The sequence below is a fragment of the Idiotropiscis lumnitzeri genome, chromosome 8 (assembly GCF_059441095.1).
Source record: "Idiotropiscis lumnitzeri isolate Australia: NSW breed Sydney's pygmy pipehorse chromosome 8, RoL_Ilum_1.0, whole genome shotgun sequence".
Taxonomy (NCBI): Eukaryota; Metazoa; Chordata; class Actinopteri; order Syngnathiformes; family Syngnathidae; genus Idiotropiscis; species Idiotropiscis lumnitzeri.
Window position 1 is genome coordinate 17,981,367 of NC_142398.1, and position 118,876 is coordinate 18,100,242.

Below are 118,876 nucleotides of genomic sequence, written 5' to 3' on the forward strand. Positions count from 1 at the left end.
GCATTTTATTGTCTGAATTTGTATAATTGTGTATCTTTTTTAAACCTTTGGCGTGTTGGTTTTGTTTTGCTGGAGCCATTTTCCATCATCCATGCAGTCTCTACGGATTCAAGATCGACTGCTCCCACGAAATGAAACCCTAAAATCTTGTGCATCATCAGAATGGAAGACAAATTGACTTCATAAAACTGACTATAATGGACCCCCCCCAACCCACCCCTTTTATTGCTTCCTGTGAAATCTCACATTTTCATAAATGTCAATGACTTACATCATTCTCAAAGACCATCTCAGTGTTTTTCTGGGTTATTAGGCAACATTCATCATTGCCTCTCCCACCATCACCGAGCGAGAACGAGAGCAATATAAACAATACAAAGTTTGTGGAAACCGAGTAATATTTCAGAGAAGCGACTCCAATCTCTTCAGCACTCCAAAGTGACACACTTGTCCTCGCGGGGGATTTCTAAAGTGGCCATTCATAAAACTAACCTTTTTACAGCCGTGTTTTCCAGTGTGTTGGGCTTTTCAAAACAATACAAGCACCATTTTTTCCCTCCCATTCTCCTATTCGTTTTTTTTTTTTTTTTTTTTTTTTACCAAAGAGTAAACCCAAAGAATTTGTGGAATCAACTTTGAAATAATTTTGCAACTTTAATCCAATCAGCGGTGTGAAATAAATGTAACTTTCTTCACGGCAATTCCCAAAAGAGAATAGGTGGAGCTTCAGAGTTCTAAATCAACCTCTTTTGTTTTGCCCTCTCCCCTCTGTGTCTGCGTGGTGTCGCTAACAAGAGTCATGAAAGCAACACTCATCCTTAACCTCTCGCTCTTGTCCACATCTTTCTCATGCGGCACCGCATCTTGGTGGGAGGTCAAGCCTAAGCACACAAACACTGAATACGTGTCATGCCTGCTGTTGTTCCCTCTACAGGCCAATTATGTCATTCTTTGGCTTGCCACCAACCCAGCCAGGGCGGCTATTTGCCGTTTACACTCACAAATCCGGAGGCGCAATTGCTCCCAGCTGCAGCGCGATAGATGCTGCAGTCTTTTACTTACATTCTATTGACAGCGTGCAAACAGACGGCGAGCAAGCACAGGCGCTCGCGTCGTGCGCTCCCAACGCCGTGCATCAGGGCCGAGGGGAGGCTTATTCAAGGAAAATGACGAGGTGAGAGTGACAAAGTCGTGTCAGCCTCTTTAACTGACCTCAAATTGACACCGCTGCTGACACGACGGCCCGTTTCTTTTTTTCCCCAGGAGCTGTGATCTGTGTGGGTTCCCGCTTTGTCAGGGGTTTTCTAATGAAGATACTTATCGGTCTTCCATCAAGATCCCAGGCAGGTTTTGCTTTTGTTTGGGGGGGGGGATTCCTGGGTATTATCTGTATTCCAGGATATTCTCAACCCTTTCCTTGAGATACTGTCTCAAAACAGCACATTAGACAGCTCCACCCCACCTTATTCTTACCCAAATGCTGCTGATTCAACCACTGTTGCACAGCTCACTTCCCAACCCGATGCTCCATTTCTCGATAGTTCAGTCTGACTGTTGCTACAGACATTTGAAGCAGCTCCAACTTACTCCCAACCACTGTTGTACTGGCAGAAGTGGTGGAGTACCAGTGAGATGACAGACTGATGTCACCCCTCCCTAAGCAATTGCCCTTTGGCTCTCTGTGACCATTGTTCGCCTCGGTTCCCAGGCACTGACATCTGGTGACAATGGACGTGGCGGGAAAGAGGAAAAAAAAAAGAGCCTGCGACGGCACACATGCAGAAATGTACTCGAGCAGACAAAGGAAAAGGTGGCTGTACCCGATGATTGCACAAATAATCTTTCTAAAGGCACACCCGCAAGTGAACCACAAAGAGAACATGTTTACATGGATGTTAAAGTCGCAGCTGATCGAAGGTCAGTCTCTGTCGTTGGATTTTCACCTGTTGAGTTGCTTGCTCTTGCAACATTATACCGACCAAATATAACTTCGATGCCCCTTCAATCGTGCAGACCTCCAAGCCATTATGCGTCTGGAGTGGAATGGTTACGTTCCGAATTTCCATAATTTTATCAATCGCTTAGCCCATGTGGCAGCCCACTACGAAGTGATAATTAATTCATGCAAAGGTTGTCCAATGGATACAAATAAGCACCTGGCCTCAAATAGGACGGAAGGGGTGGCATCTATCGGCATTACCTCCGTTCATAGTCAAAGAGAACTGAAAGCATTTCATGTTGAATCCATTTGAAGTCTGTTGCTAACCAAAACAGCAGCACCCACAGAAACACATAACCAGTCCTACGAGCATATAATAATACAGATTTTTTTTTCACTCCAGTTCAACACTGCATACATGGTAATTTATTATAATAAAACACTTTTTTTCATTTTTTAAAGATAAAAACAACATAAGGTCATAAAAAGTGTGTTCCTACAAATAAATGCCGCTCTCTAGTATACTCCTTCGCCCTTTCAGGAGATGAGTAATAAACTAAATAAAATAAAATAAAATAAATAAAATAAATGCCTCATAATACTTGAGGAAATATCTGATTTTTTTTTTTTACCATGATCTTACTAACCCATCCCACAATATCATTCCAAGTGGTGTGAAAAAAATATTACAACCGCAGACGATAGACAAGGAAAACTGAGTTACTGAGCAGGAGAGTTCAAAGTCTTCTTCTGCTGTCACACAAATACAAGTGTGAATATTATTCGCTTCTTGTCCCACAAGCCTGTCATTAACTCTCATGAGCTTCCGACAAACTGTCCAGGGCATCTCACTTCCCTAAAACTGTAAAAACAAGCCCCCCACAATATGAGGTTGGATGCCGCCACATTCGCTAAGGGGCCTTGGGGCTGTTTTGCAAATTATAGAGGAGATGGAGCAGATGAAGAGCAGGGAAGGAGGGCGTGTGTGGGACGGATAGCAGGAGAAAGAGAGTGCAGGTTCAAAGGACCTATGTGGGAGGGGAAAAGAAATGGGGGTCGTGTGTGTGAGGTGGTGGGGTCTTTAATGGAAGGATGAAGAAAAGGGATAAGAAAAGACACGTGAGCACATGGTTGTTGCCTGTTCGGCTTGGTCGAACCAGAGAGTGCCACGAGACACTTCATTTGGACATCCTCGCAAAAAACTTTTGGCTTGCAGAGTGTAAGTTAGTGCAAAACGCGACGGCTATATTTGCGTGGAGATGATGAAGAATATAGATGAGGAAAATGTCTTAATCAATTCATTAATCAACCAAAGCCTGGTTCAGACTCCTAAATTGGGCTGTGAGTTTTAATCCTTCAATTTAGCACGATAGTTTGGACAAATCTTTAATCAGTGTCTGCCCCGAAGAAAGTTCCGCTGGATGAATCTTGTAGAAAGTCAATAAAAAATAAGGAACAACTAAGTCCATAATTTTTCAACTTCTACTATGTCGGGTGCCAGATGTCCCAATACCATTGCCCATATATAGTGCTGTAGAAAACTGTCCTCACACTTGAGCAATAGCTCTTAAACCTCAATTAAAAAATAAAAATAATTGTCATTGCCAAAATACTTCTGTGGAAAGGGGTAATTAAAGCACTCGTAGTGGTCGTCGCAGATATATTTTTATAACAGCCGAGTAAAAAAAAAAAGGATCTGTGACGTCTCTAGCCGTCAATGGTAGTAAATGATTTATAATTAAATTAATTAAAATTTATTAAATGAGAAAAAAATATTATTTGTCAAAATAATTGACGAGTAATTTTCCAAAGTCGGGTAAAATCACTGATCTATCGTCATTTTCTGCTTGCGAAGCCAACAATTACCCATCACTCTTTTCAACTAAAATTCTGTTTCTAAATGTTCCATTTTGTACATGAACTGTTTGTTTAAGGGGTCTGCGATCGTGATGAACACCTGACAGATCTGATCAAGCGTCGCGTCTCTTCTACAGTATTTTACAAAAGCCATGCTTTTTGTTTTATCGCTTACTTCTTCCTTTCCAACTCCCGCACCTTCCTCCACCTGGAGTCTGTCGGTAAATCTCCTAACCACCCCCCTCCTGTCCTCCCAGTGCTTTTCTGTCTGTGTTCTGATGTGGGAGGCAGTAATAGGGGGGGGGGGTCATTCAGTCTGGCCGGGGCTAGTCCCTGCATGAGCACCACAAACCTTTCTTTGAGTTCTTGCTGATTTAATTATTTGCATTATTGGGATACTTCCACCGTGGCTATCCCATTAGGATAAGACGGAGCCCAGCAGGGAGGAGTCGTGTTGCCTATGTCTGTTGGTGATGTGTGTGTGCGTGCGTGCGTGAGCGTGAGCGTGAGCGTGTCTTGGCTCCACGTACCCAGATGGTCAGGGGTTCAAATTCCAAATGTCTTCGTTTGGCTTCTTCAACTTTGTTCCATCTTGTCCCAATAAAACTTAAGTTGACATTTTTTGCTATCACACATTGCTATATTATGATTGCCATCATTTGAAAATTAAATTTATTTAAAAGTGCATAAGATAGCTTGGACTAAATTTATTAAAAAACTTGAATAAATAATTAATTAAATCTATACAATAATTAATTGGAAAATTAAATCATGTTCATGTTCCCTATAGTTTCATATATTTGGTCAGTTTTGTCGGAAAATGAGTGTGAGTGTGGAGTGGGAGATGATTCGATACCCAGAATAAATCAAAAGTCAAAACGGTATCGAGCAAGGGAAGAGTGCTATTCAGATAGTGGAGTTATTTTTTTCCCCCCGTGTGTATTCTGAGTAATACAATGACTCAACATGCATGAAAGGAGCTCCCACACTCCTGTACCTCCCACACTAGGGTTTAAATACTGTAAACTGTCTGACTTGGTGTTATCATGACAATTATTTCTGCAACATGTAATTACCAGCATAGCTCCGCCCATTATCCTCCTGACAGGCCTAATCAGTAAAGTTCCCGTGGGTGTGCAGGTTCTTGAGACACGCTCGTGCTGTGGAGGCCTTGCTTTCCCATTTAGCTGTGAAGCACCGGCAGTCATTTCAGTGGTTGAAACATTACTTGATGCTTTAAGAGGCTGTGGTGACGGCAGTCAGACTGGAGCCATCTCAAAACAAACCAATAGGCTCATCTCAGTCAAAGTCTCTTTGCGGGGGTAAACACGAACATTTAACGAGAATGCCGTTCAGGCCAGCGCAGACCTCCAACGCAAAAGTAAAATAGAATATCAGTAGATCGCTTCCTGGTTTATTGAGTACGGCGTAAGACAAAGTCCACTGCAAACTGGCCGGTGTTATAAAAGTTTGCCGACAACGTATTAAGACCACTAATGAAATAACTTGTTTAGTGTCAGATCTAACACTGATAAGTTGTTAAAATGGGGTGTCACTTGGATTCCGTCCTAATTGGTGTCTATTTGAAATGCTCTTGCGTAATGATTGAAGTTGACTGCTTCGAGTCGAAACTTGAAATATGGAATCAAACTTCCCTAAGATGGTATTTGTTGAAAAAAAAAAGCCTCATAACTTGGTCATAAAACAGATTGGCCAGTAGTTGTATTTCGTGTGATGTCACCTGGTCACATGGGCTACGTAGCCAATCAGGTTCATTAATACGGTATTTAAAATTTTATCTTATGCTTATTCTCAAATATTTAATATGTAAATGAGATGATATGAAAAGCAAAGTGCATTGACGTGTTTGTGTAAAAAGTTGATTTCCGCATTATCTTTGTCCATGGAATTGTCAAATATGTTATGCCTTGTGTTGCCACAACCTCCTCGGTGAAAAACTATGAAAAATACTGCCAGAATGGAATGTTTTTTTATTTGTGGCTACTGAAAAATTCTTAACATCTTCATGATGGCAAGGCATTTTTTTTTTTTACCTCAAATGGGCACTTCACCCTCTTTTGCTCGTCCGCCCCCCATCCGCGACCTGGGTACCCTTCCGAAAATAATCATCCAGCATCCCCATCCGTCATCGGCATTTTAAAGCGCGTCCATCTTTGCATTTCACTAGTCCATCAAAAAAAAAAAAAAAAAAAAAAAGCATTTCGAGCATGATGAGAGGCTAACGACAGTCTTTTCATTATTCATAAACATTATTTAAAGCTCATTAGCCTGCCAATTTCCTATTCACACCCGCTTCACCGTAATTTCCCGACTACAAAATGTACCCGAAGAAAGAGCGTCCAATCAACCTACCATGCATGTTCATCCAGGTACGGGGACAGCATGCAAACTTCACACACGAAGGCTCTAGCCGGAACCAAACCCTGACATTAAGACATCGACCTGTTGTTACTTCCAGGCTGGCATCACTAACCATCAAACAATGTTATAAAATCTCCACTTTCAGCATAAAAAAAAAAAAAAAACGTCAAGGAAAATAAGAGAGAATAATGGCGATGTCACCAGCGGCGATTTAAATCTCAGTGTCTTCTGTCCAGAGACTATTTTTTTTTTTTGTACATTCGGTCACATTTATAAAAACATACCAGTCTAGGTCACATTCTAGACAGCCACCCAACCCGATGATTTTCTTTGGCACAGTCTGCTCCCTGCCCCCTCGACTCATGACTGCAGCTGCTAAATCCTTATAAGTCTAATGCGTCCATGTTTCAGTCAACTAACGCACACTCCTGCCATGCACGCTGTTGTGCTGAACGCTTGGGATGATAGGAAGTGGACTGTATCGACAATGTTTGCCGATCTTCCAAATAGATCAGTCTTGAAAGAACATTCAAAATCGGGTAGTGAAGACGGGTGTGCCAGGAAGTGGCACTTTTATAGACGGATATATGCAAAAATGGGCGTCTGCGCCGCTGTGGGACTAAAAGCAGCTGAATTGGTTCCCAGCCAATTGAAGCGGTTCACCTCATCCCTTTTAAATTCAACGCTGGTGAGGTGCACGGTTGGAATGGCGGAAGCATAACCAGTTAGATGGAGCCACTGTGACACTTGGACATCGCTTTCAACCCCCAATCGTGCATCTGTATGTGTGTCCTAAACACACACACACACACACCAACCCACCCCATTCTGAAATACGATGACATCCACCACACATCTGAGCACCGCGCAGAATCTCCAGGATCAAATTGAGCAAAATTGCTTTACACTTCCTGCGAATCAATTTTTTTTACTTTCTGTACGGGGGAGTGTATTAAAAAAATGCCCTCAGCCCGCCAGGGGCTTCTGCAAAATTCCCAAACATCCTAAATTACACTTCTCCAGCACAAAAAGGAAGATAGGCCCGTTTTAAGTGCCATCACACATGCGAACACGCTCGGCAACAATTGTGAGTCAACCTCTGTACTTTCTGTGTGCTTCAGCCCAAAACAAGGCAGCAGAACACAACATGTAAAAATCACTTCTTAAATTCTCATCAAGTGGAATCCATGAAAAAAAAAAAAAAGATCAACAGCATCAATCTGGCAGACTTTATACAATCATGAGAATTGATGTTTGATTTTGCAAATTGTTCCGCTTTATGGCCGACATATTTGATGAATTATAATCAGCGTTGTTTCCAGCTTCAAATGCACTAGTCGCAACTTCCAAATCAAAATGTTTGTAATTAGACGGTCATTAAGGTAGTTTAAAAAGAAAGGCACTTCCATCGGGCTCTAAATGAAAGATAATATTATGCTTGCTTTCATTGCGTGGGCGGAGCCAATAGCCCATTAAATAATACAGAATGTCACTTCCAACTCAATAGATTCCGATGCTTTAGATATTGTCTGATCATTGACACTCACAAATGTTAACCACAAAGTCATCATGCTAACCTGAAAATCTGCTTTTTTTTTTTTTTTTTTTTTTTTTTTTTTTTCCAAATCCATTCAGGCTCCGAAACATGAGATAGTGAGTCGGTGACATAATGACCCCACTGATAAAGTGTGAAGTGTGAGTAGGACTAGTTGACGTTGAACAACACCCATTCTTGTCCAAAAAAAAAAAAAAAAAAAAACACATTACTCTCCATCCTTCCATTGACCTTCAGTGGTTGTAGGATAACCTCAGCAGTTTGCCGTTTGTGGGTAAGTAGGTCTAGGATGGGCCTCAAGCGAGGCAGAGGCCCAGCCAAACAATAGAGGCCAATGAGAAAAGAGTGGCAGAGCGGGTCCTCCAGACCTCGGCAGCTCAAACTAGGTCTTCCATTCACTGAGCCACCCTTCACAGACAATGGCGCTGGAGTGATAACATGCTCAATATTCTCAATTCACAAAAAAAAAAAAAAAAAAAAGAAGACAGAAGGAGCTGAGGCTCGTTTAGAAGTTGGATCCCTATTGGACATCTGTGCTTTATCCAATGCAAAGATCTCTTTTCTATTCACATACATTTACAGCGCCTCAATGGTTATTTGATGTGCTTTGTTCAAGCCTCCTGGCCATGAACCATGCTCGGAGAATTTCTGTCTGAATCCTCGCAAGATGCGCTTGATTTATTTCACTCAGCGCAAATTAACTATAAATGTAAGTAACACTTGAGAATTTATTTTTTTTTGCCCTGCATCAAATATAAATGAATATTCACATATTACGCTATTTTAGCGAGAGTGACTTTGGTAAGAAGTTATCAGTCTGCTGAGTTATTCAAGCGTGGTCCTGCAGGGAGGTGTCTACCCCCCCCCCGTCTGAAAACATAAAGGTCTGGACAGACACAATGAGCTATGTGAACAATTTCGGCAAGTCACTCGGCAACTCCCAAGCAAACACAGCCGCTCATTGTGTGACGGGAAAGAAAAAAGACGATGTAACGTTGATATTCCATACAGAGGGAGGGAGTGAATGAGTGAGAGGAGGGGCCCCGGCTAAACAGAATTCTTTCTTCTTGAGGAATATGCTTACCTCGATCGTTGCTCGTGTGAGTTCTGTGTGTGCGTATGTGTGGAGGGGTGCAGGGGTAGCAAATAGGGTGCGCTTTTCCCCCTCCTTAGACAAAGGGCGCAGATGGCTGGCCCTCCTTGGCTGTGGGCGGGGTGGTGCAAAGCAGACGCCTGCGATGTTGCGTTGTGCCCTCCCATGGAGTTCATTTCAGCTGCCCAAAGAAAGAGATGGTGGACAGGGGGGCTCTGCACACAACAAGAAAAGCTTAGAGCTGATGGACCCCCCCCCCATTCCAAAACCTTAACACCCCCTCAACACTGGCCCATGACCCTTGCTCCTCACTAGGTCACATGCACAGTTACGGAGGTGAAAAGAATTCTGGGGGGGGGGGGAGTCATTAAAAGTGCCATTTAAGAGTTTTGATGTAAAGCTTATTTTGGATGAGCAAAATCATTTTGATACACAAACAGTGAGTCATGCGCAATATGTCACACAGCAGCATCAAACATTCTTTCAGTTTCTGCAAGACCGTGACAAATGTTTAATCCAAAACAAAACAAACAAGCCAAACTGTAGAGAAATGAAACGATAAGATTACGCTGACCTAAAAGGAACAATCCCTTCCACTTGTCTCTAATATAATTTGATCTGTTAAGCCTTTATAGCTTTCATCAAAAATAACCAATGCATTAAAGGAACTTATTTTTTAGTACTTGCTAAACCAGAAAAATAAAACAAATACATGCATTTAACATACGGAAAAGCCGGTATTATTTCTTTCATGTAAACATAAAACTGAACACTTGTGGGATCAGCTATACGATTCAGGCTTGCGTGACCTTTGACATTTCCTAGTTGAGAGTGGAATGCCATCCCACAGCATTGTGGGACCAGCATGAGGAGGACATGCATCGCGGGTATGCTGGAGCCAGTCCCGGATGACTGAGCGAGACGCGGCGTGCTCGCTATACTGGTGGTCGGCAAATCACTGGGAAATAAACGGGGTTTCCCAACTACATAAATTGCAAGAAATATATATAATCTATAATAATCTACGAACACATTATTTTATTTAATGGAATTTTCATAATAATAATAATAATAATTATTATTATGGTTATTATTATTAGTGTTATATTAATAATATTAATTAAATAATAATAATAATAATAATAATAAATTATTCTTATGATTATAATTAAATAACAATAATAATAATAATTATTATTATTATTATTATGGTTATTATTATTATAATATTAATATTAAATAATAATAATAAATAATTATAATTATAATTATAATTAAATACTAACAATAATAATAATAATAATAATAATAATTGTTGATTCATTGACATCCAATTCCATTCATATGGTTCTGTCGCCTGTACTAAAGGTGGCTTGTTCATGCACACTCATCTGTATCATTTTAGTGAAATAAACATCCTTGTGCAACACAACCCGGAATATTCCTGTGGATATTGTTCATCCAGGTCATTTCATTCTTTAGGAATTGACTCGACCGCAACTGGACCGCTCTGGTTGTCTTACGAAGACAACCAGAGTAGCTGTTTGACTTGTTTTCCGATAGCTTGCCCTTGTTTGGAGAGGTGTGCTCGGATAACATGGTCACACTGTTTCCATGTGTGTGATTAGCGTTGAGCCCAGCCCAGCCGTGTTTAGGCTACACCATAACATGTCAACACGCCTCGTCTACTCTCCCTAAGCGCACTTTGATTAAGGCCGGCGTTCAGTGTTGGATAATCTGCAGGTGATTACGGCAGATATGCAAGATGAGAGGAGGCCGAGTCATAATTCCTATGTAATGCACGGCGGCGCTCTGTCCCTTTGCCCCATTAACCCATATCCTGTCTTGTAGGAGGGGGAGCATATATTGTGATATGGAAAAGGCTTACAATGGCTTATGAGGAGGGACCTCGGGCACAGTGAGGCGCTTGTCAGCCCACTTCAGATCCACAGGGATTTCACAACAATGTGCGTATTATAATGGGCAGTAGCGACGTACGTAGGCACTCTGGCAGATGTCCCGTGCACTGTACAGAAAGTATATAGCAAGTGTGTGCGTGCTTGTCGGGGAGAAAGAAAAGAGAGGGAGGGCTGTGTGCAATTCAAAGTGTGAAAATGGAGTGGAATATATTGCCAGTCAAAAGGAGGGAGTAATGTTGCAAATATGTGCCCCTTCGGGCATTTGAGGTTGCCTGAGTACGGTATGTGCGCACATTCATTTGTGTCAAATGTTCAATGCAGGCAAAAGTGATTCATGGGAGGATGTGTAAGAGCTCAGTGCGCCCGTATAGTGCGTTGGTATACACACTAGGCATGTCTGTATGACGCTTATATATAAAACAGTACCTGCTGATATTCATGTGTCTGCCGAGATAATTTTGAAACTGACCTTGCCCAAATTTATTAGTAAATTTAAAAAAAAAAATGCTGAAATGCTTCAGATTTGCGCATATGGTCCAATAAAAAGTGTGTAAATATCCACCATATTTGTTTTTCTTATTTTAAAGAAAAAACGAAAATTTTAAATTGATAAAGGGGACATTGTTGACATAGCAGCCCCAATTATAAAAACATGGCTTGTGAGTGTTGTGTGTGTGTGTGTGTGTGTTGTGCTGAAGTGGTACAGTGAGCTGTGTGTGGGTATCGTGGGGTGACAGAGCCCTCGTTAGTATGCGCTGAATAGCGGTCAGTGTGACTCCTGAGTGGGAGGGCAGAGGGAATGTCAATGTGACAATAAGAGGATGAAGCTCCAGCTACTTCTTGCGTCCCGCCTCCTTCCAGCCTCCTCCCCCATTTTCACTTGTCACCCTTTTCTTTCCTGCCATCAAATAACCACGTTTTGTTTTCTCAATTCAAATAATATTACGGACAATCCATAAATCTGCTTCAATTGTGGTGGACTTGACTGAAGTCATTTGTCGAAGCTTCGTGAGACTTTGGAGAAAATTCATTGATTTTTGAAAAATACAGTTCCTTCCAAAAAATACTGAAATGACAAGGTCAGATGAAAACCTCGCAAAAAGTTCCAGCTTTTCATCTAGATGTGCGACACAACTCAGGACAAAGCCCCTTTTGTCCGACGCCACCCCCTTTTCAAGTGAGAAAATTATTGAATTAATTTCAAGTGAATAACATTTAATATTTGGAGGTGTAACTCTTATTTGCAATACCCGCATCTAGTCTGTGACCCATTGACTTCACCAGACTGTTGGTTTCTTCATGCATCTCCAGGCCTTTCCCGCAACCTCCTTCTGTTCTTGTTTGTATTTGGCATAAATAGAGTTAAAGAGAAAATGCAGATTATTTTGATCCATCCATTATTCAAGCCGGTCATCCTCACGAGGGTCGTGGGCATGTCGGAGCCTATTGCAGCGGTCTTCGGGCAGTAGGCGGGGTTGCCGGACAATCGCGGGTCAATCACAGGGCACACTCAGACAAACCACCATTCACACTCACACCAAGGGACAAGTTAGAATGTCCAGTCAAGCTGCCATGCATGGTTTTGGAACGTGGGAGGAAAACCAGAGTACCCGGAGAAAAACCACACAGGCATGGGGAGAACTCTTAAACTCCACATGGGAAAGCTCAGATTCAAACACTTCACGTCTGGACTGTGAGGCAGATGTGCTAACCAGATGACCACCGTGCCGCCTATATGCGAAAAATAAATAAAATAAAATAAAAATAAGAAAAAAATATATGACTATTTTGTTAGACCATTTACTTACTACACACATTTCAATTCTTATATTTTATACTGCATATTGATATCAATAGAATTGAGCGTACGGGAGCATTTGCACCGTTGTGGTGCATATGAATAAATCCAAGTGGCATCCCTCATTTGCTTCCTTGCACGCTTGACCTAGTGGAAACGGAAATAGACTGAGTGGGGTCCATGATCAAGATCTCCCTTTTGCCGAGGATGTAGCCCGCAGAGCATGTGACATGGGCCACTGGAGACCACCACGCACCCCAGATTGTGCGTCTGTGTGTGACCCCTTTAGTTCCTCCTCCCGCCGTTTGTTGTTGTCACCCTCCAAATCTCTACAACCAACAGAGAAGAGGCTCACAGGAAGACATAGACAGTTGCAGCCCCCCACCCTCTGCCCCCCAACCTTTAGTCATCCCCAACCCCCACTGTTATTGTAGTTGCTGTCGCCCCTCTAAATCGCTGGTGCCCCCCCCCCCCCCCTCCAAGAAAGATTAATCAAGAAAAAGGGAAGGGAGGGAGTGAAGAGGAATGGTTCTCAGGATGGCAGGAATTTTTTTCCCCTCATCCGTTTTTTACATCACATTTTGGGAAGACGGGGTGGGAGACGATGAGTGTGAAAGGGAAGAGTGGGAGAAGCCAGTGACAAAAAAAAAGCGGGATCCAGGCCAGACTCCCAGGGGTGTGATATCGTGTCTGCGTGTACAGAACACACCTCCCAAGCAGTGCATATGATATGAATACAATTATGAGACTTGCACAATATGTTCTTCTGAAACAAATACGATTACATTCTTCCACGGTTTCAATTAAAAAGACCGCAACACTTCAAATCATGTCATAATTTACCTGAATACTTTATTTCTTTCAACTATTTTTTGGCCCCATCTTCATGCTCATAAAATAAAAATGTTGGCGTGGTTCTCACATGAGGACCAGAGGTTGTTGTTTGGTGCTTCCCCCCCCCAAAATCCCCGACTGCATAGATGAACATAAAGACTTCGGGAACATCTGGGCAAGTTTTATTGATATGTGTGGCTATGACACTATAATATAACCGAATAATACATTTTGAAGAATATAGAGATATCAGAAATATTCTTTGTGCACTATTCAATTTCCAGTGCCCATGCGCACCGGTGCACCACTTCAATGTTTGTGACCCATTCCAGTCGGATAGATGTCCAGTACTTTATTTTTCAACTTTTCTTGAATTTTTGTGGATCAAGTTTTTTTTTTTTTTTTTTATTGCAGCTTTCTGTCTGACTTCATTTTGTGAGAAATGTTCAATTTAGGTGATTTCTTGATTAAACAGGTTGGATGTGGTTCGTGAAAATGAACTGAAAATTGTGATTCAGGTAAATTATGGATTTAACGGGGCTAGTCATTTTCCAAATAGAGTCAGGTAGCTTTGAAACCCCCCCACCCCTTACTTAATAAATCAAATCATCATTCAAAAATTTAATTTTATGTTTACTTAAGCTATCTTTGCCTGATTTGTTTGATGATCTTAAACAAAGTATGCAAAAAAATAGAATTTTAAATCTGAAAAAAAAAAAGCTCTATAAAGAAAAATCTTTTGAGGGCTCACTTTCTGTCAGACTTAAAGGCATAATTAAATTCTTGCCCTGATAAGGGAAAGAAAGATCTGCCTTCATTATCATCATTAATCAGTGTCACTTCGGGAAATCCAAGTCCCCCATTAGTGGCTCACTGTAGACAAAGTGGCTGGCACAAAGAAGACGATCAGCCCACAAGACCCAACACACAGTAGCCCGGTTCGACCATATTGACCCCCTTTATGACACGAAGACCCTTTTTTCCCCAAAGTTCGGCGTTTGTCTTAGTCATCATACTTCTTTTCCCATCCCCCTCGCAGATAGAAAAAGGAAGACGGGAGAGACAGGAAGACGATACAGTGTCCTTGCTGAGGCATTGTCAGCAAACATCAGGAAGTCTTCTCTACATGTATGCAGCTCCACCTCGGGTAATGGATTCCTATTTATTGAATGACACTCTTCGAGTCTATTTGCCCCTCTCCTTAAAACACGTTTCTGGGAAAGTCTGGCCAAGTTCAAAGTGGAGGTCAAATTTCACACAGTCTAGTCCAATCAGTTCATCCAGCGAAGTCAGGGCCCAAGGCAATGAAGTGCTGTGCTATATGTCCTACTTAAGTCCACTGCTGTCCAAGTCCAGCCCAGCAGTCTGGCCCAGTTCACCCTCCAAACTTCTCATCAACTCAACTTGTGGAAAAGAAAAGGAAAAGCAGCCAGAATACAACTTAGTCAGCACATTTTCACCCCGTGCTTCGTTTCCTTCCTGCAACATGGTTTCTCGTGACAACGGGGTTAAAGGTCAACATGTGTGTGTGTAAAGATGCAATCATTGGACTATAGATCACAATGACAAAATGTGGGTGGGCTTCAGTTTTCTGCTGAGGACGCAAACACTCACACCGAGCAGCCATCCCATTTGTGTCATTGATCCTTACAACTGTTTATTACAACCGATAGTCAATGTCGCCCAGTGCGAGAAAAACTTTCAACCGCCGTTTCAGCCACTGGAAGTGCAAAAAAAAAAAAACATTTGAAAGCAAATATAGCCAAGAATTATTCTCAAATGGCTTCAGGTGCTTGGCGCTGGTGATTAAATCGGAGCACCACACTGCAATGAAGTCAATGTCAACGCTTTGATCGAACTAAAACTTCACATTGATCGAGGCCAAGTGCGGCAGTTCCTTCCAATCGCATTTATATAAATCCAAATCCTCCCCATGCGTCTTTACGCAAATGAAACGAGTTGATCAAACTTTGCGCAGTTTGTGTCAAATGAGTCCAACTAGACGTGCAGTCGAGAGCATGGCGGAATTCTATCGAGTCCTCGACAAGTGATGAGGAAATAGGAGTCTATCGATCGGGGTTGGAGGATGAGATTTCCGATAGAAAAAGGATACAATCTCATTGTACAATGGGAGGAGGGTGTGACAGAGTGGCCTATATATACGCCATAGCAGAGAGTCAATAGTCGGGACAAATGATTGTGTGGCCCCATAGGCAATCTATGCCACTAATTCCTGTGTGCAGTGGCCGCATTTGTCACAGGGATCTCTTGATTGTATGTTTTGAATAAAACTGCATAAAGCTGCTTTCCATCTGCTTCCACAGCTTAAGTGAGCGGCGGCATTGAGGCCAATTCAACTCTTTTAAAACACCAAAAAAAAAAAAAAAACACCCTCTGTGCCCCCTCCCTGAATTTGGGAGACTTCCACAATTGTTAATACTTACAGTAATTGTAGGGATAAGACTGGTTGGGTTGGAGTCATGGCCACCAAAGTTGCCTCTAAATCAGGCGTGGGCAAACTACGGCCCGGGGGCCACATGTGGCCCGTTAAACGTTTTAATCCGGCCCGTCAAACTTGAGAAAAAATTAAATGAATAAACCTTGTTAATGTTTTATTTTAAGATATTTTGCTGGAATGCTTCTGTTCACTCCCATTTAAAATTAAATTGATCTTTTTTCCATTTCAAATCATTTTTGATGAGGTGAGGTCCTGGTCCGGCCACTCTGTCAAATTTTGGAAGCCATTGTGGGCCCCCCCAATCAAAAAGTTTGACCACTTCTGCTCTAAATTGAGATTAACATCCCCAAATGCAACCTGCCTTTCAACAAGTCACTTTAACTCCCCCCCCCTCCAAAAAACGTGGCTTAAATCAGCGATATCTTCGAAAATATTGGAACATCCAAAAGAATCGTCAATGATGTTTTTGTTTGTGTATGGTGCTACTAATAGTTATGCTTTGTAGCAAAATTGTAGGGAGGTCTTTATTTTGGGACTTTATGTTATAACCCAGACATATTGTTTTATTTGTCGTGGGCAGAGCTTGACATGAATGTGTTGTGCTCAGCTGTGGCGAGTGTTTTCCCAGAGTTACTAGCCACTCAGCATTTTTCCGAGCCACAATTTTACTGTCGAATAATAGGGGTTAAGCGCAACCAACTTGCACATTTGGTCAAACAGGCTGAAGCACTTCAAAACAACTGCAGAAATAATAAACAAACTGTTTTTTTGTTCTACAGATGTCCTCAATGTTTAGGCGTTGTGTTGATTTACAGAATATTCTATCAGATGTAAAGAAAAGTCGATAAATTGGATGTATTAAAAGCGGATGTCATGTCAAGAATCCACTTTGCAGCAATATGTTCATCTAGATTTCAAATAAGATCAGGTAAATAAAAAGCGAAAATTCTGTGTTGAAATTAAGTGCTTAGATTCAGACAGAAAGAAAAAAAAAAAAACATTAACCGCTAACCATTAAATCACCATGCAGCCCATGTTTTAAATTAAAAATCTTTCATGCCAGCCCTAGAAAAAAAAAACTGTACTCATTCCACAGATCCATCATGTGACACCACCCTCGTACCACCAGATTTTTTTTTTTTTTTGCAGACTTTGAAAAAAATTGATTTATTATTAACAGCCGCAGAGCAGGATAGATTTGAGCCAGCAATCTCACCTACCAGATGTAGTGAATTACGATATGATGGACTACTTTTTTATTTTTTTTTCCCCAAGACAAGAAACTTTGAACGAATTCCCGTCGAAAAATGTCCAAGAAATTGACATGCATCTCAAATATATCATATTACAGGACATTGACGTTCTATACTGTATATTGCACTCTGTGTGAATGATCTAGAACTTTCGGAGGAAAATAAAGCCTCTGAGGATTTCATTACCTTTGCATTGTATTGCCCTGCGCAGAACATGAAGACTATAATCGATTGTTTCACAAATCCTGTGAAACCTACTTGTTTGCAAAACATCCGAGTCGGCGAGCATCTGTGCATGTCAAAGACGTATAGAGTTCAATTATTTCCTCATGTTGCTCCCTCTGAATGCAATCGGACTTTCCCAGCCAACTCAGGAGCTCACGCCACAGACCAATCCATCACCGGCTTTTTCCTTCCACCGTTGCACTTTTGTTCAGGACTTCATTGAGTCTCTGTCCCTGAATCCTAAAAAAAAAAAAAAAAAACGATTGGCAAGCGAGCGGGAAGAGGAATGATAAAACAACAACATCATGCGACGTGTGTTTTATTTCCTTCAAACAGGGGTGGGAACGAGTTCATCAATTATCTATAGAACTTGTCCGTATTGAGGTCGCGGGTGAGTTGGAGTCACCTAAACGACTTCGGGTGGGGGGGGGACTCGGAGATGGGCCATGTAATTTTTTCATCCTATTTAAAATTTATAGGCATTTCTTACATTTAAAAAAAAAATTAAAAATAAAATAAAAAACCATGCTATATTTTCTGGTTATTTTTTTTCAAGAAAACCTTAAATCAAAGGCATGGGATGAAAAAAAAAAACATTTAAAAAGTTTTTAACCAGGTTTCAAAGCATTTCCACCAAGTCGGTGCTTATTCTATGGGCGAGCAGCACACCAGCTAAATGCAGCTTCACCATGTTTACTTTGAACTCTGAACTCCACCGATTGACCCATGTCTGCGGATCATAGAGGCCCGCAATGTCAAGGTTTGCGTGGAGGTTGAAGAGGACCCAAATGCATGGAAGTTAGACAGGAGTAACTTAAAAGAGTATTTAATGTGACGAAAACAAAAAGGCAATCAAGGCACTAGGAACAAGTAAAACATCAAAAGTACAAAATAACACGGCTCAGAAACCCCACAAGGACTCACCTTCTCTTGACAAGGAGAGACAGGCGGGAGGACACCGGACAGCAAACAAGGAACTAAATACAAACAAAGTAACGAGACAACGAGGAACACCTGGACAAGACACGAAGGGTTGGAGGGAGCTGATTGGTTCACACTCGGGAATGGAAGCACAGGTGGACACAATCAGCTCTAACAAGAGACACACACCAAACACAAGGCAAAACAAGAAAGTATCAAATCAAAAACCACAAACACAAACCGTGACACACAGTCTTATATTCAATCAGAAATTCTTTAACGTATTCAGTACCGAAACCATCGAGTGATTTATAGACCAGTAGCACAATTTTAAAATGTATTCTACAGCTGATCGGGAGTCGTTATAAAGCTTTCTGGACGGATTCTGATCTCTTTGTTGTGGTCAGAATCCGACCTGCAACGTTCTGAATGAGCTGCAGCTGTTTGATGCTCTTTTGAGGGAGTCCAGTAAGAAGACCCTTACAATAATCATAAGATTCTCTGAGTCTGCTTGGAGCCAGCAACCCTTCAGTCTGCTTATTTATTTATTTTTTTAATTACTCTTTTAGTCATTAATAAGTTTGCCGAATGTCAGATCTGAGTCTATCAGCACCCTCTGACTTGAGTGATTGTTATTATTTTTATTAGTATGATGACAGTGATCATGATGATAATGATTATGTGTAGTTTTCACTAAAAAACTTAAATACTGCTGCACACTCCACCCACAATAGAAAGAAAACAATTTCTGAAAGCCCATTTGCGATGCAATCAAAGGCAAGAAAGCCGGCGTTGTGTGTGTGTGTGTGTTTTTTTAGTTTTTTTCTATGCCTCAGTTCTTCCGGATGGCATCTGTGCATGACTAGTCTGATAGCTGTGAGCCTTTCAGTCCTGTCGGGGGCGTCTGTGTGGGGATGTTTGGGTTGGGGTAAGGATGCTCGTGGGTGGGGGTTTGCCCTAAAAAGGTCTAGCATGTTTTCCACAAAGCGACGACAGCAGCACATGCATCAGGATGGAAGCGGGCTCATCGTTGTGACACTCACAGCATGGTGCTGTCGAGCTCCGAGACACAAATCACTCTACCCCCCCCCCAACTATCACAATCTATTCCATCTTAATAAGGCTCAATATGATGTATAGTGATAAATATATAAACGTTACACAGCGTTAGACTTGTTTATATGGCAATATCAGAACATTTTAATTTCAAATTTCAAACCAAAATGTAAAAGAATGTGTGAATTATTTCAGCCTTAACTCTATATAGCCACATGATTAGGTACACATGTGGAATTGAAAATCAGTCGGAATGCAAGAACTATATTTTAAAAATATAGGAATAGGAATCTGAACTTGTACTTGGCGTATATGTGATTGAATGTAAAAAGAGCGTGATAATTGAGACGCTCGATCAGTCCTTTTGTCACAATAAATGGCATCCACCGTGATGGATGTGATTGAAATTGCAGGTGTGCTCGCCCAATAGCATTTTTTTTTTCTGGAGCAAAAACAATAAACGGCCATTTTCCATCCTTTCAATTATGTTTTCCTGCCACAACAGCGCACTAATGTAATGAAGCATTATTGATCTGGAACCAATTTTCTCCAAAGGGGATCCATAGTTTAATCTCTTTTATTGCTGTGTTTCCATATGCTGCCGCGAGATAATGATCACAAATCAGGTGAGCGTCCTCTGGACGCACTGGAATCACCTTGATAGAAAGAGAAGAGCAGTGGACGTGTGTGTGTGTGTGTGTGTGTGCGTGTGACACGGTCAGCAGCCGCCATCGAGCTGACGCAACGAGTTGAAGTCATGACACTCACAAAATGCTGCTGAGTCATTGGATGAGTTTTTATTGTTTATATCAGGAGCTTTGCCAAATCAAGTGCTGAACTAGAGCGATCACATCCACTGGCTCACACTCCGGGCTGTAAATAATACACACAAGCTACAGCCGTGATTCTTCACAAAGTCGTGACGAGGAGAAATTGGGTCTGGTCCATTTCATCTTCTCATTCCCTCCTCGACGCCTTTCTATTAGGGCTGCAGTGGAGTTAAGTTTCTCTGTTAACTTTCAGCATGCTTCCTTCTTAAGAATAGCTTTTTTGGCTCGTGCTTGTGCAGGGTGATACGTTGTTTCTTTCTGTTTATACTTGATAGATATGAACCAGGAAAATGCAACATTAGGCAGTGCAACCTGCAATATTAAGTAGATGCCTCTAGGTGTGGGCAAAACTACGGCCCGGGGGCCACATGAGGCCCATTAAATGTTTTAAAACGGCCCGCTGAACTTGAAAAAATTAAATGAATAAATCTTGTTCATGTTTTTTTTTTCTAAATACTGTGGTTTTTCAAAGACATATATTGTTGTAATGTTTTTGTTCACTTTCATTTAAAATTCTCCGATGAGGTAAGGTTACCAAAACACTCCATCCATCTGCTCCTGGTCCGGCCCCACTGTCAAATTTTAGAACCCACTCAAAAGGTTTGCCCACCCCTGCTCTAAAATCACAAAAGTTGGATCTCGATCCAATATTTGGCATGACAACAGTTCAGTAGGCATTGAAAGTACAGGTGTGAAACTTCAGGTCATTTTATGTGGCTCGCAAAAGCTTGCCACATTTTGTTGATTTTTGTCAAAAACTAATTATCCATCTTAAAAAAAACAATACAAAAATGATTGGCTGTTATGAAAACAGAACTGGATAAAAGAACGTATTACGGGACAAGAAGTTGAACTGCCTTGCATTTTAGCCAACATTGTTAGAATCTAATCTCGTTGCACACTTGAGTACAATGACAATGAAGGGATTTCTAAAAAATTCTAATAGAACGTAAACAAACAATGCCGTTTAGCTTCTGGCTTGCAGATGTCATGGTTGCTGCCTAACAACATGCTTTTGGCAGATCATCAAAGTTATGAACTCATTAGAAACCCGGCATCCATCGCAAGAATGTAAATACCGACGAAGCATTAAATCCACAACTGGAACCGGCAAATAAACACTCAGCCTCACCTTGGCTCGTCAGACCAAAGCAAAGCCAGAACAGATTACATTATTGCACTATAATATGTATTGTTCATTTCCCAAAGAGAAGACAAACTCTTAGTTATGTCTTCCCTAAGGGCCACTAACCGAAGCGGTACATATGCCACTCGCATATATTTTAACTCTTTCATCCATTCAAGACATCACTTGGAAACACATTTTGAGCGTTAGCAGGCAGCAATGCGGTCAAGGCACACTGGCAGTGCAAAACAAAGTCGGAATGGAATTTCAGGGATGGCCATTCTTTGGAAGTATGGGAAAATGAAGCTTCAAATTTGCCTCATGAACCAGTTATTGTATTTTTCAGTCCTCTTGATGGAACTGTTGGTTTAAATAAAGGGTTTCAAAAAATGGCCAGTCAGTGTGATTTCAGCCCAATGTTCAACAGAGAGCGCCATCTACAGGAGTCCAAAAATATTACAACTGATTCATGAAGCCGATTTGAAGCTTCATTTACCCATCACTATCTGCAGGCATTTAAACGGCAAGGGAACATATTTGGTAACTTGCAGCAAACAAGATGGATGCCAAATGGTGCATTTTAGGTAGTAGAAGGACAAGACTTCTCATAGCCAATCAATGAAGAGTGCTAAGGATCGTTAGGAAAACAGTTTAAGAAGTCAATACCATTATACGGTACCTTTGAGACTCCCCCCCCCCCCCCCCCCGGCAAAAAAAAAATAATCTGAGCTTTTCCACTGAATTTGCCGTCTGTCTGACATGCCAAAAAAATGGCATAAAATAACGGAAACACTCAACTGTATGGATGCACGTTTGGCCTCTTAAGATATCATTTCATTTTTCTGCTATATTTTCATGATGATCGTGATTCTGTCATAGTGACATTGACCCGTGAAAGGATATGAAGCAGCACTCTATATATTTGGCGTAATGGGGTATTTTGCGAAAGTTATTTTGAGGGCAAAGAAGCTTGTGCATTTCTCTCATGATATTCTAAAGGCCTCTTCTCATGGCTTTGGTATTCCTGTCAAGAAGGTCCACATTTCCTGTGCCTCTCATTGTCCCATTGTTATTAGTCAAGACTCAACCAATGTCGTCAATGTGATTGAACATTCCACAGACACGCAGGTTGTATATCTTTTCCCATCCAAGGCAAATAAAAGGAACCCGTTACTTTCCATTCATAATAGACCTCGTCTCATTTGGAGTGCGACACCGCGACCAACAATCATCACGGGTGCAAAAATGGATGAGACTGCAAAAAAAAAACATGATTGTGTATGGATTAAATTCAAAATCAAAATTTTGATTGACATGAATGCAGAGAAGGATGAAAATGAGCTTTTATTTTGGTAAAATACAGTTTATTTGTGAATGTACACTGATTAGCAATACACCTAAAAGCAACTCCATAGATTAGCTTTTATATAATTGGGGGGGGCTGTTCACAGGTCAACAATTCGCTTGGCCTCATTGTGGCATGCCAAAGCAAATGTCTTTTTTTAAAATTTTTTTTTAAACAGAAAACATGGATTGGGAAGCATTAGTAGCGAAAGGTGCAAAGAAACCAAAAAAGTCAAAATGAAACAATGCACATCCATTTATGCCCATAAAATACTTAATGAACAAACAGAATAAATATAGCAACGGAGGATGACAAAGACGAGAGATGCAATGAAAGAAGCTGAAAGCATGCTGCTATTAGAATGTGTCGCATCACTTCCTCCCTTCTCCGTTTTACACTTTCACGCACCCCAGCCAGCTGCTGGCCAAAATCAAACATTGGACACAACTTAACATACACTGCTGGCTTTGATATCGGTCCATGGTGCATCCCGCCGGGGCGGGGGGGGGGGGGGATGGCGGGTAGTGCAGGTCAACTACGGGTCATCTGCCAAATATCACATTTGCCAAAAACGTTGCACGTGGGGAGTGAAACGGGCTTAGAGACGGATCGAATGTGCACTTGAAAAGCTGCGTTTGAAGGAGAGAAGCAGAGTGCTGTTATTGAGCCCGAGAGTAGGGGCCATGCAGTCATTAAGGGGATTAAACAAGAGGTCTTGTCGGGGTCAGTGAAGCCACATTTTGGATCACAACCCCTTGTCTAAAAACAATACAATATGGCTTTAATCACATAGTCTTTCAGCGAATATAGAATCAACACTGTACAAGAGTCATCCCTGCGCCGTACTTGAGTCGCTGCACTGGAGTATTAGGGCCAGACTGAAAAGTGGGGGGAAAAAAAAACATGACCGCTAAAAAAAATAAAATAAATAAATAAAAACAACTGTTGTTGTCCAAGAATAAAATCATATATATATGTATATATATATATATTTATTTATTTATGTATGAGGTTAATTTTAATTTTACAAAAAAAAACATTACACGAATGGTTAATTTTAATTTAACAAAAAAAAAAACAGATGAAAACAGATGAATAAAACAAACGCAAAATTACGAGATTAAACTTGCAATATTCCAAGAATAGTTATTCATTTTACAAGAACATAGTTGAGATGTTTTTTTTTTATTTTTAAAGAATAAAGTCAGAAAAGTATGAGGGGGAAAAAATGGTGACTTTACAAGAGCAGCAAAGTCATATTAGAATTATCCTAATTTTATTAGGAAAGAATTTAGACTCAACCAAAAAATTATTTACCAAAGTTTTGGTATTTTGAAAATGGAAGTGTTAAAAAAATATTTTAAAAAAATAATAAATTGTCTTCAATTTGTTGAAACATTCTGACAACCTGAAATGTTTTTAACAATCATTTAATACTATTCGCAGAGAATGAGTGCAATTCAATTTGCATGGAAATATTGGACACTGTATTTTTCTCACATTACAACTTTTTTATCCTGTAAAATTGCTCTCCCCTCCCCAGTGAGGCCCTAATACTTCTATTATTCTCATCTCAGCTGGCGACTGGTGATGTTAGACGCATTGGCACTACACACTTCCTGTTTCCCCCCCCCCCCAACTATTTTTTGCTGAGTGCAGACATCATTTTGCACATGAAAAAGCCTTTTTCTGTTTTTCCTTCTTCATACTGATTTCACTTTCTAGGTCTTCGCTTTGCTACTTGCTCAATTTTGACCACATACAACTTCACAGTCTCCTTCACTGGTGAAACCGTCCCACACCACAGTGGAAAGTGCAGCACAATAAAAATAAAAAAATATATAGTTACAAATCTATAGCCGACATATCCAGTTGTCAAATATATCTGCGTTATATTTATGTACTCTACTTTAAAATATAGCGTGAACAATCACTTCTCCTGCTGGCAAAAGACAAAATAGGCGCCGGGAAAAAGCTTAGAAATGAGTACAAAAGGATGCTGGCTATAAGCAAATGCTCAATTAAAAAAAAAAAAAAAGGTCAGATTTCAGGTGATGACTTCAACTACATGGAAAAAAAAAAAAATAAATTCGGGTTTGTCCCAAAATAAAGTAGGAGAATGCTACATAAATATACAGAGCCCTGCTGGCTCTTTTGAGATGTTAATGCCAAAAGGCGCACGACTCCAGTTTGGTGAGTAAACGTGTGTCGATGCTGTAGAAACGCAAAAACAAGAAAAGTGGTGCACGATAATAAGAAGTGCCCCGTAAACAAATGGACACATAGCTTGCGTCCACTGAGGGAGAGCAAGCTGTCCAGTGTGATGTCATCTGTCATGCAGCCTCTCAGTGACTCAATGCACGGGCAGAGGACCATCAGATGAGGATTTAAAAAAAAAAAAAATGTGCAGGATGCGCGCTTTTGACTTGAGAGATTCTTTTTTTTTTTTTAAGCATGATATTTTTTTAATTCTAATTTCAGCACCGTTGTGCAGCATGTCACTGAGCCAACTTCAAAGTACTGCATACGTGATTCACTTGAAAATGCCCGACCACATTCCATCTGCCTGGGAAACTTTTTTTTTTTTTTTTTTTTTGTTCCAAACCAATTCATTTTTTTTTCTCCAAATCATTTCTTCGTATCTAAAAACTCTGAAAAGGATTAAAAAAAAAAAAAATCAACAACATAAAAGACAAACGAGGAAAAAGATGCCCTCTCCGATGGATCGATCTTAACGGCGCTCAGGCCTCCATCTTCTCTTTCTTTTTGTTCTTCTTGAGGAAGGACGGCGTGCGGAACTTTTTCTTCTTCTTGGCGTTGGGCGACTTGGAGGGCGAGCTCTCCTGGGACAACACCTCCTCGATCTTGTCGCCCGAGCGCATCGTCAGCTCCACGCTCTCCGCGCTGGTGTTGAGCTGGCTGACCCGCTTGCACAACTCGTCGTCCGCGTCGCAATGGTTGTCCTTGCCGTTCATCAGGCCGGCGTGGTTGACTGCGGAGATGCCGGAAAGGTCAAACCACTGAACAAACGTGACAGAAATTACGTTTCATCCAAATAAATAATCTGAGAGACGACAGGAAACAATACAGAGCCAAAGCTAAAAATGTGTGCATTTCTTCACATGTCATCATTATTTTACGCTGAGACACAGATGTCAAACTCAAGGCCCGGGGGCCAGATCTGGCCCGCGACCTCATTTTATGTGGCCCGCAAAAGACAAATCATATGAGTCAACTTCTTTTTTTTCTTTTCTTCACTTTAACAACATTAATAGTACAGGATGCTCTAGGAAAATAATGAAACCACTAAAATTAACTTTTAGTATGATTGATAAAGGCCTTCACCCAGAGTGAAACTCATACTTGTCCTATTCACTCGCGGGCAGAATGGCGACGGGCTCGTCACTTGTTGTTGCGACACATTGTTGTATCGGTATGTGGGTCCACACAACAGACACTTGAAGGAAAGATTATTATTATTGAACACAGCGGCACACGTTATTCACCCTAAGGCGCAAACTACCAGACATACAACGTATTTGAGTGATAGATGACATTTAGTTGGGAATGTTTTCAGTGCATACAGCGTCCGACAGCTGGGAGGAGGTCTCTATTTTATACGATTCTGGAGCCTTATTTTAATTTTGGTTCAAACTTGCCAGAGTTGTTAACAACTCTCTTGTTTGTGGCGTGTCAAATTTATAAGGCATTTTACGTTCCCTTTACGGTGACAGGTGAATAATTCAAAAGTAAAATAGTTTTTTGCCTTTATGTGATCAGGGGTCATGCCCTGAGATGAGATGAGAGTCAACGAACCATTTTGCATAGCGTCAAGTACAAAATGTTAACTTTCTATATTTTTTCCAAACAAGAGTCTTTCAGATGAAAATCCTAGCCGTGATTCATGTGCATTTGTTAGTGGAGAGATTCAGACATCTTGTCATACCTCAGTCATTGTACTGTTTCAATCCACATAAATGCCATGCATTAATGACTAACGCATGTTGAACGGATTTTTTAATCTCATTTTCTTTGGCTCACTTAAATGTTAACTTCCAAGTAAAAAAAAAAAACGAAAAAAAAAACAAGAGCAATAATTTTGTCCTTGTTTTATTAGTTGTATAATCCAGTTTGATATCATATCCCGTTATAGTGCGACAACATACCTAGTGATGGGTAAATGAAGCTTCAAATGTGTTTCATGAACCAGTTGTAGTATTTTTGGGCTCCTGTAGATGGCACTCTCTGTTCAACATTGAGCTGACTTGCCATTTTTTAAACCCTTTATTTAAACAAACAGTGCCATCTAGAGGACACGAAAATATAACAACTGGTTCATGAAACATCTTGAAGTTTCATTTTCCCCATCACGAGGCAACACTACGCACTCTATTTGATTGTTTATAACTCAGCACTGACGCAAAATATTAAAATGAAATAAATACAAAACTATTTCCTGAGACTTTGGTTCTTTCATCAGGTACATATTTAGTTCATATATGAAGTATTGATTTCAAGAAATAAATAAAAGTGTAAAACGTGTGACATTATAATGTATCAATTTGGTTCTCTATAATTAATATAATTGTAATAACAATTTTTTTGTTCACTGTGATGGATGAAGAAACTGTCGTGGAATCATCCTCCTGAGTTGAAACTAGGACAGCGAGTACATTAAATTCGACTTCATTAGGATTTATCGCGCATGCTTTTAATGCCCTACACTGCACCCGTATAGTAAATGTGTCACTCGGTTGGGCACACAAACAGCATTTCAGGTGTGTGCTGCACTTCCGCTGCCCTCGTGCTCTACATATTTTATAACATGGCACTGTAAAACCTATTGACCTGAGAGCCAAAAGAGCCTGTCCTCCTCTCACCTTAAAAAAAAAATAAATAAAAATAAATAAATAAAAAAGGCTGGGCGGGGGCTCGCTTTGGACCAGCGGACTATATCCTCTGTTCACGTAACAGCCTGCGAGTGTCACATCTGCTCCTCTGCGCTCGTCAGCGCACGTTCGAGAAAGCAGGCCACTGGTATTGGATAACTCTAATGAAACGTTATCGCCACTTCTCGGGTTATTTTCGTGGCACAAAAGGAAAGCGAACGACACAACTGAGGTCATTCTGAAAATGAAACACGTAACAAGTGACCCGATTTCAAGCACAACTGGCTGACCTCACAGTAGCGCCGTCGTAAAATATGGCTCCCATGAGTCCGTGCAGCGCCGCGGGTTAATTGCCATTGCTGGCGTGCGGTTGTATGTTTTTGGGCTATGAGCTGACAGGAAGTCAATCCTGTGGTGTTGTTCGCTACTATTTAAAAAGGAACGGTTCTATGACGTAATCCTACTGGCTTCGCATGCAAAGGACGTATAGAATAAATATAATAAATATTTCTGAACACATTTTTGTATTGTAGCATCGGAGTAAAATGCGTGCATGTGCCTTTAAGAGGAGGGGCCTAGTGTGGGGTGGTGACCCAACAATTGTGTGTGAGCATCAGCGCGTGAGGGGTAGCCAAAAGCAGCTCAGGCTGAGTTTCTTAGTTTTTTTTTTGTTGTCCAAGCCTTATAATAATAAAAAGCTGAAAAATGCATAAAGAGGCGGCTCGGATGCAGCGATTGATACCTTTAGCTGGAGTGTTTTGTGGGGACTGGGTGAGAGACAGAGACTGAGAGAGCGTGGAGCCGTCGTCCGAGGTTAGCTCGTGCTCGCCATCTGCAGGGGTGGTGGGGGTTGGTAGCGGGATGAGCGGATTGCGGGATGGCAGTGCGGGGTGGAGTTGGGTGGATTGAAGCGGGGGAAAAACAGCAGGGGGAGAGGGTGCGGGGATTGGGACGATGGGTCAGGAGGGAAGCGGCGGGGGGGGGCGGGCGAGTAAAGAGATTAGTGATAACACACACAAGTTAGGATTCAGACATGGACAGATGCTCTTCTGAAAATTTGACAGCGTTCTTGTTGGATTCCTTTTCAGCTTTTTTTTTGAGAGTATGGTTTCTCTTTCTTGAATATTATAATCTTGACAGTTATTTCAGCACTCGGTGTAAAATGTATATTAAAAAAAGTCTCTCTCTCTCTCTCTCTCTCTCTCTCTCTCTCTCTCTCTCTCTCTCTCTCTCTCTCTCTCTCTCTCTCTCTCTCTCTCTCTCTCTCTCTCTCCTCCTCTCTCTCTCTCTCTCTCTCTCTCTCTCTCTCTCTCTCTCTCTCTCTCTCTCTCTCTCTCTCTCTCTCTCTCTCTCTCTCTCTCTCTCTCTACATATATATATATATATATATATATATATAAAAACAATAAAAAAATTAATGAATTAATAAATAAATAAAGGCTGGAATTGGTGGCAAAAGTATGGCAAACGGATCACAAACAGGCCCTTTTTTTATTTTTTTAATGTTATGAGATGTTACATTTGTTAGTCCAGTTAATGTGCCAGTGCAGTTCAGCAGAAGTGGTTGGAATATGTTTGAACTGTTTCACAAAAGACGCTCCCAAATCACCATGACACGTTAATTAGCACGTTCAGGGTTACACATTGCGCTCAGAGAGGCCTCGCTCACAACACGCGCATGCATTCAGGTTGCGCTAACTGACTGTGAAACTGCTGATTTCTTTCATGTCCGTGCTTACGTGTCTTTGGAAAATTTACAGGCGTCCTAGTAAGATTTCAAGAGCGCAAATACCTTATTTAACATACACTTTTGCCTTTTGGAATGACCGCTTGGGCCTATTTGTGTGTGCATGTAGCCAAGTCATGTTTTAGGTCAGTCCAGACGGTCTCCAGCTGGCATCCAGATTGGCCACTGGGGATTCGCGGGATTGCGGGGGCAACCGTGTCATAGCAACGACCGGCAGTCATGAGGCGGGTGTAAAGACCTGCTGTCTGTTCGTTCTGCCATTTTAGTCATAATGGCCTCTTGTGCCCACACGCTACACACACGGACACTGTATTTATGCGCCGTATGAATGAATGAACACATGTAATGGATGCAAGGTGGCAAGTCTTAAGAAGAATGCAGAATGTTGAGACTGAATAATCTATCCGTTCACTATTAATTTTGCCCGTGCCTGTCTAAAAGGCCGAGAGCTAATATGATTAGCATTTGCTATTCAGTGTATGTTTGTGCACAGAAATAAAGCATTAATATCTTTGTCAAAGCAGACTTGCTAATACAGATCTTTGCTGGATGGCATTAAACTGGGATAGTTTGCATCATATTAAGGCCAAGTCAGTCACTCTGTATGAAATTCACATTTAATCCTGTTTGAAATCTTAAAGGGGATGTCAACCCCAAAAATGATTTCCAAAAACATGTTCAATGCACCTTCACAAGTTTAAACATGGCATTCTGATTAATATTACGTTTGCGGAATACGGGTGAATCAGTGAAATCCACTTGTTTGTAACCATCTCACAGGGCGGCCATTTTGTCACTTCTGTCGATGGAAAATGTCCTCAAGGTTCATCTTCAGAAAACAAGTGAGCCGTGATTGGTCATTACCTGAGCCCTGAGCAACAGTGATGTCATTTTTAATCGACAGAGAGTGACAAAACGGAACCTGCGACTGCTAAAAAGGGGTGGATTTTGCTGTTTAACTTATATTCCACAAACACAATATTAATCAGAATGCCAGATTTAAAATCGTGCAGGCGCGTAACATTTTATTGCAAATATTTTTGGGGGTTGACTTCCCCTTTAAGAACAAATTAAAAAAAAACTTAGGCTAGTTATACCAAAATGTTTTATTTTCTTCACGTGCCTTTTATTTAGCACATGAGCCGACACCTAAATCACCATCGACAATATTATTTGTCTCTGAGCGCAAATAACCAGGTGTGTTATTCATCGTTGAGCATGCACTACTTCAGCACGAAATGTCATGAAAAATAAATAGAAGACTAGTAGGTGTGTGTGTGGGTGTGTGTGGCCGTGCACCACCTACCGAGACCAAATTGCTTGCTTTCCACGTTTTTGCGATACTCCTGCAAGTCTTTCTGTGACAGCTCACTGAAAGGGTTGGGAGGCAGCGGGGCCATCTGCTCATCCTCTGTGGGCACGTATGGCTGCCGTGGACACACACGAACACACACAAACAGTTAGGAGGGTGGCATTCGGAGGCAAAAAAGGCACCAAAAGAATGAATTACAATCAGTAACTTCAAAATCAAACATCCACTCCAGTTTGAAAACATATTTTAGCATCGCCACATTAAAACTTCTCGACTGTGGGAAACTACAACGACCACTTCAAACTTTCAAGACAGACGTGTTCTGACATCTTTAACCCAGAAAGGGAAATGTTAAAAGTGCACAGACTAGACATTGAAACACACACACACACACACATTGTCACTGTGGTAAGTCACATGCATGCACACAAACCACGCCCTCAACCACACCTGTAAAATAAAATCTGCACGTTTGAGTATTTAAACACGCCATTACATGTTAACATCCAATTAAGAGCACTGCACAATGATTTGATGAACAAATACAACATACTGTACGCAAACGTTTTTATGTGACAAAACATGCTATGCTGTGAAAAAATAAATTAAAAAAGTGAGGAAAAATTTCAAACACTCCAAACAACCATTGATAAACATTTGTGGGTATTTACCAGAATGTGTATCTGCACTTGAGCCTTCAACACAAGATACCAATCACACTCAGGTCAGCATTAAAAAGTTATGTCTAAATGCCTTTTTTTTTTTTTTTACATCAATATGTATTAATTTTGAATGTCAATAACTCTATGTCGAGAGCTCCATCAATGAACGGAAAGATGGAAAGAAATTGAATGATACTGTAATTTAGCGTTTCCAGTAAGATGTCGTGACTTGGCTCCCCCTTGTGGTCATGAAGTGTTACTAATCGACCACGTATAAGTTAAAAGTTTTGGACCTGCAGACACTAAAGGCTTAGGCCAAAGGCAGGCTACACCCTCTCATTGTCACGAGTCAATTACAAAGTGTTTGTAAAAGGGACATTTAGTAGAATTGACCCCACATCAGCTGCATTCAGTGCTATGTGAACCGCTACATGGCCTTTGGCGAATAAAAACTTCAAAGAAAAATCTTCTTAAACCTTAAGTGGCAATCCCTGCTAATTTGTTGGTTTTTATTTATATTTTATGATGTTTTAAACACTGATGTAATGTAATCTCCATCTTACCCGTCGTGGTTGATCAATTGGGATGCCAGCGAGGTGCTGTGAGCGCGGCCCTGACGTCGTCACGTCGCACCGATTCTGCTCTCTAATCTGTTAAACAAAAAGTGAAATTAAAAAATATAGAATAAAATAATAATGTTGTGTTACTAATCCAGCTGTGAACTGCTGGGTCACTTCTGAGAAGGAGTACACAAATAGAGAGGTCCAGTTCAGGAAAATCAAATTGTATAGCATGCAGTACAATTGAGTATTATTTTGTTTCTCCAAATGACAAATAAAAAAAAAAACATATATACTTGCATAATATCCCAAAATGTATTGCATGGAATGAATTTCTCACATTACTTAAATTTGTTACATTGAATAAAAAAATGCATATGAACAATGGGTCCTTAAAGTTCCTGAAAATGGAAAGTCAATCTAGATAGTAATTCCTAGTAGTTCCTCACAATCAGGGCTAAAGTACATTTGGAAAAATATTGCAGCTGTAAAAAAAATAAAAAAATCTGTATTTGTATTAACAACCAAACAGCTTCAATTCCCTCATTTCTTCTGAGGTTTTATAACAATTTCTGGCTACACTGAATTTTCTTCCTCATGACTATCCTAGTGCAAACAAGCATAGATGACACACGAATGCGCGGTCTGCATACATACCTGTGTGCATATTTTTATTGCTTAAGTGACTAGAAAAGCTGCGAGAAAGCTGCGGTTGCGATAGCGGTACAATATTGTTGTTAAAATAATATCAGACTAAGGGCAAAATAATGAAACTTGCAGTCATCATAAAAAAAAAAAAAAATGTGAGAAAGCCATCTTTAATTCCTCATCATTTGCTTACTCCTTAAATCTTGTCCGTTAAAATCCATTCATCCATGATTGTGTGACTCACTTTGTTCCTCTTCTGCAATACCTCCTTGGGGTCTGTGTTGAGAGGGACAAACTGATTGGGGTCCTCAATTCTGATCGGCGTTCCAGTCTCCTCTGCTTTCATCCACTGTGAATGGAAATAATAATAATAATGTAATAAAATAATAATAATGTAATAAAATAATAATACCAATAATGTAATGAAAAAAATAAAATAATAATACCAATAATGTAATGAAAAAAATAAAATAATAAAAATAATAATAATAATGTAATAAAATAATAATAATATAATAAAATAATAATAATAACAGAGCTGTCAGTATAAAATAGTTTTTGAATTTATTATTCTAATGATCTCATCAAGCTCCTGCCCCAGAAGAAAGGAGATAGATGCATCCCATCACATAAAAATTTAAGAAAGATCATTGAATGTAAATTGATATTTATTTTAAAATTAAATTTGAATTAGTGTGGCACGGAGACAGAGTGAGTAGCACGGCCACCTCAAATTTTTTAGGTTGAATAAGGTCTCAGACCATGGCATGAATTCTCTCTATTCTTGCCTACCTCCAAGTTACGCATGTTTCACCCCATTCAAAAGACCTTATTCTTAGATTAATGGAAGATTTTTTCCATAGTTGTGAATGCGAGTGTATGTACCCTGGCAGAAAAACTTCAAAACAGTGATATTTAGCATCATGTTTAAAAAGAATCATCTAAATCACAGTGAAACAGTTCCGTGTCCGACCAGCAGATGGCATGGTGGTATCACACTAGAGTGCTAGATGCAGAGGCTGACATTCAGAAAAATTGATCACAATTAAAAATTACACAACATATTCATGTGAGCCATTCGAGTTGTGAACCTTGTCTTTATGTCGTTTGCATTATTACAATGTAAATTGCGCTCACCGTGGTCGTCCTGCTGTGATTGTAACGCTCGTCTCCACCCTCCACATTGACCTTGGTGTAGCTGTTGGGCGAATTGAGCCAGCGCGTCTTCTCCCGCTGCTGCCGCTGCTGCAGGAACTTGAAGGGAAAGTGCGTGGCGTCAACGTCCTCCTCGAACATGAACGCCGTGACAGTGGCGGGGATCTCCACGTCGCTCTTGTGCCTCGGTTTCTCACGCATGATGGGATGGCGATAGGCATAACCTGTCCTGTAGCCCTGTGAAGGAAACAATAAATGACATAATCAATAAAGGAGGCTCACCGGAGAGTCAGGATAAATTAATACATGGCGATTTGACACACCAGGTTGTCCAGCATCCTCATCAGAGATTCAAACTCCAGCTCGCCGACCTTCCACTTGTACGGACTGCTCACGTGTGTGGAAACTGTGGAGGCCACGGCGTGCACTCGTGATTTGTATTTCTCTTGATCGAGCACAAAGAGGTTGTCTATGCTTCCAGCACAGGAGATGGCGTTCACCTAAACACAGCCACAAAGGGGAGAAGGACGTCCGCTTATGCAACACACTTGACAGATGGACTTTTTATTTATTATTATTATCAACAAACATCTGCCAAATAAATACCGCCAACTAAAATCCTCCGCATGTTGAATTTGTGCCAATGGCGTGCAAGAAATACACTTTTCTCATCTGCGCAGGGACAAAAATGTCATTTTGCAAAAGACACAGGACTTCAATAACACTCAGGAATAAATCATACATTGTACAACAAACATGCTTGGGAGGGATTTATTTATAGAAATTAATCTGGGCTTTGCTGTTGGATTAAGGTTCTTTTTTTTTTTTTTTTTGCTTGACCAGTCAGATATGTAGGAGATTTGGACACAACAACATGGCAAAACAGTGAAAATAAAGACTGGCTAAAATGTGAAAAATCCCCAATTTAGTCACGCATGATTGTCTTCTTATTGGTTCTCTTTTAAAAATAAACTGCTTCATCTCTGTTGGACATAAAGACAAAAGATGTTGGCACGGTTCCTCAAGAGACTTTTCTGCTTGACCGTACCTGGATTTCACAAGCATATTGCGCATTGTAGATGTAGTGAAAGGCCTCTTCCATAGTTTCACCCAGAGCAACCAAGCCATGATTCCGCAACACCAGAACCTTTCAAAACATAAGCATATTTATGCATAGTTATGTATTTAATTTTTAATCATAGCAAGTGCTGTTTGTTCTTTTCACTGTGCGTTTTACTGACAGCCAAAACCACAACACTAAACTGGGCAGACACCCACAGATATATTATATATATATATATAAATAATATATATATAAATAATATATATATATAAATAATATATATATATATATATATATATATATATATATTATTAGTTTTTTTTTTTTCCCCCACCAATGCAAAGTAGCGTCTGCTTGGAATAAAGTACGATGCCCCAAAACCCCACACAGGTGATGGAGGCAAGCGACTTGATGAAGCCTTTCCTACCTTTGCTGTCGGTCCCAGCGCTTTTTGCAGCTCTCTGCGCTCGGCTGGCTCGTCCAGGCTACCCTGGTAATTAAAGTAGGCGATGTCACCCAGGATGAGCGCCTCCTGAGAAATGGGCAGGATGCCGCACTTCATAGAGGACACCTACAAAAAACAGGAGGGAGGAATAAGCTCCAACTAAGTCGGTGATTTCTAACTAACAGCGTGTCAGAAGATCATCCCGAGTGCCATTAGATATTATCCAATCGGTACCGAAATTATGATAGAAAACAAAGATGCAAATAATGTTACATTGTTAACCAGCCAGCAATACATGGTGGGTGTGTACAACAATTACATTCTGTTCCACTAGGTGGCAGTAGGTACATACGTAACCTGTTGCCCTTCACACACTGGAGTAAGTCATGACTGTTGTAAATTTGTGATGAGTTCATCCTTATTTCCATATTTTATAGTATTGATTTATCTGTGGCACCAATGTGGGACAGCTCATTTGTGTGCGAACCTATGTCGTGAGATTTGTCTCCGTTTAAGTTTATTCATTTCTAATTACAACCAAATTGTCTAATTTTCTCAGGTTTGCTTTTATAGTTTTGAGGTATTTTCAAATTGAGTAGGTGTTTAAACAAATTTACAGCAGCTGTAGCTGGAGTGTGCACATGGATGACGCAGCGGGTGTCTGGACGTATGGAGTAGATGGCGGCGTGGGGGCTGAAACCGGCTGAGTCGATGCTCAGGTTGGTGGATCCCTGCTCGATCACTTCGCCGATGATGTTGACTTTCATCTGGGGAAGCAGCGGAAAGTCAGTACAACTTTTTTCCATCGTCTTTTTGGTCAATATGAAGACGATAATCAATAAACAATACTAAATCTTAATTCTTCATCTGCAGACAAGCTCCTGAGTCTTCTCAACAGCTGCAAAAAGCAACCGGCTCTTTTTCCCAAGTTTTGAACCCCAACCTTTCATCCCTAACATAAAAAAATTTTAACTTGGCATCACACCTTTTGTACCATAAAATGGTTTTACATTAAAAGCTTACATAACTTCTGCCATGTACCTAAAACAATCAAGCGGATAAATCTTAAGGCATCCATCATCTATAATTATAAAAAGAGCCAACTCAATAAACAACGGCTCCTCTCGTCTATGAGATCCTTCTCTGGACATGAAAATACAAAATGATATTGTTGTGGTACGGCAACACATTATTGGATGATTGGGAGCAGAGAGGTACAAGACCTGCGAGTAAGAATAGAAGACGTTAACAAACGGGAGAGAATGAAGACACCTGGCCAAAAAGACAGATGTGTGAAGCGGAAGAAAAAGAAATGACCAAAGTGTGTGCAGATGTCAGGCTCTGGCAGAAAGTTAATCGCAAACAGAAACCCTCGATGGCCTGCAGCCATGATGCCCTCCCACCACATGCTGTTCTGATAAAAAGCAGAAAACCACAAGATCATATTTCTCTTTCACAACACTAACTGTGAGTGTGAGTTGTTGCAACAGGAAAGGGCATCCATCATGCAGTAGGACGGACATGAATCACATTCACCTCACTCTGTTGAACACAAACAGAATAGACGGTTTTTCGGAACCACAATTTCATTGTTTTTTTTTTTTTTAAGAATAAGAAGAAGAAGAATGCATCTTTGCACACATTCAAACAAATTCAAATAAGTATCTCCTTATCTCTGTATTGTATTTATTTTATCTCATGTAAAAATACTCGTTATCTTGGGCTGTTATACTGGACTGACCTGGGGCCCCTGATATCACATTTCGCATCATATCATGCGGAAATCGGTGTTGGTATAACAAAAAAAAAAAGGTCCTTGGATAATCGCTTCCTTGAATTTTGAGAGAAGTCAAACTCCTCGAATCCTTGAAAACTCAACTATAAAGGACATGAAGAAAATCATTTGTAAGACAGTTAATGGAAAAATCTGAGCGATTAAATAAATAATGAATAAAAACAAATATCGTCTGTTCCGGCTGTGCATGTGTTGACCCCTTAGGAGCAGTGTGGTGCCATGTAGTGATGGGAAAATGAAGCATCAAATTTGCCTCATGAACCACTTATTGTATTTTTCGGTCCTCTAGATGGCACTGTTGGGTTAAATGAAGGGTTTCAAAAATGGCAAGTCAGTTCCCTTTCAGCTCAATGTTGAACAAAGAGCGCCATCTACAGGAGTCCAAAAATACTACAACTGGTTCATGAAGCACATTTGAAGCTTCATTTACCCATCACTAGTGCCATATCTTGCTTTCAGAGAATAACCAGTAGAAAATTGCACGTTTCTTTGGCTTTTTGTCTTTCGGACAGCATTTGTCAGAATTGACCAAATGTACGTATGGTATTCCGTTTGCAGCTCACATTTAGAAACTCACTCAAATGCAAACTACGCGTTCGCCACTAGCACATAATATATTGATTGTTCAAAAGCAGGGCAACCGCCACCACCGATGTCCACACACACAGACAAATGCAGCTGACAGAAAACGGAACATTGATTTGCATCCATCACATGTCAAGTTCGCCCTCCCGTGTCCTTCAGTAGCTGCTGCTCAGTCACACGACGCTACAGCTGCGAGGCCACTTGTGACATACACAGCATGTCTAAATATAAAGAAAGATGTCAAAGGACGTGTCAGAACGATCTTAAATGTGACGTGCATGAATGAGGATGATAAGAAATGTCTAAAAAGCGCAATGACACGTGAGAGCAGAGGAGAAGTGGGGGTCGGGGGACAAGAAGGAGGACCACTTGACACCTCCTGTGAAACGGATGGCTTGGATTTGGCTCAAACAGAAACTACGCAGCGGCATCAACTACATACTAAGATCATTTTTGTCTGGAAACAAAAGTCCAGAGAGATGGAAGCAAACTCTTTGAGTGTTGAAGTGAACTCTCCTTGACATTGGATGTCAGACATGGGGAGGTGCGGCAGATAGGAACTGATCAAGGCGTGGCTTAATGACAAAAATGTGAACAAAACTCACAGCTTGAAAGTGTAAAAATGACAAATATTCATTTTGAATGATTTCACCTGTTTAGAGACAATTACCTCTTCTTTTTTTGATACGTTCCCAATGTTTTAGGATCAAAATGTTCATGCTTCTCAATAGTCACTTTCAGATGATTAAAAACTGAAAACTAAATGCCGAGTGTACTTTGGTTGACAAAATCCATCCATCCATTATTTCCCTCGGCCGGACCAGGCCGGTGTGTCGTTTGCCTTTCACCCAAAATCAGCTAAGAAAGGCTCCAGCTCCCCGCAAACATTAACACGATAAGCGCTATCATAAATTGATTGATTTTTTTCTTTCTTTTGTGTTTTCTATAATAAACATGACAAACGAGACATGAACATGAGAAATAAGCCCAAGGGGTCGGAGGGTTGTGGAAGATAATTACACACATTTGTTGACATGACAAGCACAGTTCTTGAACACTACACGTACTTTTGGAAGCAAAACCAGCAGGACAAACACCTTGAGCTGCTTTACTGATCGAAGGCAAACAGAGCTGACAGCGAGGCAGAGCAATAACAGTTAGGATAGCATCAATATCAAACTCTGAGCACATCAACACCGAAACCAGAATATATGAGGAGCGGGACGCGTCGGCTATTTTGCTATGTAAAGGCCTTGTAAAACTAGTTATGAAGGCAGTAAAATATTAATCCTGCAAAACAGGAATGCATAATCCGCTTCCAGTGAAGGTCAAAGGCGTTTTAACGATGTTAATTATTAACATAAACAAACGTTTTTTTATGCGGTTCAGTCATGCTGAAAGTTTGTTTAAAAGTATAACCAGCCCAAAAGTACACAGCGCAAAATATTTCAGGTTTCTTCATTTTGTGTCTTTTGGTCGAAGTACACAAAAAAAAAAAACAACATAAGGCACAGTGTTTACGGAAGGTTCATGTTATTATTTTCTCATATCGCCATGATAGCATAAAAAAAATCTGAATTGTACTTGACACACAGCATATTTTTTAAAAATTTTTTCAATATATTATTTATTTATTTTAAATCCACCAAACTATACTTCTCCAAACTATACTTCTCAGTCAAAGGCACAATGTGGTGCATGACCTTAGCCATTTAGAGATTTAACATTTTGTATGCAAACATTACAAAGTATATTTTCCATTCGATGTTTCCTTTGAGGGGTAATAACTCTAAAACGGAAGAAGCTTCCCGGTTTCTAAAGGTTAGCACCGTGCCAGGTTGAGTCTTACCAGGTTTGATGCAGCGGCCTCAGCAAAGGAGAGCCCTCTGGGGATGATGAGGATGTGATCTTGCTCTTTGCTGATTCGGGCCTTGGGAAGAAAAAAAGACAGATGTTAGCCCTCTGCAGTAGGGATTGAGACAGACTAAAATAATGAAGAATTATGAAAACTGTGAAAATGTGATTTACTTTTACCTGCACACTACTGTACTACTGCACAAATCTAAAGCTGAAAATGGACACGTTTGCAAATGTGGTAAGAAAAAAAACTGCGTGTTTATGGTTAGATTTGATTATTTGTAATTAATTCAATTATAATTAACTGCTGATTTAATCAAATGTTTTTAAATGCACAGTGTTTTTAAAATAGCTTTACTAAGATTTTATTATTTAGAAAAATTAATTAACCAATTATTTTACATTTAACAGACAATAAATTAGGTAAAAGCAAAAATTAAAGAACACATTGAATTATGATAATGAGCACATAGGAAGGACACTTACTATATGTTGCGTTAGCACCCTACAATACTTCTTGGCAAAACCAAAAACATTTTATGACCACATTTTATCACCACAATTGTGGGATGAGCAGCAAAGTTGAGTATTTGGGTTATGAAAAACCAACTCATCATTTATCCATTTAACAATCAGGAGCAGAAGTAGCATGTAGCACATTCTGCAACCTTCTCCTCACACTGCTGTGGGATGGCAATTCATTGTTCAAACCAAGATTTGTGTTTTGCCTAATGTGGTTTGCCTATTCTTGGAGCAGACACAGGCTGACCACTGTAGCAGTGCTCATTCCGGGGGGTATCAAAAGCTCAAAACAAAAAGTCATTGGCAACCGCAAAATAAGCCATTTGGCCTTAGAAGAGAAGATTTGGCAGATATTTTATGGAGTGCAGGAGAGAATGAGGAGAGGTTCACTATTTCATCTGTTACCAACATTATGCAAAACACTACAAAACCAACAAACCAAACATATAATTTGATGCAGATCTGTAAAAAGACTGAAGAAATTGAGAAATATAATTTCACCGGATAATGCATAGAGACAATAAGTACCCAAATATTGTCCTTTTTTTGTTGTTTTGACAAACGTTTTGTAATACATTGTGCAGGTATACCTAATAAACATGAGTGGCCTGCCCATCTGGACTCTAGTCCTAAATGATGAATTTGGGAGTCTTACAGTGATATAGGAGCTGGCAAAGTGGGCCCAGTTAAACAGGTCCACCAATCTGTAGAGGCTGGCCAATTTACACCGAGTCAGCTTCTCTCCTTTCACCATGGCGCTTGCTTCCACGTTGTACAAGTCATTAATAGGTGTGACCATCCCCAAACCTGGACAGGAAAATACAGAATAAGACTCACACCAAAAAAAATAAATAAATAAATGAAGTTGACTGAAGTACTTTGCTTCCATTTCTTCATTTACTGCTGCAGCCTTTTGAAATACTAACTTAAAAAAAGATGGATCGGACTGCTGTGATCCCTTTAACATATGATTCAGCATTTAGTTGCACATTCCACATGTGCTGATGGAATCAGTTTGCAAGTCATAACTCAAAGAGAATCAAAAGTGAGAGAAAAATGCATGGCTCTTCCGGTGTCTGGGCCCAGATGAGCACATCAGCCTTCGAGAGGGGAAAGCTTGTGTCATTTAATACACATAATTTTTTTTAATTTTTTTTTTACTCTGGGCGTGGTTATGCAGTTGATATTGTTGACTGGTTGCCACGGTGACAAGTCGCACAGCAATGCGTACTCACTAAGCGGGGAAGTGTTGTAACCGGCCATTGAACTCGCCATGAAGAAGTCAGCAATCTGTCTGAGGGCCAACAGACCGGTGGGGTTGTTCCCTTTGCGCTGCTGCTCTTGGATCAGACTCTCCAACTCCTCCTTGAAGGCCTGGGGATAGAATTTAGGAAAGGAAGACATTAGATGATGTGATGAGACAATGTGCACATTTTCTTTCAGAACTTCAGGATAAACGGTGCCACTTGTGTGAAAAGCTGATGAGGCGCGGCGGATTAGAGCACATGTTGAAAAGACAGTGGAAGAATGACGGTGGGAACATGATGTGAGACACAAGCAGCACTTAATCACAGATTAGTCATGCTCCTTAGGTGTCAGCAGGAAGGCAGCCTCAAGAGAAGCTGATTGGCTGCTCGGTCAACAAGCGGACACACGATAGGCTGAATGGCTAACAGCGTGGCTAATCTTTACGTCCAGACCTCTTCGACCCGTTGAAGTGTATGTTAACATGTTCTCGTGAAACCATCCGAGGTTGAGCCACACTTGTCGTAAAACCTGAGTAACGAGCAAAAGACCCGTTGTTGATGACTAAATTAGAAATAGATGCACAGATAGAAAGATGGCCAACAGCCAGTTGATTGGGTGCAATGTGATCTTTTTTTTTTTTTTTTTTAAGATGTCTAATACACTCGCAACTTGTTTCTGGATCGGACGTCCACGCTGCTTTGACATGTGGGGCGTTATAACATTAAATATTTTGCATAATGACCAAAATGGGTCATGGCACCATTTACAAGTGAGGACTCGACTTCGATGTTCTCTGAACTGTCTGCAGGCCTCCTTCGCACTTTGTCGTAACCACAGGATCATCCGCGAGTTGACTGCCAGCAGAACGGTCCCATCTGAGGGTGTTTTGTGAAAACTGGAGCAACCCCCTCTATTGGAACACCTCGAGTCCCCGGTGCACTGCTGAGTCTGAACCGTGGCCAAAAATTCCTCTGTCCCTGGTGGCGGTGTTGCTGTGGTGACCGACTCAGAGCGGATGTCTGACTGCGACGGCTCAGGGTTCTTTTTCGGACAGTTCTTTTTAAGAGATCGCATTTACATTAGAGTCGGGGTTCTAAAGACAGAATTAAATCTCAGCTGCAGAAACTGGTGTTTTAAGTCAGTTTGGGGGACTGCTGCGAGTTAAGATGGAAACCAAATAAGATTAGAGCAATTAAACATCCATATATTGGTGGTGGACTTCTGGTCCAAAATCTAATCCAGCTCACCGGCAAACAGAATGAGGACGTGTTACGAAAAATGGATGTTACCAGTCGTGCTGCACCAAACAAATAACTGGATGTGGTTTGAATTAAATTCAAATTAAACAATTTTGCAGCTCTTGCATTCTCAGCGCATTGCACCCGTCGCAACTGGACTGTTCTGGTTGTGTTAAAAGATGCTTCATCTTTCATCAGTTCATTCAACAAGTTTTGGTCAGGACTGCAGCCAGCCTGATCAGGTTCTTCTAATGATTTCGGTAGCTTGTCAAGATATATTGAATGTCTCACTGGTTGGCACTGAAGACTGAAAGCTGCTTGAAGCCTTTCAAAAGGCATACACACATCAGAATGATCCCGAGCATGCACACATACACCAGCAGCAGGCATCTGCTCAACAGTTTGTGTGAGTACTGAATTCTCCAAAAGATTATGACAGCGGGGATTTGACTGCATCATGCAAACAGATTAATTCCAGGGCTGAAAGTGGATCTATCGTTCAAATTCCGACCGCCCTCCCGACTGCTGCACCAACAAAAACAACATCAAGGAAGTTGTTTATGCTGCTGAGGTTTCCGATCACCATAAATTGAAGCATCAGCTGAATCTACAAAACATTGTGCCATCCACGCTGAACAAGAAATAAGACAATGCCACACGTTGTTACAAGAAGCTCATAAACAACTTTGCACAGAATCAAAGATGTCTGGCATCAGTTTTGCTTCCACTAATCAGTACTAATAGAACTAATATTTTCCCATCCTACTTATAACAAGCACGACTTTAGCTAGAAGAGCATAAGCTACATTCCAAAAAGGCACCAAAAAAATGAATAAAACAGTTTTCCCCCTGAAACTTGCAGAGACCAGGCCTGTTACGTCAGCACAATGTTGCTCTCACAAGCCAACAACGTGACAGAGTTGCAGAGCAGGGGAGTCTGCCTGCAGGCTGGGCAGCGCTATCGATTACGTCAATTTAACCTCTACGAATGCGTCTGTGAAACAGGAGCTGCTCTGTATCATCCGGCTTGTTTTAGAAGCACGTTGGCGTAAATGAAGTCTACGAAGAATAAGCTTGAAGAAAATATTGCGTTTTGGAGATAGGATGCACTATTTTTTGCACAGACATGGGTTACAGTTTCAAAAATGTGGGTAAATTGCTTCTTTGGTTTTGTGCTTTCCATTATCGCACACAAATAGTAGTGTAAACAACTGGCAGGTTCCAGGTGGATATTGTGTACGTATGTCGAGGTAAGAAGCGAGTAATATGACATATAATTCGATTGAGTTTTTCCCTTTGCTTCGGCAGTCGCACGTGAGCAAAGTTCAATTAAATTGTCCTCCTATTTTGGTGTGTGGGGACTGAAGAACTTTCACTAAGTTCATAACCCAGACGCTGAAAAAAAGTCTGAGTGAAACACAGCCGGCTCTGCGGGAATGAGAGTGGTTTTAAAAAAGAAATCTCTGGAGGAAGTTCAACCGCTAATGTTCTATTAAAGAGACCATCGGGACTTTAAAAGAGAAAAAGAGGAAACCTAATAGACAGCAGCCGTTATGTGAAGCCTGTCTGTGCCAAAGCTCATCAATTATCCACTTGTGCTTGCTGGCAAAATTCACACTTATGAAAAACACGACAACAAATAGGATGAGGGATGTCATCGTGAGGCACGAGCAAATAAAAAGAAGCCTCCGCAAACTGGAAAAAAGAGTACAGGAGAGAGAAACCATTCAGCAGCTGAGATGAAGATGTACGGAGATGCAGAAAATAGAATTAGCATGAGAAACTGCGGCTGAAATTCAATTTCAGGCGCGCTAATCTTTTGACCTTTTAGACCACAGAGTGAGTCACGGCTAACTAGTTCTCAGAAGCCCAAAAACAGTCTGCTTAGCTTTGCAAATCTGCTGCCAGGGTCTGCATCCAAACATTTTTGTTTTGCTTGTACTGTATGTAAAATACACGCAAACACCCTCACTACCTCCCTCAAGGAAATGTCACGCAATCATCTCGCTCCATTTAGCAAATAAATCAAGTACATTGGAAAAAAAAAAAGAGCACACTGAGGTGAGGCACGTTCATGACATTGAGGGGGAAATTAGTTTTGCCTTTTATTAGGGCCGATTCGGTTTTACAGCGGTAACAATATTCACGTCCCTGAGTTCAATCAACATCACATGTGTTTAACCGTCACATATTTTTGCACACAATAGTGTGTGCTACTTTGCATCTTCTTGGCAGTTGGTATACATTTTCTGTATGGAACATTGACGGTTAAACACATTTCTTTAGCGGAAAGCAATGAAAACGTTATTATTTTTGCTCTGCGCTTAAACTGTGGTACCATAAAACTTCAATTAACTGAAGCGGTTTAATTGACATTTTAACATTCTGAATGTCAGACGAGTGAGAAAAACAACCTTCCATACTGTTAAACTACCAAACAGTCTTGAAAAAAAAATCTTAACTTTAATGTCGAACAAGAAGGAGGCGACCAACATTTTTGCAGCAATCGAACTTCGCGTTAAATTTCTTAACATTAACAAGTGTAAAAAGAAGTTAACTATTAAATGTATTGAATAACGTTAAACAGTCCGCCATTGATAAAACCTATTGCGGATGTGCATTTCAAGATGACAGCGTGCGTCTTAACTATAATTCAGTACCTCTAATTAGGTACATGATAAAGTTAAAAAAACAAAACATGAAACTGTTAATGCACGTGTATTGTTAATTTAATACCTATTTGACAGTGTAAATTAAAAAATTCAATTTGTGAAGATGGATTTGATAAAACTGTACTTGTATTGACTACCATTAATTTATTGTGTCAAGTGGTCAATGTTGCGGGTCGGGTCATTTCGGTTGTCTCTTAATCCAGACCGTGAAAGGACTCAGCGTTATAGAGCGAAACTTCCAAAAAATACGCATGAGGGATATGTGAGAGTTGCTCCAAGCTTGGTCTATATTGGTCTGACTTTATACACAACCTGCAATCTGAGCATCAGAAGCATGTAATCTACGCGCCCGCTAGTCTTGGAAGAGTGGAATACAAGCAAACAGAAAAGAGAAGAAGAGACAGGGAAAGGAAGACAAGTCATGAGAGAGAGCTACTGACGCATACAGTATGTTGTTTTTGTGTTATTAAAGATGACTGGGTAACAGACTGAGAAAGAAACACTTTGGGACACAGGCCCTATTCCAGAAAACTACAATGGCTGACTATAAAAACATCCGAGTGCACAACCATTCAGTCGCAAATTATGTGTCATGTCACAGAAAATATAGTCAAAAGCAACCAATGCCCAAGCTAACAAGTCAGCGTGAAGCTGCAAGAGTGTGCCCGGTATTCCCGTGCCCACACGAGCACTGCAAATGATTGACACCCCGTCCGTCAAGCCATCTATCTCTGATTGCTTGTTTTTCACACACAAGCCTGAGCCACATACAGACACGCAAGGTCCTCCTAGAAACACCCACTTCAGTTGAACACCACCCTTGAGTCAACAGGGCTGAACAAATATTCCCGACACTAATAGGGCTGAAATGACAGGTCAGGTTTGTTGTATCATCTTGACAAAATATGATGTGAAGTGTTCACAAGGGTTGCTATTGAGTTCCTGTCTGCTATTCAATCAAATCTGGGGACAACAAGGAGACCTACAAATCCGAATATCTTATAAACATGATCTGCTGTTTATGAAACGTAAACCGTTCACCTAAACAGCACCCTTCTATGTCCTTACACAACCTGGTGCGCCGACTTGGCAAATGTACATCCTTGAAGGAGCTTTCACTGTACCTCCAATACTTATCCGGAGTTTATCTGGTAGAACCCATGTAATTCTCAAGAATCTGGACCTCCAGGGATAGAAAAGCAAACAACCGCATTACGAGCACTGGCAAGAAAATGCCCTGCCTACACTAAGCTGCCGACTGCAGCAAAAACCTGACTCAACGTGAGAGCTGCTGGCCTGAAGGGCACTTGAGGAATTCTGTTGGTAACGTTGACTGATGGCGTGGTACGTGGAGCTTCTATTAGAATTTTGGCTTGCCACTCATATTCTGATTCCAAGTATTCAAAAATATAGCTGAATATATTAAACCTTTGGGTTGCAGAAGAGCGCAAAGTTCAGAGAAGGTAATTAAAATTTACTCTGAGAATTTTACGCTGAATACTCTCAAATTTCACTGGGACCAAATACAGACTTTTGAGTGTAAAATGCACCCTATGAAATTTACTGTGTAGGCTAAATAAAGTTTGGGGAAACACAGAGTCCTGTTTTTACTGTCGTGTTCCAAGTAAAATATTACACACTTGGTGATCAGTCCGAGGGTAAGGATTAGGTTATTTGAACTTACGGGGCTTTGTAATATCTGCGTAACCCGTTTCTTCTGTTCCAGAACGTTGAAGTCCTGCCGAAGGTCGGCCGACATGTTCCTGGCTCGGAGGTACTCGGGATCGTTGACATTGACTCGATCGAAGTAGCGCTCTCTGGTCCCGCCACTGGGTGCGGGAGGGGTGGTCACAACCCCCTGGTGGCTGTCCACACTCATCCCTGTTTCGCTTCACTTCTTCGCTGAATGGCTGCCGCTCTCAATCACACCTGAGGAAATCAAGAGAAGTGGAGAGGTTAGACCAAAAATACAATCTATAAAAATTCAATAACAGTCACAAAAATGCTATTCTGTCATGACGTGTGGCACACGGCATTCCAAAGCCCAACAAGCAAAAAAAACCAAACAATCGGATTTTGATGGGAAGCCATTTTAAAAAAGTTACACATGTCTCAAATGAATCAAATCTGCACCCCAGTTTAATTAGCTTGCAAATATGAGCATATAAAGTTTACAAATCATCACTGGGACACACTGACACAGCATAGAGCAAGCTCGTCACAGTTATTTATTGTCAGGTCAGCTGACACTGAAAAAAAATTCAACGTAACCGAAAATACAAAAAAAAATGTAATTGTTTTTTTTTTTAGGAAATAACAGTGCTTGCCAGGTCGAAGGATTCTAAGGGAAGAATTGTTGCTTTGACATGCACAAAAAAATAAAGACAAACAAACATAGCTGAGCGTTACCTCCTTAGCAAGCATAAGAAGATGAACACTCACTGATGGAGAGAGGAGCAGACAGAAAATACAAAATTGCATCAGTGGCTGCTGTCGCTTCGGATAAGCCGCTGGTGTATTAGGGAGGGGTGGGGCCTATATGAGCTCCACCAGATGGTGTCTTGGTTCAAAGGGTGAAGGAATGAGAGGAAGAAATTTAGGAAAGGAATCCAGAGGATGAGAATTTAGCAAAATGAATACAAGATGACCACTTTCCCTCCTGAACGAAAGGCGGACGGATAACATAGTTATGTAACCTGATATTAAATTCCACCTCCCTCCTTGCCCGTAGGGGTGACTTTTGGGACAACCATAAAAATCCTGGTGCACATTTCATCATCAGGAGAAAATACTAAAATTCACATCAAGTTTCAGGTTTTGTACACTCCACAAAGATCAGGAGAAATTGGTCTGGTATGAATAAAATGTGATTTAAAAAAAAAAAAGGTATTTTCGAGAAATGTTGTGGGACTGCTGGTTTTGTATAGTTGTGACCTTTATCCAGCCAGAATTAATCATCACAGAATAAAAGTAATTCATTCAATAATAACTATGCAAATGATTTTTTTCCATTTACATGCACATTTTACATTAGCATTCAGCTTGATCGGATTAGCTCTAGAGGGTAAAAGACGAACAGACACAGTAACAATAAAGTGATTGAGAAGCATTGAAATTATATCAGGCAAGGAGGTATTTGTCCAAATGCCAGGAATTTACTAAATGCCTGGAATTATGTGTGTCAAAAACACAACAGCTGTAGCGTTAACAAAATATATTAAGCCCCCTAAATACTACTCGTCGGAATAAAAACAGCAAAAACACACAAACAAGCACACGCACATGCATCCAACATGCACACACAGAGAGTTGTGTAACAAGTCCGGCAGCATGAGTTGCCCCCGCCCCTTGCTTTTACATTTTCTTTTTTGGTGTCGGTCAATAGATTGTTGTCCCCGTCGTGAACTCACATAGAGCGGGATTGTTTCCGGTAGTAGGGGGGGTGGTTGTCCATATTAGGTTCTAATTATGTTTGTAAGAGAAATATTCAGGTTATTATGGTTTTGTAATTTTAATTATGGTTAGTTTTTATTTCATTTAGACTTTTTTATTTAGTTAGTTTTAATTAGTTTTCAGGATGGCGTTGTTAGTTTTTTACTAGTTTTAGGGTTGTTTTTTTTTTTTTTTTTCAAAAACACTTAGTTTTAAAATTTGTTTTCGTTCTTAAACAAATTGACGTCTTACATGTGTTGCACACATTAAAAAAAAATAAAAACAGCATGGTAAGTATTCTACAGTAAAAAGTCAACTGAAACATTATTTTAATGCATTTTGTGAACACAGGGGACAGTTTAACAGTCTACAAACTTTGAATTACAATAAGCACAGTGCATGAGACCCCTCTAGAGTTAGATGCACGCATATAGTAGGATGGCTTGTTTGCCATCTTCCAAAGTGGATTGAATTCTTGTTGAAAAAGTATTGAACACGGATTAGAATGTACTATTTTGTATACTGTAAAAACGTTTTTCATATAAGAAACTACTTTTACCTAGCGTTGCATGTCGGGGGTGAGGGCAGGTGAACCATTCAACCAAAAGACACACGCATTCTCGTCTCCCATTAGCGACGTCATCTGCTGGCTCGTTTTTATTGGCAGCTGCTTCTTGACGTCATTTTAGTGCGACACCAGAAAAGGACTACAATTCCCAAAAGACTGGTTGACCCTTTCTTTTACGTGCTTGCCGAAACATCAAAATAAAAACATTTAAAGTCAACCCCAAATGATCGTATATTAAATTAATTGCCAAAGACGAAAACGGAGCACGTTCTTACTATAGTTATAGTTAATTTTATGAATGTAAAATATAGTTTCAGTTAGATTTCGGTTTTTAAAAGCATTTTCGTTAGTTTTTTTTAATCAGTTTAGTTTAAGTTATTTCTTTGGTTTTCGTTAACTAAAATAACCTTGGCAGTCACATTATCAATATTTTACCATATTCACACAGGTCAGATAAGTAGTAGTAGTCAGGAATAATAAATTAGATGCCATAAATGTTAAGCAACAAGTTGAGTTGATATGAGATGCACACATGCAAATGTAAATTGGAGCATAGTGCTGCACCATGAGTGCCTCAAGCTTCATTAAATCTGTAGCTGATAGATGGCTCAGACTCTGTTTATTCAAGAGGAGTTGGATCTCAATCTGCAGCCAGAGGCAAGGTGACCACGACCTCTAACCCCTGTGACATTGTGTGCTGCACACCTCACCCTGCTCACTCATTTCAAGAACTCGGCCTGACACAAGCCATCTTCATCTGAGTGGAAGCCGGGTGAAACTCCAAACAACAACAGCCAATGTGGTAAAGTCACAATTTAAGTTGATCCTGGGGATTTAATTTTTTTTTTTTTTTAATTCTGGCTTCCTGTTAGCGTTGCTGGCCTTTGCCACAGTTGGGAGCTACAGTGAGATCATTTTATTTCTGCTTGTATGAGTTTTAATTTGTCCAATTAACAGAACGCTGGTGATTGAGTCTGTGTTTGGTGCACTTTAATGAATTGGGGTTGACAAGACCAAACCAGCTGAGCGGAAGTAGCGGCACTAATTGCGGCCTCAAAAATAACAATTTAAATCAAACAAGACTTCCCATAAACACCCCTATGGCAGACTTGCTGCTCTGTTGTATTACGCTTTATTACACTTGCTGACTGCAACATGAGACCTCAATGACATTGATGCGTGACGGCATTCCACCTTTAATTTCTTTCAGTGTACAGAATAAGCTCCCTCTTCAATCTCAATTATAGCAGCTTACTGTTTATTAGCAGGAATGTTCACCCATCATGCACCAGTGCTCCAATGACATTTGGAGCTGGTCAGGAGCCAGCAGCGCAGACAACACACAACACTTCATCTTCCTCATACAGCAAGCAGCCATGGACTCACTTGTACATATACTGTATATACTCTTCTTTTACACTTTTGCGGTACACTATATCAAATTATTGAAATTTAGTGTGACTGCACAGTCACCTCTCATTCTATTTACCTCGGTTTTGGGTGCTTAATAAAGCAAATCTCAGTTTCAGTCATGAAAGTCGGCCAGACGCTGCAGCAGGGTCTCTAAACACCACCACAATGGATTTGAAATGAAACTGCAGACTTTCAGCTGTAATTTGAGGGGAGCTGTACATACAAATTAGGTGAATGTAGGTTTATAAATGTGCCTCCCACTTTTTAAGGGACCAAAATTAATGTGACAAGTGGCTACCCAGCTGTTCCATAGCCAGATGGGCATGCATGGATCCCAATGAAACTGATTCTCTTGTACTTTATGCTTATTGATGTTGTGACTGCTGATAAAAGCAGCAGTATAAATTCTATAGTTTTTGGTAAACATTATTTGCTCATATTTAGCCAAACGTCTGAACAGTACTTCACAGTGCAGATGGACAATAACCCAAAGCATACTATGAAAGCAACCAAAGAGTTTTCTTTTAAGAAGTGGAACATTATGCGATTGCCCAGTCAATCACCTGACCTGAATCCGAGGCCTGGCAGAGCATCACAAGAGATGAAATCCAGCACCTGATGAGCTCAATGGATTCCAGACTTCAGGCTATAATTGACTGCAACGTATTGGCCACCAAGTATAAAAAAGGGATCGTTTGATTTACGATTGTTCATTTTGTTCAGGTCAGCGGGAGACAGTCTCAGCTGACTTTTAGAAAGGCCGCAGACACCCTGGACAGGTCACAAGCAAAATGAGCCAATAGAAAAAGATATTCACCGATTCAAACACCAAGCCTATCCCAGTAGGCGGGGTACACCCTGAACTATATACATTATATGTTATGGGTGGCACGGTTGACCACTGGTTAGCACATCTGCCTCATAGTTCAGAGATGATTCCAGCTCCGGCCTTCCTGTGCCTTTGTGGGTTTTCTTCGGGTACTCCGGTTTCCTCCCACATTCCAAAAACATGCATGGTAGGTTGATCGAACACTCTAAATTGTCCCTAGGTGTGGTTGTGCGTGTGAATGCTTTGTCTTTGTGTGCCCCACGATTGGCTGGCAACCAGTTCAGGGTGTACTCCTCCTACTGCCTCCAAGACAGCTGGGATCGGCTCTAGCACAGGTGTGGGCAAACTACGGCCCGGGGGCCACATGCGGCCCGTTAAACATTTTAATCCGGCCCGCTAAACTTGAAAAAAAAAAAAAAGAATAATCCTTGTTAATGTTTTATTTTCTAAATCCTGTGGTTTTTCAAAGACATATATATTGTTGTAATGCTTTTGTTCACTTTCATTTTAAATTCTCCGATGAGGTGAGGTTACCACAACATCTGCTCCTGGTGCGGCCCCATTGTCAAATTTTAGAACCCATTGTGGCCCGCCAATCAAAAGGTTTGCCCACCCCTGCTCTAGCATGCCCGTGACCCTCGTGAGGATAAGCGGAACAGATAATGTTTGGATGTTATTTTGTAACATTAGCAGGAGCTGGTTATGTCTTCAGGTTTAAAATTTGATACAGAGCTAAATTAGGGCTGACAACTGCCTTGGTGGAGGCTCTTACTCCTCTGCCATTCTAGTCGTCATTTGCGCCACAGGGCAGCAGCACCTCCAAACATCCATGTACAACTTTTTCATGCTTGGGGAACATACCAAAGTGCGACTGCTTGTGTATCTCCTGGCTGCCACCTCTAAATATAGACAATCTTGTGGGTTACGTTACAACCCCAACACAACAATACCAGGAAAGAATCTCAATGGCAGCTAATTATATCCACGCATGCAAAATCCTCACATAGATTTAAAGTCCGGTGCATGCACACACGCACGGGAGGGGGCGTGTTTCCACGATTAAACACGCCAGTCTGACAGAGCTTGCAGTGAAACCAGAGGACAGCGAGTGAGGCAAAATCGGCGCAATTGAACGCCACACACAGCATGCAACTCTGTGTTTTCTTGACCTGGTTAGGGAGCTACAACACAAGCACGCCTTTCTGTTTATTTGTATTTCGGAAAATAATGCTCTGGTGCCGCAGTGAGAGCAAAGGTGCCTGGTCTGCTTCGCTTTCCACATAAAGACTCCACACATGAGATAATAAGTAGCGCTAATCTCCTCTGGCGCTCACACTCGCTGCACAGTTTGCACCATGTGTGTTTATAGTGCAGCATTGAGGGCCCGAGCAATCGTACTAGCGTGGAATTCCCCTTAAAATGAAAATCGGTCACAGAGATGGGATGACTGGGAGTTGCAGCTGTGGTGCAACACAACACAAAACACGGTTAAGCTTCGTTGAGCTACAATGTGGCTGGGTAAAACAAACTCGAACAGACAGTTTGAGGACAGCGTACCGGGAAAGTAAAAGCAGGTGTAAATATACAAGCCCAACCAACCTTTTACTTCCTCCTTGGTCAGTGAATGGGAGAGAGGCGGCAGTGGTGGTAGGTGGCGAAACAAAAAGAAAAGCGCATGTCTCTTTTTGTCCTCTATAACATGCTGACTGAAATCTGGCATAAACTCCCACGGATTCAGACCAAAAAAAGAGTATGTGTGAGTGAGAGAGAGAGAGAGAGAGGGCGAGAGAGAGAGAGAGGGGGCGAGAGAGAGAGAGAGGGAGCGGCGTAGGGAAAACCAGGAAACGATCGTAAAAACAAATCAGTGCACTTGTCAATCTAGAATAGATCCTCCATGTCGCTGCTCTCGTGATCGCGCAAAAAAAAAAAAAAATGCGTTCTCCCTTTGCTTCCTGCAGGGCTTCTTGGCTCCTCGCCGTTCAGCAGAAAGAGAAGTATCAACAGCTGTGACTCTATATGCGAGAGGATCAGTTTATGTGTGTGCACCCTGCAAATGAGGCTATGTGTGTAAAAGAAGCTAAAGGAACCACGTGATGCAAGCTTAATCCCCCCCCCACCCAGTGGCTCTCACACCACACGCACGTGCACACGCAAACACGTTGACCAATCAGAAGCAGACTCACACAATAATCGCCCTTTCCTGCTCCACCCTCGCCTCCTCCTCCTCTCTCGTACACTCTCTCACTCTCTGTTCTTTTCTTTGATCAATTCAAAACCTAGACACTCTTCCACATTCCCCAGTCCTCGCTGTCTTTACATTTCTCGTTCACACAACCTCACAACGCCCACAACCATCTCCGGCTAACTATACTTAGAGGTTTCGGCTTATGATGCCGTCTGGCCGCAGACCACGCAACCTGCTGCAGTTGACTGATTTGTGAAGTTGGTTTGGTTGGTTTACAAAAAAAGTACATTACACTCAAATCCGCTTACTATGTCACTAAACCAAACTAAAACATGCGTTGTCTTTTTTTTCCCAAGCAGATCACATTTTTTAGATATTTTCATTGATATATTTTGGTTTATTATTTTTTTTCAAAGTTTGGCCGATAAAAGCTTCCACAAATATTTATTTATTCATTGCTATGACGTTTCAGAAAAAAATACACCTGTTGCTGAACCTAACCCTTCATCCATAAATATTAAATACATGACTATAGTACATTATTTATTTTTTTTATGATTATTATTTTTATTATCATTTTTATTATTATTAAAACTTAAGGCCAATTTGAAAACAGTGGGAAAAAAATCTCTGATGGTGGTGGAAATTATTTAAAAAAAAAAAATAATAAGCAAACCTGTGTTGCAAGATCCAACATTCCTAATTTGGATGATCCGGATATTGAACAACTTCACCACCCATATTCCCAACTATTCTGTGTGTCTCTCTACCTTGCGCTCTTTCTCGCATTTCTCTCCTTCTCTCTCTCTCTCCTGCTCTCTCTGCCTTATTCTCTTACCCTCATCTTCTCTCTCTCTATATCTCTCTCTCTCTCTGTCTATCTCTCTCTCTCTCTCTCACTCTCTCTCTATCGCTCTCTCTCTCTCTCTCCGATTCTCTTTCTCTCTGTGTAAAACCAGCACTGTTTTGAATGTTTTATAGCACCTGCTGCTCATGGACTACGGCCAGTTGTTTGATCTCCCTCATTTGCACTGTATTATTGTAAATTTTAGCCACACCCAAAGCCTGTTTGTACTATTTCAGTTATAGTTCTGGCTATGCTAAAGCAGCATGAAACTCTTGATAGGGAGAGTGATGTGCAAATAACTTGTGGGTTTATGATAATGTATTCTTGTGGAAAAAGTGTCTGCGAAAATAAGTATGCATTGAACGTCGGAATACACAAAAACTATTTTACTGGATTTCACTCTGTAGAATAGGTCCAATTACATTTTCCTGCATATCACGATAAACGTGTAAAGTCGATTCATTTATTTTAACCTTTCATTACATTCCACTTGCATTAGAGCCAAGCGGCGCATTCAACAGATGGAAAAAAGATGTGTGGGAGTTGACCCGCTCAAGAAGAGCCATATTTCAAAAACTGAAATTGTGTTCGTCTTTAAATTACTGAACAGCTGGGAAACATTTTCTAGCTCATCATTACTGATGACATCACCATGGTGCACAAAATTGTTTAAACAATGGTCGACATTTTTAAACTGAAGCTCGAGTGCGTGGCTGTGAATTTGCACACTATACCGAGTGGTGTGCGACGCCTTCATTTTTGCTGCTTTTAAAGCTTCTTCTTTTTTTTTTTTTTTTTTGATGAAATAAGGGTAGAGAGTTTGATTTTAAATCGGGAGGCTTTCTCCTCTGTGACAAATTTTCCCCCGTTTTAAGAGAGATGCATGCAGGTCTTGGATGCAAGACATTTCTTCTTTACTTTAATGCAGCAAAGTGTTTTTAATGACAGGCCGGCAGTCCCCAAATTTCAGGACCCGGCCCGCCATTTTGGGCTTCAATAAATAAAGGCCAGGTGCATAAATAAAAAAGGACTGATGTAAGCAGAGAACGCCAAGACAAGGAGGGAGGTGATGACAGTCATGACTCACTGATAGCGAATCTCAGACCGAAGGCGACCAAAATCACTGCTTCACGTCGACTTACAATAAAATCACACATGACGTCAAACTAAATGCAGGCTGCAAAAGGCTTCCTCCTCTGTGTAAACTTTCAGAAAAGTTTGCTTAATGAATCATCTGTCCACCCCTGCACTTTTAAGTAATCCCATACAGTGGTGAAGTCAGCCATCCCCACCATGACCCCTCTGATAAGAGACGGACAAAAACAAAACACAACAGAGGAGGACCTAGGCTAAATACACGCTGGCGTCCATTCACAGGAATGCAAAAACACTAAGTTCATGACTTGGACCTCTGTATTTCTTTTTCCTCCAAGAACAAAAAGACATTTCAGACCGATTTTCACGGGGAATTGGCGGGAATAATCCTCCTGAACAAAATAACACTGAGAAAATTCTGTCTATTCATTATAAAACATGCTCAAGAAATGCCAGCATCCCATTTTATGTAAACAGAAGAAAACCAGCAGGTTTGCAGCGTCTCTCTTATCTGCGTTTACGACTCGTGGCAAAGGGCGGAAACATGCCTGGAGGGTCAAAAATGCCGTTTATTACATCACCTGGTGTGCGTATCCAAATACACATCTACATGTACATCTTCATACGAAGAGAGCTGTCACACTAGCCGTTTAGTCGGTTCTTAACCCATTCACTGCCATTGACGGAAATAGACGGCCCAAAAAAATCCATTTATTTTACCTGGGTTGGCAGTGAATGATTTAACAGTCGGTCTCCTTTTATGCTACCGTGGAAGTGAGCCTAAATCACCACTAATCCATTTTTGAGGAGGCATTGAGTTGGATGCTCATGTTTAATGCAATGAGACTAGTGATGGGAAAATGAAGCTTCAAATGTGCTTCATGAACCAGTTGTAGTATTTTTGGACTCCTGTAGATGGCGCACTCTGTTCAACATTGGGCTGGAATCACACTGACTTGCCATTTTTTAAACCATTTATTTAAACCAACAGTGCCATCTAGCGGACACAAAAATACAACAACTGGTTCATGAGGCAAATTTGAAGCTTCATTTTCCCATCACTAAATGAGACATTTACTTCCGGGGACAATTGCAGTGAACAATCTTGTTTTAAGCCTGGGCCGCTAGAGAAAACGAGAAAACCAAAACGAGGACGATGCGGTCAATCAAGCATTGTGTGGGTGGACTTGTGGCTCAAATGGCGACAGCACGGGACAAATGATGAAGCAGCGTGCGTGTCTGGGAGCTGCAAAGAGGTCGCTGTTATTGCTTCATTTCCTTCATTGATTGTGATTTAATGAGTTGTGGAAGTGACAACAGGAAGTCTCTGCCTGGTCATCATCTCATCGGATGTGTTACTCTAGGTCAAGTTGAACTCCACTGCAGGACTATGACGCAACACATTTCAATTTTCATCATTTGCTAACACTTTTGATTCCTTTTAAGTGGCAGATCCAAGTAGAAGTAAGGCATGCTATAATTATGTCACCGTCAGATGGCTCCTATATATATTTAATGTCACCATAGTTTCTCAAAGCAGATGTGACGTTTTTAAAGTTAATCAAATCCATGTTGTGGACTCTCTGGATAAGACTTGACAGCGGAGGGCAAAGTACTGTGAATCATGTTCCCGTTCCAAGAGCGCTTGTAACATTAAATGAAAGCCGCGAAAAGAGGATGCCGCCGGCTTTTGTTTTTGTATTTTAAAGCCTCTACACTGCCATGAAATTGGCCTGCAATGCCTCTAACCCAGGAGTGGGCAAACATGTTGATTGGCGGGCCAGAATGGGTTCTAAAATTTGACAGACGGGCCGGACCAGGAGCAGAGGAGTGTTTTGGTAGCCTCACCTCATCGGAGAAAAAAAATAAATTCAATTTTAAATGAAAGTGAACAAAAGCAACAATATATATGTCTTTGAAAAACCACAGTATTTAGAAAATAAAACATAAACAAGGTTTATTCATTTATTTTTTTTCAAGTTCGGCGGGCCGGATTAAAATGCTTAACGGGCCGCATGTGGCCCCTGGGCCGTAGTTTGTCCACACCTGCTCTAACCTGAAGTATGCGAAACTGAAAAGTGTGCCGACACGGAAAAAAACCTCGTCGGAATTGTTCCTTCAGTTCGAAGGCTTTGTAAATCGACAAAGACAAATCTTGTAAAAACTCGACTGCGTGTTTGGGGCTAGGGTAAAGATGTACCTGATTTGTTACTAAAAATATGATCATGTCCGACCTAATCATGCCAAATAATCAAAGCTCCCTAAAACTTGTACGCTAATTCGAAAATTTAATGAAGACCAACAAGAAGTCGTTGAAGAAGCACCAACTATACAAAAGAATGAATTCCTTTGACTGTCTTGCCAAGGACACAAGGTCGCTAGCTTTACGATCCGGCACAGCGTGAATAGCCGAACGATCATCGCAGCTCCATGGATACGTGACACAATGAGGAGCTGAGTGCTGAATTAGCTCTCATGTGAGTTATTTGAATTCCTTCAAAGCTCCCGTTGACATCAATGTCTGCTTTAAAGACACTTTCAAAGGACATTGATCTTTTTACATTGACTCCACTGTTCTGCCTTTAGACGTGTAGCTGATGGTTTCTATAAACGCCTTCCTGTTTGTTGCTGATCACACTTGGCCTGGTTGCACGAACGAACAGATGAGTTTTACCCATGCTGTTTTCACCAGGCTGTCGAGTTTCTGTTCAGTTCATTATGGTATGCACCAAAATAACCGACCCCATCCCACCACCTGACGTGCATGCTGCAGGGGTACAATTAAAGGGTGTGTAAGTGTATGGTAATGCCAGAAACTGCTTCAAAAGTGTGGGCTGTTACTTTATTTGACTGCTGGAATAGGGTTTGTATTTTTGAGGCTGGTCCTTCTGGTGGAAAAAGTGTCTCGAAAAAGAGATTAAAAAAAAAAATGTGCTGAATTAATGAGGAATGCTGACATCTCGTGTGATTTTCCTCCAAAATATGAATTAAAAAAAATCCTTCCCTTGTAGTTATTTCACCTCCTCTTTAAGGGCCCTATTTTCATGTCCAGCGCAAGTCTAGTACTAAGGCATGGGTGAAGATTTCTTTTTTTTTGGTATTTTTGTAGACAGGCAAAGACGGAATGAAGACGGCTCTACAGGAGAAGCGTTTTAATTTTTCTTGCATGATAATGATTTCTTACTGTTAAGTTCATAAACAAGTACGCTTTGCTCCATATTTTCCCAGTGAACTAGATTTGCAACTTAAAGGGGGAGTCAAACCCAAATTTTTCTTTACAAGAATATGTTCTATGCACGCTCACTAGTCGAAACATTCTGATTAATATTGCGTTTGCGGAATATGAGTTAAGCAGTAAAATCCAACCGTTTTTAGCCATCTCGGGCGGCCATTTTGTTATTTCTGTCACGTGAAGATGACATCAGAGTTGCTCAGGGTTCCGCTAACGATCGGTCATGGCTCAGCTTCAGCAAACAGGTGAGCCGCGATGAGTCGTTACCTGAGTCCCGAGGACCTGTGATGTCATATTCAGTCGACAGAAGTGACGAAATGGCCACCCCTGCGATGGCTCGAAACAGCTGGATTTTGCTGCTTAACTCATATTCCGCCGACGCAATATATATCAAAATTCCATATTTAGAATATTAAAGACGCACAAAAACATTTTATTGAAAATAATTTTTCAGGGTTGACTTCCCCTTTAAGGGTAGGACTGCTTTTTGTCAATGAAAATCCAGCACAATGCAGCACATACAGTGCACCACATGAACACTGAAGTCCATTGTCAGCTCATGAACTCTAGTTACCCTTTTCTTCCTCTCCTGCTATCTGAATTTTTTTCCAATAAACCTAGTATAGCACTATTCAGAAATTAAATTCTAAATTAGGTATGCATTGTTCCTGCTGTCAAAAAGCAACGTACTACTCTCTGGTATAGCTCTCCCACTCTCTCACACACAAGCTTACGCACAAGCACACACACATTTGAAGGGGGCCAGAATGCTGGCTTGTGTTCCGGGACTATCCATTACACAATACGAGGGAGAAGACAGATTTTGATATTTTGTGTCTGTGTCTAAGTGAGGTCATTATTTGCGAACTACAACCGCGGTCTAATTATGCTCGTACACACACGTACGCACAAGGGGCCAATCGCTCACAGTCACACTCACCGGTTTCCATGGCGACTGCAAACAAACAGCCCAAGCAAGCGATGACCCCACCCGAGCAGTAAAAAGGCCAAATAGTGAAGATTGTGAGACAAAAAAAAAAGTGGGGAGCAATAGAGCAGGACTTCAAATAGGAGTCTGATGCTTGCAAATGGTTGATTAAGACAACATCAAAGTACCACGAAGAAAGACTGATTTGTTAAAAAGATTCAGATGTTATGTCACAATCAGCCCCGTCAGTATGAACCTCCACATGGTTTGGAAGAAAACCGTAAATACAGTCAACCACGTTTGAAACAAAAACCACAAAGGGGAACTTGATTCTCACTCGGAACAAACCGGAATAAATCTCCAAATAGTTCAGTACATGGGAAAAGGCCGTTTGTTGAATCTTAACAGTTTCAGACATCCCACGTGTACATATTAAACGTGTATTTGGAATTTAAATGTTGTGTTGGACTTTTAACTCAGTATGGGCCATCCAAACTCGATCAAACACAGACACTGCACTTAGATGTTAAAAAGAGCTTGGGACTGAATGGATGAATGCGATGCAGGTGGAGACATAATAGAGTGAATTTCCCAAGCATAAAAATAGTATGCTGCACATCAGTGGTCCCCAACCACCAGCCTGTGGCAGGCCACACAGAAGAAAGAAAAAAAAAAAAGAACTTGCAGTACTTCCGGTGTTATTATTTGAGGCGAAAAAATATTTTTACTTTGAAAACGTTGGACTCAACGCATTTCAAGATACTAATTGCCTCGGTCGAATTACGCTAATATTAAACCCACAAGACAGCAGAATGAGTAAAAAAAAAAACAACCACATACAAAACCCATTCTTCACAAAATGCGGCCCATGTGTGCTGCACCGTGGATCAAAAGAGTGGTCATGACACACTGGGATTTGGCCAGTGAGCTTTGAAGAGTTTTTGTTAGATATGACAAAGAATCTCAGCACGTCTGTACCACGACAGGAAGGGAAACAAGCGCAAGCCTTCTTCTCATTTAGTCACTGTCCCTGCTCTGTGCTTTGACCTCTTCTCTCACATCTGACTGCTCAATAACAGGCTGTCAGAGAGAATGGCGTGTCCGGAGTTCACGTGTGTTCTAGCGGGTCCCCCGTGTTTCCGACCCAGTCAGCCAAAAGCCTATTGGACGGGGGTTGTTACACAAATCAAAACAAAGCATCCATCAACGAGAGGGGAAAGTCAATGACACGGAGAAGGTCAAGCACCTTAATGCAAACTCCTAAGAGTCTTCTTCACCTCATACACATATATAAAAAAATTCTAAATATATATATATATATATATATATATATAAATTTTATTTAATTTAATTTAATTTAATTTTTTTTTTTTTTTGACCGGTCCGACATCAATGCACACATTCAGGAATGAACAAAGTAAGCGTTTCTTGACTCCGGGGGGCTGTCAACGCTGGGGTACAGTCTAACTATCATTTCCTGAGCATATGAGTATGTGTGCTTTTTCGCCCGAGTGTCCTTATCATGTTATTCGGTGGTTGCCTGAGTGAAGTTCCTCATATTCAAAATCTCTTTCCACTTTAAAAACTCCCACACGCGCACGTGTGTACGGGCATGCATGTGAGAATGGAGGAAGGACAAGCTTCCTGTGAGGATGTGGGGTCCAGTAGAGCGACAGTGTCAGAAGTCACAACTTAGTGGCGGGTAGGATGGTGTGAGCGTTTTCCTTTTGATGCACATTCATTCAAGGGGAAATTGTCAACCATGACTACAAACGCTGACTGTGCATTTCACTGAAAATGGGAAATACGTCTCCAGCAATGGAATTGGACTGAAGCCCTATGCTGCGGAAAAGTTCTCATTCATGATATGGCAGAACGCAGAATTCCAAATGAACCCGAAAACGGCCAATTATCAGCGTCTCTCACTGGGCCGCTCAAGCAACCACACACATTGAGACCACCGTGGAGGAGGAGAACTGGTGCTCATAGATGTCCTTTCTTACACGCTTTTCAAGTCCTTTCAGCTTTCGGCATTCATCTCCATGGATTGCCGCTATCCCATTTGGAGGTTTGCCACATTCTCTCATTATTCCAGACTCTTTTGAGTGTGTTATCCCAAGAGGACAGTAGAGAATCATTCAAAAAATACTCAAGGCTGCAGTCGTGTCTTCATTTTGTACATTAGATGAGAACGTGTGTTAATTCAGATAATAAATGCCCACTAAAAACTTCTAGTCGTAAATCTGTGCACAGATGGAAAAAAAAAACTTGCACTTGACGCATGTCAAGATGCTAATATTTAAACAATTTACCAAGAGGCCGATGCCGCATAAAGAATGCTCCGACCAAAGCTGGACATTCAAATGCACTTCAAGAGCTCCTGTCTGTTTTACCAATCAGGAAGAACGCCCACTGTGACTTTAGAATGCTCTTAGACCAACCCGTCGCTAAAACTCAGTCTTAAGGGGGGTTCAGGTGGTGCATGAAATGCATGTGTGTGTGTGTGTGTGTGTTTGTGACAGTACTTAGTTGCGTTGCGTCATATTTTTGATGGTCGACAATCAAGTTCGTTTAGAGCCATTGTCTCAATTATAAAAAAATTACAAATTTCAGCCTCTCAACAGTAAGTATTCCCTGATTTCCGTCGCCCTTCATGAAGGCAGACTGATTAACTTTTATGTCTAATCAAAAGAAGACATTTGCAAACATCTGCTTTTACTTTGAAAAACCATGACTAAAGCCAGTAATTGAATTGTTTCAAAAAAGCCGTTGAGTACAACATCAATCCCACTCGTGTGATGTCACTTGAATGTTTTTTTTGTTTATTTATTTTAAGCAATAAACAAGATTAAACATATTGATATGGTTAATAATCAGTAATTGGGGAAATACGGTTTTGTAGTAGACTTAATTCATCAGTCAGTCGTTTATATTCATCCTTCCGTACATAAACCCTCCATCCATCTTCTGCAATTGCCATTTTTACTCCCACCTGTCTTTTTGTCGCTCCACTCGCAATCCCCTCCGCGGACTAGGAAGGACAGTGCATTATCCTGGCAGCCTGCCACTCTCAAAGCTTCGGGTGGAAAAATAAACAAGTGTCCACATGTTCCCAAGGAATTTTAATGACTTCCATAAGACTGATCCATTTACCTGCCAGACGACAAGGCAGCATGAGGCAAGCAACGGACTCAGAATGAGCTACTTTCCATGCACTGATGACGAGTGCTGTGGACAAAAGCCAAGATGAATGCTTTGAAGTGGTGAACTGCATTAAAAGAGTTAGCTGAGACGGACATTCCCGTGAACTAATAATACACTTGTTCGAAGTCAACATCACAAGGTGCCTTTGCGACGTTGCCCTTTTAACCTCAAAAACTTTCAATTTATTGTAATAACTACATGTTATGCTGTCAGAAACTGCCAAGGGACAATGTTCATGCAAACAACTAAATATGTGAGCTTGCTGACAGGTTGGGCATTTAATGTGCAAATTGTGGACGTTCACATAAAATGATTCATTTTGCAAGATGACTGTGATTGCGATTTCCGAAAATGTTTTCACAGCAATTGGTATTTTACGATCACTGAGTTCCTGAGTGGCGCTTTAAAAAGTGTGTTTTTTTAAGTGTGTTTAAAGCATGTGTGGGCGGGGCTTAAAAGTTAAAAATTCTATCCCAAGCTTCGAAGCTTCGTAAATGCTGCGTCATAAAACTTTTTTTGTTCACACAAATGCTGCGTCACATCTGTGTCTTTGTGATCATTGCCTTCTCAGCGCCGTCATCATCTTCATATTATAAAATAAGACAATCCAATTCACTGTACACGTCTCAGCCGTGGGGAACGCGCCAGCCTGGCAGGACTGCTGTTTCGACTTCTCATCTCCTAGGTTCTGTTTTTCTGTGACGGAACCAGCTGCACAGGAAATGACAACAGAGTGAGAAAGCAGAAATGAACCATTCATTCTCGTTGGGTCATTTCTTGCTTTATTCGCATCAAACTTGACATATTCAGTCCAGATGGCTTCAACTGTTTCATCAACCAGTCTGCAATTGATATTTGGATGTGTCTTGCATAAGTATTGGGAAGCCAGGAACCGATCCCAGCTGTTTTCGGGCAGTAGGCGGGGTACACCCTGAACTGCTTGGCAGACAACCGTAGGGTACACTCACACTTAGGGACATTTTAGAGCCGGTGTGGGCAAACTACGGCCCGGGGGCCACATGGGGCCTGTTAAAGGTTTTAATCCGGCCCACCAAATTTAAAAAAAATTAAATGAATAAACCTTGTTCATGTTTTATTTTCTAAATACTCTGGTGTGTCAAACACAGATATTTTGTTGTAATGCTTTTTTTTTACATTTTAATTGAAAATTAACTCATTCACTACCAGCCCAGTAAAAAAAAATGGATCTTTGACGTATTTAGCCGTCAATGGTATTGAATGAGTTAAATGTAATTGATTAATTTCTCTGATGAGGTGAAGTCACCAAAACACTCCATCCATCTGCGCCTGATCCGGCCCCTCGGTCAAATTTTAGAACCCATTGTGGCCCTACTGTATGTTATTAAATCCACTAATTATTAATTCAATAAAAACAAATCAAAGAAACGATTTTTAATTGATCCAGCATCTTCACTCGGACTAAAAATATGTATTGTATCGTTTTATGACAATTAAAGTCGGCAGCAATATTACGAGATAAACACAGCAGTTACCCAGCCAGCTCGAGTCAATGATTAATCATGTTTTACGGCAAGTAGGTGCATGCGTGAATGACGTCAGAAAGTGAAGAAACACCCATTCCTGCCAACACTTAACACCAGTTTGAAACGGTTCTTTTCTTAAAACGGACCGGAGCACAAGACACAACTTGGACCCTAATCTTTTCGGTCCCTCCTCGATCCGGTTGGTAACAGTTGGAAGGTAGACACAACACACTGCAGAGAGATTTGTGGCAAAATTCACCGGAATTGAGGTGGTGGGCAGATTTTGGAACCATGTCACATGCAAGGAGCGATATCAGAGTGAAGGTCACACAAACAGTACCACAGGGGCACTTTGACAGTAGTCAGGGTGTAGACGAGCATGTCTCCAATTATTGGTGGCCCCACAAATTATCTTCTGCCACCGATTTAATATTCCTGTTGGTTTCGACCAGCTGCTTCTCGCGTATTTTGTACATACTCTAATTCCAATGACATTGAGGAGTTCTGTCAAACTTAAATGAAAACAATCATTTGCAAATCCTTTTCAATCAATATTCAGTCGAATATACTACCAAGATAAGATCCTTGATGCCCATTTTTAATGCTATAACTATATAACTCCATATATAATAACTCCAATTTGAACATTCCCAACTTTATTGCAATTGGGATTATTAGAGCAACCACTGCTGACCCAACCCCCATCCATTGCCCCCTTCTATTGGGTGGAATGCCAAAGTGAATGAGGCTTTGTGTTTCCATGGCAACCAGGAAGGGTGTCATTCTGAGTACTGAACTTTACTTCCACGGGAAAAAAATGCACATGCACATGCACAGATCATCACACGACCTGACGTGTGATGATCTGTGCATGTGGCGCATGCGGTGGAAACATTGCTAGCAAACAAGGGATGAAACTGATGAAACGCTTGCTTGTATGAGCCTCTTGGACTAACACATACAGCAACTGCCAGAAAGACGCAGAAGAAGCCTTCTTGCCAATATATTCCAGTCACAGAAAAGCATAGACAAAAGCTTATATTTATCACATCAAGTCACACTCGGGGGTAAAAGCAACTTAAAAATCCTGAACTTCTCACACGTATGATATGAAGAGGGGAAGGCAGGTAATAATAGCTTATCTCTTATCATTGTGCCCAGTTGCAAAAGCCCAGCCCCCCCTCTGCAAACTACAAGCACATGTAACAGCCCCCACACACGCATTCAGCATCTACTGGCTAAGCATGCTGACACTTGAGAGGGCGACACTTCTCAAGCCATCTCGGGCCCATTCACATCTTCCCATTCTATTCTTCTCCGTAGTAAAAAGGGTTCGTGTGAAAGGAGGTTAGACGGCCCTCTGCTATTTCTTTTAACTTTGCTAGACACTTGAAGCGCTCAAAACGGAATGTCGCACCCTCTCTGTATTGTTTTGAATTGGCGAGTGAATTTCAAGCTTTAGCGCATGCAGCAACAAGAAAAATCTTAAAATCAAGCATGCAGGTCATAGTTCCCGCACACTGGCAGCTCTGGGAAACATCACAACTGCAAAGTCAATAAGAATGCAGGGCAGTGAGATAACAGTCCTGCTCGTGGAGAACACTGTGTTCATTATGTCTGTCACAGAACACAAAACAGGCGACTAATAAATCAGCTAGGGAAAAAAAAAGAGTGGAACAAACCTGTTGGTTAAAAGCTAATGGGGTTCCGAAGCTTCCTCTTGGAGCAGCAGGATGTGATCCACCTGCACTGCAGTAAGTCCGTTGCCAGCACTGCTACTCTCTCTCTCTCGCGCGCGCACGCTCTCTCTCTCTCTCTCTCTCTCTTTCTCTCTCTCTCTCTTTCGCTCCTCTCTCTCTCTCTCTCTCTCTCTCTCTCTTCGCTCCTCTCTCTCTTTCGCTCCTCTCTCTCTCTCTCTCTCTCTTTCGCTCCTCTCTCTCTCTCTCTCCCTCTCTCTCTCTCTCTCTCTCTTTCTCTCTAGCACGACTCTCTCATTCTGGCTCGACACCGTCAACGTCGCCCAATGCTCCAGCTGCCGTCCTTTCACGCTCCTCCCATCTCTCCCTCGCTCGCTCACTCACTCACTCTACTCCCGAAGCTCTTCTGTCCTCCCCCTAAAGCAGGAACAATCTGCTTTATCTAGTTCTGTGCTGGGCAAAGACTACTGCTAATAATCGTTTGTTCCATCGATTATGTTGTTGATTAAACAATTAATTCACATATAGGCCATATAAACTAATAAATGTAAAATACATTGTTAGACGCCAAAAATTTGTTTACTCGCAGAAAAATAACACCAAAAATTTGATACAACTAAAAAAAAAAAACAACAAAAAGAAACAATTATTTGGGTTCATGAACTAAACCAACTGTTCATAGAGTGTAATGGCCATTCTAAATTGGCAGGTATTCCCTGCTTACACTCATTCTCTGTGTAGCATCTGGGGGTCCTTGGTTTTCAATGAATACCTTGTGAGGACTGCAAGCTATAATTTTCCAGGAAATCTGTTGTGGCGTGTCTCTAATTATGAAACATTTCGTCAAAATAACAAAAAAAGCTGAGGCTGCAGAATTTTCAGTCTTTGGTTCTGCAAAGATAAACAACTGGGATTGCTCAAGTCTCATTATGGCACTTCTGCTTGCCAAGCAAACAGTAGATGTGCAACTGAGCAAAGTGTCTGATAATTCCATCCAAGAGCAGACCTCCCACTCCCATATCGCTCATGTGCATCATTTCATTTTAGAGATGCTAACTAACATGGACAGTATGCAGCCGACTACCTATTCGTAAATGGTGGCCACAGCCTCCCTGAAGAAGCACATACCTGTCCCAAAATAAACCAGCCCCCTCTCAGGATCCGTAGCAGCAGCTGGATGCTTGGTCTAACATTAGAACGTTTGCGGCAAATGTGCAGAAGGTCAAAGCCTTCTCTGTGGGTTTAAAAACGGATGTGCATCTTGATTATTTATGACCATGTAATTCTTTTCTGCATGCCTCCTTTCGAGGAGAGGGACACTGAATATAGTAGGAGTGAATTCTTAAAGCAGCATATATACAGAAGATACTCAGCCAGGATAAGCATCCTCAATTCACATCGTGCAAGATGGGAGTGGAAATTCGATCTGCAATATATATATACATATATATATATATATATATATATATATATATATATATATGTATATATATATATATATATATATATATATGTATATATACGGTACATTCCAATAACAAATCAAAGCATGCTTGGGTTGCAAACATTAATAGCTCATGACATCAAATGACTCAACAACTAGATGGAATAAATTAAAATGTTTATTTACTATAATATCCCAATAATTTTTTTAAGCCTAGTCTGAGTCTGAATCACCTTATCTTGAGGATCGGGAACGTTATGATCTGTTACGCTTTTCCCGATCCGTTACCTCAGCAATGTATTAAGGAGAAAAAAAGACCACATCCAAGTTGTCTTTATTTTATTTTCTTTTTTCTTTTATCTATTTATTTATTCGTGACACCTATACTACGGCTATTGGAGCAATAGTTTGAGCAAAGTAAAACATTTAAAAATATTTATTTGGGGGTATATTAAAATTTATGTATATATTATATATTTTTATATATATTTTTGGGGGGGTGAAATTTGAACGATATAAATCAATGAAATAACAAAAATAAACATCTTCAAAAATAACCGATCTTTCCCTCCCGATTCCAGTCATCTAAAAAAAAAAATCATCATTTGGGAGTGATTAGGACATCCCTAATTTACTATTTTCATTAAATAAAAATCATAGCATGCTGTCTTAATCATTCCAATTGAATTTCTCTGATATACTGTGGTAGTTTTTGCTCCTCTATCCTGAGGCCATCTCCCATTTCAGGCATACTCTAACCCTGTGTGTATTTGACAGCAAAGCGGGCGTTGGGGTGGGAGGTTGGGGGGGTTAGTCTCTTTAATTCCCATGTTGACTGTAACTTCATGTGACAGAGTCAAACCTGGCGCTTCATGTAATGAGTTCATGTCTGGCACAAGGTCAGGGGGAGCTCATTAGGGCCTAAATGCACTCTGTGACATGCACTTTAATCAAATTACCACCATGTGATAGCACATTTTAGCTAAAAATAACTTCAGTCTTCATGTTAGATGATGTAAAGCAACACAACATAATCTCTGGTGCAAAGAATCCATTCTCACCTTTGTATGCTGAATTAAGACACAATATTTGGTAAGAGCACCTGAAAAACATGTGCTACCTGCAGCTGCCGTAAAATGTGAATTTATCTAGTTTGACGTTAACTCCCCAGAATCTTGTATCTTATCTCTGTATCTGGGGCGTGTTTGTCTGGGGTTGCTGCACGCCGCCTGCATTTCGAGCGTTAACGTCTGCCTGACAGCAGAGGAGACTGCGGGACAGACACACAGACCACTGCCAAGTATTATTGCTCGCTACACCCATCCAACTTCCTGGCATGTTTCCATTGCCGACTGCCAGCGACATTAATGACGGCATGCATTTTTACATGTTTGTCGTGTCCCACCCAGAAACATTGGATTTGTCCAACAGAGGGATTTTTTTGCGTATAACATTTTTTATTTTGAACACTTTTTTTTTTCTTCTAAGTGTACCATATTTTCAATTGGATTGGTGTTGCAGTCGATGAAGGTGTAATCGCCCAACTTTATCACAATGCTAAGAGCTCTTCCGACATACTGGATAAATAAATGATGCAATCTGTGATATTATTAAAGAACAAAAACATCATGTTGCATGTTACTTTAAAGTGCAAAATTCATTTAGAACAGGGGTGGGCAAACTTTTTGATTGGCGGGCCTCAATGGCTTCTAAAATTTGACGGAGGGGCCAGACCAGGATTAGATGGATGGACTGTTTTGGTAACCTCAACTCATTAATTTGAAATGAAAGTGAACAAAAGCATTTCAACAATATATATGTCTTTGAAAAACCGCATCATTTAGAAAATAAAACATTAACAAGGTTTATTCATTGAATTTTTTTTCAAGTTCGTCGTGCCGGATTAAAACGTTTAACGGGCTGCGTGTGGCCGTAGTTTGCCCACACCTTATATAGAAAGCTAAAACTGTTTCCAATATGCTGAATGAGAATCATCAATTGCTAAAGGAAAATACATCCCAAATCAACCAATTAAAAAACAAACAAAAAAAAAAACAGTACTGAATGCAATTTTTACACGAACAAGCAAAGTGCGTATACTTTCTTGACCGATGTCAGGTCACATATCTACAGAAACCTCAATTGCTTCTCTCCTTGCTCCCTCGTCCTCTTTTGTCATGTTTCTACTTGCGACACGAGGAGGCACTAATGAATCATCCAATTGAGAAGCGCAGTCCTGCACAGTCCTGTGCACTCGCTTGCCCTGTTGCGTGTATGAATGTCAACGTTTATTTTTGTCTTTGTGCATTGCAACACAACTTTGACGGCCTTTTTTCACTTCAAATCTTTTGTTTCTGTCTTCTTTTTTGCCACGTATCTCTGCGAGCATTCAAGTTGAAAGCGAATGCATGAGTTCTTACAAGAACCACATCGACACGCCTGTGTTGTGTCTGAAAAAGTCTCGTGTGTGTGCGTTTGTATGTGTTCTGTACATTTATGAGAGAATCAAACGAGTTTCTATAATATGATGTGATGTGTTTGTTTGGATTTGTGGTGCATGCACCCCGACTGCAACTCATAGGGGTGCGGCTCAGAATCCCAACACACACTCATCCATTGAATGAAATACAGTGCATGAACACAAATGAAATACCGAGGCTGCGACTGGTGACTCATTAAGCGGACAGATGCTATTTGTCAGGAAAACACCCATTGTGATAATAAAAACAATCGTTTGAAGCAGAAATCGTTGTCAGACCACAGGACAATGGCGGCCGTGTGAAAGTTCTAACAACGCGTGCTTGCGAGGTCATCTCTCATGGACATTGACAATGACGATTTTCCAAATTAGTCAACCCAGTGTACTCAAGTGTATGCTTGGTATATAAAATAGATAAGGTTGAAATATCCAGTAAAGTCATGCATGCAGATCGAAATTTGGGATCATCCATATGTGAGGAGACAACTTATATGTCATTGACGGCGAGGCTACTGAGTGCAGGACAGCTCATCTTACAAAAAGAGACGCGACGGAGGGCGAAAAGGAAAGAAAAGATGACTAACAGTCACAGATGGGGAAATTGCAAGACAAGCAGGAGATGAAAATGTGGAAAAACAACAGCAGGAGTTTGGTGACTTGATTTAACAGTTATGTGGTTGAAGATGTTTCTTGTGTTTTTTTTTTGTTGTTTTAACGTGCCTTGCACCAGCTATTCTTCTTAAATTCCATGCGAGGTGTTTTGTGACTTTGTCGATGTGTAAATACATTGGATACATTTGATGGAAGCATGTATTTATTCATTCGCAGAGAGTACCAGACATCTATTAGGGAAGTATAATTATAAGAGAGAACACCTATTTTTTGTTCCAAATAATTTTCATTTGAATAATATGCAGGTCTTGCCAGTAAAAGCAGTTTAATCAAACTTGTGCAACTTTATAAAGAGGAAATAATTGATGGAAACTGTGACGTTCACTCTTCTCCTGTCTAACGTTGGGTAACAGACTTCAGGTCAAGCTTGTTTTAACTTTTTCAAATGCTGTAGCCCTTTATTTCTAATAGATTAGTAAAATAATTTGATGTGTCGGGTGGCCTTTAACATCAGTTTTGACTGTTTGCTCATTTCCTGTGACTGTATTATTTATTTATTTTTTTTAAATCAGCTGAATAGGAACATGAGTTTTGACACGTTTACATACCACCAACTGAATTTTGGGCTTTGGTCATTACCATATTTTCCGGACTATAAGTAGCTCTTTTTCCATAAATTGTCCTGCGATATATACTGTGTAGCGACTTAGTCATGATTTTTAAAAAATGTAATTTCACAGACAACCACGAGAGGGCGCTCAAGACTTATGCACAGATATCTTCTACTCCTTACAAAGACAACTGAGAACTAAATAAAAATACCCCTCAAGAGAATCCTATTCAACAGACTACAAAGCTGTAAGTAGTGAAATTTGCAGTTGAAAATGTAATTGAGGAGCAGTGAAAAAGTTTGGAATGAATGAGAAACTTGTTAGGGACTGTCGACTACTCCTACAGCAATACAATATAATACAACTGGATAAAACTGAAAGACAAATGGCCATAGCTAGAGGAACGAGGCTTGTCAACGGAACAGTTACGGTATCTCTCCACACTCAGGTCGTTGCCATGGCGATGAATATAATGGACTTTGCGTGGAGACCTTTTTGGTGCCTGACACCTAACCAGTCTGTTCTTTATTCGTTTATTATTGTTATAACTTGCCTTCCAAGATGAAATGTCTGTTTTTGAACTAGTATTTTATAAAATAATTGGCCCGCAGAAAATACGATTTATACGCCAGTGTGACTTTTAGTTTTTTTTTCCTACCTCATTATGTATTTTTAGGCTGGTTCGTCTTATATTCCGGAGCGACTTGGAGTCCGGAAAATACAGTACATATGTCAAATATATAAAAGGAGTCCGTTTTTGACCCAAACAAAACAAACAGAAAGTCCAGTGAAAGTGATTAAGCCATTAATTTAACATATATAAATTTGGAGCACAAACAGTTTAGCAAAAGGGTCTCACAAATGGCAAGCATGTCAAATTCACAAAAACGAACAGGAGTCCTTCTTGATAATGAGAAAACAAATTAACTACTTGAAATTGCATTTTCTAATTAAATCCCACTTGAGACGTTCAACGTCAGCAAGTCAACTCAGCACAAACAAGTTAAAATACACCTTCGATTCGTCGCCACCGTTGATTGTTAACACTGAAAATGACTTTCACATTTTAGGTAACAAAAAAAAATGCCAGTGCCATTTAAAAACGGTCATTATGTTGGTACTTTATAATTATCATCAAGTACACCATGAACTGAAGACAATAGTCCTCTGTTGAGGGTAACTACCAACACACCAACCCAACAGTTAATAAAGTACAAAAATAAACTGTATCAAAGTGTTTATTTGCACATGATGAGGGATGTTAGCGTCATCCTTCACTGACCTTGAAAGCCTTTGACCTCGTAGTGTTGTCAAACCGGGACTGGAAGAGCAAGTTGCACGGTAGCGAGAGTGGCCTTGCAGTTTGAAAGTTGGAACAGGTCTTTCATTCCCTTGTGGCGTAGCGGCATTTATCTCAAAAGGGGCAAGCCTCTAACTTTAGCGTTGAAATAAAGTTATGCACTTACAACATTTTTTAAAATAATTCTCAGAATAAACCATTGAGCAAGGAGAGAGTGACTGGAGTGTTTTATAGTTGACACTGTTCCCTGCCGCTGTGGCCGTTATGGTGTAACCTAATGCACAAAACAGAGCCGCTCTGATGATGCAACCAAAAAGGGTTTTAACAAGCTGCGCAGCAGTTGAAATGAGGGTGTGTTGAAACAGAAATGCTCATTCAAGTTGACTCACCAAATGGGACAAAACAGACAAAAGTAGTTTATAAGATGCACCAATTAATTTTAATGGAACTGTTTTTTTTCTTTACACCTGAGAAAAGACACGTCTTTAAACTCAGTCTCACATAAAACAAAAAAGGAGTCATCAAACATCACACCCATTAGAGTTTTCTCACCAGTATTTATTCATGTAAAGTTGTGCAGGTGAGGCAGTTCAATTAAATGTGTTTTATGTCTCTCTGGATGTTAATTTTCTCTGTGTGCACAAAAAAAAAAAATAGGGTTGCTGTGTGGTTAAGTGAACACATACCTTGGACACAAAACCGAAACCAGTCGGCACTGCTGCATGATGTATTTGGGCCTTGAGCAATGATGCTTGATCAACATCCACACCCATTTAACAAAGGCCATGCTCACATAGAAAAAAAACAAAACAACGATCCAATCTAATTCACTCTCTTTTTAAAAAAAATAAATTTTGGAAACTTGTAATTGTTTGAAAAAATATTTATGAATGGTTTGGATTTTCTTTCGAATTCCGAAGACTCAATTATGCACCAAGGCCCATAGACAGAAGAAATGTCTAGAAAAATTATTTTCTTAAATTCATCGTATTCCCATACATGCCATGTGCACCCTCATTGAAACACACACGGACGCATACTCGACCATTCATTCAGTTTGACGCTATATTAATTATTTTTCCCATTCCACCACCAGCTGCCATATCGTCTATATCACGTTGGAGATATTCTTTGCTTCACTAGCTTCCCCTTTTGTTCTTCATACGTGTAAATTCTTATAATTGACACAATTTGACCTTGATATCATCTGCTGAAATAATGAACTGTATGTGCAGAACATAGGATTTTTTTTTTTTTTTTGTGTTCGTAATTGTTTTCAGTCTCATCCAGCTGTCCTAGTTCCAATGTTCGCAGCGAGTTGAAATTTGTTTTACTGCCTGCACTTACATTGCACTTTTGTCAGGTTGCCAACCGTTCCTTTCCGTTAGCACGACAACGATTCTGCTATCTACTAGTGAGAGACCGATATGCTTTTTTCCAGAGCTGATACCGATACCGATTATTAGAAGTCATGAGGCCGATAACCGATATCTGAAGCCGATATTCATTTGTTGAAAAAAAGGGGGTAAAATGGTGTCAAAATTTTGAAAGATACAAACTCCAGAACTTGACTTAGTTTAAATGCCTCTAAGCACATTTATTAAAAAAAAAACTTGTGATTTTTACGACATGTTAAGGCTTTTTTAGATATTAGAAAATAGACTACTTTAACTATAAAAATCTAACAAAAAGTGCACGGCACTCCCAAGCTCAGTTACATGTCTTCAATAAAAACAAACATCTCTTTAAAGTTTACTACGGCAAATAGTTTTTTATTTGTTGTGAGTTGTAGTAGATATTTTATTAAAATTTTGGCAAAGCCTGTTGCCTTCAGTAGTGCATGTGATTCAAGGGGAAAAAAAGCAAACAGGCAGCTTATTGCTGATTGGCTGCTACAAGGAACCATTCAGATGGTGCTGTCGGCAGGCCAATCTGTTTCTGCAGACAGGGTCACCAGCACAGCAGAGAAAAAAGTGTGCTGCAGCGAGCCAAAATAAATCAGCTTTTAATTTATCGGCCTTGAAAGTTAAAAAAAAAAAAGGCAGATGCCGATGATCGGTGAAATGACAAATATCGGCCCCCGATAATCGGCATTCAAAAGCATTATGGTATTATAAAGAGGACCTGTCCAAATACTCCTGGGACTAAATGTAGAATGTGCATGCGCAGACATGCAGGTGAAAAATCATGTGAAGCTCAGCATATCTGCTGTTGGTCACAATGGTCAGTGGTTTCCACTCTGAAGAGCCCATTTGACGTTAGCGGTTTAATTGAGGAGGGTCAGACAACCCATGGGACTCAATCTGCCCTTGATACCCATCTCTGCTATGTGCACAAACACCAACTGTGTCAACACCAGGAAGCCTGGTTCACTGTCAGAGAACATATGAGCTATTGATAGAATGTGTGATGTGTTATTTTGGTGAGCGCTTCGCCGGCATTCCGTTCTAATGATAATAGCCACCTGGGAATCAATGGTTGGCACGCAAACAATAACCAAAGTCTTTTAAAATAATTGCGTAGTAATGTCTGGCAACAAATTGTGCAAACATTCTTCGTTGTGTCAACGCCAACTATTGAATCTTGGATCTGTCTTGGTTAAAGATCTGTACCTGCCGCAATAATTGTTACCTCTGTTGTCTGAAAATGACATCACTCAACTGTGATGCTCGGTTCACGACCGATCATGGCTCAGCTTCAGAAAACAGTTGAGCCTTTATTGATTGTTACCTCTGCCCTGAGCAACTCTCATGGCATTTTGAGTCAACAGAAGTAAAAAAGTGGCCGCCCCTTGAGATGACTAAAAACAGGGTGGATTCTTCTGCTCAACTAATAATCCACACATGCAATATTAATCAGAGTGCCGTGTTTTGACTAGTGAAGACGCATAGAATATTTTATAATAATTTGCGGACTTCCCCTTGAGCTAACTGGTATGTTGTCAAAATAACACCAAATCCGAAATATTAGATAAATAAATAAATGTTAGCGGTGTGAGTACCCCTTTACCATTGGATGGGAACACCGAACAAAGAGCTGCCTAAAAATCTTACATTCACATTTTTCATTTTTAGTTAGTGCATTTTTAGTGGCTCGTAAAAGTTGGCTAACTCTGGATGAATTTGTCTGTCCCGCTTCAGAAATGACAGCTCCCCCTCCTGGCCACGATGAATGGACGAAGAACACAAACTACGGTACGTGCATGTCCTTATAAAGCCTTATCATACGACATGAAAAATATGAGCAGCCCCATTTACAATCTGTCGTGGGTGTCATTACCACACTAGATCTCCTTAACAACACAAATTTAACTACCGGGAGACCTTGCAACCTCATCATTTGAATATGCCAGAAACTCTCAAGCGGGGATAACTTTGAGCATGCATTTGTTGATATATATCAAGGAGGCCAGTACAGTTATGTAACGTACACTGCTGACCACTGTGGTAGCCTCCGTGATGGGTTGGATGTGACTGTCCAACTCCACAAGCACTGGCATCAAGGTTTTTTTTGCTATCTTATGATTTCACTCGCACTTACACAACAATCTGACTAAATGAATTAGAGACGCAGTGAGAATGGATTGAGGAAACCTGATTTTTTTTCCTGGCTCAGTTTTGTTTCAGTGAAGATGACGGTAATTACCGATTAAAAAGGGACCATTGATGGTGTTGAGCTAGGAGGTTTGATTTGGGATTCTGGACATAATTTGGTAAACTGGATAACATAAAACAGGTGATGGGATGAGGTAGAAGGGAATAGAAAATCACAACACACCTTCACTTCAACACCACGCAGGCATGTTCCAACCTGCCCATTTTCACACCAGCCACAAAAAAGCCATAACAATATTTTAACATTCATTCGAACAAATCAAAAATATGAGTGGATATTGCTCATATCAAACTGTTTGCAGTATTGTGAACAGAGAGCGCCATCTACAGGAGTCCAAAAATACTAAAACTGGTTCATGAAGCAGATTGGAAGCTTCATTTACCCATCACTAGTTCAGAGTTTCAGAACTTGGTTCACCCCAAAAATAAATAAATAAATATATAACTGACTAACTATATAACCATAAGTGTGACTGCGCCTTTTTATACGGTGCGCCCCGTGGTTTTTAAAATACGGCAATTTGTTGTTTACTCAAGGTCACCAATGGATTCCAAACCGAACTTCTGACTCTCGGTGCTCTTCTGTCTGTTGAAGGTTTATAATCCCACCTCCGCCTATTGTCATATCCTGGAGGCCATGAAACAGATTTTTCCGGAACAGAGCATCAGGCCGCGAGTGATCATAACCCACAGGATCCAACAACACTCGTCTATTGACCACAATGACATCGCACATTTGAACAGTTTCTAGTTATTACTCTTCAAACGCCAAATGGTGTTATTGGCCCACTAAGAACGCAGAAACATGGTTCTTGAGGCTATCACGCGACCGTGATCTCCGTGCAATGTTTGTTTAACCTCCAACCTAGCACATATCAGTGGCCCTCCTGGAAGAATAGAACAAAAGATGGATTCTATCCAGTTATTTCCTATGCTGAGATAAAGGAAATACAGCCTTCGCGTCCTGTGACAACAGTCCCAGCAACGCGACACTTGTATATCTCTGCATGGCACCATCCAGACACATCCTCCGTGGAAACTCCGTGTAGATGTTTGTGTGTGTTATACTGCACAGCTGTCGTTAGAAGTTTGAATACAGTTGGTGTAATCGAATGCAAAATTCTTAATATTTTTAGAACTAGGTACACAAATTGAAATTCGCGATTTTCTCAAATCCATTGCCCCTTTTTTTGTTCCTTCAGCATTATTTAATAATCAAATATCTAAATTATTATTAATAGAACTCATCCGTGTTATATTACACCGTGGACAAAGAACGGTTCAAATATATTAATAAAAGCACTGGGAGGGGGGGGGGATCTTTCCTCGCAAGAAATTTTGCCATTTCTTGAACAGGAAATAACGCAACAAATTTGTCTTGAGTAACCATCACTACACAACACCGGGCGTGACAATCTGTCGTGACAAAAGTGTCAGCTGTAGTACCTGGAGAAACCCTACAAATGCTGAGCACAGGAAGGCTGAACATCAAAACTTTGAGGCCAAAATAAAAAGTTGTATGAACGCTTTGCAAATGTGGGCTCTAAGCCCATAATTCAAGGACTAAAATACAAGCACAATCCTACTTCAGTGCAAATAATTAGAAGTGAGATTTTCATGTTTTTTTTTTGTCATCTCCAATTCATTGGGATGGTGCCACACTTGAGAAGGAAAATACATTCTGTACTAATTTCTACACTAATTATTATCCAGAGTGAGAACTATAATTCAATGCATTATGTGATTCAGTTTAGTCTGAAAAAGATTTTTAAAAAAAATTTTAAAAAAAGGGAAAAAAACGTCCTAGAAATCAATCCAATGACAGTTGTTTGACTGGAACATAACCACAAAATAAGGAAGTATTATTATTTATTATTAAGTATGCATCCACAATTCAGGAAGTTTTTTTTTAAATAAAAAAAAAATGAATTAGAGGGTGCTGCCAAACTTTTGATACTGTATATTACACGATAATAAATGTTGAAATACAATGTCATAATAGCTTCTGAAACAAAATTCACACTTATTTGGCACATTTTTGTTCTTCTTGGCAAATACGTATAGACTAGCTCAGGACACCAGAAAATTTACTTTTGCTTTCTGATTTACAAATTAGAGGGAACAGAATGTTTGTTTTGGGTGTGTCTGACAGGTGAGTGACTTATGACTTTAGCTGCAGGTCGCTGCATTAGCGCTAACTCCAGGTCATGTTGCCACACCCACATTTTTCGCACGCTATTAGGCCGACCGCTTGTCCAAAAAAGAAATATAATTAGAAAAAAAATAAAATAAAATTGGGTCGCAGAAGCACTAGGAAATACTGTATTAATACATCAGTCATTTACCGTGGCATCTCACCTTTCATATTAAATGACCCTAGAGGGCACAAAAAGCAAAGGTCTGACGAATTTTTGCTTACATCAGCAGCTGTAAAGAGCTTCAGTTGAGGAATAAGTTTGGATTTGCACCTGTTCGCATTCTTACCCTCATGTTTGGTCTCAAAGGGGTCTATTTTCGTACTCGCCTGGCGTGGGGTGCGGGGTTTGCAGCTTGTCACAGTTGAAAACGGGCGTTTTGCGCCGATGAGGGCGTGAACACCAGTGGCTTGATTCGCCACCAGAGCTTTTCTTATTCCCTTTGAAATCTACGTACATGAGGGGTCGTGGAGAAAGTGATTTGCTACAAAATATGATTAAAAGCAACAAAACGCAGAACTCCATGTTTAGATGATGTAACATTGGCGAGAGAAAGATCACAAATCTTTGAACTAGGCTACTTGGAGGCTTCAATTTTTTGCTGATTTTTCCAACGTATTCATCAACATTGATCCATCCTGTGATTGGATGAATGATTTTTTTTTTAACTATTTAACAACTGTGCTCATCGTATAACAAAGAAAAAAAAAACACTGTGGTCTAAGATTAAATTGCTTTGCAGTGTGTGTAGCGAGCAGAGCCACATGGTTTCGATAAGGCGGCGATGCAGCACAGAGTGAGGTAATGATGAAGTCATCTCTGTGCTCTGTTCAAGTCCAAGTGTACAACTTTAAAACTACTGAAAACACTCTTCAAACCACGGGCATGCACGTATAGTGTCAGCATTAAAAAAAAAATTGAATAGAATTAGTTTTATGTCGCTTTCAGGTGAAAGATGGATGGGTCACTATTGCCTATTTGCGCAAAACTTCACACAAATAAGAAAACCTTTCATCAAAATGGCAAAACATTGTAGCACTCTTGCAATAACAAAGAACACTTGCTTAACTCTTCAAACATTTAATAAAAACAACAAAAAATCATTTTTATTTTATTTCAAACAATTAACACAAGCCATCATATTATTAGCACACAATGCACCGATTACTCATAGATGGGAAGGATAAAAACACCCATCTTGCTTTTGCTTTTGCTTTCTTTCTGCAGAAAGTAGGCTGTGTCAGTTTGAGATCTTGCTTTGTCATTGTTCTATAAACACACAGGCATCCACATTTCAAGTATTCATTCAAGGTCTTAACTATAATAATGCAACGATTAAAACAAACACAACAATGTTTTTACATGTCAAAAGACACGCAGCAAAACCCTCTTTTCACTGAGTAAATCCCTTTGAGTCATTCCATGCTTGATTACACGGTCCACTGTTTTGACTCTGAATTGTGTTACAAAATTACAAACTCAGTAAAAAGTGTTTTTTGTTTTACAAATTCAAAGTGGTTTCGTGATAGATATTAAGAATTTTAGAAATTGTTAGTGCAAGTATGACTGTTAGCGTTGAAGCATTTCAATTCTTTGATACATTCCATTCTCTATCGTGAAATGCACCTGCCACACGTTTCCTGTGTTGAATATACGACAATTCTACTTTTGCTTTCACATTCAGCTTTACAAACTAGAAACCACAGAGTAAAGCTGTTGTGTTGTAAATGTATTTATGAATTAAATTAAATGATTTAAAAAATAAGCCTTTCCTTTTATTTGTTTTAGAAATACAAATAAATTATAATGAAGGTTTGCTAGAGGTCACAATGTGTTGTGTTGAATCAGAACAAAGCAATACAACTTTATTTATATTGTGCATTTCACTACCGCTGGAACTGTAATAAAGCACTTTACATATTGTGTAATATCGATTACTTAGAATATAGATTATAGACACATATACAACAAACATTTTTATTGGAATCAACCATTTTTATTGTTTACATTCGCCTCAAACGCTTTGAGGTCTGAACTGGTACAAAACAAGTGGACAATACAAATCCCGACCTTCCTCGAATGCAGCATTCCTTCGTCTGTCTTCCCGTTCGTCACTCAATCATCAGCAAAAAACGGGCGACCGTCAGTGCGACACTGACGAAATGCCCTCCTCTGATGCCTGCCAATTTATCTTCGGTTGCAATCGCCAGTTAAAAAGCAGCCCAAGACATTTGCAACAATGAAAACAAAATGGTTAAACGTCATTCAGTAAAACAAGTTCATTCATTCAAGTACTTTCGCCGATGTTCAACTTGACAGCGATGTTTGTTTTTTGTTTCATCTCAAGACATGGCAAGAATTGGTATGAATTGCCGTGCGTTTCTCATTAATCTCTTGTTTGGCATCTATGTCGTTATTGAGACGTTTATGGACCAGGTTTAACAGAAACACCTGTAATAATGCCTAATAGGTCATCTAGGCCTGTTTACATGTATGATGGAATAAAAGTAACAAAACATACTGTAAATGAAAGAATAAAAATGCCTAAACACATTATAGTCACAGTTTAAAATGGTTCCACGCGTATTGCCAAATAGTAACTGTATTTGTGACTGTAGTTTTTGCTGAACGTCTGACAACGTTGCCTCATTCAAATATATTGTGCTGGCGCCATCTAGAGGTCATGAAGAATTTAAATATTCTAGGTCATGCTGCACATCTTCCAAGTGAGGTGACGGTTGTCCTTCACGTAAAATAAACGTTGAATGAACCACGATTGCGTAACTGCTGAGGTTTGTTTTAAAATGGGATACACCACACATTATAAAGTGATCTTTATTTGCAATCCAAAGATAAAGATGATATTTACATTCAACTGAAAAAAAAAAAAAAACTTTCAACAGCCAAACTTGAAATTACACCAAAAACATAAAGTGATTTAAAGTGTGACAGACGTTGGCTGAACTCATTTTTTTTTTTTTTTAATAAAAACACATTTTCCTCATTTTGTGTAATTTGTGTCTATTGTAAATGTGTTTATGTGTTTTAATTTGTGTTCTAATTACCTGCTAATTTACATGACGGCGTATGGAAAGCGCTTTGTTACAGTTCCAGCTGTTGTGAAATGGGCCATGTGAATAAAATTGTATTGTATTGTATAATGGGGTGTCAAATTAAAGAAAGAAATGGAAGAATTTTACTTTAGCTCAACTGTATGCGTTTGAGTTGAAGAAATGTAAATCAGTTTAAGCCAGTCACAGTACTTATTTTAATTTAGCTTTATTTTATTAAGATGAGTTTGACCAACCACATTACGTCTTATTACAAGTAGTCTTTAGTTTGAGTTTGGGCTGCATGAATTTAATGGATTGAAATCCCTCCCACATTTTAATTGTGTTCATCCATTGCGTTGGCTGTCAAGATAACTTAGAGACGTGTGTCATGGTTATTTTATTTCAAAATAATGCGATCCACCCATTCTGTAACATGTTTCTTTGCCGCTTCACAATGAAAGAAACCCACAATAGGGTTTTAATTGCATGATTGTTTAATTACACTAGCGACAAATGTTCGTAAGAACTCTTATTAGGACTCCACCCGAAGAATCAATGCCCCCTCCTTTCCTGGCATTTGATTTAAGTTCCATTCATTGTCTGTAATAAGTCACTCATTCATTTTCTATACTGCTTATCATTTTTTTTGTTGCTATTTTTACAAGCGCAAGACATGCACACGCATCAGCCGCTTTGATGACGCAGAGGACGCTGAATAAAAATGCAATTACTTAATAACATGTTGGCATTCGATTAGACACTTCTTACTGGGAAGGAGGGCTAGATATATAGTGTTGATTTATATCCCATTCTCTCACAAGGGTGGGGGGGGGTCACTTGACTTACAGAGACGGATGTACGACCCGGCGATGAATATTTTTGTTTGATTTGTTGTACGAGATACTAAAGACAAGTTCAGTGTATTGGAATTTTCCAGAACAACATGACAAGAACCGGGGAGAAAGAATTACATTTTGGATACTCTTTCGTTACAAGGCCACGCAGCAGATCCTCGGCTAGGAATTTCTTACAGAGTGTAGGAGCCTGTCTCATCCAACTGGCACCGCTGCTATGTCTCTGCATACTTCACCCAGATCATTTGTTGTCGCAGTGCATATTTTCAAGTGTAGACCAATGCAGAATGCAAACCTGCACTTTTGTCCTTTCTGCCTCGACCCAGAAATAGTCACATAACAATTGTAGCCTCGGCGGCAATCAGTGATCCAAACAAGGCAAATGAAGGACCTCATCCACTTCACCTGCCCTCCAGTGTGTGTAAATAAATAACTGTATGGCCTACCACAAACAGCTCAAAATGATGGCTCTATTCTTAGAACATGTTACTATTTTCCATTATTTTCTTTCCTTGGCCCAGTCACAAGGACAGATGACGATGAGAAGTGGAAATGACGAGGAAAAAGAAAATTCCAGGAACCATCTGTGTATATATATATATATATATAAAATCCCCTTTGCATCGCAAAACTTTTCTTGTACCTTTATTCATTATGCCAAAGGTGTGAATTTTAAATTGAATGATATAAATCATTTAAATCAATCATAGCGTTTGTCTTTTTTAATCTTCATTTTGTTTTCAGCGTAACAGCAACAACCATCAAAAGCTGGCCACTGACAAAATATTTTTGATTTCATATTTTCAATTATTTAATGTATTATAATTTAATTTTTAATTAATTATTTTTAAAAGATTTTAACACTTTGTGTTATGTTTTTCATGACCTCTCGAGCATATTCAAATGTTGAATGTCTTTCTATGGTTTCATTTGTCTCTTTTAATAAGGCCACCTCCGTCCATATTGGCTTCAACCCTCCCCTGTCCTATCGAGTGCAGCTGAAACAGTCCTGATAACCAATCACAGGCTGACACAGACAGATGGCACAATTATTGAAGTATAAGAGAGCTTGCACACTTCTGCAAACCAGTCACACAGGACACATTCTTAGAGAATGCACTTATGCTCACACACACTGCACACCAAGATACTGCACATATTTTGCATTTGGCTGCAATCTATCTGCCACTATGTGCCTTCTGACAGTCTTAATAATTAGCTTCACTGGTGAGTACGTTTCTCATTATTGTTCATGTTCAGCAATGCTCCCAAAACTTAACATGACAGCGATATGCTTAAGTCTTTTATTCAGTAACTTTTAATTGATGATCTAATTAGTTAATTGACTGATTTCTTTATTTTGCAAGGAGGATGGCACCTGTAAGCAAAATGCCTTTTTTTCTTTGAACTAAAAACCACTAGACTCTCATTCAGATGTGGTCACGAGTTTGCTACTCTTTGCATAATTTCCACATCAACTTAAATGTGCTCGTGCTGTGTTCATATGATGGGTTTGAACGCAGTCATTTTGTGCACGTTTTATGAAATGGAAGTTTTTATTAAATACTTGTCTTGATTAATATGATGCTATGCTGTCTGCTTTGACTCACACGTTTGGGGACAGCAAGATCTCCATTCGCGATGATAACTTTGCTGACTCAAAGTATTGTTTTGTTCAAGTTTGTTTTCTTGAAATGAACAAGAAATCAGTTTTTTTTTTATGGGGACAACAATTTTAGTTTATTTTTACTTTACTGTACAGAAAGGCGTAATTGGTCGTCCATATCTATTTACTTCATCACTGCCCAGCACAACATGATACAAATTGATTATTAGATGCTTCATTTTTTTTTCCTGAAATCTACATTGCTATCCCTGAGATCAGGATAATCCTGTTTTTTTTTTTTGGTCAAAGTTATCCAGATTCTCCTGAAATATTTTGAGCAATGTTTGATCCAAATTAAAATTGGGATTGGATTACATCATTTAATCTGAGAGTTGCTGATGGTGTAGTGGTACATCCGCCTGAGTTGTGTGCGGGCAGCGTGGGATCGGTTCCCACTTGGTCTGCCCTGTGACTGGCTGGCGACCTGTTTTGCCCGGAGTCAGCTGGGATAGGCTCCAGCACCCTCCCGCGACCCTGTTCAGGATAAACGGTGTAGTTATGAGTGAGTTTATAGCAAATAATTGTGTAAAAAAACATGAGCAATTAATGCAGTATTTAAAATTTATAGTCGTAATATAGTAATATCCAAGTGGTTTAATAGACAGTATGTACTGCGTAATTTCCAGTTAAGTTGTGAACATGGAAGAAAATTATAATTTTCTATAATTCCTCTATCAAGTCCCTTTTGTGTGGTGTTTTTTTTAGGTTCCGCCTCCTGTGTTCAGTTTTTGGCACCACTCAACATGGGAGGAGTCTTGGGTCAGGTCCAATTTGACTCTACATCCCAGACGGCCACTGTTAATGTCACCGGTGCCGGCTCGTGCGGTAGCGTGAACCTTTCTCTCACCGAGTTCCCTGTCATGTACGGCCACTTTGTTGATCCGTGCTCCGTTGCAAACATCGGCTCGAGTGTTTTCACATTCACTGCCGATCCCACGTCGAGCGCCGGCATCAATGTGTCAAGTCTCTTTGCACAGCGCTCAAACCTGGATGATCTTTCGCTGACTCTACAGACTTGCGACAACAGTCATGTATGTACAGTTGTAAGTCGTCGTCAAACAGTCTTGACAAGTCAGGCTCGGTTCACCGGTGAGATCGCAGGGAATGTTTATATTCGCCGAACCCCCGGATTGAACAACTCAAGGCTCCTATTAGATCTGGTTACAATCGGTCAAGTCAATGCCTCCTCGACCAACACGACGCTCTTTGGCTCAGTCAGCTCAGCGACAAGCTGCAATGTTCTTCTTAGCAGTTTAGACGCGTCAGATCTAACAAACCTGGGTGTCATCACCATTGGAACTCCTTTGCAACCTGAGAAATCTCGCCTGGACTTAAACAACTACGAGATCAACACCGCCTTTCTCATCCTTCGATCAGGTTCAACCTTCATATGTGCTCAAATCTACAACGTGCCAGAGAAACGAGTCAGCGCGCTTTTTGATATGAAAGGGATAAATGGATACATCAGCTTTCATCAGTCCTCCCCTTTCGATCAGACCGTGTTGAAGGTCAACCTGAGTAACTTGCGGAGCAGGGTGGGCCCTTTTCATGTTCACAGTTTTCCTGTTCCATCAGGGAAGTCTTTTTCCTCTAACCTGTGCTCCAATGACAACGTGGGTGGCCATTGGAATCCATTTGGTGTCGACTCAAATGCCCCAACGTACCCGACCGGGCCTGGATCAACCCATGATCTGTACGAGGTTGGAGACCTCAGTTCCAAGCATATGTCCCTTGCAACTAAAAATGAAGTGAATGTGATGTTTGAAGACTTCAACCTCCCTCTTTTTGGACAGAATAGCATCGTTGGTCGGTCCATTGTGATTCATCTAACAGATGGTGCCAGATATGTCTGTGCCAGCATTGGCTATCCTGGTGAAGTCATCGTCGCCCGAGCTAGGTTTCGGACTCCATTGGTTGGTGACATCTGGTTCACCCAGCTGAAGGACAACCCCCTCTCTGACGTATCCACCTTTGTGGATTTGTCATATGGAAACCCCACGATGGCCTCAACCAGGAATCACAACTGGCACATCCACATGTATCCCATCAGCTCGGAGAGGGACGATGAAGAGACGCGCTGCGGCACGACAGGAGGTCATTGGAATATTTTCAACTTAGACACACAAGACAGCAGTTATGGTCTACACTGTGGCCCGTCCACTCCGCTAGCCTGCGAAGTCGGAGACTTTGCCAGGAAACTCAGCGCCCTCAACTTCACTGCTGCAGTTGGTGGAGTCGAAGCAAAAAGTTTCTTCACTGATGTCACTTCCTGGTTGCAAGGGTCAGGCATTATTAATCGATCTGTGGTCATACATCAAGCAGAAAGAGGGGGGCCAAGGATTGCATGTGCAAATATTACTTTGGTGCGTGAACCCAAAGCAAACCTAGGATCTTGGTTCGGCCCTGGCGTGTCAAACGGACAGATTCAATTCCACCAGCCTGTCCCGAATGGCCCCACAAATATATCTCTGTCCTTGTCCAACTTGAACGCCATGGCTGGTGGCTACCATGTTCACATTTTGCCCATCAAACCAAACAGCAGAGAACCATGCTCAGCTGCCAACATTAAAGGACACTACAACCCGTTGTCTGTCAACGTAACTCTATCCCCTGCACCTGGAAATGGCACCGTCGACCAGTATGAGATAGGTGATATAAGTGGAAAATTTGGACTACTGACTGGCCTGAGTCAGTCACGGGAGACGTATGTCGACAGTAACCTGCCATTAACTGGGTCTCACAGCATCGTGGGAAGATCTGTTGTGATTCACTACAGCAATGGGTCAAGGTGAGAGCACACGTATTGATGGATATGTATCTATTAAAGGGCCTGGAATAATCAGAATGTAAAATTGTGCTCCCAAATCAGAAATATAATGAGAGGCACTGCAACTGTAGCAAATAACGCGAGGTGATTTTGTCAAATATGAATTGATTTTTACGGCATGCATTGTCTGCATACACACTGAAAGAAAATCCATTTTTGTCAAATAGTTGCATGGAATAAGATCATCTAGATCAGGTGTGGGCAAACTACGGCCCGGGGGCCACATGCGGCCCGTTAAAAGTTTTAATCCGGCCTGCTGAACTGGCAAAAAATTAAATGAATTAACCTTAATGTTTTATTTTCTAAATACTGTGGTTTTTCAAAGACATATATATTGTTGTAATACATTTGTTCACTTTCATTTAAAATTATATTTTTTTCCCCAAATGAGGTGAGGTTACCAAAACACTCCATCCATCTGGTCCTGGTCTGGCTCCTCTGTCAAATTTTAGAACCCATTCTGGCCCGCCAATCAAAAAGTTTGCCCACCCCTGCTCTAGATCCAAATACTTTTTTTTTTAAGTAGGCGACTTAAAACAGTGTAATTGTGGCTCTTGTACAACTTGTAATGAGTAGGTATGTAAGTTCTCCGCACAGGCAAACCTGCTGGTGGAGAAATAGATCTGACTTTCCTTTTCAAGGCAATCATGGCTGGTGTAGAATGGCATGTATTGTACGTCGTAACAGATGGCTCTTGTTTTAATATAATGCATATTCTTCATTCATTGAGTCACTCAAAACCTCATGTGTGAAAACACCCTGGCCTTTCGCATTTATTGATATGCATGAACATGTACCTCTTCGCAGAATGCAATGTGCTGACATATCTGCTGAAAGAAACACAGATGGACAATGGACCATTGCTAAGGCTGTGTTTAATGGTTCTTTAAATGGGACCGTCAGAATGGTAAGTATTGCAAAAAAAAAATGCGCTCTGACTGGTTGCAACTTACCAGTTATGTAGAAAACCCTCACAGTGCAATTCATCACAAATGTATAAAATGCAGTCCTCTTTGACAGCCGTTATTTAACATGAGCCAAGCTGCCACGAAAACATGTGAGCCAGTGAATTCATTATGCCTCTGGTAAAGTAGCTTGTACGAGGGAGGTAAAGGATCAAGAGCAAGAGTTTAACTTAGCATCCGTCTGCAGGCGGGACGAACCTAAACGCCCTGTGAACTATGAAGATCAAAGGGAGAACAGCTGTGTCTGTCAGCCATCCCCCAGAGGCACCATGCTGAGCCTTGCAGCATCTATGGAAAAGAGCGAGCAACTTAGTAGCATTGCATGCGAGGTGGTCGCTTGGAGACAATTAAAATGGTTTGCCATAAGCAGAATTTGGTGTTCTAAAGCATGCAGAGCACAGCAGTGCTTTTTATGTGTAATAATCAATGAATATAAAGACATTTTCTATCTCTGGTTGATGTCTTTCAGCTCCAGCAAATGTTTCCTGATGGAAGTAGTGGTGACACTACGCTGGAGGTGAATCTACGATCTGTAAATGTAAGCATTGCATGCATACCTGTGCAAATGTTTTGCTTGTTTTGTTATTCTCGCTACTGTGTAGGGGGTCAATTACGAGATACTGGTTTTAAAGTGAAAACAAATTTCAAAAAGGTTGTGTTTAATCATATACCAGGAGGCCAGAAGCATTTATTATGTTGTGCTAAATTATCAAAATTTTCTTTGTATTATTATCATATAATATAAAATAATAATATTAAAAACTCAGTTTTTAATCTTGTACATTTCATATTCTGCGCTTTTTTTTATCTGTACTTTTACTTATTGTATTTTCATTTTAGCCAGTTCATGTGAACAGGGATAATTTTGTATGTAAAGCGCTCAATGGAAACAAAGGAATTACTTTCGCTTACAGTGACCTACATACCTGAATGCGCATAAAAGCGTCGGTCTTTCAAATCAAGTACAATAGTTCAGTTGTACTTTGTCAAATGAAAATTCTAGAATATTTTTTTCCAATTAATTTATATATTTATATAAATTATTTAATTTATGTAATTTATATAATTTTTATAATTTATATATATATATATAAATTCACTATGTCACTATGTAAGTATTTGGTACTTATGCTGTAGTGATGGGAAAATGAAGCGTCAAATTTGCTTCATGAACCAGTTGTTGTCTTTTTCTCTAGATGGCACTGTTGGTTTAAATAAAGGGTTTAAAAAATGGCAAGTCAGTTTGATTAGTTGAACAGAGAGTGCCATCTACAGGGGTCCAAAAATACTACAACTGGTTCATGAAGCAGATTTGAAGCTTCATTTACCCATCGCTGCCCGTCCACAAACACCTACTGAAAATATCACGATCTAGTCTTACAGATTTGCAATACAAAATTCTCAGTGCTAGAAATATGCCCTCATAACTGTATAAGGGTGATTACTGAGAGATAAAAAAAAAAAAAGACAATGCAGTAATGCTGGTTTGAATGTGAAACAACCGCTTGACTTTACAGAGGCGATAGCAGCTCACGTGCATTGTAATCAGGAGATAAAGCAACATGAGAGAAATAAAAGAATTACTGAGAAATCCGTGGCCTACATACCGGCACCTCTTGTAAATGACGAGAACTAGTCGTCCAGACTCAGGACAAAAAGTGTTGTTGTTTGAATGATTAAATCCTCAGTGAAATGAATAAATTCACTCATAACCATAATGCACTAATACTTTCTTTTTGTTTTAATGTCGCTTTGCAGTACACAGCGGCATCACTGTTCATATCAAATAACCTTATCGGCACTCAAGATAACAGCCAGTGTCGCAATTACCAAGGAACCTATAATCCTTTCAACATGAAGTCAATGGTAAGACCCAAAAGCTTCAATTTCACTCGCTTATCTCCACTTAATAACCCAGAAACACACATCCTCTTCTTAGAGTTCTAGCTGCTCACCTGACTACCCTCTGAGCTGTGTGGTTGGGGAGTTATCTGCAAGACACGGCGCAGTCAGCCTAAGGGAGGAACAGCTCTACACTGACAGCATCATCCAGCTTTCGGGGGATTACACTGGTGACAACACACACCTTTATGAGGCTTACTCTGACCATGCAATGGTCTTGTCAAAACACAACCGATAAAATGAGGCCATTCAAAGAGCCTGGAGCCCCCGCGCCCTGGTGCAGTGACGTCATGGCTTCACTCCACCTGCCAATAATTATCTCAGATGTAAAGCCAGAGTGTACTTACTCTCGTTAATCGAGAGAGATTCCATTCCACGTTTCTGGTTATACAGCATGTTTTGATGACGCGTGAGTTGCAAATGTAGTGTTTGTTTAATTTTATCTGCGAAAATGCGATAGCCTAAATAATGCATTTTATTTTCACAGTGGTCAACAGATCGTTAGTGCTGAAGGATGGTGAGAACATCATAGCATGCGCTGACATTTTGGCAGAATCACCTTCTGCAGACCAGATCTTCCCCAGAGGTAGACAATTCAGCAGGTGAGTGTAAACATTTGAGCCTTTTTGATATTTTCTAATTTGTATTCGAGGTGGACTCAATGTGAGACTCTATTGTAAATGTGTTTTAATTTGTGTTCTAATTTCCCGTGAATTTATACTACACTATACGGAGAGCGCTTTGTTTCAGCTCCAGCTGTTGTGAAATGCGCTATATCAATAAAGTTGTATTGTATCACATCTCAACATCTCTGCCATTGAGTTTCACTTTTTGAAGTCGTTCTAGCAGGTTCCTGGATTGAACAATTTTTATCAACTTAAAAGTTCATCAAGTTTATCACAGGCGTTGAGAATCGAGTCTTTTATTTCTGTCGCTCTCTCTTTCTCTCCCCAGATACGAATTCCGTCGTGGTGTTTCTAATGTCCTGCAGATGGACATTGCAAGGGTGACCATCTTGGGTTCCTCTCCCATGCCGGAAGCTGAAGGAAGATGCCAGCGAGTAAGCTTCATGGTCTCAGGTATGATGTATATGAAAGAATAGAAAAGACAAAGGTTCTTTTTTGGGGGAAATTTTCAAAATTTACAGTATGTTGTGAACGTCTTCCGTTAGAACAAAAATCTCCCACAAATTCAAATTCTCAGGAAGATCTATACTCTGATCCTCCTGGACATTTGGACAATTGACCACGATCTCCCTGCACCTGATAAGATGTAATTCATCTGGAAGTTGACTGACTATTGTCTTTTCCTCAAAGGGGAAGTCAGTGCCGCTCTTCTGAGCTCTGTCAAAAACAGTGAACTGATGGGCCGCTTCCGCGAGTCAGACGAATGCAACCCCAGTAAGTGTGCTTTTTCTAATATGATCAAAGATTCAAGTGTAAGTCGGAATGTTCAGACTTGAATAGTTTGGGTGTTTGGTGCACGTAAACAACTCTCTACACCCGCAAAACAAACTTTGTCAATGTGGGCGGGATGATTTGAATCGTTGTGAGGTGTGTTACAGAGCAAAAGAATCAAGTATTTTATTTAAGCAAGTCATATGTGTAATCAGATACATAACTCGGTTAAACAGCACATTTTAATCAATTGTCCCCTTAAATCTAATTTTGATGTTGATTTAAAAATGTCTTTACTTATTTTCTGGCTCATCAGGTTTTTGAGAGATTTTACTTTGCCTATAAAACCTTGCTCCAAACGGTTTTTCCCATGCAGTTTAATTAATAGTGATGACATTTCAGACAATTCCACATGTTGCTGAACCTTTACCGTGAAGGCATAAATATTACATATTATTAGAACAATTTTCATAATTTTTATTAACCTGGTGTTAAATGAAAAAAAGGGCAGATTTCAGAATCTGCGCTCCCAAAAAATTCAGAAAGGTTTACTTGCATCGCAGATTGAAACATTTAGTAAAAAATTGTTGACTAAGTGTAATAATAATAATAATGGTGATGATGATGATGATGATGGATGTATAATAATATGACTTGCGACCAGTCCAGGGTGTACCAAAGTCGTTTGGAAAAGGCTCCAGCTCACCCGTAATCCTGAAGTAGACAAGTTGTATAGAAAGGAGACAAGAATTGATGACAATGAAAATAATAATACTACTACTACTACTACTACTACTATTAATAATGATATTAATAATGATAATAATAATGATAATAATAATGATAATAATAATAATAATAATAATAATGATAATAATAATAATAATAATAATAATAATAATTTTCATGGCCATTTTTTGTAAAAAATCTGATCTTGCGCTTACAGGAAGTTCAGGCGGACTGCTGGCCCCCAAAAACATTCTCATCTGCTTGATGCTTGCTGCAGGGCGCCTCCTACCTGCTATGGCTTGAGTACCACAGCAGGTATCAGCCTCTCCTTCATCCACATTTTGTTGAACGGAATGTGTTCTTGGAATGAATTGTTAACACGCTCATCTGACCTGTCCAAATAATGAACATGCTCATTCAATACACCTCATTTTCTAATGAACTGTATATATTGCCGTCATTTGCACTGTTAAAGTATTTGCTGGTGTTCATTTTAACATTCCTTGACCCCTGTCTTCATGTTTGTACTATATATTTTGTTGTAAATCTATGTACAGTACACTGAATAAAAACCAATATTTGTACACTGTGTGTCACTGATTTTAAAGGAACATACTCATGTGCTTCTCAGTGCTCTAACAGGGTGCGATGACAATAATTCAATTCTGTCCACAAAGCACATTTTAAATGTTGTGCAGTCAAAAAAATAATAATTTGTTGCTATCATATTGACAGTATAGACTATCATTTTGACGTAGCATGTTATTTAGAAAATGGCTTTTTGCATTAGGCGACTGCCCCTCCTCTCGCCGGTATTTCAGCAATTAGGGCTGTGGAGGAGTCTGTCATCAGGGAATAATTAAAATTTGGGAGTGTGTTTTCAACATTATCTCTGCTGTATATTTCAAAGCATTCCATTCACCTTGTTGAACAAGTTTTTGAGGGGCTGAAACACACTAAAAAACAAAATCATGACAATATACTTTTGAATAAATTCATTTATTTGAACATAAGAATTTACATCTGGCTGTTTTTAACCACAATATAAAGTCTACACAAGAACTTAATAATACAATAATATAATAAAAACAGCTTTAATTTAAACTGTACCTGCAAAGGCCCATTTCAAGGTGTTGATGGCGCAGTGCCAAAAATCCATAGATTTCTTTACCTTCAAAATACATATTATCTGTGCATCTCTCTCCCTTGCCAAAGGTTTGGTCCTGTCAAATGACATTGGACCCATCACTCAACAAATGTGTCACTTCTCAGCAGAAAGTTGAAAAATACATAACCAGTAAATTCCAAAACCAGTCCACAAGCTCCCTCGAACCTTTCCCCACCATACTCCTTCAAGCGCATTGTCACTCCATCAGTCAACCAATAACAAACATCAAACTGAATATGTTCAGGTCAGTGTAAGAAAAAAAATGTCATTAAGACCTTCTTCAAATAAAAAAAACAAAACACTTTTAATCCAGAACCTCTGTCAAACTACAGACCAATCCCTAATGTCCTCTTCATCTCTAAAACTCCGAAAACAGCTCCGTTCCTCCCACTTTCCCTCTCTGCTACATTTCTCCACTTCTATGAGTAATTTGAGAGTCAGGTTTGACCCTCATTGTAGCTTTCACAATCATATTTTCAAAACTTCCTTTTTTCACCTCCGAAATATGACCAAATCTATCTTAAATACTGCAGGAGAGAGTCTCATCCTTGCCTTGGTCTACTACAGGTTGGACTACTGAAACACACTCATCGAAATCCCTGGCAAGAGCCTACGAAGGCTCCAATATGTCCAAGAAAAACACTTCTCGTCCTGATGAGAGTGAAACATGAGCACACCCCCCCATCCTATGCACTCTGGCCTGGCTCCTCGCTTACCTCCACATGAAATTCATAATCCTAAAATAAACTCAACACTGTCTGCATGGTATGGCGTAGCCCCCATCTAGTGATTCACTGAAATCCTCAACGCACATACCCCAGCCAGAACCCGGTCAGGTAATTGCACAGTCTGTAGCCGCCCAGGACTTGGGTGCCTTGGGTGCTCCTCATCTGTGGAACGTCCTCTGTGATGGTGACGACAGACGGTGGATGAGATTTTTTTTTTTTTAAAGGGAACAAAAAAATAAATTCCTGTTCCGAAAAAAAAACTAAATTTATGAGGGTAAATTTTATCTTCGGACTGTTTTTATTTATTTAAGTGAATCATTTTTTATTTGATTTTTAATGCTATTTTGTTTAGCGTTTCCTGTACTGTGCACGTGTAATTGGGCTCCAGATCTGGAGTGTATAATGAATGAAAAAAAATATACTATCATTGATATTATTATTATTCGTAGTAATAGACTAGTAGTATTGTTGTTATTATTAGTAGTAGTAGCAGTAATATGGTTATTCTTACTATTTTTATTATTATTATTATTATTATTAGAATACATTTCCGAATCATTTAGCACGTAGCATAAAAGCTGCTTTATGAATGAAGACAAACAAAAAAAGGGGGGCGAGGCTCCATCCCTCCGCCGCTACTGGAACAAACTGCAGTCACGTGGTCGACGACGTCACCAGCGAAATGGCTGCCTTCTGTTAGTAAACCAAACCCTTAAAGACTTGTTGTTGACGTTTGGTGCTTGTTTGCCCCTGAAACGCAAGAACCACGTTCACAGGGCGAAAATACAGGGTGTGTATTCATTATTTTACGTCCTGCATGTGAGGTTATTTGGCCGTAAAGCGTAGCAGGGGTTCGGATGGTGGCCCAAATCGAGTCATATGGCGGATGCGGTCTGGTTTCGAATGAACGACACGTTTGCTCATCCCACGTCTGTTATTGGAACCCACACCATTGTTCTTTTGGGAAGCCGAGAGCGAATCTTAGACACGCTGTCCTGGGAGTTTAAAACATCCCGATTACGTTTTTTCCGTAGACCACGTTCGACTGCATTGTTTTGTTGTTGTTGTTATTGTTGTTATAGTTTTTTTTGAACGGCTGGCCTTAAAACGCACTCATTCCAAATGTAATTTAATTTTAAGAACATGTAAAGTAATTGTATATGTTATTAGTAGCCCACAAGCAAGCAAAAAGATGAGCTGTTACCAAAAATACGAGTTGCCAACTGAGAAACGTCAATCGCATCCGGAGCGGTTAACCAATCGTAACGCTCATCGATGTAAAATCCTGCAACGTGATTGGGTGACATTCGGCAGCTTTTCCGCATTGAATGGGTGTTCATTATTGTGGCCGAGCAGTGAGCCTACTTTGTTACACATTTTTTGGGGCTCACAACAATGAGTACACTTTTATAAATCTCTGATCCAGTGCGATCTTTGTATCAGAAATTATGTTGGTGATTGTTGAGATTTTTGTCCAGTTACTCAGTCTTTCTTACCATTCTTCAAGCACGCGTTGTTTTTGAGGACTCTGACTTGTTCAAATGTGTGAATGTGAATTGTGGTTTGTCTGCATGCACCCTGTGAGTGACTGATTAAACCCACAAAAGCACAAGCATACAAACTCCCTAAATACATGTTTAATACAAATTCCCATTTATAAAAACTGAATTGTACTGGATCGAATAAGATTGTGCCGGTGGTACCTAATGGAGTGTTCAGTATGTGCACTACGTTTAAGACTTTAAAGACACCTGTTGCTGAATCAGCATGTTACATGGGGTTAAAGATCGAAATGTGTTCTGTGAGCTCCACGTTAATAGACAGCCAGTTACCGTGAGTCACTCTCCCAGTGTTCTGAAGTCTTCATGTCCTCCATAATGTCCGGTAATGCCAGCGCTTCATGTTTTAATTGATAGAGACCAAATTATTGCGGCTGATTATATTTGTTCGGAGACTTTGCAAAAATCCAGGATGTTTCATGTGAATGATGTGTTATGCTCTTCTAGCTGAATGAAGTCAATTTCTGCCATTATTGTCCATTCAGACAGAAACATGTCTCCAAAGATCACAGGAGAGTTGCTCAGACATCTCCGCCAGGTGATGAAGAATTGTAAATATGTTTCTGAGCCACTTCAAGCCTACATTATCCCCTCTGGTGATGCCCACCAGGTAAGTCATTTTTACCTCTTTACAGGTGCGTGGGGCACAAGAGCTTTAAAAAACCCCAAAACAAAACAAAAAAAACGCGGCTTTAACGATCTCAAAATCGCATTGTTTGAGATTGCAATTATAGTCCCAAAACGATAAATTGTTCAGCACCCATTTTCTGCTTGTCTGACCTTTTAAAATGAATGAATTGGAGCTTCTAACCTTCCCCTCTCCTTGTGCTAGTCACAATGCGAGTAGGACAAATTGGCAAAGGTGGCACACGGGCTGAGGACCACTTTGCTCTGATTGTTAATGACGTGATCTACCCATGTTTTATGTTTGTATTGTCTCTGTGTCTTTAAGAGTGAATACATTGCACCATGTGACTGCAGACGGGAGTTTATCAGTGGTTTCAACGGCTCAGCAGGTACCTGTTTTTGATGGGGCACTTTGTGGAAGGCTACAGGGACTCCCTGCTCTGCCTTGCAAAGTTTATGCAAAGCACTATGACTTAAATATGGTTGCACAGAGCTTTGTTTGGCTTCAAGAACATTTTTTTGCTCATTGTGGGAAGTCAATTTGAATTATCCCGTTTCTTAATGAAAATTTTGAATAAATTTAATGGAATTGTTGTTTAAGGACAGTTTTTTTTTTTTTTTTAAATTCTTTTCCTAGATTTCAGCACAGTGTTAATGTTCAAACTGTACATAATGTTATAGTCGCTGACAAAAATTAAATTAAATTAAATTAAATTAATTTAAATAAAATAAAATTAAATTACATTGAATTAAATTAAATTAAACCTTTTAGTTTTATACAGTTGCCACAATTTTGATGAACACGTAGGCCTGCTACGCTGCTGTATTCTAATCTTGGTTATTTTGGTACTTGCTGTTTGAGAACCACTGTTGTAGAGACAACAGGAGTAGGTTTGGAGTCATGAATGGGAGTTGTGATTGATAGGTACAGCCATCGTCACAGAGCAGTACGCCGCCCTGTGGACTGATGGGCGTTATTTCCTCCAGGCCACCCAGCAGATGGACAACAACTGGACCCTCATGAAGATGGGTAACTTACAACTTCACGTGACTGCACTTATTAACACCCTGTATTAGATCATGAGTTGTGGTGACTGATAAGATTCAAGAACTATATTTTTTCATTTAGAACGATGCAAATCTATTTTAGGTTGTGATGTCAAATCATTCATGAACTTTTTACTGTGAAGTGATTAGCTGGGTACTCAACAGAGGAGGAGGTTTCTGTTGTTACTTATAAGGGATTCGGATATAAATTAGGGATATGATAGACTAACAAACAACGATTGATTGCAAGTGCATTCACATTTTATTTGAACAAAGTGCAAAAAAGCCCTTTAAGTTGAATTAAGTTGAATAATATTTTCCGCTCTCCAAAACAAACCCCAAAACAGTGCAACCAATATTTCAACAGAACTGTATCTGCTACATTTGCTTTTGTTTTTCAACATAATAATACAACATAAAAATTATACAATATAATAAAAATAAAGTGCAACCAACATCTTTTCAGTTTGACTTAACAATAGCTTTACGTGCCTCTACATTTACTGTTGTTTGCAATACCATGATATTTTTCCCCCCAAACCGAGTTTTGGCCCACACGCTGACTAAACAAAGTGGCGAAGCCTGAGGCTTTTACAGCGCTGACGTCATCTCACGCTGCTTCTGCAGTGGCAATGCTTACAAAGGAGCCTGGATCGTTGCCGTTGTCTGAAATCCAATGATGCCAGAGTAGAGTATGTGGTTGGAGAGGTGTGTCATGTTGCTGTGGTATTTTACATGATCTATATATATATGTGTGTGTATGTGTGTGTGTGCATAGGTGCATGATAGTTCTTTAAATCGATGTAGTACATGAATCGTTACACACCTGCTCACAGTGATAAAAGAATTGATGCATCTTTGAATTCAACAGCTAATAGCATAATAAGCCAAAATAATGTACTTTATTTTAAATTGTCATACAGGACTGAAGGAGACACCTTCTCAGGAGGACTGGCTGATAAATGTCCTGCCAGAAAACTCCAAAGTAGGGGTCGACCCTTGGATCATTGCTGCAGGTATTTTATAGTCTCATTTCACATTTCTAAATTCCCCCCAGGAGACGCAACCCTTAGCAACGTGGCAATGGTGGTCACCATAGCAGCAACAGAAGTTGTTCACATGCTCTTCTTGGTATGGACAGTTAAGGGCCACATCCACTAGTAGCACTTGGTGCTTTGCCGAGGCACTCTGGAAGTAAACCTCTTAAGCAAACAGTTCCAATTTTTATTTAGTCGCAATAAAAAACATGGATGCATGCTGTCTTTCTATTGAATGAGGCCTTGAGTCCAAACTTTTGACTGGTCCTGTTTTTTTTTTCCTTCCTGTGTTTCATGTCAGATCAGTGGAAAGCCATGTCCAAGGCACTGACCAGTGCGGGCCACTCTCTTATAGCCGTGCAGGAAAACCTCATCGATTTGGTGTGGAGTGACCGTCCGCAAAGACCTAGCACGCAGCTTCGGACTTTGAGATTGGACTACACGGGTCTGTACAACGCATGTCAATTAATACACTGCTCTCCCGCCAATTTAAAAAAATAGGGACCAAGCCCTGACGCGAATAAAAACCTGCGGGTAATATGGCTTTAGGGGAATGGCCTCAAATGTTGCTTTCAAGGGGAAGTCAAATAGTTTCGTTTTTCAGCAAATAACAGTTTCCAGAAGAAAATCTGTGAATGTCTGAATTTACGAGTAGTAAATTGCGACTCTGTGTCAACCATGTTTTTGTGCTTGTTTTCTTGGAATTGGATAAACTGAATTTCTAATACGTCATTAGATGAAGATTATGTAATTGACAATATCTTCCCTATTAGGTATGTCGTGGCAAGACAAGATCACAGCGCTACGTGCAAAGATGACAGAGAGAAAAATGTCCTGGTTCATTGCCACAGCTCTGGACGAAATAGCATGTAAGTATTTATTTCACGCGAATGACTTTAATTGCCAGGGTGTATTCTACATTAGATAACAATACAATTTACTATCGGCGTGCGTATGTATAGATGCGAGAGCAGGCTTTATTTGCAGCGTTGTATTCGGAAGAGCTATCGGAGAGTTTGCTAAGGTGAAAAAAATGTGCAATGCCACCACTTAGTTATACTTATTATTTATATATATATAATATATTATTTTCTATTGAATCCAAATTAACAGGTAAATGGCCAAAAATATTACAAATACCAGAATATAACTAAAACCAATTTATCATGCTTTTTATTGCAAATAAAAACAATACCCAATTGCAAAAACTGCATTTTGAAACAACAAAAGACAATTGTGATCTTGACAGTTTTTCATGCGTGCAGCATTGTCACATCTCTTGCATAAGTCAGCTTTGAAACACGATCACGAGCCAAGGACCCCGGGATGCACGGGCGTACCATTTCATGTCTATTTGAGCGCCTTGTTGACCGTGCCCGAAGAGCTCTTAGTTCTGATTGTCTGCTTGCAGGAGTCATGTTAATTACTGCGACTGTGATTGTCATCAGCTTCTATTTGGAATAAATGGACATTTTGGTTGAAGGGGAATTGCTCAGGCATCTGCGGAGGATCACTGATTAAAAAAAAAAAATCAGACGTAGATATGAATATTGCAAAAAAATGTCATTTATTTCAGTAGTTCAATTTGAAAAGTGAACTCGTAAATCACATGAAGTATATACTTATGATTATAGTTTCCAGCAAATTCACAATCTCAGGAAGTACAAAATTCTATGAGAAACAATTTAAAAAACATTTTAATATTAAAGTTACGTAGGATTTTGCCTGTGTTTAATGAATTTATGTAATATGAGTTTTACTTTTTGAATGGTAATTGTGAATTAAATGAACATTCCAATAATAATCGAACGAGGAGGCACATGTATTATATGCAACAGTCAAATGACTTAAGATGGACGTAGCCAAATACACTTAATGACCATTCAGAAAGTTTTTGAATAATTTCTTGTTGGAAATGCAAAATCATTTTGATGTTTATGGTGGTTTTCTTCTTGTGTCCAGGGCTTTTCAACCTCCGTGGCGCAGATATTGAGTACAACCCTGTCTTCTTTTCGTATGCCATTGTGGGCATCAACACAATACGGTTGGAATACATTTAATTCTTTCATTTTATTGGTCACAAAGCTTTGTTGTGCACGAAATGACAATTTAATTCAAACGTTTGTTACTGCACTGACTCCCAACCAATATGCCGTGGCACATTTGAGTGACATGCAGTCAATATTCGGATTAAGGTCAAAATTGCGGTTTTTGAAGTATTCGGAATAACTGCATAACTACATCAGTGACAGGCACAACAATTTACTGCTCGTTCACTGTTGTCATCAATAAGACAGAATGTAATTTTTGAGTAAATTAAGATGAGAGCATCATTACTTCAGTATATATTTTTGGTGACTTTGATGTGGTGGTGTGCCGCAAGTTTGTTGTAATGTAAAAATATACGCCTTGGCTCTAAGGTTGGGAATCATGTTTCAGTACTTTCATGTACATTTGCATGATTTTATGACATTTCCTCTCAGAATGATGTAATATACTGACGGAGGCAGTTAAGTTTCCCTGAGATGACCTGCTTGTTTTTTTAATTAAAATTTATGGGGCACATTGTAGTTGTCGCCACCTATTTATTACTTTGTTACTCTGCGTAGATGTCTTGCTTTGAGAGAATATGTTATTAAAAATAAATGAATAAATAAAACAAAAATTCAATCTACATTCTTTTTTACCTGAATCTTTCTGCAGGCTTTTTGTGGACATAAAGCGTCTCGCCGACCCAGCGCTGAGAGAACATCTGCAGCTGGACATGCCCAGCAAGCCTGAGCTTCACATTCAGACGTCCCCGTACGAATCGGTCTTCGCCGAGCTGCAGGCCATCTGCACCACGCTCGGCCACAAGGACAAAGTGTGGATCTGTGACAAGGCCAGTTGTGCTCTCACGCAGGTCATCCCCCAGGTGAGAGCGTGCATTATTGCATGAGCGGAAACGGAGACAGATTGACTGTCTACTTTTTAAAGATATACCGTATATTTTTCCCAATGCTGCGAAAAAAAGCTGCATATTAGATTCCATCAAGATTTTGTGTGGTATTGAACAAAAACCTTGACATGAGCTGTTAAAAGGCTCATTTTGATTTGTATGGCGATGTGGGTTTAGATTACCGTCATTATCTTTTAATGAGCTTTATTAAGTCCGTGTGCCTATGTGAGAACAAAGCCATTCCCAGACATCTCAGTTTCACGAGGGCGAGGGGAGGATTGGCTGTGGGGACGGTGGGTGAATTCCAACATACAGATTTTCATGAATGTCTTTTGTGACCAGCGATTCAAAGAGTTGTAAAATGTCTGCCTTTGCAAAATCAATTTTACATTGGCATTGTTGGAGCAGTATTCATTTGTTGGTAATCCTGACATAAATAATAATTTATTTGAAAATAATTTTTTGGGTGTGCGCACATTGGCAAATTTCGCAATAATTGCCTGTGCAATATGCATATCGTAAATACATGCAATAAGTTTATGTTTTTATCTGAATTTCACCAACCAGATGCTACCTTAAATATGCATCGCCATTCAATAGGTGAACACAACATACCATAAATAAATAAATAAATACATACATAAATAAATAAATAAGTTTTAGATGTATAAATAATCAATTAGTTAAGTATACATTGGGCATGCTTATTTTACCGCAAGATTTTTTTTCTTTTATTGGGTAATAAAATGTAATTTACTTTAGGTGAATGTTAAATACGACAATGATATCGATACCACAATATTCAACACCTGTAGCGCATATTTCAGGGTTTTTTTTCCCAATATTGTGCTGCCCTATTGAGCACAATACGGCGTATTTTTATTATTGTAGTCTGTTCGGTCCAACTGCACTGCATCATCCAAATATTTTGCCACTCGACGCGTTCCAAGTGGGACGGCTGTGCCTCAGTTGGTACAGTGGGTCATCCAGTGACCGAAAGGTCGCTAGTTCAAATCCCGGCTCCAAATGTTCGTTGGTCAAGACGCTGAATGCTGCCAAGTTGCCTCCGGGTCAGCATTGCAAATAACTTCAAACTGGTTAGAAATCAAATAAATAACACAAGTCGACCAAAATAGAAAAGGGCTCTTGTTTTAAAGCACTGCAAACTGCAACCACATTGCTAAAACATGTTTATTGCTCTCTGGCAGTGTCTCATTTGCCTCCACCCTTCTTTGTATCATTATTTTGTTTCATTCTTTTAAAACAGTAATTGTTTCCTTCTGCTTTGTACACAGGCCCACAGGTCTCCCATTCCCTATACCCCTCTCTGCCTCGCCAAGGCGGTGAAGAACACGACAGAGATTCAAGGCATGAAAACAGCCCATGTAAGATCGATCCTCTGGCTCATTTGGAATCCACATAAATCCATTCATGCATGGATTTCGGAACATTTTCATAAATTGCATCTCTGACTTTATTCATGCATCCGAACTAAACGTTCTGTCGTCTTCCTGACAGATCAAGGATGCAGTCGCTCTTTGTGACCTCTTTGCCTGGTTGGAAAAAGAGGTTAGAGTTTTATGTTTTTCGTCATTACTTCATATATCTGGGATATATTCGTTAAGAATCCTCAACAATGTCGATTGCGAGGTTGACCCTTAGTCTGTTGCTCAGTATGACACTTTCTGATTGGCTACGCTAAAACATGCCCATGTAACTGTCCATTCGTCCATTTTCAACGCAGCTTATCGTGACTATAGTTGATAATTGCCGTATAATAATAATAATACTTTTATTTGTGCCATCGCGACTTTCAATCGTCATTACTTCACAGCTACAAACCTACAACTTTTCTGTCATAATGGCATTTTGTCCTCACAACAAAAATATCAACGAAAATATTCTTTGCAAGTCTAATGAGTACTATTTAATAATGTTGTCTTTTTCTTTTCTAATTTGAAAAAAAAAAAAACAATTCAATGACAGTGAACATGACTGTGCATCTGACTACTTGCCTTTTTAAAAGGCCTCTACTTCACCCCAAACGATTTGCACATGACACTTTGAAGACTAAAGTTTATAAATAGATTTCATCCTCACAATGAGTAATTATCCCAATTGTTTGTGTCTCCTCTGACTAACGACGGTTGTTAACTATTGTAATAGTGTGTGCCCTTTTACAATTGCGTCAAAAGGAGAAGAGATGAGCACTTTACCCTGTTTTGCCGGTCCGTCCTCTGTCCGCGACCTGGGCAACCTTCCGTCAACGTCCCTCTTATACAGAAAAATAACCCGTCCATCCTCGTCCTTTTAAAGCGTGTCCGCCCTTAAATTTCACAGTCGGTCTAAAGTAGTGTTTTGGCGGATTACATATGCAAGACAGCCAGGGCATGTTTCTGTCAGTCCGTGAAATGGGCGTCCGTGGGTTTTTGACAATAAAAGGGACGGATGAAAAACCTACTTCTCATCATCCATCCTCTGTCCCCAAAATGGGTGGAATGCTCATCTCTGGTGGGGAGCCAGTCTTGCACGAGAATTCTTTATGGACGTGGGCCTAGATTTCTAAACATGCTGTGTTAATTATATCATGGTTGAAGTGGAATACAACAATTGCACGTCAAGTACTTCCTTCTCTGTTTTGTGCCCCGGTGAAACACATACAGTACATTTGACTGAATTTGCTCTCGTTTTGCCATCTTCTTCGTTTTTTAGATTCCAAAAGGCACTGTAACAGAAATCTCAGCTGCTGACAAGGCTGAGGAGCTACGCAGGTGATGCTTTTTCTTGAGTTTTTTTCAAACTTTATTCAGGATCTTAAAGGGTCAAATTCATGTCATACTGTTCAAAGCTGTCTCGTGAGAGTTTTCCCTGGAGTTATAGCGCCCTCTACAGAATGTAGGAAAACATCCATCTTTACTGCTTAAGCCTGAACGGATCTATGCACTCTAATACTTATATCGCTGGCAGAAGCAATCAGTTAATGTTTAGGATCAAGGGTGTTAATTAAAAAAAATGAATTACAATGTAATGTAATCCGATCTAAGACTTTGTTCGGATCCAAGGCAACAATTGTCATCAGACCCTACATAAAAACAAGAAATTTTAACCTGATCTGCTCACTGAGCAATCTGATACAGAGAGGATGAAAGTTAGACATTTGTTTGAGGCGACCTTTTTGGAACGGTAAAAATTTTGATTAATGTAATAAATCTCCCCCTCCGTGCACACATCCAACCGCGTCATGAAACAATTAACGAAGCTAAACTGCAGTGTCCCACTGTGCCGCCAGAGGGCGATCAATGTTCAGAGTATCAAATGATTTATACTATGCATGTTTAAAATAGATTAAATAAAAATGTCAATTTTCTTTGTTGCTTTCCACCAGTTTTGAATACCGTTAGGTAGCCCAAACTAATTCTGATTTGTCTTTTGCAGTCAACAGAAACATTTTGTCGGTCTTAGTTTCCCTACAATCTCCAGTGTTGGGCCCAATGCAGCAATCATTCACTACAGGTCAGAAAAGCCACGGGATCCGTTTGGGTTGCTGTTTGCTATTGCTTTGGGGGTGTTGACCTCTCTTGTCTTTGCAGGCCTCTGCCTGAGACCAACAGAACACTCACCATCAATGAAGTTTACCTCATTGATTCTGGAGCCCAGTACATGTTAAGTAATTGTTCACACACATCAACTTAATTGGCATGTGGTTTGACTTGTCTGCTCTTTGGCAGTGATGGCACCACAGACGTCACTCGCACCATGCACTTTGGAACCCCGTCTGCATATGAAAAGGTGCAATCAACCACAGTAAACAGGACATTCCATGCCAGAACCCAATTTCAGCTTGAACGATACTCCAATTACAGCACTTACACGTTTTGAACTGACGCCATTTCTTTGTATTCTTCAAGGAATGCTTTACTTATGTACTAAAGGGACATATTGCTGTCAGCGCTGCGATTTTCCCCAATGGAACCAAAGGTACTTTAACTGAAGTTTGACAACTTGTTCAGCATGCAAAAAACAGATCATTCCCGTTGTGTGAGGTAATAATTATTGTAAAAACAAAACTAAACAAAAAAAAGTGTCATAAATAAGAATAAGCCCCTGTAGAAATATTAAACATCGCCATTGTCTTTTGTTTTACGCAGGATGATGCCAAGAGCAAAACTAGTGGAACAAACACTGCTTTGTACTGAGTTTGTCATTTTGGAACACGCAATTCTCTGCTTTACACTCAGTTTCCAAATGATCAACACACTCCTTGCAAATCAAGACACATTTATGGTTATTATTTACGCTAATCTGCAAAGTCTCTGGCGACACTGTCACAGGAAAAAATGCTTTTGGATAATTAATTGGACAATCACTTTGCAATCAGTCTGAGCATCGTAAATAAGCCACAGGTAAGCTTTCGGTGCGGAGTACAATGGAGGGTGAGGTGAAGGAGGAAAGAGAGTAAGAAATAGAATTACTGAATGACATCAGAGCAACAACGTAATGACCCATAGGGATGACACCATGTAGATGAGGTTTCTTTTTTTCTGCTCAGGGAATTGGCTGGGGCATTTGGTGCGTGTGTTTTGACATGGATAAACACAGTTTTGTGTTTGTTTCGACGGTAAACACCTTGAATTTAAAAAAAAAAATACCAGAAATTTGGAAGCCTGTGTGTTTACAGAACGATGACGAAAGTTTGACCTCAAACTTATCCGACCCTAACCCTAACCACTAACCCCTAACCCTAACCCTAAACCCTAAACCCTAACCCCAACCCCAACCCCAAACCCCTAACCCCTAACCCCTAACCCCTAACCCCTAACCCTAACCCTAACCCTAACCCCTAACCCTAACCCTAACACCTAACCCTAACCCCTAACCCCAACCCTAACACCTAACCCTAACCCTAACCCCTAACCCTAACCCTAAGCCCTAACCCCTAACCCCAAACCCTAACCCTAACCCCTAACCCTAACCCTAAGCCCTAACCCCTAACCCTAACCCTAACACCTAACCCTAACCCTAACCCTAACCCCTAACCCTAACCCCTAACCCTAACCCTAACACCTAACCCTAACCCCTAACCCCTAACCCCAACCCTAACACCTAACCCTAACCCTAACCCCTAACCCTAACCCCTAACCCCAACCCTAACACCTAACCCTAACCCTAACCCCTAACCCTAACCCTAAGCCCTAACCCCTAACCCCAAACCCTAACCCTAACCCTATGAATATGCAAGGAGAATAACTGTGTGACTGTTTGACTATGACCGCCATTTTCCAGGCCATCTTCTGGATTCGTTTGCGCGAGCCGCCCTGTGGGAAGCGGGCCTCGACTACCTGCATGGCACAGGTCACGGCGTTGGCTGCTTTCTGAATGTTCACGAGGGGCCCTGCGGCATCAGCTACAAGACCTTTGCTGATGAACCTCTTGAGGCGGGCATGATTGTCAGCGATGGTATGGATTGACGACACACTGAGACTGAGACGAAAATCAATATCTATCAGAGCGCAACTTCTTTCTCATGTACTCATTTTTCATGCCTATCTTTTTAAATGTACATTTTTCTTGTTTAAATTGTAGAACCAGGGTATTATGAAGATGGAGCGTTTGGTATCCGACTTGAAAATGTGGTTCTTGTTGTACCAACTAAGCCCAAAGTAAGACTTGAATCTGAATGAAAACGATTTCTTCAACAATTTGTATGAGAATTATTTAAATCTGCATTCTTTGGTCTCCTCTAGTACAATTACAGAAATAGAGGGAGCTTGACGTTTGAGCCCTTGACTCTGGTTCCCATCCAAGTCAAGATGATGAACACAGAGCTGCTCACCCAGAAGGAGGTAAACGTCACCCACCATTTCAAACTCATACTTAAAAAAAAAAAGCCGAGAAATTTCTGTTTCTCAAGTAGAACATTTCTTACTTTACTAAAGAGCCGTCCGGACGTGTACCACATGAGATAAAAAGGCTGTTTGCGTGTCCTTGTGTGTGGCAGCGGGACTGGGTGAACGAGTACCACAGGACGTGCCGCGAGGTGGTGGGGGCGGAGCTTGAGCGCCAAGGCAGAAAGGAGGCGCTGGAGTGGCTCGTCCGAGAGACCCAACCCATCGTGTGAGGGACCGCTCCGGTCGGGAGTACTGTGCCACCCTCCAGTGCTGTGCAGTGATCGTTTGTATGTGTCTCATCTCCCTTCACGTTGCTTCTTTTTTAACATGACATCCAATCAAGAGTTTTATTAAAGTTCAATGAAAAAGAATCAATTTTTTGTCTTTGACTACTCAACTGCAAAAGGCATAATGTTCAAAAAATACATCTCTATGTATAAGGTTACTGATAGATCATGCAGACATGTTTTATGTGCCTGGCCGCTGCCGGAGTAGTTATATTTTGCTGATCAGGAGCCCGTATTCAAATCTTAATCACCTTTGTACTTCCACTACCTTATATGTATGCTATAAAAAACATTTTTCATTACTCTGAGAAAATGAACAATTCATGATAACGCGTTTCAATTTTATTTACACTCACCGCATGTACAACCAAATCAGTGTGAAAGAAAAATCCGCAGAAAAGCTGCACTATTGTATTAGCCGCATGGTCTTGGAAATCTTGGAAAAAAGTAGCGGCTTATAGTCCGGAAAATACGATATATGATTTATGATGCTGTTACTATTTGAATGCGGTACTGAGTTAGTATTGCACCACTGAAAGTGAAATTCAAACAGCACATCTTGACCTTTGACTCGCATAATTGCACGGTTCCCATGATGTATCGTTCCTAAGAGCCACAAACTTCCTTAATTTTTGTCGATTTGACTTCTCAATCCATCATTTTCTTGGCTGTCATGTTGTAATGAAACCATTACGGCATTGCAAAACTTTTCCTGCGACTCAGAAACACCGCAATGTTTTTGCAGCTGTGATGTTGATCCTTGCGACAAGTACAATTGTAAATTGGACTCTAGATTTTACACATATAAGAATGTAATGTGGCGTCATCTCTCTTCTAAAGCTGCATGTAAAAAATGGGTGGGTCCAGGATGACTCCGCTATCGGGGTCCTGTGCGCACTCCTCAATGGACGCAAGCGGTGGTCGTGTGATTTGCCTGGCCGCGTCCTCCTCATCCTCCTTGGCTCCCACAGGCAGCGGGTTACTATAGATGTAATAAATTCTGGAGTTGTCTTTGGCTGCATCTGCTCGCCGAAAGAAGGCCAGCGGGTTGATGAAACTAGTTGACCTCTTCACCGCCCTGACCGCAACTGGGTCCACCGGCTCCCCCTGGGTCACCGCACTCTCATACACTTGGGCTCTTTTTGATTGCCTGGGAAAAAAAAGAGGTTAGTAGCATTCAAAATGATCTGGTGTATTTGCAAATTTTTCATTCACTGTTGGGAACAGTTCAGCCTTGGTGGAGCTCTGCATTTTACTGAGCGACATTTTGGTGGCATATGATCTGATCATTATCGCATTGCTGACAACTAATGGTGTGTGTGCGTGTGCATCACCTGTTACGGTTGTAACACACACTGATGCAGTAGACGGCGGTGATGATGAGGATGCACAAGGCCAAGGCAATGATGACTATGTCGAAAACTTTGACCTCTGGGATGGAGAAAACACAAGGATATTGGTGTGTGTGTTATATCTGACCATAGATGTACAACTTGGATATTTGATGAACTGAAAAATATTGAAAGCTACCAGGCATTTATTCATTATCCATAATGTCCATCTTAACATCCAAGTACTACTTTCCTCTCACTCTAAGCCAATTTAGCGCACTAAGAAAATGAGTAGGACACGCTAGTTGACTGTGTCTTACTAGTAAACAATTAAAATTGACTAGTTTTCGACTAGTAACACTACTAAGCCCAACTAAGTAAGCATGTGTCACGTTACGTACTAGTTACCGCTTTCTTAAGGATAATTAATGAATCAATGCCCAAACTTTGATATCCAGCGAAACATTCTTGTACTAGTTGTGTGCTTTATTCTCACGAGTAGAACAGTTATGTGTTACTTGTGAAACATAACTGTTCAAGAGTTGACAAATGCATGCTACTAGTACAACACTGTACTCATTAACATCTAACACCTCACTCCTAGTATTTGTATCACGCAGATTTCAACGAGCGCATATTTTTGCCTCATTGCAAACTAACTAGTTGTCCAACGGTAATTGTTTTACCAGTGAGTACGAAGCATATACTAGTACTTTGTGCGGTACTTTGTATATGGACCTTAAACTGACTATGGACCTAGAAGTCTTCCTGATGCAGCACAGTAGTTTACTAGTAAGGATTAATTGCAAACTAGTCAGCCTATGGTTGTTCTAAGAGTAAAAGAAAAAAAAGTTGTTCTACTAGTGAAAAAAACATTACTAGTTGCATATTATGTCAAATACATGTTCAAACACATTCCCATAAAAAGAAACTTCCATTTTGTGATTTGAATGAAAATCGTAAACAAAGCTCTGTTCTACTGGACCCAGATTCAGCTCCATATGGTCCAATAGAATGTCAAGGTCTACGTCAGGTGTCACCAAAATGGTGCCAGGCTGCAGACACTAGGTGGCTACCGAGGGAGCAAATTTGTTATTCTGGAAATGTCAAATTAGTTGCAGTGTGGGGGGGGGGAAGTTTACATGATATAAAAGTGCATCACAAACCAAAAACTGCAGTTTTCATCTCCTCATCGTGCAGATCCAAAGTTGCGTTGAGATGAAGGCTGTGAGCTGTCATCACTCGCTCGTCTCGTGCTCCGCTCATGTTGCTCGCAAACGAGCAAAGCTGAGCTTCAAGCGCCTGCAATTGCAAACTTGGGCCATGTGACTCAAATGGCTTGGATGGGTTGCCATGGAGACAGCCCCCTCTTTTTGTCCCCCCCTCATTTCAACTCTCTGTTCTCTCTCTGCCCCCCTCCCTCATGTTTACTGCTCATTAATCGGCTCGAGCGCTTTGTTTAGGAGCGTTGGGGGGACTGAAGGGAGAAACTTGCAGTCTTTCAAAACTGCTCGTGATTTGTGCGGGCTCACAGCTTGCAGAGGAAATGTGAGAGTTGTGAGAGTTCGCGCTTTTTGTAATGTTTCGACTTTCAAGACGCTTACTCCCTCATAAATCGGTAAATCATAGGCAAACGAGTTGCGCTATTTTCTTGTCCCCATCTAATTTCTGAGGCTTCCGGGGCGATTGAAGGCATTCCTTCTCGAGGGGGACACGAACAGCGAGGCTTCCAAAAACGTTGCAAGTGCCAAATCATGCAGTCCAATGAAAAACAAAGGCAGCATTCTCCCTTCCTTATGCTTCATTTCCTGCATCACGACGCCATTTATCAAATAATTAGTTGAGCATCTAATAAAACGAGTGGTCTGTTTGAAACGACAAGATGCATATGGAGTTATTATGTATCTTTCTTCCTGCGTGTGCATATAATAACGTACATCCCAAATTAGAGTACCATTGAAAAAAATTATAAAATATATATATATATATATATATATATTAGTGCTGTCAAGTGATTTTTTAACGAATTAATCGCAATAATTTCAATAATTCTCAAAACGTATGCAGTACATTTAGTTCTGCCCTTGAGCACCACACTCCAGCAGTGTTGAACGTTGCACACAAAGCAAGATTTTTTTTTAATTTTGGAATTTTGAAGTGTGTTGAACGAATGAAATGCGCTATATAAATAAAGTCGTATCGTATATGTATAAAATGCATAGAAGAAGCTGCTGCAGGAAATGAATCTTCAAATTAATTGAGATTCACCTGCATATAGGAATTGTATTCAATTTAAAATAACACCATGATAGTTGTTGGGGGGTAAAAGTACGACAATTACTTCAATTAGTTTAATTAGTATTTTCTTGTCAAGCAATTGCACTGAATATTGTGATGAAAGGTTGAATATTTTAATTAAATCACAATGAAAGACACAGCGTATCATGTTTCTCTTTTAAGTTACATTTCTGCAGAACTGTTGTGAAAATAAGTGCTGATAAGATACTACACATTTCTGTTACCTTATCCAATTTAATTTATTTTTATACATTTATTTCTTTATTTATTTATAAATCATGTGAAGTCGACTTCAGAACCTATTTTAGTCTTGCTGCTCCAAGATAATCGTTGTGATTTGCGAGCAAGATTACACTTCACTAAGCACTCACTAGATGTCAGTCTTTGCTTTTCTCTCTTCTCCTCAGTCAGGTTGACGCATCTGTTCCTCCACACTTGACTGACTTGAGCGTTCCTGTTTTGCAGGGCAGCATCCAGTCTGGAATAACAAAAGACAGAAGATGAGTGAATGATGAGGCTGTGCCACACATGATATCGTGAGCTCGCATGTTGCGCGCCCTCAAAAGAAAGGCGGGGGTGTAGCCCTCATTTCCGAATCTAACCTAAAACTTAGTCCTCGTTTTAGCAATTCCTTTAAAACATTTGAAGTTCTCATTATGCGATCCTCAGCCGAGCTGCCGTTTTATCTTGCCGTTCTTTATCGTCCACCTGGCTCTTACTCCGGCTTTTTAGATGAATTTTCTGAATTCGTAGCTGATTTAGTAACTCATGCGGATAATATACTTATCATGGGCGACTTCAACATTCATATGAATCTCCCGTCGGAACCACTTACGGTAGCGTTTCGGACAATCATTGATATGTTTGGTTTCACGCAAATAATAAATGAAGCAACGCATATAAATGGCAATACGCTAGATTTGGTATTAACCCGAGGCTTAGCATCTTCAAAAATAATTGTATTACCATATACCAGTGCTATATCTGACCATTACTTTATCAAATTTGAAGTCTTGGCTCACTGTCATCGTTCTGACCATAATCAAAATTATAGCAGCCGTAACATTAGCTCCTCAACCATCGTTGCGCTCTCTGAGCTACTCCCTTTAGCAACTGCTTCGTTTCCTAATTATATTGGTACGATTGATGATCTCACAAACAACTTTAATGTCGCTTTGTTAAATGCGCTTGACTCCGTCGCGCCTTTAAAAACTAAAACTCGTCCAAAGAGGCTTACTCCGTGGTTTACAGAGGAAACGCGCGTACTGAAACGATCTTGTAGGAAGCTTGAGCGCAAATGGCGTGCGACCAAACTTGAGGTCTTCCGTCAGGCATGGTGCGATAGTTTACTAATATACAAAGAAGCGCTTAATTTAGCCAAAACTAATTATTATTCTAGATTAATTGTCTTACATAAAAACAATCCTAAATATTTATTTGATACCGTAGCAATGCTAACGCAACAGCGACCAACCTCGGATAGCTCTTCCTATTCAGCTCACGATTTTATGCAATTTTTTACTCAGAAGATAGAATGTATTCGTGATGAGATTAAAGACACTGTTCTTAAAATTCCGTCGAATTCCGCGATAAATTGTGTTAATAGGGACATTAGGGCTGATAACTGTCCGATAACCTTATGTCAATTTAAAAAAATATCTCTTGAGAGCCTAACAAAATTGGTTAGTGCGGCAAAACCGACAACTTGTGTGCTCGATCCGCTTCCTGGCAAACTAATTAAAGAACTGTTTACGACCCTAGGACCGTCTGTTTTAAATATAATTAATCTATCACTTACCACGGGTGTAGTACCAGCAGCTTTTAGGACCGCCGTTATCCGACCATTACTTAAGCAACCAAACCTTGACCCAGAGAGTCTCATCAACTATAGGCCGGTTTCAAATCTTCCGTTTATTGCAAAAATTCTTGAAAAAGTCGTAGCGCAACAACTTAATGAATATATGACTGTTAATAATCAATTTGAACCTTTCCAATCGGGTTTTAGAGCCGACCACTCTACTGAGACGGCCCTTGCTAAAGTTACTAATGATCTTCTCATAGCTATGGACGCCGACACCTCATCAATATTACTCTTACTCGATCTTAGTGCCGCTTTTGATACCGTTGATCATAACATATTATTAAAACGCCTTGAAACGTGTGTTGGCATTTCAGGTTCAGCGCTTTCTTGGTTTAATTCGTATCTGTCGGAGAGGACGCACCGTGTAATTCATGGCAATACGACTTCGGATCTTTGTAAGATCATATGTGGAGTTCCGCAGGGATCGGTACTTGGACCTCTATTGTTTAGCATCTATATGCTACCGCTTGGTGATATTATACGGAAATATAACATTAGTTTTCACTGTTACGCTGATGATACGCAATTATACATGCCGTTGGATATAACGAATCCCCGCGACTGCTATAAATTAGAGGCGTGCCTTGCCGAAATTAAACAATGGATGTCTTTCAATTTTTTGCGTCTTAACTCAGATAAAACCGAGATGCTCATCATTGGACCAGCGCGTCATCGGTACCTTTTCAAAGACACCACTCTGAATATCGATAAATGTAATATTATCCAAAAGGATTCAACAAAAAATCTCGGTGTTATATTTGACGCAACTATGTCTTTTCAAATGCACATTAAAAATATTACTCGAACTGCGTTTTTTCATCTGCGTAACATTGCTAAAATTCGCCCAATTCTATCAACGTGTGACGCGGAAATCTTAATCCATGCGTTTGTTACATCTCGCCTCGACTATTGTAACGCTTTGCTCTCGGGTCTCCCCATGTCGAGTATTAAAAGTCTGCAGTTAGTTCAAAATGCAGCAGCTAGACTCTTAACTAAGACGAGAAAGTTTGATCATATTACCCCGATATTAGCCAATTTGCATTGGCTTCCGGTCCACTTGAGATGTGATTTTAAAGTTCTGCTACTTACTTTTAAAATATTGCACGGCTTAGCACCTTCTTATCTCGTTGACCTCGTGGTACCATATGTTCCGTCCCGAAACCTTCGCTCACAAAATGCTGGTCTTTTAGTGATCCCGCGAGCCAAAAAGAAGTCCGCAGGTTCTAGAGCGTTCTCTATTCGGGCACCAATGCTTTGGAATGCACTTCCCTCAGATATTAGAGGCGCCACCTCAGTAGAAATGTTCAAAACACTATTAAAGACGCATTTATACTCTTGTGCATTTAGCTGAAATATTTGTTGGCCTGTTTACTGCCGCTTTTTTTTTCTTTTGTTTTCTTTTCTGCCCCCTTTTCCCCCGGCTGGGGGATTAGGTGACGGTGACCCACTAGGAAGTTTAAGGCATTGACCAACTGGGCATGCACCTGTTCCAGTGATGTCGTCTTCCTGCAGCGCGACATTTGATCAATTTATTTATATACTTTAGCATCTAATTTAATTATTTGTTGGCCTGTTTACTGCCGCTTCTTCTCTTTTCTGCCCCCTCCTTCCCCTGCTTGGGAATTAGGTGATGGGGACATGCTTTGAAGATTACGGCACTGACGAACCGGGAAGGGACCTGCTCTGCCGAAGTCGTCTTCATGCAGCGCCTTTTCTGATTTCCTTATATTTCAGCACTTCATTGAACTACTTGTTGGCCTGTTTGCTATTTCTGTTCTTTCTTTTCTGTTCCCAATTCCCCGAATTAGGTGATGGCGATTCACTTGGAAGTAGCTGTACTGAATTTACACCAACTGACCGGTACAAGATCGAAGGCTCATCTTCGGATATGCTGCCATGGATATTACGGCCCTGGATGAGGACCCACTCCACTGAAGTCATCTTCCTGCAGCACTTCATTCAATTGACTCTTATATTATCTCATCTATTATTGCATAGCATCATTGTATGTGTCAAATGTTGCCCAGTTGGCATCCATTGCAGCCTGGTCATCCTGGAAGGGGGATTCCCCCATCTGTGGTCCCTTCTCAAGGTTTCTCACTTTTCCCCTAATGAGGTTTTGTGAGTTTTTCCTTGCCCTCCTGGGGGTTAAGATCGGGGATGTCGATTGTGGCTATGTAAAGCCCTTTGAGACTGTCTGTGATTAAGGGCTATACAAATAAAATTGACTTGACTTGACTTGACTATGAGAAATCTCTGACAGCCTCATGAACGTTTTCAAACCTGGTTTGATTTTCACATCAACCCTGTGGCACGAAGCAGGGCCGAGCTGTTTTAGTTTTGAAGTGCTCGTGGATGGGATTATGATGGTGCGCTTTATTTCTGTGGACCAGACGCCACAAGACAACTCGCTACTATATGATTGGGAGCCTCATTGTTCCATTTAATACGAGACACCACTTATCGTCATTAATTTTAGCCGTGTGAATAAAAAGATGGGACGTGTTTTCAGGAGTAGCTAACATGTAACATGTGACCCACTTGGTTTGTGAATCTCAGTAAAGGGGGGGCGGGGTTTGCTTTCACATCAAGGAAAAGCAAAATATTTGTACTGGAAAACTTTCAGAAGTGAAATGAAGCCTCTACTTGGCTTTGTCAAATTTATTGAGATTGTTTCCAATAGAAATCGCGATGATTGATATCTACTGTCTTAATGCTTTCCGTCTGTTCCGAAATGAATGAGGGCTATTGCATCCTTTCAATGGAAAATGAATGGACCACTGAAGTGAAATGACACATGTCATTCGAGACACTCTATTTGTAATCATTTCAAAGAATTAAGAATGAGTGTATTCTATTCAAATGGGATTAAAATGGAGATTTAATAAAGGAACCACTATGATTATGATGGAAATTGAAAACAGATGGGGGATTAAAATACACTGCATTCATTTTTATGTTGAATCCATCCATTTTCTGTACCACTTCTCCTCATTAGAGTCACTGAAGCCTATCTTTGCTATCTTTGGAGGAGAGGTGTAGCGTAATGCAACCAAGACAATTAGCGTCTTGGCATGCATCATCTGCAAGATTATTATAATTTTTTTTTTGGTCCAAAGGGGCCCCGCAGCCCGGTGTTTGGAGACCACTAATTTAGAGCATTCATTTAACCTACCGTGCATGTTTTCGGAATGTGGGAGGAAACTGGAGTACCCGGAGAAAACCCACGCAGGCACGGGGAGAACTGGCAAACTCCAAACAGAAAGGTCGGACCTCGGATTCAAATCCCGGATCTCTGTACTGTGGGGTACTTTGCTGCCCCACTAAGGCTCAAAACTACGCAAAATAAAAAGCCCTTGGTCCTCCCAAAAAAACAAAACAAAAAAAAAAAACACTCGTATCTTATGTTTTAATTGGATCGCATAGTTGTAATGTTATCATGGATTAGAAATTGTAAAAATAAATAATAAAAATAATAAATTACTATCATACCAAGCCTGTGGGTTTTTTCTTGGCTGTGGGCTGACGTAATAATTGATTTCATAATAAAGTCACAGCCCCTTTAATCTTCTGTGTGGCTTTCCTGCTCCGCCTGCAAATTAGCATTGTGGATTAGTTTCATTCAAATTGAACAGCTTTCTGCCTGAGTGCTTCAAAAGAAGTAATTAAAAATAGAAATGTAAAACAAATTTTTTGTTTGATTTTCTCAATCCAAAGTGGTCAAGTCCATCGGTCATCTGTGGTCATCCGATAAATTCCTGAGCATCCTTCATCGCCCCTCCTTGCCCTTGTCATGTTTACACATGGCTGGCTGGGAATTAACGTTCTGGTGCGATCCATTTGTTCTGATGTGGTTCAGCGGCAGGGTCCCACGCTGATTTATCACGCAGTCACCCAAAGGTTTACCACTCAGCACACAACGACTGGTCAACCTATGGCGCCTGTATGTGCTGCTTTTATTTGCAGCAATAATTTAAATACTGTTAATGGTGGAGATCTTTAACATTTATATTTCTTAAAAAACACCACAAGTATGCATATAATAAACATTGCCTGAGTCCAGAATTCCAAAGGTTTTTGTGAATCAAGACTTTCCTTAGACGAGGGAATGGACCAAAAGTTAATTGTGATCCTGAAAATAATAACATGGCCAAAATAAACTCAACATGTCTGACTGTCAAAGGGAGGGTCAAAATTATTTTAGTCTCATCACAGTTCATTACAACACTAATTAATTCCTGACATCAAATGTGTAAAAAAAAAGTATTTTTAAACAGCCTTTTGCTTGTTTTAAAGGCCTTGAACTCACATTAGCAAAGAAGAGTAGTGCAAGAGAGCTGACACTCACACCTCATTATTCCACTTTTTCAACAAGGGAGGGACACGCTTAAGTGTGATGTGAGGATGACTAACCCTGGCAAACGGTATCTAAATGATGAAGAAGCAAAAAAAAGAAAAATTCAATTTAAAGACGGCACAAAACTGCTGAAAAGCAAACCAACATGGAGTCCAAGAACGCATTTGGTGTGTTTTTTCACAATAGTGTTATAACGATTTAAAACTGGTTAGGTATTGGAGGAAACATTTATATAATTTTCACGAATAATGAGGAAGAAAAAAATAAAAAAAGGAATACAGCAAAAACCTTAAAAGTGATATTATATATAATGCATGAAATATGGGGTAAGTAAATGAAGCTTCAAATGTGCTTCATGAACCAGTTGTAGTATTTTTGGACTCCTGTAGATGGCGCTCTCTGTTCACAACATTGGGCTGAAAGCAGAAGGACTTGCCATTTTTTAAACCCTTCATCTAAACCGACAGTGCCATCTAGAGGACACAAAAATACAACAACTGGTTCATGAAGCAAATTTGAAGCTTCATTTTCCCATTGCTAGGGGTAAGTCATGTTTTTATTTCCATTTTATAGACATTTCACAATTCAAAATGAAAAATGCAACAACACCATATGTCGTCAAAGGATCCATAGTTTTACTTATGATTTGTTGATTATTCAAAGTTTGCACGATTTGTATTTTTACATACTGTAAATGTTTGAAGTGACATTGACTGTATAGTGAATTACGTTTTGTTTGTTTTCATTCTATACATAACAGTTGACTCTGGAAGAAATTATTTCAGTTTACATTTTATGCCTGATGAATCATGGAAAATGGAAAACCTTGTTTTGTAACTTGGAAGTCAAACAGCGCCATGCAGCCTATTGTGTTTGACGTCGGAGGTTGCACTCTATCTCATTTAGTCGGAAAAATGTTGGCAGTCCAACGCGATTTTGGAACATCGGAGCATATCCAGAGCAGATCTCCTGCATGCCAGTATAGTGAATACCTTTTGTTGCATGAAAGTGGACGTTGCATGTGTGGGAAATGCACGCCAAACCAAATGTGACGCTTGCTTTGTGTTTTTGACACATCTGGACAGTTTACTGCGCTCGGACGCTTGCTTCATGTTATCAGGGTTTGGTTTTTGTCTCCAATTTGAGTTCAAATAAAATATTGTCTTTGTTCACGTATTCACTGCCATTGACGGCTATTGAAGCCAAAAAGGACGTTCATTTTACCTCGACTGGCAGTGAATGCGTTAAATATTTATTTCAGCCTTTTTATTGCTCTGTTTGATCGTCTCATTTGCTTTCTTTGACTTTCTCTTTTGCTTTATTCAGCCTTTTTTTTATCTTCAATAGCTATCCTTTTCTTAAGCTTTCTTCTTTGCTGTATAATTTCGCCTTAGGGCTAGGGTTAGGGTTAGTGCTCGACTTAGGGTTTGGGTTTGGGTTTGAGGTAGGGTTAGGGCTAGGTAGTGATGGGAAAATGAAGCTTCAAATTTGCTTCATGAACCACTTGTTGTATTTTTCAGTCCTCATGATGGCACTGTTGGTTGAAATAAAGGGTTTAAAAAAATAGCAAGTCAGTGCGCTTTCAGCTCAATGCTGAACAGAGAGCGCCATCTACAGGAGTCCAAAAATATTACACCTGGTTCATGTCGCACATTTGAAGCTTCATTTACCCATCACTAGGGCTAGGTCATTTATTTATTTATTTATTATTATTATTATTATTATTATTTCTCTACAAACTTTTTTTTTTCTACAATCTTATTAACTCTAAGGAAAACGTTGTAGAAAAAGATTTGTGCTCACCAGACAGTGTTTTAGGTATATTTGATTCGTGAAATATCCCTTTGACAATGTAAATTTAAATAAAAATCGCATTAGTATTTTTTTGTGAAAGTCGAATTTCTTCATATGGTCATGCTGCATGTCGCAGTTGAACTCAACTACAACCAGAGAACAAAGAAGTGAGACAAAGTGGGGTCCCGGTGAGTTAATTGTGTTATCTACAAGCGGCCATCAAACACCACTTTGTCTTTGTACATTTGACGTAGCAGACAGGGGAGTGTTAGTTAAACAGTTTGCGTGCATGCGTGTGTTGGTCTGCTGAAGCTTCTGTCGGCCTTTAGAAGCTAACATTGGATTGTCTGAATAAAAGAAGGAAGGCCCAGAAGTGGACATGAT

General features: G+C 40.2%; 4 protein-coding genes and 1 long non-coding RNA gene across 12 annotated transcripts; 2 read left to right on the forward strand and 3 right to left on the reverse strand.

Annotated features, from left to right (window-relative positions):
- Positions 1 to 16,371: 16,371 nt before the first annotated feature.
- Positions 16,372 to 18,357, reverse strand: LOC148332490 (uncharacterized). Its single transcript, XR_015844680.1, has 2 exons — positions 18,238 to 18,357; positions 16,372 to 17,553 (listed from the first exon to the last, which is right to left on the reverse strand). It is a non-coding gene; the product is annotated as an uncharacterized LOC148332490 (long non-coding RNA).
- Positions 18,358 to 24,224: 5,867 nt separating this feature from the next.
- On the reverse strand, positions 24,225 to 66,270 carry add3a (adducin 3 (gamma) a). 6 transcript variants are annotated; one of them, XM_088302120.1, is made up of 16 exons: positions 65,910 to 66,268; positions 46,674 to 46,918; positions 41,067 to 41,205; positions 40,487 to 40,638; positions 39,302 to 39,382; positions 35,690 to 35,839; positions 35,055 to 35,198; positions 34,613 to 34,711; positions 33,888 to 34,064; positions 33,547 to 33,801; positions 32,654 to 32,758; positions 31,765 to 31,851; positions 31,211 to 31,234; positions 30,534 to 30,654; positions 28,223 to 28,312; positions 24,225 to 25,583 (listed from the first exon to the last, which is right to left on the reverse strand). In XM_088302120.1, exons 2-16 carry the CDS (start codon positions 46,866 to 46,868, stop codon positions 25,333 to 25,335), a joined length of 2,070 nt encoding a protein of 689 aa, XP_088158246.1. In that variant the 5' UTR covers positions 46,869 to 46,918; positions 65,910 to 66,268; the 3' UTR covers positions 24,225 to 25,332. The 6 variants fall into 6 exon arrangements, with proteins under 6 accessions (XP_088158246.1, XP_088158247.1, XP_088158249.1 ...); XM_088302121.1 differs by lacking the exon at positions 65,910 to 66,268 and adding an exon at positions 52,831 to 53,306; XM_088302123.1 differs by lacking the exon at positions 65,910 to 66,268 and adding an exon at positions 47,432 to 47,544.
- Positions 66,271 to 71,295: 5,025 nt separating this feature from the next.
- cusr (Copper-only SOD repeat protein) lies at positions 71,296 to 92,156 on the forward strand. 2 transcript variants are annotated; one of them, XM_088302940.1, is made up of 11 exons: positions 71,296 to 71,317; positions 75,511 to 75,564; positions 84,458 to 86,540; positions 87,387 to 87,486; positions 88,014 to 88,082; positions 89,303 to 89,410; positions 89,484 to 89,616; positions 89,934 to 90,048; positions 90,401 to 90,525; positions 90,763 to 90,846; positions 91,790 to 92,156. In XM_088302940.1, exons 2-11 carry the CDS (start codon positions 75,513 to 75,515, stop codon positions 91,873 to 91,875), a joined length of 2,955 nt encoding a protein of 984 aa, XP_088159066.1. In that variant the 5' UTR covers positions 71,296 to 71,317; positions 75,511 to 75,512; the 3' UTR covers positions 91,876 to 92,156. The 2 variants fall into 2 exon arrangements, with proteins under 2 accessions (XP_088159066.1, XP_088159067.1); XM_088302941.1 differs by lacking the exons at positions 71,296 to 71,317; positions 75,511 to 75,564 and adding an exon at positions 83,187 to 83,313.
- Positions 92,157 to 94,220: 2,064 nt separating this feature from the next.
- xpnpep1 (X-prolyl aminopeptidase (aminopeptidase P) 1, soluble) lies at positions 94,221 to 106,935 on the forward strand. 2 transcript variants are annotated; one of them, XM_088303495.1, is made up of 20 exons: positions 94,221 to 94,258; positions 95,513 to 95,637; positions 95,980 to 96,043; positions 96,580 to 96,684; positions 97,625 to 97,717; positions 98,040 to 98,183; positions 98,512 to 98,607; positions 99,701 to 99,782; positions 100,442 to 100,652; positions 101,972 to 102,061; positions 102,195 to 102,245; positions 103,389 to 103,447; positions 104,112 to 104,189; positions 104,267 to 104,338; positions 104,405 to 104,465; positions 104,585 to 104,654; positions 105,960 to 106,133; positions 106,260 to 106,336; positions 106,421 to 106,519; positions 106,675 to 106,935. In XM_088303495.1, the coding sequence occupies exons 2-20, from the start codon at positions 95,521 to 95,523 to the stop codon at positions 106,792 to 106,794; spliced, it is 1,863 nt and encodes a 620-aa protein (XP_088159621.1). In that variant the 5' UTR covers positions 94,221 to 94,258; positions 95,513 to 95,520; the 3' UTR covers positions 106,795 to 106,935. The 2 variants fall into 2 exon arrangements, with proteins under 2 accessions (XP_088159621.1, XP_088159620.1); XM_088303494.1 differs by lacking the exon at positions 94,221 to 94,258 and adding an exon at positions 95,205 to 95,352.
- A 240-nt stretch (positions 106,936 to 107,175) lies between these two features.
- Positions 107,176 to 109,492, reverse strand: LOC148332494 (uncharacterized). The gene is made up of 3 exons (XM_088303498.1): positions 109,349 to 109,492; positions 108,186 to 108,282; positions 107,176 to 108,001 (listed from the first exon to the last, which is right to left on the reverse strand). The coding sequence occupies exons 1-3, from the start codon at positions 109,446 to 109,448 to the stop codon at positions 107,686 to 107,688; spliced, it is 513 nt and encodes a 170-aa protein (XP_088159624.1). The 5' UTR covers positions 109,449 to 109,492; the 3' UTR covers positions 107,176 to 107,685.
- Between the last annotated feature and the right edge of the window lie 9,384 nt (positions 109,493 to 118,876).

Bases quoted from the DNA above. Each gene is read 5' to 3' on its own strand.
- xpnpep1 (XM_088303494.1), top strand. The intron at 96,685-97,624 runs GTAACTTACAAC...ATTGTCATACAG, and splicing joins CTGGACCCTCATGAAGATGG to GACTGAAGGAGACACCTTCT. The intron at 106,520-106,674 runs GTAAACGTCACC...TGTGTGTGGCAG, and splicing joins AGCTGCTCACCCAGAAGGAG to CGGGACTGGGTGAACGAGTA.
- LOC148332494 (XM_088303498.1), bottom strand. From the start codon at position 109,448: ATGAGCGGAGCACGAGACGAGCGAGTGATGACAGCTCACAGCCTTCAT. The intron at 108,283-109,348 runs GTTTGTGATGCA...TCTCCATCCCAG, and splicing joins GATGAAAACTGCAGTTTTTG to AGGTCAAAGTTTTCGACATA. The intron at 108,002-108,185 runs GTGATGCACACG...TTTTTTTCCCAG, and splicing joins GTGTGTTACAACCGTAACAG to GCAATCAAAAAGAGCCCAAG.
- add3a (XM_088302120.1), bottom strand. From the start codon at position 46,868: ATGAGTGTGGACAGCCACCAGGGGGTTGTGACCACCCCTCCCGCACCC. The intron at 33,802-33,887 runs GTGTGTCAAATC...TTTCCTTCACAG, and splicing joins TGAGGATGCTGGACAACCTG to GGCTACAGGACAGGTTATGC. The intron at 32,759-33,546 runs GTGAGCGCAATT...TTCCATTCACAG, and splicing joins ATCACAGCAGGACGACCACG to TGGATGAAAGCAGAGGAGAC.
- cusr (XM_088302940.1), top strand. From the start codon at position 75,513: ATGACAGCTCCCCCTCCTGGCCACGATGAATGGACGAAGAACACAAAC. The intron at 86,541-87,386 runs GTGAGAGCACAC...ACCTCTTCGCAG, and splicing joins CACTACAGCAATGGGTCAAG to AATGCAATGTGCTGACATAT. The intron at 89,411-89,483 runs GTAAGACCCAAA...TCCTCTTCTTAG, and splicing joins CTTTCAACATGAAGTCAATG to AGTTCTAGCTGCTCACCTGA.